This window comes from Cornus florida, unplaced genomic scaffold (assembly GCF_030987335.1).
Source record: "Cornus florida cultivar Cherokee Brave unplaced genomic scaffold, ASM3098733v1 CherokeeBrave_3.0.0_Hap2_Chr05, whole genome shotgun sequence".
In the NCBI taxonomy this organism is placed as follows: domain Eukaryota; kingdom Viridiplantae; phylum Streptophyta; class Magnoliopsida; order Cornales; family Cornaceae; genus Cornus; species Cornus florida.
In genome coordinates this window covers 5,908,467-6,052,645 of record NW_026775575.1, presented here as the reverse complement: position 1 = coordinate 6,052,645, position 144,179 = coordinate 5,908,467, and the positions used below count along the sequence as shown (strand labels likewise).

General features: G+C 38.5%; 2 protein-coding genes across 8 annotated transcripts; one reads left to right on the top strand and one right to left on the bottom strand.

The window, feature by feature from the left end:
- The first annotated feature begins 32,060 nt into the window (after positions 1-32,060).
- On the top strand, positions 32,061-91,015 carry LOC132306086 (uncharacterized). 6 transcript variants are annotated; one of them, XM_059803304.1, is made up of 8 exons: positions 32,061-32,272; positions 32,373-32,447; positions 55,671-55,728; positions 56,094-56,149; positions 57,962-58,024; positions 59,627-59,695; positions 78,593-78,692; positions 85,346-85,660. In XM_059803304.1, exons 1-8 carry the CDS (start codon positions 32,210-32,212, stop codon positions 85,495-85,497), a joined length of 636 nt encoding a protein of 211 aa, XP_059659287.1. In that variant the 5' UTR covers positions 32,061-32,209; the 3' UTR covers positions 85,498-85,660. The 6 variants fall into 6 exon arrangements, with proteins under 6 accessions (XP_059659287.1, XP_059659285.1, XP_059659289.1 ...); XM_059803302.1 differs by having other exon boundaries at positions 78,593-78,698; XM_059803306.1 differs by lacking the exon at positions 85,346-85,660 and adding an exon at positions 90,531-90,766 and having other exon boundaries at positions 32,064-32,272.
- Positions 91,016-95,032: 4,017 nt separating this feature from the next.
- Positions 95,033-102,643, bottom strand: LOC132306085 (ABC transporter B family member 11-like). 2 transcript variants are annotated; one of them, XM_059803301.1, is made up of 14 exons: positions 102,451-102,643; positions 102,246-102,350; positions 100,904-101,276; positions 100,640-100,694; positions 100,344-100,519; positions 99,988-100,209; positions 99,641-99,879; positions 98,918-99,443; positions 98,545-98,818; positions 97,301-98,190; positions 96,765-97,031; positions 96,364-96,627; positions 95,946-96,239; positions 95,033-95,601 (listed from the first exon to the last, which is right to left on the bottom strand). In XM_059803301.1, exons 3-14 carry the CDS (start codon positions 101,237-101,239, stop codon positions 95,248-95,250), a joined length of 3,897 nt encoding a protein of 1,298 aa, XP_059659284.1. In that variant the 5' UTR covers positions 101,240-101,276; positions 102,246-102,350; positions 102,451-102,643; the 3' UTR covers positions 95,033-95,247. The 2 variants fall into 2 exon arrangements, with proteins under 2 accessions (XP_059659284.1, XP_059659283.1); XM_059803300.1 differs by lacking the exon at positions 102,246-102,350.
- Positions 102,644-144,179: the final 41,536 nt, after the last annotated feature.

The window sequence follows — 144,179 nt, the reverse complement described above, 5'->3', positions numbered from 1 at the left end:
GGGGGTGAATTGGTCAAATCTTTTGCAAATATAACTTGAAAGCAACTTAAGACAAGTAGAGAATAAGTACTGCAACAGGTTTTACAAGGAAACCCTTTTAATTAGGGAAAACCTTGGGTCTTGGCCTCAGCCAATGCAAGCATCCACTAGTTGTAAGTAAGCTGTTACACACTCAGCTGTCTCACTCTCTGCACACACCCTTGCATCAGAAGTAGACACTAGCTTCACACACTATACTCATGCACTATCTCAAATCAGTGTAAACACACACTCCCCCTATCCTAGGCAACCCTGTCTGGACCAAACATGCTCTTAAAGCTCACCAAATACACCATAGTAGATGTAAAAGAATATAAACAAGTCCTTCCTACAATTGAAATAGGTTTGACAGCTCAAAATACCAAGTTACCACTTCAAAACATCAATCTGCAGCAATTAGGGTTTGAGGGGTAAAATGGGAATTTCCTTACGAGATTCATTCAATAACACCTTACACAATCTTCATTCACTGTAGAACCCATTATCATAGCTTTAAACAATGAAGTATAGCACGAGAGAAACACAAAGTTTAGTTACAGCCCTTGTTTTAGCAAAACACAGCTTAAGTCTTAAGGTTTGAGAACTCAAAATCAAAGCTAACCAATTTTCTGTCACAAGACCAACTTCAACACTCTTGATTCATCAACTTGCTAGTAGTTAAATAATTCATGAAATAGCAAAGTATAGTCAATCAGTGCTTGAATCCAAGAACAAACCAGTAAAATAAGCTTAACAGGTGAGCTCACTGTCCAAATTCAATTTCAGCATGTTTTCAACAAAAACTCAGCACTGAGCAAGTGTAAAAAGATGAATTATACATGTGTCAACCCTCAGAATAGACACAGCACCTTAGAACCCAAATTCGCTACTCAGTCCAGCCCTTACATCAGTAAAAATGATAGAGCCAACATCTCCTCAGCTAATACACTAACAAGGCTTGAATCAGTTCATTTTTCTAGCATGAATCATCATTAACAACACTCAAAAAAATAAGTTCATTCAATGCTCTCGAGAGAATACTAGTTGCAGCTCACTTTTTCACAATTCTCAAAAGGCTTCTAACCCTAAAACCACTATAACAGCATATTTATAGTAATGTTGAGTACACAAAGCTTCATACACCAAAAGCATACACCTGTCACCTTCAGCTAATGATTGATAGAGCATAATTCAGATATTTTCAGGAGAGAACCAATCACAGCAAGCCACCTCAGCTATTTGTCACTTTGCACACCAGAAATCATGCACACATAATACACTGTTGTAAATTGCATTTTCCTCCAGCCTCCAAGAAATGTAATATTCTTGCATATACCAGCTCTATAGGACCACTGAGATATGTAACATTCTTGAGCATAGTTGGAAAAGACCATAATGCCATTGAAACATATTTAACTCTTCTCGGCACTGTGATAGTCCTGAGACTGTATTCCTCACAATGCAGGTTCAATCAAAGCACTTCAGTGCAATGCAACTACCTAAACATACGTATATATGTGTAATACAATTGAGAATAGACAATACTGCCCCTGAGAACACTTGTAGCAACTTTTCAAGACCTGAACCTCAATTAACTCAGCTAAAACATATAATTACACTGAGATACACACACTAAGGCCAATGAATAGAATATGATACTGGAAAGGAGATGACCATACTGCCCTTGTACCTTATTTCAAACAACAATGAAAAAAAGTAAACCCTTTGAAGCCACTGATAAATAGGTTTTTAACATTAGATAGGCAAACAATGCTTAGGGAACCTTAAGACCAACAGTTATACATAAGCAATGAAATCCCAAGATTGACACAATTGACCATAGTATGAGGTTCATGGCGAAGCCAATCCCTAAGATCTTATATCTCTGATCTCAAACTTTACTTTATTTAATTTTTGTTCATGTTATTGAATTATAACACAACAAACAAATATTCCTTCTAAATTAAAATAGTAATTAACTGAAAACTTGATAAACCATCATAGTCCCTGAAGTTCGACACCCTCTAAGTAGCCCTATCCTATAAAGGATTTGTTCTATTATGAGTGGTAAAATAAAATAGATATATCAATTTTTGGCGCCGTTGCCGGGGACTGTGTAACGCATTTATTGAGTTCGAGATTAGTTTTACTTTAATTTATAATTTTAGGAATTTCTAACATCTCACCTTATTTCTTTTTCTTTTAAAGTGCAGGAATCTAGCAGCGAGGACGATGAAGCTTAATGAATGAAAGCTATGATTTCAGAACCTTCTTTAAGTTCTTGTCAATTTATTTCTTTGCTTGTAATTTTTCTTTTTGTTTTCACCATTGAACTTAGTGCATGTTAGGTCGTCATTCCTTGCCAGATCCATCACTTGAATACGACCCTAAAATAGAGAAAACTCTTAGGCGAATTAGAAAACCTAAAAAGAATTCTAAATTGTTAGGAAAATCTTGATAAGTGCTCAAATGTGACGCATTTTAGCACCTAAGCTGGGGTATTTTAGTCCATTCATCTATCTTACTTTCATGTCTTAGTACTTATTTATGTTTTTGCCTATTTTAGGTCAATAAAATTCAAACAAGCTAATAAAAGCCATTTAGCTCAAATTTAGAGCTAAGGAGCAAAGTTGGAAAGAAGTCAAGAAAATTGCACCAGAGGAACTTCGATCGATCAAAGAAAGTACCGATCGATCGAAGTCAGCTACAATCAATCAAAATGAGATGGTGCCAGCTCAGCAAAGTGGATAGGGCTAAAAAGATATTTTTGATGACATGTTATCTTAAATCGATCGAAGATAAGTGTTTGATCGATCGAGATTACTGCTGGTAGTGTGCTATCTAATTCCCGAGCATACCGGACTCTACCTAACTTTGGTAGCTGCGAATTTCCTCTAATTACAGGCTGTATTGCTAACTTGGTGCCTACTAAAAAAGGCTTGTAATAGATTAATTGAACTATATTGTAAAGGATAACATATAGTTTTATCTTACCAAATATAGAAATAGTTTTTCTCTCTCTAGAACTAGGGTTTTGGGAAGAAAGCAAGGATGAAGATAATGATGCCAACCTCTAAGCTAGCCCTTGAGGGTTCCATGACCACTACAATGAGTGGCTAAATCCTTCTCTTAGAGCTAGAGATAGCCCCCAGGCTTGCTTCCTAAATCTAGCTTTTGTGTATTTTTGGGGATTTTAGTTGTAATAGATGTTTTGACTATGAATAAATATAGATCTTGTAATTTTTACTTGATCTGTATGAATTAATGCTTTCAATTGATCATTTAGTTCTATCCATATATCTATGTATGCTAGAATGAATGTTCATGCATTTTTCTCTAGATTTAATGTAATTGATGTATGTCTATGTGTGTTGATGTAGTTAATCTAGTGATAGTTAAGGCATGGTGCTTAATTGAATACTCTTGTGGTTTATTTGATGGTTCATACTTATTTCTTGATGGAATGTGCTATATTTTTAGTTTAATTAGTTTAATTTCCATGTCACTAGCTTAGTTATAGTGTAATTGCTTTAATTTCTTAGATAGGTGGACAATCCATTCCTATTGTTTGATGTTCCATACTTATGAGTGCAAAGAGTACATTTCTCTAAATTATTGTGTGTGCACTAATTGTGGTGTAATTGAATGGTTATTGGTCTCATTTTATAGGTTGTGTTATTCACTAGATTGTCTAGATAATCTATACTTATTTGCCATCCATTATGCTTTGTTTTCAATTGGTGTCACACACACATTTTTACAACTTGAATTTCCCCATTAATTTACAATTGCTAGTGTTTGGTGAAGTAAAGCTTAGTGGTGAACTCTAAGCCCCAAGACCTTCCTCTCATATATCTTTCCCTAATTTCTAGATTGTCATTTAGTTGCATTGTTGATCGGTTGATCAACTATACACCAACCTTCGCAATAGCACGAATCATTGTAAAATAGGGCTATTGGTCGGGTAAGTCGAACCACTGGGACTGTGCTAATCTATGGCAACCTAAGTGTCTAGAGTCATTTTAGAGTGATAAGGGGTGTTCATAGAGGGTTTGTTTTATGGTCACTAAACTAGGAATTCAAAGTGCATAAAACAATAGTGTGCTAGGAAGTAAAGAGATAGAACAATAGAGAAGAGACTAGGGAATTGAATTCACCACAAGCCATATAAACATGCCTAATTGCAATTAACTTGGGGAACAAAGTATACATACAACCATGATATGTAGAAATGCAAGACAACTACAATATCTTCAAGAAGTTCACACATTCAAGAATTAAGTATAATCCATCCAAGGTTGGCATAAGTCATCTATCTAAACTAGGGTATAGAATGAAATATCCTTCCTAAGCTATGAACTATCAAAGTCCTCAATTTGTGTGATAAGTGCACATGAAGTCTAGAACTAAGCCATAATCCATCAACGGTTTCCCTAAGCCGTGGAATATCAAATTTCTTAAACAACATGCCATTAAAACCATTGTATAATCTTATCTTCATTCTCACTATAAAGATGTAAGTAGCATAATCATGAAGAAACAATTTCTAAGACAAGAAAAGAGTCTCTACAAGATTAAATATGGAATGAAACACAAATACATCAAAGTGTATCTCTAGATTAAACAACTTGTTACATAAATGCAAAGTTTCCCAAATATAAACATAATTAATACATATTTACTTGACAAGGGTTACATCAACTCCCTAAGAAGAGGTTTAGTTACCCATGGTAGCTCTAGATGAAGGAGGAAGCAAGGCATCCAACTCCATTTTCGTGCTCCCTTGTGTTGGCTTGAAGAACTCCTCTTTTCTTGTTCTCTTCTCTCTACTCTAATCTTGTAGAATGAAGCTTAATTTATTGTGTGGCTTCCCTCTCTTATCTTCTAGAGATAAGGCTCAAAAAATCCCCACCAACCAACATCTCCAACCAACCATTAAAGAGGGAAATTAGAATTGAGGAACCCAAGATGCAAGTGGCTTAAAATGGGCCATTCCCGAGTGCAATTCTGCCCTAATTTCGAGCACTCGAAATAAGGGCTCGAGCACTCGAAATTGGAGCAGAATGCTCCATTCTTGCCTTGTTCCGCCCGGACCTACTTTGATGAAATGGCCATAACTTTACGCTCCGAACTCCGAATGACAAAAAGTTTGAAGATTTAGAGAGCTAATTCAGAGCTTTAAATACTTCATTTTTTGGTGGAGATCCAATTCTCAAGGATGGTTGGTAGAAAATGAAGATCAAGGAAGAATTGCATTGCTGCAGGGCAGTTCTGCGCACCTCTGGTAACAAGGCCATAACTCTCTGCTCTGAGCTCCGAATGACAAACCGTTTGAAGATTTGGAAAGCTGATTCAGAGCTCTAAATCTTTTATGTTATGAGGGAAGTCCAGTTCCCAAGTTTTCAAGGTCAAAATGGCGAGAAAAATTCAGGATCCACTGCTGCCAGAAATTCAGCCTTGTGCCTTTTGATGGCCAAAACTCCACAAAGCCTTGATTTTGCTCCTTTTTTGGCAAATGGACCTGAAAATATATACATACACACAAGTGAAGATAATCTACTTAATTAAACAAATAACGGACTTAACTAATGCAATTTAGGGTGCTTGAATATACAGTATTCGGCGCTTATCACACCCCCAAACTTACATTTTGCTAGTCCCTTAGCAAAACTACAATGAAAAACTTAATGAAAAGACAACCATGGGCATGCTACTACAAAAATATCATCCATGGTAAAATGAGATAGATACATAGCTCAAATACAACTTGAAACAGACAAAAACTGGAGATGGGGTCATTGGGAAAACTACCTTACATATATGAAGCATTGATACAAAAATTGGCTAAATACATTTCCACATACATACATCAACATCAAAGTCTATATAAATAACTCAATTATCATCTCTTGAATGGAAATCAACTCTAACTTCAGTGAAAGTGAATTGGATTCTCAACATGCGGCTTTTACTTTCTTTTCCAATTCCAAAGCACAAGTTTTCAAATCATTGAATTCCCCTTTAAATGAGGTCCCTAAGGCATGATTTTATTTACAAGACAACTTTTATTGCTTGTTGACAATTTATTGTAACTCATAAGCGAAACATAGAATGGTTGTGCAATGCTAAAGTTCCTTAAGCTTTCTAACCAACCTATGTAGCAAGCGTTAGGCCAACAGTTCCCAAACCAGATGGCTTTAGGGTGTTAAGTGTAGAGACACTCCAAAGGGCTTAATAAGTCAAGTTGGAAAGGCTACGAACTCCAACGAACCATGTTTATTACAAATTTTTTTTGAATGACCGTGCAATGTTTAAGTCCTTTAAGCTTTCTAACCAACCCCTGTAGCAAGCGTTAGGCCAACAACTCCCAAACCAGATGGTTTTAGGGTGCTAAGTGTAAAGACACTCCTAGGGCTTAATAACTCGAGTTGGAAAGGCTACGAACGTCCACTGATCATTATTTTCTTTCTTTCTCAGTTTTTTTTTTTTTTTTTTTTTTTTTTTTTTTTTTTTTTTTGTAGACAACTTAAATCATGCCAAAGATATTCATCTATCAGGTTCATCAAATCAAATTAACTAGGCCAAGGTCAAGGTCAATCAAGTTGCATGCCTCACAGTTAAGTTTCCAATGTGCATCTGTGCATTGTGAAGCTTAAAAGAGTGTCAACTCCAGCGAGAATCTAATTGCGACATTTATATAGACTGATTTAAATCCACATGATCATTTCAACTCAAATTTTTCTTTATTTTCAAAAATGTCAATTGCTTCTATACACAAGGTATTAAACATATGCTTCGTCTCCGACAAGTGTCAAGTTATACTATCATTGCTTAGCAAAAATACAAAACCAAAAATGTCTAAATGCAAAACCAAAAATGTCCTATTGCACCCTCAAACTTGAATGTCACATTGTCCTCAATGTGTGAAGACAAGTTAAACAAAATAAGAGCAAAGAAGGTAAAAGAACAATATTACCAAGTGGAGTGACGAATGCAAAAATATCCATCGATGTGAATGCGCAAACACGTCCCCCAAACTTGGACAGGAAGACCTGTCAAAACAGCACTAATAGACACAGGTAAAAGCATATGACTCTTAAGAAAAATCAAAATAGAAATGAAAACACTAAGACGAATGTTATTGCAAGGTAAAAATCCGTACAAAATACAAATTGGCACACATGAGTCATAAGTTTAAAATGGAAAACAAAAAAAATGCCGAAAGCCGTGCATTTAGAGAGATGAAGTTGGCTTAGGCAATTCGTCAAACACGTGGTGTGCAAGACAAAAAGGAAGAGGGCCAAAGGTTGATTAGAGATGAGAAAATCCAAAAATTTGGCCCTGCAAATGCAATACACAACTCCCAAACAATCACAAATCCTTCACACAAGCAATCCCATCCTCCATTGATCAAAAATTGAAAGAAAAAGAGGGTTAGACACTTACCCAACAATGGAGAACACAAGGCCCATTATTTGTGGTTAATGGAAGATGTGGATGAGAGATTGATGGATGGGTGGGTAAGCATGCATGGGGAGTGGAAGGAAATGGATAAGCATGTATGGAGAGGTGCATGCATGCATGAATGGTGGGAAATGTGGGGTGGAAGTGGTGGTGCATGCATGAATGCATTTCCTTGTGTGGTGGTTTGGTTATGGAGGGATGGAGTGGTTGAGTTGCAGAGAGGGAAAGATGGGTTGTGTGTGGGTTGGTTGGTTTGTGTGGATGTTGGTGAGGCTCGGTTAAGAGGGATGAGTGGTTGGTGTTGAGGTTGAGGGTTTATAGCCATGAGGTGAGGTTGATGCGTTTGAGATGAAGGTTGTGCATGCATGGTTATGGGTTGATGTGGGTTGGTTGAGGAGTTGCCGAGAGGGAGGAGGGTGGTGTGTGGGGTTGAGGTTGAGTTGGTGGTTTGCAGGTGAGGGAGATGGGGAAGATGGTTGATGCCGAGAGGTGGTAAGGGTGATGGTTTGGTGAGGTGAGTTGTGAGAGATGAGGGCTCGGGTGAGGGAGGAAGAGAAGTTGGTTCACACTTCGAGCACTCGAAATGGGACTTCGAGTGCTCGAAGTCTTGGCAGTAAGTTCGGGTGTGAGCTTCATATAAGCTCGAGCACTCAAGAGGGAAGTGAGAGGGCTCGGGTGAGGGCTTCAAGCAAGCTCGGCAGATAGAGCAAGGAAACTTGAGCACTCAAATGGGGCTTGGGAGTGCTTGAAATTTGCAGCCAAGGTGAAGTTTTCAGCCAACTTGAATGCAGGGAGCTTGCATGGATGGATGGTTTGTTGTAGAGGGGTTGAGATGCTAGGGTGAGGTTTGGTGTGTCATGAGAGGTGGTGGTGTGTGAAGTGGGGGTTGGTTGGTTGTTGGGGGCATGCATGGTGGAGGAAGTGGGTTGGAGAGAGAGAAAGAGTGATGTGTGTGCGAGGTTATGGGGTTAGGGAGGGTTGGTTGGTTTTGCCGAGGGGTGGCATGCATGATGTGTGGGGTTACTTAGGTTGAGAGAAATGAGAAAGAAAGTTAGGTTGATGAGAGGGTGGTTTTGGTTGTGGGAGCTTTGGTTGGAGATGAGAGGAATGGCAATTTTCGAGCACTCCACAGGGGATCTAGAGTGCTCGACAATTAGGCAGTGAGCAGGCTAAGGAAATGGTGAAGCTTCGAGCACTTGAAGCTTGGCCTACGAGTGCTCGATTCTGAGGCAGTAGCTGCGGAAGTTGGGCTGAAAATTTAGAGCACTCCAAATGGAATTTAGAGTGCTCTAAAATTGGGCAGTGAGTGCATGCAAGATTGGTTCACATTTAGAGCACTCTAAAATGGAGCTAGATTACTCGAAATGAAGGCAGTGACTTCGGCAAGTTAGTGTGGTAATTTGGAGCAATCCAAATGGAAGCTAGAGTGCTCCAAAAATGGGCAGTGAGCTTGGGATTGATGGTGAAGACATTTGGAGCAATCCAAATGGAATTTAGAGTGCTCCAAAATGGGTAGTAGCTCATGGAAATTTGGTTAGATCATTCGAGCACTAGAATCTTGGCCCAGTGAGCATTTTGAATGGATGTAATTGCTGAAACAAATGTGTCAAACTTTGCAACATCTTGCTAATGCATGAATATAATTGGAAAAAAATTTCAAAATGTAACACATTTCCAATGTATGGATGAATTTTGAACTTTGCAAATTCATTCCATTCCAATGCATGGATGGAAAATTTTTAAACTTAGCATGCCATTCCCATGCATGGAAAGATTTTTAAAGCTTTGCATGGCAGTTGGAAAAGAAATTGAAAACTTTGCATGCCATTCAATGCATCGAAAATTTTTCATGTCATTCCCATGCATTGAAAAATCATTGCAAGCAGCAGCTTCAATTCAAGCCATGCATGGAAAATTTTAAAACTTTGCACATTATTCCAATCTAATGCATGGATGGATTTTTGAAGCTTTGCATGCATGGAAAGAAATTGAAATTTTGCATGGGACAATGCATGGGGAATTTTGAAAAATTTTCAAACATTGCAAATGCATGGAAAAATTTTAAACAGTGCAAGAATTTCAATGTATGGATGATTTTGCGAAAATTTTCAAGAATGTATTACAAATGAGACATTATGCACATGAGTAGCATTCCCAAGATCCGATGAAATTGCTAGGAAGCGATGGAAATTTCCGGGAATGACAATTAGAGTTGAGAAGGTCTAAGAAAAATCAAATTTTTGGCTTTTCTAAACCGTTTCCCAGAAAATTTTGCAAGGCACGAGCAATTTCAAAGAGAAGGAAGCTTGGAAGTTGAAAGAATTGCTTCCCTTGCTTTGCTAAATTTAATGTCGATAGCTAGACGAAGTTAGAACAGGCACTAATCCTCAAAAATCTCGATAGCTAGACACACCGAGATCAGGTTAGTCCTCCTTACCCTATACCATGTCTCTCTAGAGATTCAAGCTTCCCTAAGTAAGAAAGTTCGTTTGGAAGCGGAAGAAAAAGAGCTTGAAGACAAAAGTTGGAAAGAGGTAATGGAAAGACCTCAATCCACTCTTCATCCTCAATGAAGAACTTTGGACTATAGGGCTGATTTGGATTATAGGAAGATGGAGTAGGTGAGAGTGCACCTAGCAAAGGCTTTTGAAGGGTCATATTGAGCACGGGAATGCTCGACAACTTATCCTTCAAAATTTCAACATCCTCCTCACACTAATCCGGCGGTTCGGGCTCAACAACTTGAGACAACTCAAGTGAGGGAATGGGATAAGATGCAAGCTCCCAAGAAAGAGATACATTTGATGTTGACCAAGTAAGAGAATGAATAGGTGGATGAATATTAAGCAAAGAATTCACCTCCGAAATGGAATTGTCAACATTAAAATCCTCACAATTGAAATGAGCCAAACAAGCTTTTAGAGGATCCTCCATTGAAGGAGGTGCATCAAGCAAAGGATTATTTAGGGGTTGTTTGGGAGTAGGGTAGACAATCTCTACATCATTATTTTTTCCATTTTGAACCACAATTGCTTCATTTTGATGTGGGGTAACAATTTGATCTTCAACCACCATTTTATCATTTTCACATGTAATAACCACTTGATCATTCTCATGATGAAAGTTACTAGGAGTAATCTCATCATTCATAGAATTTTCTTTTGGATTGGCCATAAATTCAAATGAAAATGTTTCCTCCTCTTCATGATTTTTAACATTAATCCTTTGTTGAATTTGAGATATTTGGTCCTCTATCATTGTACTAACTTGGGACTGGTGATATGGTACCACTTGATTGAGAGACTCTACTGTGGATTGCATGCTAGCAAGGGAAGCCAATAGTTGATTGTTGGAGTCCATCATTTGCGTGTGCATAGACTCCATCATTTGTTTGTTAGCAACAATTAGCTCATCCAATGGAGACGGTGGAAAAGGAGAAGAGGGCGGGAAAGAATGATCATTGGGTTGAAAAGGTTGCATATGAGATTGTGGGGTTGAATTTCCTATGTCATGCCACAAGAAGTTTTGTTGGTCTCCCCAACCCGAGTTGTAACCATTGAAGTATGGTTCACTACCCGGTTCAAAGAAATTTTCATTTGGTTGCTCTAGATAGAAGTCCGAGAATTGTCTCGTTAGAAGACAATCTCTTGTATGATGTGTATTGCTAGAGCAAAAAGCACAAAACGCATGTGGTGTGTAGAATTGAGTTGGAAGATAACTACCCTCCATCTAGGACTAATTCAACAACACACAAAGCAATCAACACAACACTTCATCACCATAACCTCCACATATGATATTCCCTTTCTCCTCAATTATTAAGGCAAAAATTAAATTGGCCACGACAAGGACCGATGCTTGAACACGAAATTAAAACAGGATAAGAGCCTCAACAAGGGCTTCATAACTAAACTAAAACTAGATTTAACACATGCACAATATTCACAACTCGAAACTAGAAGTCACGAGACTTACCTGGGGTCCTCTAGACTTACAATTTGCTAGCATTCCCACGGCGAGCTTCGAGTCCCTAGAATCTTACAACACTTAAAACACAAAGATAGTCAAAACACACAAGGAATATTCACAAGACACAATATTCACAATCAAACTAAAATTAACCCTAACCTTTGGTTGCTAAACCGTTTGCAGTCCCTGGCAACGGCGCCAAAAATTGATCGGTTGATCAACTATACATCAACCTTCGCAATAGCACGAATCATTGTAAAATAGGGCTATTGGTCGGGTAAGTCGAACCACTGGGACTGCGCTAATCTATGGCAACCTAAGTGTCTAGAGTCATTTTAGAGTGATAAGGGGTGTTCATAGAGGGTTTGTTTTATGGTCACTAAACTAGGAATTCAAAGTGCATAAAACAATAGTGTGCTAGGAAGTAAAGAGATAGAACAATAGAGAAGAGACTAGGGAATTGACTTCACCACAAGCCATATAAACATGCCTAATTACAATTAACTTGGGGAACAAAGTATACATGCAACCATGATATGTAGAAATGCAAGACAACTACAATATCTTCAAGAAGTTCACACATTCAAGAATTAAGTATAATCCATCCAAGGTTGGCATAAGTCATCTATCTAAACTAGGGTATAGAATGAAATATCCTTCCTAAGCTATGAACTATCAAAGTCCTCAATTTGTGTGATAAGTGCACATGAAGTCTAGAACTAAGCCATAATCCATCAACGGTTTCCCTAAGCCGTGGAATATCAAATTTCTTAAACAACATGCCATTAAAACCATTGTATAATCTCATCTTCATTCTCACTATAAAGATGTAAGTAGCATAATCATGAAGAAACAATTTCTAAGACAAGAAAAGAGTCTCTACAAGATTAAATATGGAATGAAACACAAATACATCAAAGTGTATCTCTAGATTAAACAACTTATTACATAAATGCAAAGTTCCCCAAATATAAACACAATTAATACATATTTACTTGACAAGGGTTACATCAACTCCCTAAGAAGAGGTTTAGTTACCCATGGTAGCTCTAGATGAAGGAGGAAGCAAGGCATCCAACTCCATTTTCGTGCTCCCTTGTGTTGGCTTGAAGAACTCCTCTTTTCTTCCTCTCTTCTCTCTCCTCTAATCTTGTATAATGAAGCTTAATGTATTGTGTGGCTTCCCTCTCTTATCTTCTAGAGATAAGGCTCAAAAAATCCCCACCAACCAACATCTCCAACCAACCATTAAAGAGGGAAATTAGAATTGAGGAACCCAAGATGCAAGTGACTGAAAATGGGCCATTCCCGAGTGCAATTCTGCCCTAATTTCGAGCACTCGAAATAAGGGCTCGAGCACTCGAAATTGGAGCAGAATGCTCCATTCTTGCCTTGCTCCGCCCGGACCTACTTTGATGAAATTACCATAACTTTATGCTCCGAACTCCGAATGACAAACCGTTTGAAGATTTGGAGAGCTAATTCAGAGCTTTAAATACTTAATTTTTTGGTGGAGATCCAATTCTCAAGGATGGTTGGTCGAAAATGAAGATCAAAGCAGAATTGCATTGCTGCCAGGCAGTTCTGCGCACCTCTGGTAACAAGGCCATAACTCTCTGCTCCGAGCTCCGAATGACAAACCGTTTGAAGATTTGGAAAGCTGATTCAGAGCTCTAAATCTTTCATGTTATGAGGGAAGTCCAGTTCGCAAGTTTTCAAGGTCAAAATGGCGAGTAAAGTTCAGGATCCACTGCTGCCAGAAATTCAGCCTTGTGCCTTTTGATGGCCAAAACTCCACAAAGCCTTGATTTTGCTCCTTTTTTGGCAAATGGACCTGAAAATATATACATACACACAAGTGAAGATAATCTACTTAATTAAACAAACAACGGACTTAACTAATGCAATTTAGGGCGCTTGAATATACAGTATTCGGCGCTTATCAATTGTTTTAATTGAACCAATAGTTTAATCAAATCAAAACCTCTTTTGATCATTAGACCTACTAGTCCAACATTGATTCTAAAGTGCCATTCATTTCCCTTGGGACGATCCCTACTCACTCTAACTATATTAATAGTTAGTAGTGGTAGTGACATTCTATAAATTCAAACTTGGCCACATCTCACAACACCACTTTTGTGCTTTGGTATTCGGCAACACCAAATCCTCCAAATCAGACATGGATAATCTTAAAGTTGAAAATACATTGCATGCACCTGTATCATCTGCAGCTGCTCCTACACCACTGAGGGATCATTACATTCCCACTTAATACATTCCCCCCCCCCCCCCCCCGTGCTTTCAATTCCTAGATATTAATGCAACCCACTTTGAGATCAAGCCAACTATGATCCAAATGTTTCCATCTTACCATGGGTTTGTTACTGAAGATCCTTATAAGCATATAAATGAGTTTCTAAAATTATGTTCAACTATCAAGTTGTCCACTCTCTCTAATGATGCTTTTAGGATGAAACTCTTCCAATTCTCTCTCAATGACAAAGCAAGAACTTAGTCGCACTCCCTACCATATAATTCCATAAGCACATGGGATAAGATGCAACAAGAGTTCTTGAAGAAGTACTACACTATGGGTAAAACCACACAAATGAGAAAAGAGATCATATAGTTCACCCAAATCCCGGGTGAACAACTTCATGATACTTGGGAAAGATACAATGATCTTCTGAGAAAGTGTCCACGCCATGATATTGTTAAATGGCATTTGGTATAAATCGTCTACAAAGGATTATCTGATCTGTATAGAAACATGGTAGATGTTTCTAGTAATGGTGCTTTCCTTTATAAGAATGCAGATGACGCTTAGGAACTGTTCGAGGCCCTAAGTGAAAACTATGTACAACATGCTTCTTATTCTAGTTCTAGGTCTACTCTTGAGGTCCATAAAGTTGAAAGTTAGTATGAAGTAGAGAAATCTAGAGAGCTAGCCACTCAAATAGAAGCGATGAACTGGAAGTTTGACCAAGTCTTATCATCTGGCTATGTTCTTGTTTCTTCTTAACACTTCTCTTTACCAAAGGAGATGTGTTCAATCTGTGCTAATCCATCTTATCTTGCTGATAGTTGTCCTCTGATGGAACAATCTCCTAAAATCCCTCAAGAGCAAGCTAATGCTACATTCGCTAAGCTAGGGTGTAATCCGTATCCCAATCTATCATGGCAGAATTAAAGCCAAGGCAATACTGTTCCCCAATCTCAGGGACAATACCAAAATCCATCTAATCCTTCGCCCCAAAATAATTATTTCAATCAATCTTCCATCTATCATCCACCTCAGTTTAGGAATCAATCTGCTCAAGCTCCGTTTCCTCATTCTCCTAGAAATTCTGCTTTCGAAGATCAAGTATTAGCTGTTCTTACTGATCTTAAAGTGAATACCTAACTTCTTCATTCTCAAGCCATAGCCAAGCTAGAGGCATAATTTGGGCAAATAACGAGTAATCTATCTTGTACAAAGGATGGAAAACTGCCTAGTTAGCCAGTGGCCAACCCAAAAGGGCAGACTTACATAATTGATGACACTAATCCTTTAAGTGGTCATCATGAGCAAGTTCAGGCCATCACTAATTTGAGGAGTGGAAAAGTGGTTGATAATCAAGTTAAGGAATAATAGGAAGAAAGAGAGAGGCATAGGATTCCCATTAATCCTATTCTTCCAATTCCACATCCCAAAGATGTTCCCTCACATTCTGCTCCATCGAGCTCTAAAGGAGTTGAAGGTGAAGTCACTTCTTCATCTGCTGTCTTAAAGAAGCCTCTTACTTTGGGCAAGTAAGGGAAGAAAATTCAAAACATGATAGAGGTCTTCAAGCAGGTCAAAATCAATCTACCTCTTTGATGCTGTTAAACAAATCCCTGCCTATTCTAAATTTTTAAAGGACTTGTGTACTTAAAAGAGAAAATCAAAAAGCCAAGCTCCTAATAAAATTTGTCTCACCAAATAAGTTAGTGCTATCATTCAGCACAGCACTCCTCCTAAGTTCAAAGATCATGGTGCTCCTACCATTTCTTGCATCATTGGAAACAATGTGATAGAGTGAGTACTTCTTAATCTTAGAGTGAGTGTGAATCTTATTCCTTACTCGGTGTATTAGAACTTAGGTTTAGGAGATCTAAAACCTACATCGGTTATTTTATAGCTTGCTGACCATTCTGTTAGGCAACCACGTGGTATCATTGAAAATGTACTCATAAAAGTGGACAAGGTCTATTTTTTGGTCGATTTCGTTATTCTTGATACAAAACCGATCCACGATCCTAAGAGATGTATTCCTATCATCCTTGATCGACTTTTCCTTACTAAAGTGAATGCTTGCATTAACTGTAGGATGGGCGCCATGGATTTATCTTTTGGGAACATAAAAGTAAAGCTTAACATCTTCAGTACCATTCACATCCCCACGATGATAGTGAATGTTTTTTCCTTGATGTCATTGATGAGTTGGTTGAGGAATTACTCCTAACTATATATCCAAGGATCCTTTATAAGCTTGTGTAACTCACTTCAATTTTAAGGACTTCGACATCAAATCCTCAATTGCTGAAGTGAATGTTTTGATCAATACTACTCCTATTATAGATTTTCATCCATGGAAATCTAGAACTGAGCCTCTTCCACCTCTCTCTAGTACTCTGCCTATCTTTCTCTCGAGTCTCCACCTAAACTTGAGCTTAAGCCACTTCCGAACAAGCTTAAGTATGTTTTTTTAGGTTCAAATGACACCCTACCGGTGATCATTACTTCTAATCTTACAAGTTCCCAAGAAAGCAGTCTCTTAAAAGTTCTTGAGCAAAATAAATACGCTATTGGGTGGAGTGTGGCTGATTTGAAAGGAATCAGTCCCATAATTTGTATGTATCAAATTCATTTAGAGGAGAATTCCCGACCATCTCAAGAGCTCCAAAGAAGATTGAATCACAATATGAAACAGGTAGTGATGAATGAAATGGTGAAATTGCTAGATGCAGGAATCATATACCCTATATCTGATAGCAAGTGGGTGAGTCCCACACATATAGTACCTAAAAGTCAGGTATCATTGTAGTTGAGGATTCTAAGGGTGAATTAGTTCCACAATGCACCACCACTGGTTGGCGTGTGTGTACTGATTACCAAAAACTCAACTCCACTACTAGAAAGGATCACTTTCCATTGCCATTCATTGATCAGATCCTCAAGCGGTTGGTTGGCCAGAGTTACTACTGTTTCTTAGACGATTATTCCGGCTATAATCAGGTGGCCATAGATCCTAAGGATCAAGAGAAAACTACTTTCACCTGTCCATTTGATACATTTGATTATAGAAAGATGCCTTTTAGTTTGTGTAATGCCCCTGCCACATTCCAAAGGTTTATGATGTCTATCTTTTTGGATATGGTTGAGAAGTTTCTCGAGGTCTTTATAAATGATTTCTCTGTTCTCAGATCCACTTTCGAAAACTGTCTCCAAAATTTATCCCTCGTACTTCAGCATTGTAGGGAAACCAATCTCATTTTTGGTTAGGAGAAGAGCCATTTTATGGTTCAAGAGGGCATAGTTTTAGGGCATATTGTTTCAGAGAAAGGTATTGAAGTTGATAGAGCCTAAGTAGAATTGATCTCTAATTTGCCTTCCCCTAGCTCCGTAAGGGGAGTGCGATCTTTTCTTAGGCACGTCAGGTTCTATCGACGCTTCATCAAAGATTTCAGCAAAATCTCACGTCCTTTGTGCCATCTACTTACAAAGGACACTTCATTTATCTTTGATGACTCATGCCTCGAAGCTTTCCATAAGCTTCGCTCTCTTCTTTCCTCTGCTCCCATTTTGAATCCTCCAAATTGGTCTCTTCCCTTTGAGATCATGTGTGACACATCTGATTATGCTATGGGTGTTGTCATAGGACAATGAGTAGAGAAACTTTCTCATGTTATCTACTATACAAGCAAGACTTTCTCAGAAGCATAATTGAATTACACCACTACTGAGAAAGAGTTACTTGCAGTTGTCTTTGCCTTGGATAAATTCCGACCTTATCTATTGGGATCCAAGGTAGTGGTCCATTCTGATCATGCTGCTTTGAGACATTTATTATCTAAGAAGAAACCAAAACCTGGTTGATTCGATGGATCCTTTTGCTTCAAAAGTTTGATTACGAGATCCGAGATAAGAAAGGGTCAAAGAATGTGGTGGCTGACAATCTTTCTAGAATTCTCATTGAGAATACCTCAACTTCACTTCTAGTGCATGATTCCTTTCTAGATGAGCAATTGTTTGATGTTTCTTATGGGAATTTGCCTTAGTATACCGACATTGTGAATTACCTCGCAATTGGCAAAATTCCTTCACATTGGTCAAAGTAGGAAAATGATCATTTTTTCTCCCAAGTTCGAATGCACTTCTGGGAAGACCCTCAAACTTTTCAAATATTGTGCTAACCAAATAATTCATAGATGGGTCCCCGAGAGTGAGTTTCATAGCATTCTGACCTTCTATCACACTCTTGCTTGTGGAGGTCACTTCAATGCAAAGAAAACCACTTCCAAAGTCTTTCAACGCGGTTTCTTTTGGCCATCTCTCTTTAAGGATTCGTATGAGTTTTGTAGGTCATGTGAGCGATGTCATAAGTTAGGGTCAATCTCTAAAAGGAACATGATGCCTCTAAATCCAATCTTAATCATTGAGGTCTTTGATGTCTGGGGTATAGATTTCATGGGTCCTTTCCCTTCTTCAAGTGGTTATGAGTACATTTTTGTCGCTGTGGACTATATTTCTAAATGGGTTAAGGCAATGGCTAGTAAAACGCCGACCATGAAATTGTGGTTGGGTTTATTCAAATAAACATTTTTAGTCAGTTTGGGATGCCACGAGTTATTATTAGTGATGGGGGTGCTCATTTTTGCAATAGGTATTTCCATACCTTGCTATTCAAGTACTATGTCACTCATAAAGTTGCCACTCCCTATCATCCCCAAGCAAGTGGCTAAGTTGAAATATCCAATCATGAGATTAAGAACATTCTTAAGAAAACAGTGAAGCCAGATCGCAAAGATTGGTCCTTGAGACTAAACGATGCTTTATGGGCTTACCGTACTGCTTTTAAGACTCCGATTGGCATGTCACCTTACCATCTTGTCTATGGTAAAGGATGTCATCTTTCGATAGAGTTAGAGCACAGAACCCTTTAGACTATCAAAAAGTTTAATTTTGACATGAACTTAACAGGTTCTAACTGGAAGCTTCAACTTAATGAACTCAAAGAATTACGCAATGATGCTTAAGAGAGTGCTAAAATCTATAAATTGAAAACCAAGGCATTCCATGATCATTACATATTATGTAAGACTTTTGAGCCAGGGCAAAAGGTTTGGTTATTTAATTCAAAACTGAAACTTTTTTTCTTGGAAAACTTCGATCACGGTAGGATAGTCTTTACTTGGTTACTTCTGTAGCGGCCCATGGTGCGGTAGAGTTACAAGATCCTAAGACTGGGGAGTTGTGGAAAGTCAATGGATAGAGGTTAAAACCTACATAGAGGGTAGTGCGCAAAGAGGTACAGTGGAGGCCGTAGATCTTACAAATCCCATCTATTTGGACTAGAGGAGTCATTGCTGGGTCGAGCTAGCAATGTTAAACTTAGAATTTGTAGGTTTATATATTAGTTTGTTTTGTTTTCTTTTCTTTTTTTTCTTCTTTTTTTTTATAGGTTTTTAGTTATTGGTGTGTTTTTCTTTTGTTTTTAGGTTTGGTTAGTATTAGGTTAGTTTTAGAAAAAAAAATTCAAAAAAAAAAAAAAAAAATTGTTTCAAAAAGCTTGAGCAGAGGCATTTTTGCTCGAACATTGGCATCCATAGAGCTTGAGCACAATCCCATATGCTAGAGCATTTTGGCATCTTTAAAAATTGGGCATAAGGTAGTTTTGCTCAAACACATAACTTTATGCTCGAGCACTAGGTTTTAAAATTTTAAAAAAACCCTCATTCTTTTCTCCTCCTTTACTTTTTCTCCGGCATTCTTTTTCCCTTCTATGCCTCTCTTCCTACCGTTTTTCTATCTCTCTTTGCCAGTGCTTTCCCTCGCAGGTCTAAGCTCCACAATCTAAGATAAATTCTTCTTTTACTTCATCTTCATCGTTGTTCCTTCGTTTCTATATGTGTGTGTGTGTGTATGTGTGTACGTATATATATATATATATATATATATATATATATATATATATATATATACCTCCATCTCTTACAGTTTTGCCCAAACATCATGTTCCTTCCTTCTCTAAATCGTTATAAGCAACATAACTAACCCTTTAAACCCCATTTGTTTGCAAAAATTCTGAATCTACTTTTGGGGTTCGACGAACACAAAATTTTGGGGGTTGGTTGATTTTTTGAAATTGGTTGAGATTTATAGTTTGAGGTTGCTTCAGGGAGGATGACTGTTAATGGATTTGATTTGATCATTACTCTTGCCTCTATAGCTGCTGCCATGGGGTGCCATGATAAGCTACCTGAGGCTCTACAGGATAAATTCACTCTCTTCCCTACCAACCTCTCACATAAGGAGATGGTACGGACCATGTCTCAGGGAGATTCGCTAGCACCGTTCATTATACTCGGAAGGCTCAACTTCTGATAAGATTCTGGTTTGTAGACACAGTTCTACAAGCTAATGTACACCCTATTGGACACAAGATTGAGCGCCACAATGATTTTCAAGAGGCTCTCTATGCTTTTCATTCTGGCCACTAGGTTCTCTTCCCAGACTTATCTTCAGCCAAATGAAGAAGCTGTGGAAGAAGATAGGATGTCTGGAAGGACCCAAGCATGCACTTTTATTTCCTCACCTTATTGCACTACTTCTTACTCTAGAGCATTTCATATTCCCCCAGAATGAATTACTTACCTAGAGTTCCGCTCTCAGGAGTAGAGCAATTTCTAGTCTCACATGTCTATAGTGAGGCGAAATGAGTGGGATTTAGGAGAAGCGGCGGAGGGTGGCTGCAGAGGCTAGAGGAGAGGAGTATGTCAGAGAGGGCCCTCTTGTAAAAACTGCTAGAGAGCCAAATGAGAGACCTACAGATGATGCAGAGGATGGCTCAGAGTCCGATGTTCGATGATGCCATGGAGGCAGGGGATCAACCCTAGGTTGCAGCAGAGCCTGTTAAAGTTACTCGGGCTGAGTTTTTGGAGTTGCGTGTTGAGGTGGCACAGTTGAGGACAGAGATTGCTGAGTACCGTACCGACCATGCCCAGTACTACACAGTTACTCAGAGTAAGTTAGCAACTCAGCAGAGGACTTTAAACGAGATTCTTCGACATTTTTCTCAGGAGGCGTCAACATCTTCTGCTACACAGCCAGATGCCTGACTTAGCTTGATAGGGCACTTTTTGGTTTAGATTTTTGTATAGGCATTATCTTGACCTAGGGCAAACTTTTTGCTTTATTTTTGTTTCTGTTTGTTGTATTTTTGTTGAGAGTATATTTCCTATACATGGTGCATATGGTCGTGTTTTATTTGATACGGGTGTTACACATTCATTCGTGTCTAGTTCATTTGTTGCGCTATCTGGGATGATGACACGGTTATACGATAGACCTCGTAGTATTGCTACACCTATAGGTGATACTACTATTTTATATAAGAGTGGTGGGGCTATGACACTAGATATCGGTAGATTTAGATTTCAAGCTAATCTATTGGTCTTGGACATGCATTCTTATGATGTGATACTCAAGATGGATTGGTTATCTCACTACCATGCCCAAGTTAATTATTATGATAGGTCTATTATATTCATTATACCTGCTAAGGATATGTACGTCGTCACTATGCTACGTTCTAACGTTCTAGCACATATTTGTTTTATGTTGAAGAATAGACAGAGGAGGAGGTTACTGTATCACTAGCTAGTAAACCAGTTGTACAGGAATTTCTGGATATTTTTTAAGAGATTCCAAGGTTGCCACCTAGCCGAGAGAAAGACTTTGTGACTGACTTAGCTCCAGGAACTAAGCCTATTGCTAGGGCACCATATAGGATGGCACCAGTGGAGATGCGAAACCTGAGGGACCAGATTCGGTAGCTACTCAGTCAGGGTTTCATTCATAGGAGTACTTCACCTCGGGGAGCACCAGTGTTGTTTGTGAAGAAGAAGGATGGATCACTTTACCTGTGTATAGATTATAGAGAGTTGAACAAGGTTACTATTCATAATAAGTACCCTTTACCCAGGATAGATGATATTTTCGATTAATTGAAAGGAGATACTTATTTATCCGAGATTTATTTGCGTTCTGGATATCAACTTCGGGTTAGGGAGCAAGATGTTCCTAAGATAGCGTTTCTCACTAGATATGGTTCTTATGAGTTTCGTGTCATGCCTTTCAGATTGACTAGCACCAGTAATCTTCATGGATTTGATGAACAGAGTCTTCAGGGATTATTTAGATCATTTTGTCATCGTATTCATTGATGATATTTTGGTCTATTCCAAGTCAGAGGACGATCATATTAGATATCTTTGCACAGTGTTGCAGACGCTTCATGAACACCAATTGTATGCTAAGTTCGAGAAGTGTGAATTTTGGCAGTAAGAAGTGAAATTTCTGGGTCACGTAGTGTCAGAGAAGGGGATAGCGGTAGATTCAGCCAAGGTCTCAACAGTAGTAAAGTAGGGACAACCTACTACACCTATGGAGATTCGAAGTTTTCTGGGATTGGTAGGATATTATCATAAGTTCATTCAGGAGTTCTCGAAGATAGCAGGATCACTCATTCATTTGACTAAGAAGGGTGTATGGTTCGTATTGGATGAACACTATCAAAAAGCTTTTAATAAGCTAAAGAGCAAGTTAACTTCTGCACTTGTTCTATCTACTCCACAGAGCAGGATAGAGTATCTTGTCTATACAGATACTTCTTTGCAAGGTCTTGGGTGTGTTTTGATGCAAGAGGAACGACCAGTTTCATATGGATCTCGTAAGCCTAAACTCATAAGCTTAATTATTCGACACACGATTTAGAGTTGGCAGCTGTGGTCTTTGTCTTACGCATTTAGAGGCATTATCTATTGGGAGAGTCCTTCAAATTATTTAGTGATCACAAGAGTCTGTAGTATTTGTTCACTTAGAGGGAGCTAAATATGAGACAACACAGATGGTTGGAATTTGTGAAAGACTATCATTTCTCTATACAATATCATCCAGGGAAAGCGAATGTGGTGGCAGATGCACTCAGTCGTCGACCCTCTATGAGTCTTTCTGTATTATTCACTACTGAGTAGGATGCTTTGAAGACAGTTGATGAGTTGTCCGATGCTTGTATGGCATGCACAAGGTATTTAGAAGCACAACTCATGGATCAGCAGTACATTAATGGAGTTACAGAGTTAGCGTCTGGAGATGTTCTATTCTATTATGTTGGGACTAATGAAGGCTTGAGGTACAAAAGACATTTATTAGTACCTTCTACTGATGATTTGAGGAAGGATGTGATGACTGAAACTCATAGATCTAAGTTTTCTATCCATCTAGGTAGAGATAAGATGTATCCGGATATGAAGCGACAGTTTTGATGGGCAGGTATGAAGAAAGACATTGATATCTTTGTCTCTAAGTGTAATACTTGCTAGATGGTTAAGATTGATCATTAAAGACCGGCAAGTTCTTTAAAGCCATTACTTATACCAAAGTGGAAATGGGAGAGCAATTCTATTGATTTTGTGGAGGAATTGCCTAACTCTTTTAAGGATCATAATTTCATTTGGCTCATCGTTGATATGTTGACCAAATTAGCTCATTTCTTACCTATTTGCACTTATTACAATTTGGAACAGTTGGTGAGACTTTATATTACAGAGATTGTGAACTTACATGGCATATCGTTATTTATTATATTGGATAGGGATTTGAGCTTTGTGTCAGGATTCTGGAAGAGTTTTTAGTAGGCTTTGGGTACAGAGTTGCATCTTAGCACTGCTTATCATCCTCAGACTGATGGACAAACTAAGAGTGTTAATCAGATCAAGCTACACATATATATACACTAAACATGCTTTTAAATCACTAATCCCTAATTCATTTCAAAGACTTTCCATCTAAATACAATATTGTGGTTTATCAAGCATGTTAACAATATATATTAAGCTCCAAAAACACCTAAATACTTAGGAAATAAACATACAACAACCCCCTACCTCAATTTGAGATGAAATCTCAAAAACCACCAAAAGGGAACCTTTCTGAATGCGTCGCCACTTTAGGGTTTTGTCGGGGACAACGAAGGGAACAAGAAACCCTCTTGCAGTAACACCAAAATCCAAACCCGAGCCAAATCTCGAACTCAAAAAATGCCCAAAATGGGATTCCAATTGGTAGGAATCGAATGCCGCGTTAAGGCCGACACTTATTCCTTCTTCGTCGAAGGAAAAATCAAAGAAGAAAGAGGCCAAAAGAGAGGAAAAAGGTGGCAGCCCAAGGAGCTGCCATGGTGGCCTTCCAAGGGAGAGAGGAAGAAAGTCTAATTTTCCTCTCTCCTACCCCCTATTTATAGAAAACTCAAAAAGTGCCCATAACGGGTCCCGCCCACCCCAAGAAGTGAAATATGCGCTCTCAAATGACAAAACACCGTGAACGAAAATGAACCAAAATGGAAAAAAATGAACAACGGAAGAAACGGCGTCAAAAACTGAGTCCTGAGTAGAGAGATATGCCCCAAGCAAGTTCAACGGCAACCGAGGTCAAAAATCTGAAAATTGGGGAGAACAATCGGAAGACAATTCTAAGAGTACATGACTCGACAAAATGTGAAAATGAATCTCGTACGAGGATCCAAGCCCAAAAGAGACACTTCGCAATTAACTTTTGTTAATTACATAACGGCCCCTACACAAAAGGACAACTGCATAAGTGACCCAAATAAAAATATCTTACAAAAGGTACTTTCTTAATAACACCTAAGATAAAATATCTTCAAAAGATATTTACGAAAAACACCCTAAGAAACAAAAATGTTTCTGAAGAATCTCTTCATCCACGCCCTCGCGGGAAAAATAAACAACTAGCGAGCTTTTCTCCATAAGTAAAGCTACGCATTTCAAGGAAACCAACTGGGATGAAAGCACGTGAAGTCAAAAATCAACTCCAAGCATGAAAAATGAGGTTATGCGAAAGAAAATATTAATGGAAAAAGAAAATTCGTAAAAATAGGAAAAAGGAAAGGAAGGAAAATGACCGGGTCATTACAAAACATGCCAATGGGAGTCTTATAAGCCATTCGATAAGCCCACAAAGCATCATTCAATTTTATTGACCAATCCTTCTGGGTTGTGGTCATCGTCTTTTCAAGAATTTGCTTAATTTCCCGATTTGAAACTTTAACTTACTCACTTGGTTGAGGATGGTAAGCAGTGACAACTTTATGAGTGACGGAGTATTTTAAGAATAGTTACTTCAAAAATTGATTACAAAAGTGTTTTCCTCCATCACTATTAATTGCCCTTGGCATACCAAAATGAGTAAAGATGTTTGATTTAATGAATTGAACTACCACGGAGTGGTCATTTTTTTTGGTAGCACAAGCTTCCACCCACTTAGAAACATAATCGACGGCAAGGAGGATGTATTGATAGCCATAAGACATTGGAAAGGGTCCAATGAAATCAATGCCCCAAACATTAAAAATTTCAACCACAAGAACTGAAGTTAAAGGCATCATATCTCTCTTTGACATTGATCCCATTTTTTGGCATCGCTCACATACCTTGTAAAAGTTATAGGCATCTCTATGAATTGTGGGCCAAAATAAGCCACTTTAAAGTACCTTCGAGGCGGTCTTCTTTGCCCTAAAATGCCCACCATATGGAAGTGTGTGGCAAAACATAAAAACACTTGGAACTTCACTCTCTAGTACATACCTCCTCACTATTTGGTCTTGGCAATATCGAAACAAAATGGGATCTTCCTAATAGTATTTCCTGATGTTAGCAAAGAAATGGTCCTTTTCTTGCCTTAACCAATTGGTTGGAAGCTTGCCAATTACAAGGTAGTTCACAATATCGGTGAACCAAAGCAATTTTCCATTAGAAACTTGGAAGAGTTGCTCATCCGGAAATAAATCATAAATTGGAGGACTTGGAGAAGATTCAACCATTTGTCTTGAAAGGTGGTCAGCAACGACATTATCGGAGGCTTTCTTATCCTTGATTTTGAAAACAAATTCTTGTAGGAGTAAAATCCATCTTATTAAGCAAGGTTTGGTTTCCTTTTTCATCAAAAGATGTCTAAAAGCGACATGATTGGAAAACACAATTACCTTTAACCCTAAGAGATATGATCGAAACTTGTCAAGGGCATACACTACGGTAAGCAAATCTTTCTCAGTAGTGGAGTAATTCAATTGAGCTCCCGAGAAAGTCTTATTTGTATAGTATGTGGCACATGGAAGTTTGCCCCACCCTTTGCCCCAAAACGGCACCCATTGCATAGTCGAAGGCATGACACGTAATCTCAAATGGTAATAACCAATTTGGAGGTTGGATGATGGGGGGTGGAAGATAGAAGAGTGCGAAGTTTATGAAAGGAATCTAGGCATGCTTAATCAAAGACAAACGGTGTTTCCTTTGCTAGAAGGTTGCACAAGGGTCTAGCAATTTTGCTAAAGTCTTTGATGAAACAATGATAAAAGCTGGCATAACCAAGAAAGGAGCGGACTTCTCTCAACGTAGAAGGTAGAGGTAACTAAGAAATAAGCTCAACTTTAGCCTTGTCAACTTCGATTCCTCTTTGAGAAATGACATGTCCTAGCACTATCTCCTCTTGAACAATGAAATGGCTCTTTTCCCAACTTATAACAAGGTTTGTTTCACGACATCTTTTGAGCACAAGAGAGAGATTTTTGAGGCAAGAATCAAAAGAAGACCCGAAGACTGAAAAATTATCCATGAAAACTTCCAAATATTTTTCCACTATGTTAAAAAAAATTGACATCATACACCTTTGGAATGTGGCGAAGGCATTGCACAAATCAAATGGCATCCGTTTATAAGCAAATGTGCCGAAGGGATAAGTAAATGTGGTCTTTTCTTGGTCGAGATGATCTAGGGCCACTTGATTATACTCCGAGTAGCCATCTAGGAAGCAAAAGTATTTTTGCCCGGCCAACCTTTCCAAGATTTAATCGATGAAGGGCAATGGAAAGTGATCCTTCCTAGTGGCAAAATTCAATTTTCAGTAATCAATGCACACACACCATGAAGTGGCTGTGCGTTAGGAAATAAGATCACCTTTGGTATTCTCCACAACTGTAATCCCTGACTTTTGGGGAACTACTTGTGTTAGACTAACCCACTTGCTATCAGAGATAGGGTAGATGATTCCAGCATCCAATAGCTTTACTACCTCCTTTTTGACAACCTCCTTCATGTTTGGGTTCAATCTCCTTTGGGCATCTCTAAAGGGTTTCTTATCCCCTTCCATATGAATGCGATGCATATTAGGGGTGTTCAAAAAATCCGGTAAACTGAAAAATTGGACCAGAAAGTACTGAATTGGACGGTTTGGGCTAATTGTATGCAATTTGGTCTGGTCCTGGGCCCAAAATTATGGAATCGTAAATTTTCGGTCCGGTCCTGGTTTAGGGTCGTGCTAGACCGGACCAGCCCGGACCGAATCATTATTATGTTATATAATATATAAATATATATATATGTATATCATATCCTAAACTTAAATCACGTAAAGTTCTCCCGTGCCCCCTTTCTTTCTTTTGTTCTTTAAATTCTTTAAATTTTTTTTAAAAAAAGTCAAATTTCCCTTTTCAAATATATCTCAATTTTCTTTCCTTTATTTCTTCTTAAAATTCTTTTTATTGCATGTATATCAATGTTAGCTGATTTTTTATTTTTATTTTATATTTTTTTTAACTTTGCCCCCTCTAAATGAAAATATAAAAAAAAACAAATCAACTGAAATCGACAAACTGAACCGAACTAAATTAGTTTTTCGCGGTTTGGTTTGGTTTGGTTCCATGGACATTATGGTTCTGTCTGGCTTCAAAAATAGTGGAACCATTATAAATAATTTGGTCCCAAAATACTTTTAATCTAGTCCAAACCGGACCGTGTGCACCCTTAATGCATACATATAGAAGGGTCAATTCCCTTTAAATCCGCCACACTCCATCCAATGGCTTCTTTATTTTCTTTAAGCACTTCCAAAAGATCATTCTTTTGGTCCTTTTCAAGATTTGAAGCAATAATGACCGAAAGAGTCTCCTTTGGGCCTAAAAAGGCATACTTAAGATTGGAAGGGAGAGGTTTAAGCTCAAGAGTGGGTGGAGAGACGAGGGATGAAACCGGTGGAGTGCTAAAAAATAGAGGAAGAGGTTCTTTTTTATTTTTCCAAGGTGGGAAGTCTAGAGTAGCAACGAAATCCATCAAAGCATTCACTTCACTTATGGATCCTTCATTGTCAAAACCATAATTTTCATACATTTCTAGAAGACATGCCTCAAGAGGATCCTTGGAAAGGATAGATGAAAGGTTCTCCTCAAGAAGGTCCTTTGAGAGCATTAAAGAAATAGACTCTTTAACGATTTCATCCAAGACATCCACAAGACAACACTCGTTTTCATATAGGATGTCGACTTGCATTGAAAACATGAAGTTTAACCATCATATTGTCAAAAGAGATGTCCATGATGCCAGGCCTACAATTGATGGTTGCATTTGCGGTGTCAAGGAATGGCCATCTTAAGATGATTAGAATGTGATTGATAGTATTGACAACCAGTTCGGTATCTAGGACCACAAAGTCAACCGGGAAATAGAACTTAACGACCTTAATGAGAATGTCTTCCACCATGCCCCTTGGCTTTTTGACGGATCTATTGGCCAACTGAAGAACTACCGAGGTCGGTTTCAAATCACTTAAACCGAGTTGCATATACACGGAGTAAGGAATCAAGTTAACACTCACCCTTAAGTCAAGAAGAGCTCTAAGAACCTCATTGTTTCTAATTACATAAGAAATGGTTAGAGTACCAGAATCTTTGAACTTAGGGGGTGTGTTATAGAGAAGAATGGAGCTCACTTGCTCTGTGAGAAGCACTTTCTTAGGGCTTTGTCCCTTATTCTTTCTCTTTTGTGTGCACAAGTCCTTTAAGAACTTTGCATATGGTGGAATTTGCCTAATAGCATCTAAAAGAGGAAGGTTTATTTTAACTTGTTTGAAAACTTCCATCATGTCATGAATTTTTCCCTCTTATCTCCCAAAAGGTGAAGTCTCTCTCAAAGCATAAGGAAATGGAGCTTTTGGTTCAAAAGACTTTTCTATTTGAGGAGATGAAGATGATGATGGCAAGTCTTTTTTAGAACCACTTGAACTCAAGGAAGTAGAAATAGGATCAAAAACAGGACGAGTGTTACCACTTGGTTGCACCGCTTCACTAACTTCACTTGGTCTTTCTACCTTATTGTCTACTCACTTACCACTTCTCAATGTTATTATAGCTTGCACTTATTTATGTGGTGGACATCTCGATGTAGGATTTGCTTCCACCATACAATGTACCTTAGGATTTCTCTCGGGTTGGCTAGGCAACTTACTTTCTTTCTTGTATTCATGGAATTAGCTATCATCCCGATATAGGATTCAAGCTTTGAGATAGATTGAGAATGAGAGTGAAGCAATTTATTGTTCACTTCTAAGCTACCTGAAGCTGCCAAGACCTTATCCTCAAAAGTAGAATTTCTAGGTAGAGCTTGAGAATGATGGAAGTGAACTTGAGAATTTGGAATTTGAGGATGAGAGTATGGATTCACATTTGGACTTGGATAAAACGAAGATTGGTACCCTTGAGAATCTTGAAAGTGAGGAAACCTATACTTTCCTTGGAAAATTGAATTTTGTGGAGGGTTTACATCGGCTCCTTGATTTTTCCAAGAAGAGTATAAAGTCTCTCTCCATCCCAGAATGTAAGCATTAGAATATGGATGAGAAAAAACGGCATTAACTTGTTCATGTTACTCATTTAAAAGGGCTTGTCCTTGAGGACAAATGGAAGTATTGTGATTGCAACTAGAACAATTCATACACACTTCATTTGGTGAGTGGGAAGGATAGGATGATTGAATTACCGGTCTTTGGCTCAACAAGAATTGGTTAAGCCTTTAGGTAAGAGTTTTAACCTTAGCTATACTTCCATTGGACTTTCCACTTGACATACATTTGAATTTTTATTCCTTACCACATTAGAATTCCCACTTACTCGAGAGGATTGAAATTTGTGCATTGAATTCTTACTCATATTTTCAAAGAGGCGCAAACGTCGTGCTTATGTTTTCCAAAATATGAACCTCCACATGAAGCATCCACTTTACCCTTTGTAACCTGCAGAGAAGAGAAAACGTGATCTATAAGGTACTGGTGTGGTATCGGCCCAAGAGTCTCTGACGGTCAAGTTAGTGTAAGACCAGGAAGATTAATGGACTCTGCTAGGGTTTTGTATCGTTCCTTTTGAATTGACTAACTACCCTTTTTATAAGGTAGGTTGTAGTATTTAACAAGAGAATTAATTTCCCTTTACTTGTTCAATATGGATCGGAGAACTACCCTTTATCCACATTGCTTTATTAATTATAGCTTATCTGACTTCATTACTTCTGTGTCTGTTAGACTCCTTATTAGATTGTAGAGTCCATACCAATAACCATCATCAAGTAAATCATATAAAATATACATATATATTACCTGTATATACCCACAACTTCACAAGCAAAACTGAGAGAAAATAAAATTGATTGCATATAAGAAATAGGGAAAACAAAAAAACAAAACCAAGAATGCATCAAAATATAGATTGCAATAGTGAGATATATATTTATTGTTCTCATTCATCGTATGATAAATAGATCTAACCAATTTGATTAATGAGCTAAATAATCATTTCCACTAGCTCAGATGCTTGAGGATACAACGAGTCAATGAATTAACCTAATGATCCATCCTAGTTCCTGAAAGCGCTGCCCTCCTAATGCTCAGACATCACATCCTTGGGTTAAGTAGTGACTTGCTTAGGTTTCTGTAATTTAATGAGTTATTGGAGCTTAAACAGCAAAGAAGAGAATGAGCCAAAACAAGAATCTTCTTCAGGGTTTCCCTCCGATTGAATGCTCCATCAGATCATATGAAGGTGATATGTAATGTTTTTAATTTTTATTTTATTTTATTTTTTTTTTGGTTTTTCAGAACGCAGAAGTAAGTTCTGTGGTATACAAGCTAGGGTTTGAAAAGAAAATTAAAGGGACTTTTATAGGGACACGCATGGAATTACATTTTTTTGTTAAGTAATAAAAATGGTAAGCTTGTCATTTAATAAGTTTCATTAAAATACCAAACCTCTTTCCGTGTTGTATCAAAAGAGCATTTTAGAAAAACTGGGGTATCAACTTCTCCAAAACGCTCTTCCAAAACCCAAAAGCGCTTTTAAAAAATTAGCCAAACACTACTCAAAACAGTTTTCAAGCCCAAAAAAGCTAAAAGTAGTGTTTGAAAAGCCAATCCAAATAGGCCATAGTACATATTTGGATTGGCTTTCCAAATGCTTGACTTGAAAACTATTTTGGACTGGCTAATTTTTTTCTAAGAGCTTTGAGGTTTCAAAAAGCATTTTGGAGAAACTAACACTAGAGTAGATGTATAGTTTGATACAAGGGGTTAGTTGCAAAAAAATTACTACAACAAAATTAAGTGTACAAAATAAATAGTACAAAGGTTCTATGCAATTAACCTTTTATTTATGCTGTCAAACAATTTCATTTCACGTACTCATTATTAATCCGAGTCAATAGTCGAGCTTTTGTCCTGGAATTAAAATCCACCGAACTCGATTTAATATATTTTGGGATAAATTACACCTACTCCCTTTGAGTTTGGGTTTGATATATTCGCACCTTTATTTTGGCATATTATAATTTTCCTCTCTAATTTGCATATTTATAACAAATACCTCTTATGATTATCGACACTAACGTTAATGAGACGTGAACAATTTTTAAAAAGGCTTAAATCATAAAACCCACACTACTTTCATTTTTTATAATAAAACCCCAACTTGTTTGTAAAAACCCTAACAGGATTACAAAGTTATCACTTTGCCCCAATTCTGTCAATGAACCGTTAAGGGTTTGTGAAATGACTAAATTACCCTTATGATTATAAAACTCCAACTTGTTTGACACATGTTCCTTTAGGGGTATTTTTGTCACTAAATTTTGATTGCCAAAGTACTTGTTAATCACGCGCTAGGTTAACGACCCAATATAACAGCATTGGGGCAAAGTGACAACTTTGTAATCTTGTTAGGGTTTTTACAAACAAGTTGGGATTTTATGATAAAAAAATGGAAGTAGCGAGGATTTTATGATTTAAGCCCTTTTAAAAATTTTAATAACAAAAATACCATTCAAATGTTTGTAAAGACACTTTAGTTATGTTTATACTAAGAATAATTATAATAAGGATATAAGGGTAATTTCACACCATGTTTGTAGACAATTCAATATCGTAAAGGTAAGTGTATGTTATGCCCACAATCAATTAGGGAAGGTAAGTGTAATTTATCATATCTTTTAAGACTCGTGAAGAGGGAGGGGGTGAAGAAGCTTGGTGTACGGTGGTTTTGCTTTTATATATACACACACGACTCTGCATGTTCTTTTATTTTTAGGAAATTGGTATTCCGGGGAAAACAATTTGATTGAGATGGCTGACGACGATTTTCCTGCTCCTCCGACTAGGTTGATGAATTTTGTCTCTGAAGGACAGGTATTTTCCTCTTCTAAACCCCCAAAAGGAACTACAATTCGGTTCCTTCTGTATATGCAAATTTTCGAGTTGGGTTTTTGACTTGTTGTTGTTGTGGCAGTTGGATGAAGCTAAGAGAAGTCGGGGTGCGCGAATTGAAGATGGCACTGCCCAGAGAGATAGGTCGCTCTTCGAGGTTAGTTTCCCCTTCCTGTTTTCGCTATTTGTTTTTTATTTTTATTTTATTTTTAATTTCTCCCCTTCCTAATTTCATTGAGTGCTTTTTTTTTTATAGCTCAACTTCAGTGCTGTCGATTAGTGTTCAACCCCTTGCCTAAAAAACTCTTAGGGAGAACAAAGTTCAAGATATGGTCCATTTTTTCTTAACGAACATCTGTCAACACAAATGACAAATCTTCGATGAAATGATTGAATGTACTTCTTCTTCTTTTTGTTTTTGGAACTTTCAAATTACAATTTTGATGTTCAAATTTTAGTTAGAGTCTAGACTGACCCTAGTTTTCCTATTGGACTGGTGTTCTTTGAAAAGAGAAGCCAAAACTATTCACTTACCAGCCAAATTAAACAATATTCATAGTTGCATGAGATAAAATAAAACCTAGAAAAAGGTAAGTGAAAAGATTGGTCAATGAACCCAAAAGATTAGGTTTCATAGAGACCCATATGATCATTGTGAATGAATGCCATTCAATTCTTCTTGCATGTAGCTTCATATATGTATTGTTTTCTTGACCAGGCACCCCATTTTCTGAAATGGGGACTATTGCTTCTTGGCTTGTGTTGGTCCTTGCCTAGGGCTAGCCTATTGCGTGAGGCTCTCGCTAATGCAAGGTTTGGGTAGGGTTAGATGTACGTGTTCATAATCATATGAGAGAGAGAGAGATTGTATCTTGTATATTCAACATAACAGACCTAATAAGCCTATACAGGCTTATATAATGATTACAAGTCTTACTTAATAACACAAGGGCCCTATCAACTTTCTGTAATTACATAATGACCCAACACTTATATATATATAACATTCTAACACTCCCCCTCAAGCTGGAGAATATATATCAAATAATCCCAGCTTGGAACAGATAGTTCTTAACAGGTTATGACCCAATACTTTGGTAAACATATCAGCTAATTGATCTTCAGACTTCACAAATGGAGTAGAGATGCTCCCACTTAATAGTTTTTCTCGAATGAAGTGACAATCAACTTCAATATGTTTGGTCCTCTCATGAAACACAGGATTTGATGCAATGTGAACTGCTGCTTGATTATCACAGAACAATGGAGTACTTATCAAAAAAAAAAAAATCACAGAACAATGGAGTAAGAGCTGTAACTGTCAACCCAAGTTCTTTTAGAAAATGTTGTATCCATGTCAACTCACTAGTGGTATGAGCCATTGCCCTATACTCAGCTTCAGCACTAGATCGAGCTACCACCGTTTGCTTTTTACTTCGCCATGTAACGAGATTTCCTCCTACAAATGTGCAGTATCATGTAGTAGATCTCTTATCTGAAGGAGAACCAGCCCAGTCAGCATCTGTAAAACCTTTCACCCTGAGATGACCATTTGATTTATATAGTAACCCTAACCCTGGAGCTTGCTTGAGATATCGGATAATCCGAAGAACAGCAATCCAATGTGGCATCTAGGGACTCCCATGAACTGACTTACAACACTAACTGCATATGAAATGTCAGGTCGAGTGATAGTGAGATAAATTAATTTCCCAACAAGGCGATGAAATATGCCCGGGTCATTAAATAGATCACCCTCATCAGACACAAGTTTTGTATTTGAATAGGAGCATCAACCGGACGACCACCCAACATACCTGTTTCTTCCAATAAGTCCAACATATATTTCCGTTGGGATAAACTTATACCCTTCTTGGATTTAGCAACTTCAATACCCAAGAAATACTTAAGTTTACCCAAGTCTTTAGTGTGGAATCGATATTTCAGAAACAACTTCAACTTAACAATGCCTTCAGAATCATCACCTGTGATCATAATATCATCTACATACACCACAAGAAATATGAAGCCAGCTTTAGTGCGCTGGTGAAACATCGAATGGTCGGTCTGACATCTGTTAAGACCAAATTTTAATGCCACCTCAGAGAATTTCCCAAACCAAGCCCGTGGAGATTGTTTCAATCCATACAGGGCCTTTTTAAGGCGACAAACGGTGTGAAGATACTCCCCCTGAGCAACAAACCCAGGTGGTTGCTCCATATAAACCTCTTCTGCTAAGTCACCATGTAAAAAAGCATTTTTAACGTCTAACTGAAACAGAGGCCAATGTCAATTAGCAGCAAGAAAAATTAAAACACGAATAGAAGAAATCTTAGCAACAGTGGCAAATGTCTCATCATAGTCAATACCATAAGTCTAGGTATAACCTTTGGCAACAAGGCGTGCTTTTAGACGCTCAACAGACCCATCTGGAAGATACTTCACAGTATATACCCAGCGACAACCAACAGGTTTAGCACCTGGAGGTAATGGAACAAGATTTCATGTGCCATTCTTATGCAAAGCATCCATTTCATCTTGCACTGCTTTCCTCCAGCCCAAATAAGATAAAGCATCCTGCGCAGTCTTAGGAACAAATGTAGTGGACAACTTAGAGGAAAAACATGAGAAAGATGGCGATAAGGTTATAAGAGACATACTGAGCAATGGGATGTTTAGTAACACACGAGCGAGGAGCTTTATGAAGTGCAATAGGCAAGGAGTCAGACACAGTGGAAGGTGTAGGATCCAAAGACTTTGAAGACGATGGAGGAGGCACGACAGCAGATGGCTTTGGTCTTCGAGTGTACACCTGTAACGGGGCAGGCGAAGGAACCAAAGATTGAGGTTGAAGAGAAAGTGAGGGAAGAGGAACTGCAGAAAGAGATGACTCAAGAGTGATATCAAGAAGTGAATCAGTATCTGAAAAATATGGGATGGATTCACAAAATGTGACATCCGCGCTAATAAAGTACCGTTGAGAAACAGGACTATAGCAACGATAACCTTTATGAGAACGAGAGTAGCCAAGAAATACACACTTTGTGGCACGTGGGTCGAGTTTGTCAAAACCAGGACCAAGATTGTGGACATAACATACACATCCAAAAACCCTAGGAGGAAGAGAAAACAAGAGAGAATCAGGAAATAAAATAGAATGTGGAGATTTGCCATCTAATACAGATGACGGCATACGGTTAATAAGATGACAGGCAGTAAGAACAGCATCACCCCAAAACCGTTTAGGCATACGCATATGAAACAAAAGAGCACGAGTTACTTCTAAGAGATGTCGATTCTTACGTTCTGCAACTCCATTTTGTTGAGGAGTATAAACACATGAATTTTGATGAATAATTCCTTTATCACTAAGATATGTATCAAATGGAGTTGAAGAATAGTCCTTAGCATTATCAGAACGTAGAATACGAATTGGACATCCAAACTGAGTTTTGATTTCTTTGCGAAATTTTTGAAAAATTAAAAACAACTCAGAATGATCTTTCATTAGAAACAACCAAGTCAGGCGAGAATAATCATCCACAAATGTCACAAAATAATGAAATTTATTGATTGAAGAATGTTTTATTGGACCCCATACATCTGAATGAACCAAATGAAAAGGACTAGAGACACGATTATTAACCCTAGACTTGAAAGACACGCGATGGTGCTTACTAAGTTGACAAACTTCACATGACAAGAATTTCAAATGACTAAGACTAGGAACTTGACGCTTCAAAACTTGAAGTGACGGGTGACCAAGTCGACAGTGCCACTGGAATGGAGACAGAGAAGACTGAAGAGCCACAGGATAAGGTTCGAAATCAAAATAATATAAGCCACCAGCTTCATGTCCTGTACCAATCTTCTGCTTCATCTTGAGATCCTGAAACACACAAGAAGTAGGATCAAATGTAACAGAGCACTGGAGAGATTTAGTAAGCTTACTGATAGACATTAAATTAAAGGGAAACTGCGGAACATGTAAAACGGACGAGAGAGACAATGAATCACTAAGTTGAGTTGTCCCCAAATCTGAAACCTGAGTGGATGAACCATTAGCAAGAGTAACTCCTTGAGAAGGAGGTACAGAATGAAAATCAGATAGAAGAGAAGAACATCCGGTCATATGATTAGATGCTCCAGTGTCTATGATCCAAGGACTGCGAGTGGAAGACAATAGACATGTGTGTGCAGTACCTGACTGGGCAAAGGTAGCTGTGGAAGATGAATTAGATTCTTACTTATAAGACAAAAACTGAGTATACTCATCCCGTGGAACAGAGACTGTATCTGATTCAGCCACGTTGTGAGATCCAGAAGCAACATCATTCGGAGAAGAGGAAACTTGATTTGCATAACTAGATGGTTTCCCATGAAGGTCCCAACAAAAGTTCACAGTATGATTAGAAAGACCACAATGAGTACATTTTCCTAATTCCCTGCCACGACCACGTCCTCCTCGTGAATCACGACCACCACGTGTGGAGCGTCCCCCACGACCTCCACGGTAAGCATTATGTTCACCCTTTGAAACTACCAATGCTGAACGCTCACTACTCTGTCCAGCATTCAAATTTGATGTATCACTTGCTAGTGTAGCACGCTGAAGGCGAGAAAACACCTCAGCAAGAGAGGGAAGTGTTGGACTGCCTATAATCTGTGCACGAAAAGGCTCATATGCTGATGATAAACCAGTAAGAAAACGGACAACATTAAAGTCCGCACGCTGTTGTTGCATACTTCGAACATCAGCAGTAATGGGCTGATACATATTCAGCTCTTCACAGACTCCCATAACTTTGGAATAATACTCTTCTATACTTTGAGTACCTTGTTCAAGATTGAAGTACTGCTTACAGAGTTCATAGACACGAGTGATATTACCTGTCCTAGAATACAATTGCTGCAATCTATCCCATATCTCCTTGGCAGTATCCAAATAAAGTAACATTGAACTGATTTGGGGTTCAATGCTGTTTATCATTATAGAGAAGATCTGCGCATCTTCCTTTTCCCATGCATCAAAAGAAACATCAGTTGCCTTGAGTTTCTCTTTAGTCAGATGAGTACCAAGACCTCTGCTTTTGAGAAAAATGGCAACAGATTTAGCCCATAGTATGTAATTCTTCCCATTGAGTTTAACTGAAGTCATGGGAGAATGAAGACTGTTCGCGGGAGAAAGCAAATCTGAATTGGATGCCATGTTGAATCCAGCAAAACAGAGAAGAAAGAAAAAAAAAAATAGCAGAATCTGTATTTTGGTCGAACCTGGAAACGGGCCGAACCTGAAAACGGGCCGAATCTGGTCAAACGGGCCGGATCTGGTTAAATGGGCCGGATCTGGTCAAACGAGCCTGATATGGTCACTGGGTCGAATCTGGTCAACTGGGTCAGATCTGGTCAAACGGGCCGGATCTGGTCAACTGGGCCGGATCTGGTCAAATGGGCCGGATCTAAGCTATCCCAGGTTTAGTAAACTAGGGTTGGAATAGCTATATCTGTGTAGCCAAACATGGGTCTTCTTCTTCATACCTTCACAGACGCCGGTGAACAACGCAGCGGAGCCGACGGCAACCCACTCACAATCAACGGCCGAATCAATAAGCAGCGATTGCAATCCGAGACTGCAGATGTTGGCGAATCAAAAGGATGAACCTCACCTCTGCAAATCGAGACTATTGATGTCAGTGAGATCGCTAAAGAACAAGGAGGAGCTGCTGGTGACAACGAACAAGGCAAATACGACGATGACCAAGCTGACGACGACGGTGAAGACGACGACCGAGGCTGTAGATCTGACGATGACAGTGAACGATCTTCAGATCTGACGACGAACAAGGAACTTCCAAGACCACCAACACCACAATTGCGATGCCGATCTCATACAATAACAACCCAATTACAGACTCTCACACCCATGATCGCAGCGCTCTGATACCATGTTCATAATCATATGAGAGAGAGAGATTGTATCTTGTATATTCAACATAACAGACCTAATAAGCCTATACAGGCTTATATAATGATTACAAGTCTTACTTAATAACACAAGGGCCCTATTAACTTTCTGTAATTACATAATGACTCAACACTTAAATAAATATAACATTCTAACAGTATGCAACCCTACCTTTGCATGCGGAGAGGCTGTTTCCGCATGTGTTGGTCCTTGTCTAGTGTAAAAAAAGAAAAAAGTAAATGGTAGCATATATGATATCCACGATTTATGGAATGACTTACCGTATTAGCAGAGATTTGATTATGCTATAGAATATACTTTAGAATATGTTGTGATTTGATTTAGTTTCATTTCTTGTAATATGAGCATGTGCTCTTTTTATTTATAAATACTAGAGCTGTGAATGAGTGATCCATATCATTCAAGCCTTTACATAATTCTCTCCTTTTTCTTCTTTTTATATTTCTAGTTGGTATCAGAGCCAACGCCTTTCCACACCTTTCAGTAGCCTTGCTACTTGTGCAACAACCACCTTAGGCTGTTTGTGATATCATGTGACGTTGTCAACACATGTTTTTCTGTGTTGCTGTTTTGTGATCGAAAACTAGTATTTTTAAGTTTTACAATTTCTTTTTTACTCTTCTAGGGTTGGGTAAATTGGGATAGTTGATCTCCAACACCTAGAAGGGCTTGGGTAAAAAAAATTTAGTCTACAAAGAGGTTCCGAATATTAAGAAGAAGGGTGTTTAGCTACATGTAAGCGGGTAGTGCTCCTTAAAAAAAGTATGTACTTGGATTTTTCGAGAATGGTTTGAGTAGACATTGTTATTGTATATGGTCTGAGGAGACCCTTTAAATGATGAGTTTGAGTATGCTCGTGTTCATTTATTGGGCTTATCTTCATTCCCTACTCTTGAGGATGCATATTCCTATGTGTTGTTAGATGAGAGCCGTTGGACTAATCCATTAGGTGTTGCTTCTGTTGATCGTTCTGCTATGGCAGTTCAGGTTCCCAAACCTTTCAGGAACTGCACCATCCCAGTCAGATCAGAGCTGTACCACCGGTCCTCCTCTGGGACGACAACGCGGATGGTGTGACCATTACGGAAAAATTGGTCACATCAAATCTCGTTGTTATGTTCTACATGGACGCCCACCGCAACAAAAACAACAGCCTCAATCCTTTGCACATTCTATTACACAACCAGTCTCATTGTCAACTCTTGACAACTCTGCCTCTACATCTTCTGCCACAGTTACCTTAACTCAAGCTGATTTAGACAAGTACAAACAATTCTTCAACCAAATGGAGGCATCGTCTTAGCCAACCTCCACTTATGCCCACTCAGGTACTATTACGTCTGCACATAGCGTATCTACATCTTCAACACCATGGATCATTGATTCTGGTGTTTCAGACAATATGATTGGTATGTCCTCATTCTTCCAATCTTATAGTATCTGTTCCATCTTCCATTGCTGGGAAGGGTCACATATCAGTTACTCCTTCATTAACTTTGTCAGATACACTTCATGTTCCACAGTTGACTACAAATCTTATTTCTGTTAGTAGCGTTACCAAATAGTTAAATTGTAGTGTAACGTTCTTTCCCTCTCATTGTATTTTTTAGGATCTGGTGTCGAAACAGACGATTGGCAATGGGCGTGAAGTGGACAGTCTATACCTGTTGGATGCTCCTTTGTCACCTCAAGCACATTCAGCTTCATTTTCTAATTTTGTTTCATTTAATAAAGCCCAGCTTATGCGTTGGCACATGCGTTTAGGACATATTTCTTTCGGTTATTTAAAACATTTATTTCCTTCCTTATTTTGTAACGTGGCAGTGTCGGATTTATCCTGTGAGACATGTCATATGGCTAAATGTATTCGTTCCAATTATCCTGCTAGTAGTAATAAATCTGCTTTAACACCTTTTGATCTCATTTATTCAGATGTGTGGGGTCCTTTTGACGCTCTTTTCAGGATTGGGAGGTGGACGAGGTATATGTTTTTCTGGATTTGCTGTATCGAAAGGAGGCAATTGGCAGAGGTTGTGATGACATGACATGGATTCCCTTTTCCCATGGTCGCTTCGAAGTTCAATTCTTATTCTTATGTCTTTCTGATTTTGATATCATTGATTTTCCATGAAAGTCTATCTAGCGTTTTATGGTTCCAACTAGGGTGGCATTCTTTGTTTGGACCGCTGTATGTGGTAAGATCCTGACGATTGATAATCTAAGGAAAAGGGGCAACTGTTTTGTTAACTAGTGTTGCTTTTGCAAACAAGATGGTGAGTCAGTTGCTCATGTTCTCAGGCATTATCCTATGGCGAGGGATTGTTGGAATCTTATCTTTTGTCTGTTTGGTATGCGTTGGGTTATACCTCGTTATCCTAAGGATTTGATTCGTATTTGGAGAGGATGCCGTGTGAGTAGTGCTGTTCACGATTATTGGAGAGTTGTACCACATTATGTCTGGTGGTGCATTTGGAAGGAGAGGAATAGTAGAATGTTCGAAGGGAAAGAATCGTCCACGGCGATTTTGAAACTTCACATCATACACTCTTTTTTTCAGTTATGTGAAGAGGAAGTCCTGTTCCTCTCCCGAAGATTTAATTAATTTTTTTGCTTCTTTGGGGCCTTAAACCCCGGTTCCACTTTTGTATAAGGGATGCGTTCCCCTCTTGAACGCCTTTTTAATTCAATAATTGCTTATCCAAAAAAAAAAAAAATGTGTGGGGTCCTGTCCCAGTTACTTCTAGTCTTGGATTTCGATATTTCGTATTATTCATTAATGATCATAGTCGTGTTACATGGGTTTATCTTATGAAAGCAAAAAATGAGGTATACGCCATTTTTAAATTTTTTTTGACAATGGTTCAGACTTAATATGGTATTCCCATTAAAAAATTCACATCTAACCAAAGTATGGAGTACACTTATGGGGAGGTACAACGATTATGTACGTAATTTGGGATTGAGCATTAGATGGCTAATGTTAAAACTCCTCAGCAGAATGGCCGTTTTGAGAGAAAGAATTGCCACATCCTTGACTTAGCCAGAGCAATCTGCATTGGCATGAATGTTCCCCAATCATTTTGGGGAGATGCAGTTCTTACAGCTGTTTACATCATTAATATGACTCCTAAAGTTCTTAACTTTGCAGCCCCACTCTCAATCTTAAATCCCAATTCATCTCTTTTTTTGATTGCTCCACAAGTCTTCAGGTGTGTGCGCTTTGTTCAGAAGTTAGGGCAGACTTGTACAAAGCTTGACCCCAAGGCTTTAAAGTGTGTGTTTTTGGGCTATTCTCACTCTCAAAAAGGTTATAGGTGTTACCATCCTCCCAGTTGTTGGCTGTTTATATCCATGGATGTTTCTTTCTTTGAGCATACACCATACTATAGTGGTTCAGTTGGTCCTCAAAAGTGAATGGTTCCCATTGAATATAATGGATGATCACCTTCTTCCGTCTTCAACTCCTCTACCGTTTCCTGTTTCGTCTTCTATGATTCCTCTTCATGATACCCCTCAAGTAGGGGGAATTGTTCCTTTTTCACAGGTTTATAGTCCGAGACAACAGGTACAAGCTTCTACTCCCACGATCGACTGCCCTGTTCCTTCGGCACCAGCTCTGCCTGTTTCGCTTGATGATCGCCCCATTACTCTTCGAAAGGATAAACGTTCAATGACTTGACCTGACATTGCTTATGTCGTGAGTGTTGTGAGTCAATTCATGCACTCTCCTCGTACCCCTCACCTTCATGCAGCTATTCGGATCCTTCCCTACTTAAAAGGGTGTCCGGGCCGTGGTTTTTTATTTGCCAATCATGGTCACTTACGTGTTGAGGCTTGGACAGATGCTGATTATGCAGGATCAGTTTCAGATAGGAGGTTAACTTCGGGTTATTGTACCATTATTGTTGGTAACTTGGTTACTTGGCGCAGTAAGAAGTTCGATGTTGTCTCTGGATCTAGTGTAGAGGTAGAGTATTAGGCTATGGCTCTTTGGGTATGTGAGTTGCTATGGCTGAAAACCTTGATGACAAACTTGTGCCTTCTAGTGTCGCTTCCATTCTCACTCTACTGCGACAACAAGTCTGCCATTAGCATAGCAGCAAATCCTGTTCAGCATTACAGGACTAAGCATATAGAGGTGGACCGTCACTTCATTCGAGAGAAGATCATCTCTGGTTAAATTTGCACTTCATTTGTCACAAGCTCTCTACAGCTTGCAGACATTCTTACAAAGGGCATCAACAAGATTGTGTTTGAGAATGCATTATCCAAGTTGGGCGTTTCATATATCCACGCACCAACCTGAGGGGGAGTGTTAGCATATATGATATCCATGATTTATGGAATGACTTACCATAATAGCAGAGATTTGATTATGCTATAGGATATGCCATATAATATGCTTTAGAATATGTTATGATTTGATTTAGTTTTCTTTCTTGTAATATGAGCATGTGCTCTTTTTATCTATAAATACTAGAGATGTGAATGAGTGATTCATCTCATTCAAGCCATTACACAATTCTCTCCTTTTTCCTTCTTTTTATATTTCTACTGATATTGATCAAGTCTTAGTTACAATAGATAAAGAGGGTTGTCCCTTTTATATGAAAACTATTACTTATGTTACGAAAAACATAGTGAACCCAAGAAACAATCACGAAATACGATAGAAAATAAACACACCGCACACAAAGAACACAAAGATTTAGCGTGGTTAGGCAAAGCTTACGTCCAGTTGAACTGTGCAAAAATCTGGAGATTGCAAGTTTCAGCCCTAAACCTTAGCTCTCACTTTCACTCTCGCCACTCTCTTTTTTGCGATTTTCATTGTCTCTCAAAAATCCCACTCCAAACCCTCAACACCATTGTATATCGGGCTACAAGAGAGTACGAAACAGGGTCCACGAACCACAAGCAAAAAACGGGTCAAAAAAATTTCCTGGAACCAAATTCTGGCCACAACATCACAACTCCACTTCTCTAGATTGATTTTCAAGCTACCCACTGTTAGAATGTTATATATATATATATATGTTAGGCCATTATGTAATTACATTATGTTAGTAGGGCCCTTGTGTTATTAAGGTGACTTGTATCCTTTATATAAGCCTATGTAGGCTTATTAGGTTGTATGTGTGTGAAATATAGTACAAGTTTTCTCTCTCTTTCTCTCAGTCTCTCATGATAAAGAACATGGTATCAGAGCACTACGAATTCATGGTTGTGAGGGGCTATAATTGTGTGGTTTAAGATCGGAATCGCGATCGGAATCACGATTGTGGTGTTGGTGTTCCTACTTTCTTCGTTCGTCGCTGGCAGCTCCTCGTTCACCATCATCAGATCTGCATCGCCATTCATCGTCGTCAGATCTGCATTGCTCGTCATTGTCGTTGCTGGCAGCTTCTTTTTGGTTGTCAGCGAGCTCGTCATCAAATCTGCCGTCTTGATTTACAGAGGTGAGGTTCATCGAATTGTTTTTTTTTTTGCCGGAAGTTGCAGAGGTAGCTGCCTCTTGATTCGGTCGTTGCTTGTGATTGGGTCGCCATTGTCTCCGCTGCTTTGTTCACCGGCGTTGGTGAAGGTGTGAAGAAGAAGACCCTTATTTGGCTACACGGTTATGTTATTCCAATCCTAGTTTACTAAACCTGGAATAGCTATTCCAACCTTGGTTTACTAAACCTGGGATAGCCCAGATCCGGCCCGATAGCCCAGATCCGGCCTGTTTGACCAGATCCAGCCCGATAGCCCAGATCCGGCCCGATTGCCCAGATCCGGCCTGTTTGACCAGATCGACCAGATCTGGCCCGTTTGCCCAGATCCAGCCCGTTTGCCAGGTTCGGCCAGAATACCAATTCTGCTTCTTTTTCTTCTCTGTTTTGCTGGGTTCAACATGGCATCCAGTTTAGATTTGTTTTCTCCCACATCCGGTCTTCATTCTCCCATGACTTCCGTTAAACTCAATGGGAAGAATTACATACTATGGGCTAAATCTGTTAAAATTTTTCTCAAAGGTAGAGGCCTTGGTACTCATCTGACTAAAGAGAAACTCAAGGAAACAGATGCTTCTTTTGATGCATGGGAAAAGGAAGATGCTCAGATCATCTCTGTGATGATAAACAGTATTGAACCCCAAATCAATTCAACTTTACTTTATTTGGATACTGCCAAGGAGATATGGGACAGATTGCAGCAACTATATTCTGGGACGGGTAATATCACTTGTGTTTATGAGCTCTGTAAGCAGTATTTCAATCTTGAACAAGGTAATCACAGTATAGAAGAGTAGTATTCCAAAGTTATGGGAGTTTGTGAGGAGCTAAATATGTATCAGCCCATTACTGCTAATGTTCGCAGTATGCAACAACAACGTGAGCACTTTAATGTTGTTCGTTTTCTTACTGGTTTGTCATCAGCTTATGAGTCTTTTCGTTCACAAATTATGGGCAGTCCCACACTTCCATCTCTTGTTGATGTGTTTTCTAGACTTCAGCGAGCTACACTTGTTAGTGATACCTCAACTCTGAATACTGGGCAGAGTGGTGAGCATTCAACATTGATCGTTTCAAAGGGTGAAAATACTGCTTTCCGTGGAGGTCGTAGGGGACGCTCCACATGTGGCGGTCGTGATTCACGGGGAGGACGTGGCCGTGGCAAGGAATCACGAAAATGTACTCATTGTGGCCTTTCTAATCATATTGTGAATTTTTGTTGGGACCTTCATGGCAAACCATCTAGTTATGCAAATCAAGTTTCCTCCTCTCCAAATGATGTTGCTTCTGGATCTCATAATGTAGCTGAATCAGATACGGTCCCTGTCCCACGTGATGAGTATACTCAGTTTTTGTCTTATAAGCAAGCATCTAATTCATCATCCACGGCTACCTTTGCTCAGTCAGGTACTGCACACCCATGTCTATTGTCTTCCACTCGCAGTTCTTGGATCATAGATACTGGAGCATCTGATCATATGACTGGATGTTCTTCTCTTCTATCTGATTTTAATTCTGTACCTCCTCCTTAAAGAGTTACCCTTGCTAATGGTTCCTTTGCTAAGGTTTCAGGTTTGGGGACAACTCAACTTAGTGATTTCTTGTCTCTCTCGTCTGTTTTCTATGTTTCTCAGTTTCCCTTTAATTTAATGTCTATCTGTAAGCTTACTAAATCTCTTCAGTGCTCTGTTACATTTTATCCTACTTTTTGTGTGTTTCAGGATCTCAAGACGAAGAAGAAGATTGGTACGAGGTATGAAGCTGGTGGCTTATATTACTTTGATTTGGCACCTTATCATGTGGCTCTTCAGTCTTCTCTATCTCCATTCCAGTGGCATTGTCGTCTTGGTCACCCGTCACTTCAAGTTTTGCAGCGTCAAGTTCCTAGTCTTAGTAATTTGAAATTCTTGTCATGTGAAGTTTGTCAACTTAGTAAGCACCATCGCGTGTCTTTCAAGTCTAGGGTTAATAATCGTGGCTCTAGTCCTTTTCCTTTGGTTCATTCAGATGTATGGGGTCTAATAAAGTATTCTTCCATCAATAAATTTCATTATTTTGTGACATTTGTGGATGATTATTCTCGCCTGACTTGGTTGTTTCTGATGAAAGATCGTTCCGAGTTATTTTTAATTTTTCAAAAATTTCGAAAAGAAATCAAAACTCAGTTTGGCTGCCCAATTCGTATTTTACGTTCTGATAATGCTAAGGAATATTCTTCAACCCCCTTGATACATATCTTAGTGATAAAGGAATTATTCATCAAAATTCATGTGTTTATACTCCTCAACAAAATGGAGTTGCAGAACGTAAGAATCGACACCTCTTAGAAGTAACCCGTGCTCTTTTGTTTCATACGCAGATGCCTAAACGGTTTTGGGGTGATGCTGTTCTTAGTGCGTGTCATCTTCTTAACCATATGCCGTCATCTGTATTAGATGGCAAATCTCCACATTTTATTTTATTTCCTGATTCTCCTTTGTTTTCTCTTACTCCTAGAGTTTTTGGATGTGTATGTTATGTCCACAATCTTGGTCCTGGTTTTGATAAACTCGACCCACGTGCCACAAAGTGTGTATTTCTTGGATATTCTCGTTTTCATAAAGGTTATCGCTGCTATAGTCCTGTTTCTCAACGGTACTTTATTAGCGCGGATGTGACCTTTTGTGAGTCCGTCCCATATTTTTCAGACAGTGATTCAATTCTTGATATTACTCCTGAGTCGCCTCTTCTTGCGGTTCCACTTCCCTCACTTTCTCTTCACCCTAGATCTCCTTTGCTTGCCCTGTTACAGGTGTACACTCGAAGACCAAAGCCATCTGCTGTCGTGCCTCCTCCATCATCTTCAGAGTCTTTAGATCCAACACAGTCCACTGTGTCTGATTCCTTGCTTATTGCACTTCGTAAACGTACTCGCTCGTGTGTCACTAATCATCCTATTGCTCATTATGTCTCTTATAATTCCTTATCGCCATCCTTTTCATGTTTTTCCTCTCAATTGTCTACTACATTTGTTCCTAAGACTGTGCAGGGTGCTTTGTTTGATTTGGGCCAGAGGAAAGCAATGCAAGATGAAATGGATGCTTTGCATCAGAATGGCACGTGGAATCTTGTTCCATTACCTCCAGGTGGCAAACCGGTTGGTTGTCACTGGGTATACACTGTGAAGTATCTTCCAGATGGGTCCGTTGAGTGTTTAAAAGCCCGTCTTGTTGCCAAAGGTTATACCCAGACTTATGGTATTGACTATGATGAGACGTTTGCCCCTGTTGCTAAGATTTCTTCTATTCGTGTTTTGATTTCTCGCTGCTAATAGACATTGGCCTCTGTTTCAGTTAGACGTTAAAAATGCTTTTTTGCATGGTGACTTAGCAGAAGAGGTTTATATGGAGCAACCACCTGGGTTTGTTGCTCAGGGGGAGTATCTTCACACTGTTTGTCGCCTTAAAAAGGCCCTATATGGATTGAAACAATCTCCACGGGCTTGGTTTGGAAAATTCTCTGAGGCAGCATTAAAATTTGGTCTTAACCGATGTCAGACCAACCATTCGATATTTCACCAACGCACTAAAGCTGGCTTCATCTTTCTTGTGGTCTATGTCATTGATATTGTGATCACAGGTGATGATTCTGAAGGCATTGCTAAGATGAAGTTGTTTCTACAATATCGATTCCACACTAAAGACTTGGGTAAACTTAGGTATTTCTTGGGTATTGAAGTTGCTAGATCCAAGAAGGGTATAAGTTTATCCCAACGAATATATGTGTTGGATTTATTAGAAGAAACAGGTATGTTGGGTGGTCGCCCGGTTGATGCTCATATGGATTCGAATACAAAACTTGTGTCTGATGAGGGTGATCTATTTAATGATCCGGGCATATTTCGTCGCCTTGTTGGGAAATTAATTTATCTATCACTCGACCTGATATTTCATATGCAGTTAGTGTTGTAAGTCAGTTCATGGGAGCTCCTAGAATGCCACATTGGATTGTTGTTCTTCGGATTATTCGATATCTCAAGTAAGCTCCAGGTGTTGGGTTACTATATAAATCAAGTGGTCATCTCAGGGCGGAAGGTTTTACAGATGCCGACTGTGCTGGTTCTCCTTCAGATAGGAGATCTACTACAGGCTACTTCACATTTGTAGGAGGAAATCTTGTTACATGGCGAAGTAGTAGCTCGATCTAGTGCTGAAGCCGAGTATAGGGTAATGGCCCATACTACTAGTGAGTTGACCTGGATACAACATTTTCTAAAAGAACTTGGGTTGACAGTTGAAACTCCTACTCCATTGTTCTGTGATAATCAAGCAGCAGTTCACATTGCCTCAAATCCTGTGTTTCATGGGAGGACCAAACATATTGAAGTTGATTGTCACTTCATTCGAGAAAAGACATTACGTGGGAGCATCTCTACTCCATTCGTGAAGTTTGAAGATCAATTAGCTGATATGTTTACCAAAGCATTGGGTCATAACCGGTTAAAAACTATCTGTTCCAAGCTGGGATTATTTGATATATATTCTCCAGCTTGAGGTGGAGTGTTAGAATGTTATATATATATATATATATATGTTGGACCATTATGTAATTACATTATGTTAGTAGGGCCCTTGTGTTATTAAGGTGACTTGTATCCTATATGTAAGCCTATGTAGGCTTATTAGGTTGTATATGTGTGAAATATAGTACAAGTTTTCTCTGTCTTTCTCTCTGTCTCTCATGATAAAGAACACCCACAAAGCATTAATGACAGCATCTACTATTCCCATACCATATTTACTATTTAACTAAGAAGCACGGAAATGGATAAGGGACACGGATACGACACGACATGGATATGGCGATACGGCAAATCCAGAAAAATTAGGACCCGGACATGGCGTGGACACGACAAATAATAAATATTATATATATATATATATATATATATATATATATATATATGATGTTGCACTTTAGGAAATTAAGAGTAATATTAGTTTTTACAACCTCATAATGGAAAAAAAAAAATTGTGTTTTGCTTGGAAAAAGAAAGAATGATAGAAAGAGAAAAAAAGAACGAAGAAACAAAGAGGATTAGGGTTTTGTTAGAATAAGAATTAGGCCTTAGTTAGAAATGAAGGTAAGAATCCATAGAAGAGAAAACGTTCGTGGGGAATTGAGGAGAAAGGAAAAAGAAATGCAAAAAGAAATTTATTGTGAAAGGAAAAAAAGAAGTATCTAGGATTTGTGAAGAGCAGGAGGAAGAATGAAAAGAGGAGGACAAAGAGGAAGAGAGAAAAGAGAAGACAGAGGAGAGAGAGAGACCATCCACCAATAGTGAAGCTTGGTTGGTGGGAGAACAAGAGAGTCAAAGATGATTGTGCAAGAGTTCGAACCTTGAACTAAAATATAAGGATAATATCTAATTGTTTTAATATAAAATTGTTTTATAAAACAACTACTTTTAAGTAATTATGTAATTACCATCTTATTGCTGAAAGTTATTAAACAACTCCTAATATTTATACTTTAACTCAACATTGTTTCTAAAATTTTCCTAAAGAATCCCCAAGAATGGACACGTGTGTTGGACACGCATCCATGGCGTGTCCAATCCGTGTCCAAGGCGTTTCCGGATATTCAAGAAAATATAAATTAGTCGGACAAGTTTTTTGGTGTGTCCGACACGTGTCGAGGCTTGTCTGGCACATGACGGTGTCCGACACGGATTCTTTGCTCTTTTAGGCTTATCCGTGCTTCCTAGCTATTTAATAAACTTTGACTAGACACTTTTCAAGAAACTATTGACTGCATTGATCCTGACTAGACACTTTCCAAGACACCATGAATTATTTGCATCAAACCCTCCTCGAAGAAAACTCGTCTTAGTGTATGAAGCAATTTACCACGATTTATTAAATATCCGACTAAGGCCTTCCAATCTTTCTTTCTTTTTTTTTGATAAGTAAAAAATGTATTAGAAAGCGTTCAAAAGGGGAATGCGTCCCAAGAGCTGTACAAAAACCGAAAACGAGAAAGGGAAAGTCCTACAGACCCAAAGAACCCAAAAAGTCCACGATTTCATCTAAAGATGTACAATTTCTCCCCCAAACCCCAACTAAAAGGAGAACAGATAATAGAAAACTTCAACGCCCCAATGGAGAATTCCTCCCCATTATGGAGAAAACTTCCAATCTTTCTTTCTTCTTTTCCATACTTTAACAAAGCTCAATAATCTTCTGTTATTGACAAAGAATACCATTGCACAAACTTCACAGCTCTCTTTTGAAATTTAGTAGGTTGCCAAAACCTGCTTGACCACAATTCAGGAACCAAGACCTGAACTAATCTGATTTTTCTGTGGGAACACCACCTGGCCATATGTCGCACCAAGAATCCATCCCAAATCAGATCATGAATATGGAATTCATGATTTTTCAACTCCAAGAACAAAGAAGCTTCATTTCTAACCAATTTATTTAAGCAACCAAAATCTGATGTAATACCTACTGTACCACATACCATCTGAAGTTCAATATTTTTACCTTCAGATTCCCCTCTGTGAGAAGACGTTACTGAATCAGATTTATTCTTTTTACTCCCAATACCTGCTGAAATAATGAAGCGAATTTTTTCCTTATTGTGTGGTGGGTATACAGAATAGACAGGAGCCTCATAACCCTCAAAAGTGTACTTCTTAGAACCAGTAGCAACATCCCAAACTTCATTTGTCTTGTCCTCTCCACAAGTTATGAAGCACAACTGTTGGATTGGATGAGAGAAAGCATGATCTACATGAGCATCAATCTCTAGGTTGTTTTGTAGAATATATCTGCACAATGTGCTTGGAATTCGCAACACCCGAAAGGATGCCATCATGACTCCATATTGTAAAGAAAAGAAAACAGAGCCACAACAGATGTTCGGATGTGGAAGTGATACCTTCCCTTTGGTTCTCATAACAATTTATAATACAAGATTTGCCAAACAAAGTGGCTACAGTCAAGGAGTAGTAATTACAGCAGCTATCTAAAAGGTAAGTCAACTAATCTAATCCCATAATCACAACTACTTTATTTAGGGTAAGTCGATGCTAGCTAATATAATCCCTGATTGTAAGGCATAATTATTGTCACTATTTACACATCACTCTGGTCACTAATGCAGTATACTCATTAGCCAAAGATGCAGAGAGTCATTGAACATGATCCAAGGTCACAGACCTTGAAATTTCTAGAAGCAAACTCCTGCCTAACACCAACTTCCCATGATGCAATATCACCAATATTCGTTGCAACAAGAAACTGAGTTTGTTGCACTGGATGGAAATCCATGCTCTTTACAGCAATACTCTGATTCAGATTTGCAACTAGAGTCTTGGGCAAATCATCAGAAGGATATAACCAATCAGCAATCAGCAATCAGCAGAATTAGGATTTGTGATAGGCAATATGTTAATAGGGAAATTGTTGACAAATCCATGAGGCGCAGGTTGAACAATGAAAGCTTCTTCAACTTTAGACAAGTTGCTTATTGCTTCCTTAGATTTGTCCTCTTTTCTCTTTCCTGCCCTTCTGTCCACCTCAATCTCAGCTTCGTTGTAGGCTGATTGAACTTCAGTTGTTGCACTGTTCTATTCAATTGCATCACTTGAATTTCTTCTATACCATGCAAATCAACACCATTATTCACTAAAGAAATTTCATCTTTATGTTCCTCCTCCCTTTTTGTCAAATTCTTGATGCGTGAAAGTTCAGTTTTCCTCTATTGTCTCACCTTCTTAATCTACCCGTCCAGTAAGATCATCCCAAGCTGATGTGGCATCCACAAAATCAACATAAATTCAACGTCTTCCTTAGTGCTGTGTTGTTTTGCGTTCATAATGCAATTATCAAAAACTATTGAACTCTTGGCAGACTTGTATCTCAACTCCTTATGTGCGTACTAAAATTCAGGCTTTTTGGCATGGTTCACCATTACTGTACAAGTTTTTTTTGACTGTTTAACTGAAGTACCAGCACCCCATTTTGCTATTATGATCTGCTTATGCTGCTGATTCCTTACCCTAGTAGGCTGTTCTATTCAATATTTGCATTGATATGCATCCATATGCGGATCCCTTTGTCTCCTATTCTCCAAATCTAGTGGAGAAATGATTCCATATTTTTCTAATATATTACTTAATCAAGAAATTTGATGTTACAGATTTTGAAAGTCTTCTTTTGTGGCTATTTGCTTCCTTGCCTAGCCATGGATCCACAGTAATCACAGATCTTAGAGGAAAGGGTCCAATACCACTTGAAGCAAACAGAGATGAACACAAAGTCTTCGTACAGCAATAAGAAAGACCAGGGTTACTCCAATCACCGTTGGAGCCTGGATTTCTAAAGAGAAATCTGGGAAAAGCCTTAGGAGAATTTTGTAATCTGAGAATAACTCAGAATGATATTGATTAAGTCTTGGTTACAATAGATAAAGAGGGTTGCCCCTTTTATAATAAAACTATCAATGGCACTTCACTTCTCTAGACTGACTTTCAAGCTACCCACAAAGTGTTAATGATAGCTTCTACTGTTCCCATGACATCTTCAGATTTCCATACCATAATTATTCTTGAAATATATATATATTTCTATATAATTGTGGAGCAAAATCCTCCACCAATCATGGTGCCTCCTTTGACTATTGTACACCTTCCATATATTCTTATCTTTACCATGCCTATATATATATAGGCTCCTTGTACTCGAACAATATACAGATTTGAATAATAAAAATGTAGCCCTTAGTGATTCTTTGTCCATGGATGTAGACCTTAGTGCCTATTGAAGATTTAATGGAGGAATCAGTGGAGAAATCTTTCAATAATTGATGTTGTTCTCTATTATTGAAGATTTGGTGTTACTAGAGGAATCAGTGGAGAAAAATCCTCCTTGTTTCCTATCTTCTAATTTTTTCCATTCTCATAAATATAAAGGAGCCTCCACCATTGTGTTGTATATGAATTGAGAGAGTATTATAAAAATGATGCAGCCCTTTGGGCTCTTTGTGCCGTGGATGTATGTCCTAGTGGCTGAACCACGTAATATATGGGTGTTCTACTTGTTTTATTTATCTCTTCGCTTTCGTTTTATGCTTTACAACATGGTATTAGAGCCTAATTTCTCTTCCTAGGTTCGGAACTCATTTTTGGGGTATTCCCTTACCATCTGAAATGCTGCTAAGGGTTTCTCGGTGCTATTTGTGACTTGTTTGGGCTGCCGGTTTGTTCGGCAGTAATGTTCTTCGCCTTTGCCGTGTCTCCAGTAGTTTTTTATTGACTTGTTTGGGCTACCAGTGTGTACGGTAGCATTGTCTTCATCTTTGCCGTATCTCCGGCAGTTTTTATCGACTTGTTTGGGCTGCTGGTGTGTTCGGTAGCATTGTCCTCGCCTTTGCCGTATATCTAGCAGTTTTTTTGTTGACTTGTTTGGGCTCGTGTGTTCGGTAGCATTATTCTTCGTCTTCTCTCCTCTCTCTTCATCGTTCACACTTGTTGTTACTTGTTATCTCAATGGCAAGTTGGCCATTTATGCTTCAACTTGAGGGAGAGTATTGAAGATTTAATGGAGGAATCAGTGGAGAAATCTTTAAGTAATTGATGTTGATTCCTATTATTGAAGATTTTGTGTTACTAGAGGAATTTTTCTAATTCTTTCCATTCTCATAAATATAAGGAGCCTCCACCATTGTATTGTATATGAATTGAGAGAGTATTATAAAAGTGATGTAGCCCTTTGGGCTCTTTGTGCCGTAAATGTATGCCCTAGTGACTGAACCACGTAATATCTGTGTGTTCTACTTGTTTTATTTATCTTGTCGCTTCCGTTTTATGCTTTACAACAGTGCCGCATGTACATGCCTATGTTTTCTCTCTTCCTTTTTCCTATTTGGATTTCTTATTTATGCATCCAATTTTAATATGGTATCAGAGCCTAAGTTCAGACCATATTTTGGGGTATTTCCTTAGATTCTGAAATGTTGCCAAGGGTTTCTCTGTGTTTTGTGACTTGTTTAGGCTACCGGTTTGTTCGGCAGTAATGTTCTTTGCCTTTGCCGTGTCTTCGACTATTTTTATTGACTTGTTTGGGCTGCCGGTGTGTTTGGTAGCATTGCCTTTGTCTTTGCCGTGTCTCCGGCAGTTTTTATCGACTTGTTTAGGTTGTTAGTGTGTTCGGTAGCATTATCCTCGCCTTTGCCATGTCTCCGGTAGTTTTTGTTCACTTGTTTGGGCTGTCGGTGTGTTCGGTAGCATTGTTCTTCATCTTCTCTCTTTATCATTCACACTTGTTGCTCGTCATCTCAATGGCAAGTTGGGTATTCATGCTCTAACTTGATGGGGAGTATTGAAGATTTAATGGAGAAATCAGTGGAGGAAAATCTTTCAGTAATTGATGTTGTTTCCTATTATTGAAGATTTGATGTTATAGAGGAATCAGTGGAGAAAAATCCTCTTTGTTTCCTATTTTCTCTCTCCTTCTATTCTCATAATTTCTTATCCTATATAAAGGAGTCTCCACCATTGTATTGTATATGAATTGAGAGAGTATTATAAAAGTGATGTAGCCCTTTGGGCTCTTTGTGCCGTGGATGTAGGCCCTAGTGGCTGAACTACGTAATATCTGTATGTTCTACTTGTTTTATTTATCTCTTCGCTTCCGTTTTATGGTTTACAACATGGTATCAGAGCCAAGTTGTTCTTGTAATCCCATCTAGAATTTGAGGGGGAGTATTGAAATTATTATCTTGGAGCATATTATCTATGTCTTCACATTCCCTTCCCGGCGTTGTTCCGGCCATTTACCGACGTCGTTCCAGCTTTTCTCGGCATTGTTCCAGCTTTTTCCTGGCGTAGTTCCGGCCATTTCCCGGTGTTGTTTCAGCCTTTTCCCGGCGTTGTTCCGGCTTTATCCCGGCATAGTTCCGGCCATTTCCTGGCGTTGTTCCGACATCGTTCCGGATACCTTTTCATCATCTTTCAAGGCGTTTTTTTAGCAAGTTGGGCATTCATGATATTCATGCTCCAACTTGAGGGGGAGTGTTGAAATATATACATATTTAATATAATTGTGGAGCAAAATCCTCCACCAATCATGGTGCCTCCTTTGACTATTATACACCTTCCATATATTCTTATCTTTACCATTCCTATATATAGGCTCCTTGTACTCAAGCAATATACAGATCTGAATAATAAAAATGTAGCCCTTAGTGACTCTTTGTCCATAGATGTAGGCTTTAGTGTTGAACTATGTATATGCCTGTGTTTTCTCTCTTCCCTTTTCCTATTTGCATTTCTTATTTCTGCATCCAATTTTAACACTACTATAAACTTTGACTAGACACTTTTCAAGAAACTATTGACCGCATCAATCCTTACTAGACACTTCTAAGACACCATGAATTATTTGCATCACATAACATGCTCTAATGCAAATGATTTGATGTTTTAGTCACACAACCATTAAAGCTCGATAGCTGCTAATATATCAGTGTGGCACTTAGGGACACGTTCCCCTTTTGAACGCTTTTCTAATCAACTATTACTTATCAAAAAATATATATATCAGTGTGGCACAATCACAAATTTTACTTTCATTGGCTAAGTGAATTAATTGCTTGTCACTTAGGATTCTTTTTCTTGAAATATGGTTATCTCTTGGAGTTCTAACTTGCACTACATATGGTAGCCATTTGCCTACATAATTAGTATATTTTCATTGACATATATATTCCAGAGTGAATCTCATGTCTAGCTTGTGAAAACTCAAGATAACTCTCTTCAGAATTAAATTGTTCAAATTTCAGTCATTTTGGGTTTATCTTTTCCTGTTTCTTATTTCCTTTTTTTTTTTTTTTTTTTTGTTTCTTCTGAATTCAGATCTTAAAGGAGAATAAGGACAAGAAAGATACAGAATTTAATGAACGATTCAAGCATAGTAAGCGCTGAAGTCTGTTTCTGACTAATATTTCTTTTTCTTCAAGTTATACAGGGAAACAATCATTGAAGAATTTGTTGAGATACTGATAATTATCATATTTAGTTATTGACACATACTTAATTGCTAAATAGTGGTCTTTTGTAACAAAGACTGTCGCATGGCTTAGTCATGTTGTGTAATTTGTACATTTTGGTAACCTTTATATCCACTTGTTCTCCTTTAATTCATGCATTGCTGTGATGCTGCTGCTTCTTGTTCCGGCATATGATCAGCATGCTGTGTTTCTGAACAATCCATCTCAAAATCTGTGGATGCATGTCTTCCTTCCAAGAATGTAGTTTTAATCACTCCTTTGTTTGCAGGACCACCCAAAGCCTTGGATGACGATGAGACTGAGTTTCTTGACAAATTAGAGATGGTGAGACAAATATTTTGAGCTAGTTATTGACAGGGCGTGCCAGTACTGAGAAACTAAGACATAATTGTATGTAGCTATTTATTGACGGGGTATGCCAATTGAGATATGGAAATTTTGTTTCTATTTTTATTTTTATTTTTTATAGATTTGGACAAGTTGGAAATATTCTATTATTCATCAAATTTTCTTGGTTGTATAATGCACTATGCTGAGTGGTGCCTCATAACTTGTGGTGTTGGTACCCATTTAAAATTTACTTTATATGGTTACTTATTTCAATACTAATAATATGGGAAGTAGGTTTTGGTCGTCTATATAACTTTTATCTTCACTGATTATAGAGATGGCTTTCATTATTTGCTATGGGAACTGCAAATGTCTCCTCCTGCCTGTCCCTGTGCGGAAGGTTTTTTATTTATTTTATTTTGTTTTTCATTTTTGTGAGTACTGAATTGTTATTGGACAAGTCTCTGCTGCATCAAACCAGTTGAGATCCATTAGAGAAGATGCATATAGTTGGAGTTTAGAACATAATTTGATGCGAGAGATTCTTATACATAGGTACTATTGGAATTCTTTAGAGTTTGTTGAATTCATTTTTTTCGATTTTTCAATTTAGCATTTGTAATTCTACATAGGTACTTTTGGAATTATTAGAGTTTGTTAAAGTCATTTTTTCGGTTTTTCAGTTTAGCATTGTTGGAAGATGATATGTTGGGAGAATATCATTATAGGAGTGATTTAAGCCCTTGATCACTCCTTCACAGAATATTGATATGAGTGAATCGTGGGAGTGGTTTTAGGAATCTTTCCTATATCATATTTATCACATGTTTGTATTCTTTCACCTATAAATAGAGGTGATCATAGTATGCAAAGATTAAGCGGAATATTATAACAGGGGTGTAGCCCTTTGGGCTCTTTGTGTCGTGAATGTAGGACCTAGTGGCTGAACCACGTAATATATTTGTGTTCTTCTTGTTTTATATCTCTCTTCACTTATATTTTATTATTTACAATAAACGTGTATAATTACTGTTAACAATCATCTACTCCAAAAGTTTAAGCTTTTTTTTTTTTTTTTCCTGGGTAAAAGCTTAAGCTTTTAGAGAGGGTGTACTTAAAAATATATAAATCCTTCAACACAACCCCTCACGTGTGGCCTTTTTTTGGTCCAGCACGTGTTTTTTTAAATTTTTAATTAGGGTGACGGTGAGGTTTGAACTCGAGACCTTTGGCTCTGATACCATGTTTACAACTCATTTACTCCAAAAGCTCAAGCTTTTAGAGTAGATGGGTTGTTAACAATTACCATTTCAAGTCCAAAAAGAAAAAGGAAAAGCCACTTTTTGAGTTGAATAATAGCTTCAGTTATTGGACAAGTCTCTGCTGCATCTACCAGTTGGGAACCCATTAAAGGAGATGCATATTGTAAAAATGTTTAGATTATAATTTGATATGTGATATTCTTGTATGTGCTATCTGAACTACCTAGAGAATGTTAAACTGAAAGAATTTAGTCGTTTTTCCATAACTGTTAGTTTTGTTAGTTTTTTCTTCTCCTTTTCTTCAGTTTATAACATTATTAGCTTTTATTCGATGTACTTTCCTAGACTGTACTTAAGATGATATTTGCATATTTTTGGAGTCTGGATGATGAATGGGTTGTTAAATTCTTGTATGTTATGTAGTTGAGTCGTATATAGGGTTTCAAGAACTGGAAGCAATGTGGTATTTTACTCTCCTGAGTCGTTGTTGCCTTCTGTTTTCCATTTCTACCTTTTCTTCTCTGAGTTTTGCTTGTTCATTTAGTCAAGGAAAGAATATGAACGTCAAATGGCGGATGATGAAGCCCAACAGCTGCAGAGTTTCCAAGTAACATTCTAATCGTTTCTATTTTTATTTATTTATTATTTTCTGTTGAATTTACACAAATTGTGGAACTACTACCTTGGTTACTACATGATATTTCTTACTCATGTAACAAGAATAGTTAGTTGAAATTTTTATCATCTTGAACTCTTTATGAATATAAACAAAGGGTAGCATTTTAGCCAATGGATTCGTAAAAGTGAGCTCTGGGGGTGTTGCAAATATGTACAACACAAGTAGCACAATGTATTAATTTCATTCCATTGCCTTTTCAAGTGTAGATATTCGTCTTGCTCAAGTACATGCATAACGTCTGCAGAACACATAGTACTGCGGCTCTCTCTCCTTCTCTCTCACAGACACACACACACTTGGGACATTACTTTGTTCTGGTTCTACTGCAGTATGGTCTTGGGGAGGGAGGACGATATACAGACCTAACTTTTGGTATTTGTTAGGTATTTCACAAATGGTATTGATGTTCAAGCACTAAATCACCCCCCCCCCCCCCCCACACACACACCAAACTGTGACTGAACATTTTAATTATCCTTAAGATGAAATACACTTTATATGTTTTTTTTTTTTTTTTAAATAAAAATTATTATCAATAGGAGCTGCAATTTGTTCGACCAAAGGTGAACATTCTTCTCAATAGAAAATTGTTGGCATGGGCAATTCTTAGTTCAACAGCACCCGTGAAATATATTCATTCTTTAAGGATATTACTAGTACTATTCTTGTACAATAAATTGTCCAACGATCCTGAATGAGCACAGAAGACGGTTCACATTTTGACCACTACGCTGGGGATGGGACCAACGAAAGGAATTATATATTTCTCAAGAAGCCCCTTAATAAATATTTAATTTTGCTGCATACTTTGATGAGGCAAAGTCTATGGAAAATTATTGGATTAAATTTTGGAATTTTGATGGTAATGCTACGGAAAGGGGAAGGTCAAAACCAATGTGGGTTCTTAGATAGGAAAAATACGATAGCATGTGGTTTAGTTGAGGTTATGACCTTAAATAGAGGGGAATGACGGAATAAGATTCCTGTAGCTGACCCAAATAGCTTGGAAAATCTTTGTTGAGTTGAGTTTGTAAGATCTTTGTAGCAAGCAAGCAATCGTGACTAAATAGGTCTGTTATATATTACTAATCTGATTAATACTGATAATTTGCACATTACAAAAAAAGAAGAAAGAAGAAGAGAAAAAGGGTGAAGATGACTGTGTATCTTATTATGCCCTAAAGACTGACTAACTAAAAGAAAAGGAAAATATAATATTATGTTTAACATAAATAAGAAATATCTCTAACTTCTCTGACAAATACAATATCATGTGTACTGTATTATTGGATATTCTTGTTCTACTTTATAGAAAACAAAAATATCTCTTGCTTATGCAGAACATAGAGATTCTACAAATTAAATGTCTCCACTACCATATGATGTATTTAAAGTTTTAAACTATGTAGATTATCTTCCAAATATGGAATTGCTCAAGCTTCATGTAGCATTTTATTCTTGTTAGCAATGTAATATTGCAGTCATGTAGACTATCAATTGTCTCACTTTATTGTTGTGGTTTCTTTTCAGGCAGCGGTGGCAGCACAGTCTACCATAACACAGGAGCTCAAGGAATTGCCCTCTGATCCTAAAGTCCAGGTCAGTTTCCCTATATGTATTTGATTGACAAGTATTTTTGTGCTTGTGCACTTCCGAACCTCCAAGGAAATGAGACAGTGAGGTCATGGTATGATAATTTAATGAAGCTTGATCCGTCAATATCTTAACCTCTTTTTGCATCTTGGATCTACCTGGTTTGTGGGGTGCTGCAACGTTCTCTTTGGGGAGTGGAGTGGAGGTTGGACCTCCCTTGAGGTACGCTCCCCAAGTGGTGTTGGGGTTTGGAAACACATTCGGAAAGCGTGGGATACCTTTTGCACTCATATCAAATTCCTACTCACGGATGGCAGGAGGATTCGTTTCTGGGAGGATGTTTGGTGTGGTTGATCACTCTCTTGCTCTTGCTTTCCCACGGGTCTTCAGGATTGCCTCGGATCGTCAGGCCATAGTGGTTGTGTTAGCATTTATGATACCACGATTTATGGTATAACTTACCATAATAGCCGAGATATGATAGGCCCAAATCACGGGATGCGATTTTCCATATTATCTGTGAGATATGATAGCCACTGATCATGTATTTGACTTTATTTACGCATATGTCTAGGCATAGAATATGCAATGATTTGATTTTGTTTCCTTTCTTGTAATATGAGCATGTGCTCATTTTATCTATAAATACTAGAGCTGTGAATGGGTAATCCATCTCATTCAAGTTTTTACGCAATTCTCTCTTTTCTCTTCTTTTTATATTTCTACTTGGTATCAGAGCCAACACCTTTCTACACCTTTCAGCAGCCTTGCTACTTGTGCGACAGCTACCTTAGGCTGTTTGTGACATCGTGTGTGACGTTGCCTACACATGTTTTTCTGTGGTGTTGTTTTGTGATCGAAAACAGGTATTTTTAAGTTTTTCAATTTCTTTTTCACTCCTAGGGTTGGGTAAATTGGGATAGTTGGTTTCCAACACCTAGAAGGGCTTGGGTAAAAAAAAATAGTTTACAAAGAGGTTCCAAATATTAAGAAGGAGGCTGTCTGGCTATATGTAAGCGGGCAGCGCTCCTTAAAAAAGGTATGTATTTGGATTTTTTGGGAATGGTCTGAGGAGACATTGTTTATGGTCTGAGGAGACCCTTTGATTTATTAACAGAATTTGTGGTGTTTTTGGAGTTCTTTTTATTGTCGTGTGACAGATTCTGGCAGATTCAGGGTCTTCGACTGTTAATTCTCTTGGCTCACGTTCTGTGAGTGGTGGTGCCATTTTTCCCATCAACTCATCAGAAAATCCAGGACTTCAAATCACCACAGTGAAGTTGGATGGTTCCAACTATTTGATTTGGGCACAGTCTGCCAAGATGTTCATTGGTGGCAAAGGCAAGATTGGCTATATTACTGGTTCTGAGAAAGAGCCAGCTGAGTCAGAGAAGGCATATCCACAGTGGTTCGCAGATAACGCTATGGTTATGTCTTGGCTAGTCAATTCGATGCAACCAAACATAGCTGTTGGCTATATGTTTATGAAGACTGCTAAGCAGATTTGGGATTCAGTTCAACACATTTATTCACAGAGGCAGAATAATGCACGAATTTTCCAGCTGGGGCGAGATATCACCAGGATTTCTCAGGGTGACTTGACAGTTTCAGGTTACATCGCCAAGCTTCGTGTTATTTGGGAGGAGATGTCATATTATGATTCCTTCCACTCTTGGAAGGATCCAGATGATGCAGTTTTATATGCAGGAATTGTGGAGAAGAATCGAGTGTTTCAGTTTCTTGCCGGGTTGAACGACGAGTTTGAGTATGCTCGTGTTCATTTATTGGGCTTATCTTTATTCCCTACTCTTAAGGATGCATATTCCTATGTGTTGTCAGATGAGAGCCGCCGGACTCATCCATTAGGTGTTGCTTTTGTTGATCGTTCTGCTATGGCAGCTCGGATTCCCAACCTTTCAGGAACTTCACCATCCCAGTCAGTTCAGAGCACTACCACCGGTCCTCCTCTGGGACGACAACGTGGACGGTGTGACCATTGCGGAAAAATTGGTCACATCAAATCTCGTTGTTATGCTCTACATGGACGTCCACCGCAACAGAAACAGCCTCGATCCTCTGCACATTCTGTTACACAACCAGTCTCGTTGTCAACTCCTGACAACCCTGCCTCTACATCTTCTGTCACAGTTACCTTGACTCAAGCTGATTTGGACAAGTTTAAACAATTCTTTAACCAAATGGAAGCATCATCTCAGCCAACCTCCACGTATGCCCACTCAGGTACTATTGCGTCTGCACATAGCGTATCTACATCTTCAACACCATGGATCATTAATTCTGGTGCTTCAGACAATATGACTGGTATGTCCTCTTCCAATCTTATAGTATCTGCTCTGGCCAATGCAAGCTCCGCCTTGCGGATGGCTCTCCATCTTCCATTCCTGGGAAGGGTCACATATCAGTTACTCCTTCATTAACTTTGTCAAATACACTTCATGTTCCAAAGTTGACTACAAATCTTATTTCTGTTAGTAGCGTTACCAAACAATTAAATTGTAGTGTAACGTTCTTTCCCTCTCATTGTATTTTTCAGGATCTGGTGTCGAAACGGACGATTGGCAGTGGGCGTGAAGTGGACGGTTTATACCTGTTGGATGCTCCTTTGTCACTGCAAGCACATTCAGCTTCATTTTGTAATATTGTTTCATCTGATAAAGCCCAGCTTATGCGTTGGCACATGCGTTTAGGACATATTTCTTTTGGTTATTTGAAACATTTATTTCCTTCCTTATTTTGTAACATGGCAGTGTCAGATTTATCCTGTGAAACATGTCATATGGCTAAACATGTTCGTTCCAATTATCCTGCTAGTAGTAATAAATCTGCTTTAGCACCTTTTGATCTTGTTCATTCAGATGTGTGGGGTCCTTGCCCAGTTACTTCTAGTCTTGGATTTCGATATTTCGTGTTGTTCATTGATGATCATAGTCGTGTTACTTGGGTTTATCTTATGAAAACCAAAAATGAGGTATACACTATTTTTAAAAATTTTATAACAATGGTTCAGACTCAATTTGGTCGTACCATTAAAAAATTCCGATCTGACCAGGGTATAGAGTACACTTATGGGGAGGTACAACGGTTATGTATAGAATTTGGGATTGCGCATCAGCTGGCTAATGTTAAAACTCCTCAACAGAATGGTCGTTCTGAGAGAAAGAATCGCCACATCCTTGACTTAGCCAGAGCAATCTGCATTGGCATGAATGTTCCCCAGTCATTTTGGGGAGATGCAGTTCTTACCGCTGTTTACGTCATTAATAGGACTCCTTCTAGGATTCTTAACTTTGCAGCCCCACTCTCAATCTTAAATCCCAATTCATCTCTATTTTTAATTCCTCCACGAGTCTTTGGGTGTGTGTGCTTTGTTCAGCAGTTGGGGCAAACTCGTATAAAGCTTGACCCCAAGGCTTTGAAGTGTGTGTTTTTGGGCTATTCTCACTCTCAAAAAGGTTATAGGTGTTACCATCCTCTCAGTCGTCGGCGGTTTATATCCATGGATGTTTTTTTCTTTGAGTATACACCATACTATAGTGGTTCAGTTGGTTCTCAGAGTGAATGGTTCCCATTGAATATAATGGATGATCACCTTCTTCCGTCTTCAACTCCTCTACCATTACCTGTTTCTTCTTCTATAATTCCTCCTCGTGAGACCCCTCCAGCTGGGGAATTGTTCCTTTTTCACAAGTTTATAATCGGAGACAACAGGTACAAGCTTCTACTCCCACGATCGACTGCCCTGTTCCTTCGGCACCAGCTCCGCCTTCTCAAGCTATTGTTTCGTTTGATGATCGCCCCATTGCTCTTCGAAAGGATAAACGTTCTTGTACTTACCCTATTTCTAATTTTGTTTCTAATTATGCTCTCTCACCCTCCTATCGGAGTTTTCTTGTTTCTGTTGCCTCGGTTCCTATTCCTTCCAGTGTTGCAGATGCGCTAGCACAACCTCAATGGCGTGATGCTATGACAGAAGAACTACAAGCACTTGAGAAAAATCAGACTTGGGACATGGTTCCGCTTCCTATTGGACGAAAGGCTGTAGGTTGTCGTTGGGTGTTTACAGTCAAGCATAATCCAGATGGGTCAGTTGCTCGTTACAAGGCCTGATTGGTTGCCAAGGGTTATGCTCAGACTTATGGCATAGATTATCAAGAGACTTTTGCCCCTGTTGCCAAGATAAATTCCATCCGTGTATTATTTTCCGTTGCTGCAATTCGATCTTGGCCTCTATTTCAATTTGATGTCAAGAATGCCTTTCTTAATGGTGATTTGCAAGAGGAGGTGTACAAGGTTCCTCCTCCGGGCTTTCGTTCTCCTGCTCATTCTGGTATGGTATGTCGTCTTCGTCGTTCTCTATATGGCCTCAAGCAGTCTCCTTGAGCTTGGTCTGATCGCTTTGGCACTGCTATGCTCAAGTTTGGTTTCCATCAAAGTGCAGCTGATTATACCTTGTTTTTACGTCATTCAGGCGGTAAGACAGTTGCTCTCATTGTGTATGTCGATGATATTATTCTTATCGGTGATGATACTACCGAAATTAATGAGGTTAAGAGCTATCTTGGCCGTCAGTTTGAGATTAAGGATCTTGGTCCCCTACGATACTTCTTGGGCATTGAGGTGGCTCGCTCCAAGACTGGCATTTTCATCTCTCAACGCAAGTATGTTCTTGACTTGCTTTCTGCTTCTGGTCAGCTTGGCGCTCGTCCTGTTGATACTCCGATTGAGCAGAATCATCGGTTGGCTAATTCTGAGGGGGAGTTGTTGTCAGATATTGGTCAGTATCAACGACTTGTGGTGAAGCTCATCTATTTATTCATGACTCGACCTGACATTGCTTATGCCGTGAGTGTCGTGAGTCAATTCATGCACTCTCCTCGTGCCCCACACCTTGATGCAGCTATTCGGATTCTTCGCTACTTAAAAGGGTGTCCAGGCCGTGGTATTTTGTTTGCTAATCATGGTCACTTACGTGTTGAGGCTTGGACAGATGCTGATTATACAGGATCAATTTTAGATAGGAGGTCCACTTCAGGTTATTATACCTCTATTGGTGGTAACTTGGTTACTTGGCGCAGTAAGAAGCAGGATCTTGTCTCTCGATCTAGTGCAGAGGCAGAGTATAGGGCTATGGCTCTTGGGGTAGGTGAGTTGCTTTGGCTGAAAACCTTGATGACAGACTTGTGCCTTCCAGTGTCGCTTCCATTCTCACTCTACTGCGACAACAAGTCTGCCATTAGCATAGCAGCAAATCCCGTTCAGCATGACATGACTAAGCATATAGAGGTGGACCGTCACTTCATTCGAGAGAAGATCATCTCTGGTCAAATTTGCACTCCATTTGTCACAAGCTCTCAGCAGCTTGCAGACATTCTTACAAAGGGCGTCAGCAAGATTGTGTTTGAGAATGCATTGTCCAAGTTGGGCGTTTCAGATATCCACGCACCAACTTGAGGGGGAGTGTTAGCATTTATGATACCACGATTTATGGTGTAACTTACCATAATAGCCGAGATATGATAGGCCCAAATCATGGGATGTGATTTACCATATTATCTGTGAGATATGATAGCCACTAATCATGTATTTGACTTTATTTACGCATATGTCTAGGCATAGAATATGCAATTATTTGATTTTGTTTCCTTTCTTGTAATATGAGCATGTGCTCATTTTATCTATAAATACTAGAGCTGTGAATGGGTAATCCATCTCATTCAAGCCTTTACGCAATTCTCTCTTTTCTCTTCTTTTTATATTTCTACTGGTTGACTGCTATCACCTTGATAGTGATTGATCGTCTTGGAATGTGCGTTTTACGAGGCACTTTCAGGACTGGGAGATCGAAGATGCTTTTGGTTTTTTGGAGTTGTTGTATCGTCACTTCGTCAGGATATTGTGGGTGGAGCTCCTAATTCTTTGGTATGGGTCCCAACATCTCAGGGGCGCTTTAATGTCCGGCCCTTCTATAGATGTCTTACGGCGATGCCAAGGGTTTCTTTTCCGTGGAAGGCAGTTTGGAAATCCAAAGCCCCGTTGAAGGTGGCCTTCTTTGCATGGACTTCTGTTTTGGGGAATATCTTGACCCAGGATAATTTGAAGAGAAGAAACCAGGTTGTGGTTAATTGTTGCTGCATGTGTCTTCGAGACAAGGAGACAGTTAACCACCTCCTTTTGCATTGTCATGTGGCCACGGACTCTTGGGACAGGATGTTAAGTTTGTTCGGAGTCCAATGGGTGATGCCCAGGTCTTCTAGAGACTTTGTTGAGGCTTGGAGAGGGTGTACAGTGGGGGCCCAAGTCCGGGACATTTGGAGGACTATGCCTTTGTGCGTCTGGTGGTGTTTATGGCTTGAGAGGAAAATGAGGTCCTTTGAAGGAAAGGAGACGCCTATACCTGTTCTTAAGTTCTCCATTATTACCACTCTGTTTTGTTGGGTTGTTGGGAGATATTCTAGATCTCAAGATGAGATAGTTGATTTTTTGGGCTCTTTGAGAGAGTATAGGCCCTATTTGGCCTTGTGTAGTTCTTTGGGATGCGGTCCCCTTTTGATCGCCTTTTTATACAATTTTACTTATAAAAAATAATAATAATAATAATAATAATAATTTTCTTGGTCCAATGAGGCAGCTAATTGTTTTCCTAATTCTCATCATTTGGAAGATGGGTAACCTCCTTTAAGGTCTTAGAAAATAACCTCAGATGGAACTTTTGCAAAAATAACTTTGAACACCACTTCCCAGAGTTTTCAAGAAACGAGTTTTAAATTATTAATATGATTGACAATTTGACATTTTTACACTCATAATAATTTAATAGTTAATGTAGGACAAGGAGGTCTGTTATGATACACATTTAGAACCAGAATGAAAGTAGGGGATGAGAAGACAAAAGATGAGATGATATGAGATTAGAAGGAGGTGAGAAGACAGACGAAGGCGATGAGAAAACAGATTGAAAAGATAGGTTGGACAGACTGAAGGGTTGAGAAGAGTAAAAATGATGAGAGAGAATAAGTGGAATTCTCAAAGATGATTTGGTTAGTTACTTAGTTCCATAGAAGCATTTATGTAGGCACAATATTAAGCAAACCCCAGTAAGCCCTAAAATATGAAAATACGAAAATAACTGTAAAACTAAAACAATGCCAAAATAATAAAATTAACCGTAATTACACCAAATCCCTAATTTCATCTTTCTTTGCCCCTTCTCCAAAAATAAAACGCAAATAATGTGCGGTTCATGAATGCGAATCACAATTCGTTCTCCATCAATAGCTTTAAAATAAAAAAATTGGCTAAAATGAATAAAAATTAAAGTACCATTATACCATCTTTGATTCTCCTAATTTTCTTTCCTTTCCATCTCCTAATTAAATATATCAAAATGTTCACACACACAACCCAATTGTTTCCCATCAACCAAATCACATTATTTATCAGCCTCCATCGCCACAGATCGGCGATCACCATTGCCAGCAAACTGTGCACTTATCATCGAGTATTCTTACCAACTACATCGAACCAGCCCTAATATCCAGTTACAGTCCTAACCATTGCCACCAACAATTGTTGCCATCACTGCTAACCCAACCACCCTCATCTTGTCATAAATCTGAACCTCCAGTCTACTTGAACTCAAATATGAACCCCGAAACTACATGTGGTTAAAACATTCTTGAGCTTCAAGAGCAACGATGCTCATATTAATTGCCAATCCCTGCTCTCATATGGAGTATGTACGTTGGCAGCTTACTCTTGATGGGTGTTTAAAGGTAAGAAATGGAGGATTTCTTGTGGGCAGGATACTTAACGGGGGCAAGATGCTTTCTTTGATGATTTCGTTTGTCTACATATTGTTTTTTTTTTTTCCTCCTAAATATCTACATATTGTTAAATGTGTTGTTGGGAATTAAATCCCCTTCGTTCGGCACACCTGAAGTAAACCACATCACCAACATGGATATCCAATCACAAAACAAACAAGCAACATGTAACACAATATTTTACGTGGTTTGGCCGAACTCGACCTACATCCACTGAGAGAAGAAAATTTACTATAATGAATCAAGAAGGGAATACAAAATTGTATAGAATGCCCACCCATTTATTTTACATCTCTCTACTTTCACCCACTCCCTTCTCTTCTCACTCACTCCCCCATTCTCTTTTTTTCTCAAACAAATTATATATATATTTTTGTTGTGCGGTATTGTATGAGTTGTCACATGTGTACAGTTAGTATTGTATGAGTTGTCACCTACCCCTCATTACCTTATATAGAATTAATATGTATGGGGTTTACATGTTCTCCACTCACCTACTCCCGTAGCTTCTCCTATATAAACACCATTGTATTGTTGTATTACTCACTCAATAACATATACGTTTTCATATATTCTCTCTCTCTCAACATGGTATCAGAGCGGAAATCGATCCCTCTTTAATTTTTTTTTTTTTAGTCTTATTCAGACTCCGATCTTGATTCCATCTTGGCTTTCTCTCAGCAATCTCTTTTCGGCGATCTCTCCTCGGTGTTCTCAGTTCTCGTCTCGGCAATCTCTCTTGGATCCCTCCTTGGCTTTCTCTAAGCAATCTCTTCTCAGCGATCTTTCCTCGGTGATCTCAATTCTCGTCTCTGCTATCTCTCTCGGATCCCTCCTCGGCTCTCTCCTCGATAAAGTCTCTCAAGTTCATCTCGGCTAGATCTTGGTTCTCTTATCTCAGCTCCCTCTCGCTACTATATCTCATTTGTTCGGCAGCTCTTGTGATGGATACTAAGGAACCCCATCTACTTGGGTCAATCACCAGCACCAAACTGAAAGGCTCAAACTAACTTCAATGGTCTCGAGCCGTAGAGGTGTTCTTACGGGCTCGAGGAAAACTATCATGTCTTAAGTCAACCGAACCCACCAGTGATGAAAAGATTATTGAGGTTTGTGAGAAAGAAGATGCTCAGATTATGATTTGGTTATGGAACAGCTTGGAGCCTGAGATCTTCAACAACATGTCATTCCTATAATTTGCCAAAGATATCTGGGAAAATCTCAGGGACATGTATTCTTCAGAGAAGAATATTTCTCGTATTTATTAGTTGTACCAGGATATTTTTAATCTCGAGCAGGGAGATTGTTCTGTTGAAGATTATTACTTAGAATTGAAGGGTATGTAGGAAGAATTGAATGTCTACCATACATTGACTATAGACATAGAACAACAAAAACGGCACAGGGAGGAGTTTCGGGTGGCAAAATTTTTATCTGGACTTAAACCCGAACTAGCTCCGATCAGTTCGCAAATTTTGTCTGGCAAGGAGATACCCACAACAAGTGTGACTTTTGCTCGAGTTAGAAGAGCATCTATTCATGCCCCTGTGATTGAGAAGGACAACCACTCTACTCTTGTTGTTCCTACTGAGCAACATAATACTTTCCGTGGAGGACGAGGGGGCAGAGGTCCTTCCAACCCAAGCCGTGGTACTCGTGGCAGCAGAGGGGGTCGTGGCAGCAAGAAGTGTACTCATTGTGGCCGAAACAATCATTATGTTGACTTCTACTGGGCTCTTCATGCAAGCCAACTTGGGCTAATCAAGCTTTGGTTTCAAAGAAGACTACTCCCACTTCTGTGAATGAACAAGTCGTTCTCTCCAAAGCCGAATATGATTCTCTGGTAAAGCATGAGCGTGCAAATTAGCCCCCCTCCACCGCTACTATCGTTACTTCAGGTAATACGTGTCTCCATGCTTCCTATTCTACACCTTGGCTCAATGATTCAGGGGCATCCGACCACATGACAGGTAACCCATCTCTTCTTTCTGATATTTCTCATGTTTTCTCACTATCGGTTGTTACTATAGCGAATGGTGCCAAATCACCTGTTCATGGAATTGGTACCTTCCACACTTCGGGTCTCACTTTTTCATCAGTTTTATATATCCCTCAATTTTCATTCAATTTATTGTCAGTTCGCAAAATCATATCAGATTTAAATTGCTTAGTTACTTTTTCTCCTTCCCGTTGTGTCCTTCAGGATCTCAAGACGAAGAAGACGATTGGTGGGGGGTTTGAGAAGGATGGTCTTTACTACTTCCAACCAACTACTACTCTGACAGTTTTACATTCCACCTCCTCTTCAGCTTACCAGTGGCATTGCCGCGTTAGACATCCCTCTTCAAATAGTCTTCGAGTCTTGGTCCCTTCTTTAGTTGATTTTGCTAAGTTAAGTTGTACTACTTGCGAACTTAGTAAACATCGTCGGGCTACTTTTAAGTCTCGTTTTGATAATAAAAGTTTAAAACATTTTGAGTTAGTACATTCAGATATTTGGGGACCAGCTCGTACTACTGGTTTATTTGGTGCTCGTTATTTTGTGTCATTTATTGATGATTATTCACGTTTAACTTGGGTTTATATTCTTAAAGATATATCTCAAGTATTCTCTGTTTTTCAATCATTTTATGCTGAAATTCAAAATCAGTTTGATGCAAAATTACTTGTTCTTAGAATTGACAATGCCCTTGAATATAAACTTAATGTTTTTCAAAAGTTTCTTGAGTCAAGGGGCATTATCCATCAAACATCTTGTGTTGGTACCCCTCAACAAAATGGAGTTGCTGAACAGAAGAATGGCCCACTCCTAGCTATCGCTCGTGCCTTAATAATTCAAATGCATGTTCCAAAATATTTTTGGGCAAATGCAGTTCTGGTTATTGCTTATCTTTTAAACCGCATGCCTTCTAGGGTCCTTCAAGGAAAATCACCCTTCCAAATGATGTTTCCTGACAAAAACCTTTTTTCCATTCCTCCAAAGGTGTTTGGGTGTGTCTGTTTTGTTCATAATCTAAGCTTGGGACGAGACAAACTTGATCCTCGTGCTAACAAATGTATTTTCTTAGGTTATTCTCGTACTCAAAAGGGATATAAATGTTACAGTTCAACTCTTCGTAAACAATTTGTGTGTGCAGATGTAACTTTCTTTGAGGATGTTCCTTATTATTCCCAGGAAGGAAGTTGTTTGGAGGACTCTATTCTTTAAGAGTCTGTTCTTCCAACTCCAGTTTTTGATTTTGACATCCCACCAACTCTTTGTGTCTATGCTCGTCGCTGGAAAAGAGTAGTTAATCATGTTCCAACGACTGAAGTAGTATTCCACCAGTTGCTTCAACGCCTGGAGATTCTTCCATCTCTCCGGACTCTAATCTTGATCAACCTATTGCTGTTTGGAAGGGTAAACGGTCTTGTACCAATCACCCTATCTCCAATTTTGTATCGTATAATTAGTTGTCCTCCTTTCAAGCTTTTTCTTTGTCATTATCCTCTATTGCTCTTTCCAAGTCCTACAGGGAGGCACTTTCTCATCCAAGGTGGAGGAAATCTATGGAAGAAGAAATAAATGCTTTAAAATTGAATCAAACTTGGGACCTTGTTCCTAAGCCTGCTGATACTCAGGTTGTTGGTTGTCGTTGGGTTTTTACTGTTAAACATAAGCCTGATGGTACTGTTGATCATCTCAAAGCTCGACTTGTTTCTAAAGACTACACTTAGACTTATGGCCTTGATTATATTGAGACGTTCTCTCCGATGGCCAAATTGAATTATGTTTATGTGATAATCTCTCTTGTAGCTAATCCTACAAGGAGGCACTTTCTCATCCAGGGTGGAGGAAAGTTATGGAAGAAGAAATAAACGCTTTAAAATTGAATCATACTTGGGACCTTGTTCTAAGCCTGCTGATACTCAGGTTGTTGGTTGACATTGGGTTTTTACTATTAAACAGAAATCTGATGGTACTATTGACCATCTCAAAGCTCGACTTGTTGCTAAAGGCTACACTCAAACTTGTGGCCTTGATTATACTGAGACGTTCTCTCCTGTGGCCAAATTGAATTATGTTAATGTGATAATGTCTCTTACAGCTAATCTAGACTGGCCACTTCATCAACTTGATGTTAAAAATGCCTTTCTGGACGGCGACTTTACTGAGACAGTCTATATGACTCAACCACATGGTTTAAGTATAAGGGGGAGTGTGTGTGTCATCTCAAGAAGTCTATCTATGGCCTCAAACTGTCCCCTCGTGCATGGTTTGATAAGTTCAGTAAAGTAGTGGTAGCTCATGGTATGACCAGAAGCCAAGCTGACCACACTCTTTTTTTTAAGAAAACGAAACGTGGTATTGTGATTCTTGTGGTGTATCTAGATGATATCGTTATCACTGGCAGTGACAAAGATGGGATACAAGTTCTAATCCATCACTTGAGTTCTAGCTTCCTTACTTAGGATTTGGGCAAACTTTGTTATTTTCTAGGAATTGAGGTGGCTCGGTCGAAGCAAGGCATTAGTCTTTCTCAGCAGAAGTATACTCTTGATCTCTTACAGGATACTGGATATCTTGGTTTGAAACCTGTAGCTACACCCATGGAGACTAATGTAAAACTTAAGGTGGATGATGGTGACCCACTCGATGATCCAGAGATGTATCGGAGACTTGTAGGTAAACTTATTTACCTCACAATCACTCTTCCAGACATCTCCTATGCAATCAGTGTTGTGAGCCAGTTCATGACCAGTCCTCGGCTACCTCACATGGAGACAGTTGTACGCATCTTGAAGTATCTCAAGGGTGCTCCGACATGTGGTCTGCTTTATCGATCTTCTGGACATCTTCGGATTGAGGGATACACAGATACAGATTGGGCCGGTTCTCTTTCTAATTGACGGTCCACCACGGGTTACTGCACCTTTATAGGAGGAAATCTAGTAACTTGGAGGAGTAAGAAACAGTCAGTTGTGGCTCGTTCCACTGAAGCAGAGTATCGTGCCATGGCGCACACAGCCTGTGAACTTACTTGGTTGAAAACTCTTTTACAGGAACTTAGGACTTCAGTTCAATACTTAATTCCTCTCTATTGTGACAATCAGGCAGCTATTCATATTGCTAGCAATCCAGTCTACCATGAGAGGACTAAACACATTGAAGTAGATTGCCATTTTATTCGATCTAAAGCCGACTCGAATGTTGTTAGGGGCTTATTTGTTATTACTTATATAATGTTGGGGCTTTTGTGTAATTTCTGAAACTTGTTATTATAAATAGAATGTGGTGGAAGGATGAAAGTATTTTTTCATTCTCTCTCTCTTTCCCCATCTCTTTCTCTTTTTCTCTCATACGCTTTCTTCTCTTTTTCTTCTTCTTCTTTATCACTTACTTTTGATTTGATTATATCTTAAAGTCAACATCGAATGAGATTGTTAAACCTTTTGTTCCTTCTGGTAGACAGTTGGTAAACATCTTCACTAAGGCGCTTCCCAAGAACTCTATTGATTCCATATGTAGCAAGCTGGGAGTTATTGACATTTACTCTTCAGCTTGAGTTGTCACGTTATACAGTATTGTATAAGTTGTCATCTACCCCTCATTACTTTATATAAAATTACCATGTATAGGGTTTACTTGTTCTCCACTCACCTACTCCCGTAGCTTATCCTATATAAACACCATTTTATTATTGTATTACTCACTCAATAAGATATATGTTTTCATATATTCTCTTTCTCTCTCTCTTAAAACAATTTTTTTTGTAAGTAAGATTGTATTAGATGTGTTGTAAAGCATAAAACGGAAGCGAAGGGATACATAAAACAAGTAGAAATATTATGTGGTTCAGCCACTAAGGGCTACATCCATGGCATAAAGATTATTAAAGAGGTCAAAGGGCTACATCACTTTTATAATACTCTCTCAATTCATACACATACAATAGTGGAGGCTCCTTTATATAGGAGAATAAATTATGAGAATGAAAAGATTAGAAAATAAGAAACAAGGAGAATTTTTCTCCACTGATTCCTCTGGTAACACCAAATCTTAAATAGTAGGAAACAACATCAATTACTAAAATATTTTCCTCCACGATTCCTCCATTAAATCTTCAATACTCCCCCTCAAGTTGGAGCATGAATGCTCAACTTGCCATTGAGATGACGAGTAACAAGTGTGAATGATGAAGAGAGAAGACGAAAAACAATGCTACCGAACACACTGAAAGCCCAAACAAGCCAACAAAAAACTGCTGGAGACACGGCAAAGGAGAGGACAATGCTACCGAACACAACGGCAACCCAAACAAGTCGATAAAAACTGCTGGAGACACGGCAAAGATGAAGACAATGCTACCGAACACATTGGCAGCCAAACGAGTCAATAAAAACTACCGGAGACATGTCAAAGGAGAAGAACATTACTGTCGAACAAACAAGCAGCCCAAACAAGTCACAAATAGCACTGAGAAACCCTTAGCAACATTTTAGATGCTAAGGGAATATCCCAAAATAGGGGTCTGAATCTAGGAAGAGAAATAAGGCTCTGATACGATGTTGTAAAGCATAAAACGGAAGCGAAATGATAAATAAAACAAGTAGAAATATTACGTGGTTCAGCTACTAGGGCCTACATCCACGGCATAAAGACCCCAAAGGGCTACATCACTTTTATAATACTCTCTCAATTCATACACAATACAATAGTGGAGGCTCCTTTATATAGGAGAAGAAATTATGAGAATGGAAAGAATTAGAAAATAGGAAACAATGAGGATTTTTCTCCACTGATTCCTCTAGTAACACCAAATCTTCAATAATAGGAAACAACATCGATTACTGAAAGATTTTCCTCCACTGATTCCTCCATTAAATCTTCAATAAGATGTTGTCAGGGGCTTATTTGTTATTACTTATATAATGTTGGGACTTATGAGTAATTTCTTAAACTTCTTATTATAAATAGAATGTGGTGGAAGGATGAAAGTATTCTTCCATTATTTTCTCTCTTTCTCCATCTCTCTCTCTCTCTCATCTGCTTTCTTCTCTTTTTCTTCTTCTTTATCACGCACTTTTGTGGAAAGATCTAGGCTGAATTGTTAGGAAATTAGTTAGGGAGGATTTTTAGGAATTATCCATAGTTAGATAGTTGACATTTTAAAAATTATGATGGTATATGAAAAGAGTATCAGAATTTATCCTTTTTCACCTTTGTGTTCATGGTATTAGAGCCGCCCTCACTAGGACGGTAAATTACTCCATTGTTCTGTTGATTATCTGATAAAATCAGCAAACATTCATCGTTAATTCTAGTCGTTTATACCAGAATTATAGAAGACTTATTCTTCCATTTCTCTTCGTTGTTTCTGGACGATTTCTTTGGTTAAATCCGCGATGTCTGGAATCTCCACTGAGGAAGTTTCGGTCTATTCTTCAAATGCTCGGAAATCCCATATCACTTCATCCAGTTCAGGTGACAACCCAATCCTCTAAATTACCACTCATCGGCTGAATGGACAGAATTTTCTACGATGGTCTCAATCCGTAAAGTTGTTCGTCCGAGGGTAGGGGGAGATTAGTTATTTAACTGGTGCAAAGCAGGCCCAAAGGAAGATGATCCACCATATGCCGTTTGGGATGCAGAAAATTCCATGATTATGTCATGGCTAGTGAACTCCATGGAATCGGAGATAGGCCAGATATTTATGTATTTTTCCACTTCCAAAGAATTATGGGATGCAGTGAGTGAGACATACTCAGACTTAGGTAATTCTGCACAAGTCTATGAAATTAAAACAAGGATCCGAGAAACAAGATAAGGAGATCAGACTGTTATGATTTTGAATGGAATTGTGCAAGTGATAGTGCCCAATTCAAGAAAATAGTTGAGAAGGACCGTGTATTTGAATTTTTGGTTGGACTCAATGCTGAGTTAGACGAAGTGAGAGGACGTATTCTAGGCAAAGAGCCATTGCCTACCACTAGAGAAGTCTTCTCGGAAGTTAGGAGGGAAGAAAGCCGCAGGTTAGTGATGATGGGAAAGAAATCCTCTAGCACTCATAGTGAGAACTTTGCACTCAATGTAACAACCACATAAAAGGCAGTAGCTGCAATTAATCCAAAACCAACAAATCACCCACAACGAAAGATTGAAGAGAAAACCAAGATCTAGTGTGATTTCTGTAACAAACCAAGGCACACGCGAGAAACATGCCCGAAACTACATAGAAAACCATTGGAAGGTAGGCAGATTTGGAGACAAGAATGGGCGTGGAATGCAAGCTACTACTGAAACCAAGATATCTCCATTCAGTAAGGAGCAGCTTGATCATCTCTCCAAACTACTGAGCCAAACTTAGGTTTCAAGTGTCTCCTCAGGTTCTCTTGCCCAAAAAGGTAGCTCTTTAAGTGCTCTCACTAGTTCTTTAAATCCGGCACCTTGGATCATTGATTCTGGTGCATCTGATCATATGACTAGTTTATCACATTTGTTTAGTACATATTTTCCAAATTCTGGTCACTTAAAAATTCGTATTACTGATGGTAGTTTGTCTCCAGTTGCAGGAAAAAGGTTCTATAGTTGTCTCAGAAAACCTTGTTTTAAAATCTGTCATCCATGTGCCCAACCTTTCATGCAATCTTTTATCAGTTAGTAAACTCACGAAGGATTCTAACTATGTTATCAAATTTCTTGATTCTACTGTGAATTTCAAGAGCTATATTCGAGGAAGATGATTGGCAGTGCTAGGATGGTTGATGGACTCTATTATTTTGATAATGAAATCTTATAGAGTGGACAAGCTCAAGCTGCAAGTAGTACTGATATTTCTATTTTTGTTAAAAGTCAAATAATGTTATGGCACTATAGGTTAGGCCATCCCAGTTTCTCTTACTTAAAACATTTGTTTCCATCCCTGTTTAAAAATTTAAATCCTTTGTTATTTCAATGTGAATCTTGTCAATTATCAAACCATCATCATGTTTCTTATCCTTCTCATTTATATCAAGCATCCAAACCATTTTATTTGATTCATAGTGATATGTGGGGGCCTTCTCGGGTTACTAATGTGACTGGAACTAGGTAGTTCATCACTTTCATTGATGACCATACTAGAGTGTGTTGGGTATATTTTTAAGAGAAAAATCTGAGGGTGCAAGAGTGTTTAAAGAGTTCTATGCCATAATTGAAAACCAGTTTTAAATCCGGATTCAAGTATTTAGAACTGACAACGGAAAAGAATTCTGTAACTCTATTCATGGTGATTTTTTGAAAGAAAAGGGTATTTTCCATCAGTCCACTTGCTTTGATACCCCACAACAAAACGGGATAGCTGAGAGAAAAAACCGCCATTTGCTTGTGTTGGAGAGGAGAATATTCGGTTGAGATTTATTGCTGATCTCTAGGGATTTCCTAGCTGTATTTTATGTTTAAATATAGGTCTAGTCAACTCTGTAAATAAGGAAAATTAGTTGTATAGTTATTCTGCTCCTTTTTTAGTGCCTTGTATAGCTTATAAGTAGTTTATGTGTATATTCTCAGTATCAATGAAATACCATTTCACTAAAACAATTCTCTCTTAATTCCTTCTTGTTTAGATGGTATCAAAGCAGGAACTTTATTTCTGACTCTTTTCTGCATTCCGAAAAAATTACCAGGACTTTTTCCTTGGTAAACTCCACATTTTTTTTCTTTCCTCTCAAATCAAAACCCTAGCTTTTCACGATGTCTGAAGTCTTATCTGAAGTCTCTTCTAAGCCTACTAAAAACTGTGGTCCCAATTCTGATTTGCACTCTGTTCAGATAACCACTATACATCTTAATGGAGACAATTTTTTGCGCTAGTCTCAATCAGTGCGTTTATGTATATTCGAGGGGGAAGAAAGACTGGGTACCTGACTAGTGATACAAAGGCACCTGATTTGAAGGATACGACTTATGCCACTTGGGATGCAGAAAATTCCATTGTTATGGCCTGGCTTGTTAATTCCATGGATGAAGACATCGCCTTTAACTATATGTGCTATCCAACTGCCAACAAACTCTAGGATAATATTCACCAGATGTATTTTGACCTCAGCAATCAATCCCAAGTGTACGAACTGCAACTACAGCTCGGAGAAATTCGACAACGGGGAGACAACGTCACCAAATACTTCAATATGTTGAAAAGTTTGTGGCAGGCTCTAGATATTTTCAATGACTATGAATGGAAATCTCCAAATGATTGCAATCACTACAAGAAGACAGTGGAAAACGATCGCATCTACAAATTTGTCGCTGGCCTGGACGTAGAATTTGATGAAGTAAGGGGAAGGATCATTGGTCGTGGTCCATTTCCTTCACTTGGAGAGGTATTTGCTGAAGTTCGGAGGGAGGAAAGCCGTCGTAGTGTTGTGCTCGGGAAAAAGGGGGTTAGGGCATCGATTGAAAATTCTGCCCTAGTCGCTGCTGAAGCAAATGCGAGCAGAACTTCCAATAGCTAGCGCAGAGCCGAGGACAAGCCACGGATATCATGTGATTTTTGCAACAAGCCTAGAGCCGAGGACAATACGCCGCCGTACACGTGAGACATGTTGGAAGATTCATGGCCAACCTGACAACTGGAAAAGCAACAAGCCCGGAGAACAACCTGCTCGTGCAAATGAGGCTGATGCTGGTCCCTTCAGTAAAGAGCAGATGGATCATCTTCTCAAGCTGCTAAAATCCAATCCAGAGTCTGGTATTCTAGTGTTTCTTTGGCTCAAACAGGTAACAACTCTAGTGCTTTCTCTTGTTATTCTAGTCCTACACCTTAGATCATTGATTCGGGTGCTTCTAATTACATGACAAATCTCTCTCATGTATTTCATTCTGATTCGCCTTGTTCTAGTAATAAAAAAGTAAGAATTGCAGATGGAAAATTTTCATCTATTGCAGGAAAATGTTCTATCAAAATGTCTGGAAAAATCACCCTAAAATCTGTCCTTCATGTCCCTAATCTTGCCTATAATCTCTTATCTGTGAGTCAACTCTCTAAAGATTCTAATTGTCGTGTTACCTTTTTTTGACTCTCACTGTGATTTTCAGGACCTGAGCATGGGGATGATGATTGGCAGTGCTAGAATGGTGGACGGTTTGTACTATTTTGATGACAACTTCCTCCTTAATAAACAAGCTCAAGGCTTTGGTACTAGTATTAGTTCTCTCTCTGTCCGTGAACAAATAATGATTTGGCATCTTAGACTAGGACATCCTAGTTTTTCTTATTTGAAGTATCTATTTCCTGTTCTATTTAAAAATGTGGATTGTTCATCTTTTCAATGTGAAAGTTGTCATTTATCAAAGAGCCATCGTACTACTTACAGTTCAAAACCATATTGTGCCTCAAAACCATTTTACTTGATTTATAGTGATGTTTGGGGTCCTTCGAAAATTACCACATCTTCTGGAAAAAAATGGTTTGTAACTTTCATAGATGATCACACTCGGCTATGTTGGGTATATTTGATGAATGATAAATCTGAAGTTGAAAATTTATTTAAATTTTTTTATAATATGGTTGAAAACCAATTTCAAACAAAAATAAGAATACTTCATTCTGATAATGAACTGAGTATTTCAATCAGTTTTTGGGGGTTAAAGGAAAAGGGGATTCAACATCAATCTACTTGTAGTGATACTCCTCAACAAAATGGAATTGCTGAGAGAAAAACAGACATTTACTTGAGGTTGCATGTGCCGTTATGTTCTCAATGCATGTACCAAAATATCTATGGGGAGATGCTATTTTGACAGCATCTTATTTGATAAATAGAATGCCTACTCGTATTTTAAAATATATTACACCTTTAGAGTGTTTCAAAAACTTCTTCCCTGAATGTCGACTTTTCTCTGACTTGCCCTTGAAAATTTTTGGGTGCACTGTGCTTGTTCACATACCTAGTAGGCTTCAATCCAAACTTGATTCTAGGGCAGAAAAATGTGTGTTTATCGGTTATGCGCCAAATAAAAGGGGATACAAGTGTTATAATCCTAAAACAAAAAACACTTTTGTGAGTATGGATGTATCGTTTGTGGAAAGTCAGCCTTACTTTGGACAAAACTGTCTTCAGGGGGAGCTAGTGAATAATGAAGCTCAGTTTTGGGAAACAACTGTTCCTCTGCCTAATACCTTCTTTCCCGTACCTGTTCTTGATCCTTCCACCTCTAATAGTCAAGACTCAGAGCTCCGTGTTTACACTAGAAGGAGGACTTATTAAAAAAAATGATGTTCCTCTGCTTAATACCTTCTTTCCTATACCTGTTCTTGATCCTTCCACCTCTAATAATTAAGACTCGAAGCTCTGTGTTTACATTGTATTTTCTCCTCCGACGGCCTGTCACACGCGCTTTTACGCGCCGACTGTTTCTATGGTTCAGCACCATGTTTTGTGTTCTCTCTGTCCACCCCGCCGACAGCCCATACATTCCGTTACTGTTGTTTCTGTTCCTCTATCACCGTTCAGAGCATAGATTTGCTCTCTATTGTTGAGTTTCGCCAACGAATCCTAATTCAGTCCCGCTCCTTCATCGCCATCCGTGCTCATCGTCGACGCTAGACATGTCATGCACCGTCACCGGATCCATTTAGTTTTGTTGGTTCAGATCTGGTTCTTGCCGATAAGAATAGATCCGGTTCTTTACCCTCAGTCTTGCCATCGCCGGCGACTTGTTCTTTCAGCAAATCTCTGATCAGTGCTTCTCCAACGACCTATTCAATTTAGCCGGCCCCGTTAATCCCGGCCATTACCGGCCATGTTGATCCCGGCGTAGCTAGCCCACTTGTTTAACCAGCGTTGCTAGCCATGTTGATACCAGCATTGCCAGCACAGTTTCTTCACCGGCGTTGCCAGCTCTTGTTCCACCGGAGTTTTCAGGCCTTGTTGTTGGTGACCGGCTCAGTTCCGGCACAGTTGTTGTAGACTGGCTCAGTTCGGGCACAGTTGTTGTAGACCGGCGAAGTTTCGACCTGTTGTTGATTACCAGCTTAGTTCCGGCAGTTTACCGGCTTAGTTCCAGCCTTTTACCGGCTTTGTTCTGGTATTTCTGGCTTTATTCTGGATCTTTTTCATTTCTCGGATGGATCACCCCAGTGTCTCCCGGTGTTGTTCCGGCCCTTTTCCCAGCTATTTCCCAACGTTGTTTTGGCCCATTTCCCGACGTTGTTTCTGCCCATTTCCCAGCGTTGTGCCGGCTATTTCCCGGCTTTGTTTCGGCATTTCCCGACTTTGTTCTGGTCTTTTCCCAGCGTTGTTCCGACCTTTCGGATGCTTTTCGCTCCACCACCGTTTTCAAGATTTCATCTCCAAACTCAAGTTGGCTTCGAGAAACCCATCTTGAGTTTGCGGGGGAGTATTGAAATATATTATATATATATATATATATATGTATATGTATAGTCTGTTTCCTTTTCCCTTCTTTCCTCCTTGATTTACTGCTTAATTTATTCCTTTTGTCTGCAACTTTATTCCCTATATGTTGTGTATCAATACAATGTAAACACATCAAGTAATACAAGCAATAAGAGAAATGTAGCCTAAATGGCTTTTGATCCATGGACATAGGCCTTAGTACCGAACCATGTATATGTTGTGTTCTTAATCTTTCTTTATTACATCTTCCTATTTTACATCTTATATTTCCGCATCATAAATTTAACAACTTCCAAGTGGGACACGTGGCAGAATTTCCAATCGAAGAGGGATTATTCCAATGGAATATGCAAGATTCCAGTGGAATGTCATGCGAATAAGTAACAGAAATGGCAAAACGTGGCTACAAGTTGAGCACACAACCTGGAAACGTGGGACACATAGAGGATTTCCATTGGAAGAGCAATTATTCTCGGCCAATGGAAAGTCATGCTAAAAATGGCAGAAATGTAGGAAAACATGGTCCTACACGTGTAAGCACTATGAAGGCTGAAGAATGCAGTAGGACACATGGCATGAATCCAACCGATCCACTTGGAGGCATCTAAAGTTGGCAATGAAACTGCCCATGCTAACTGCCCATGCTAACTGCCATTACCAAATTCTATAAATAGGGCATGTTATTGTTACTTAAAGTCACTCCTCAACACGCACAACTATAACACTTCATTTATCTGTAAATTCCTGCAATTGTCCTTCATTTTATCTTTCAATTAATGTAATGTACTTCAATTATCTTCTTAATGCAACTTAACTTTCAGCGCTTTACTTTCCAAGTCATGCACCTTCAATTCATTACTTTCAGTCCAACACTTCAAGTCCTTTCATTTCTAGACATAAGAAAATCCCGAAGTCCTTTCTCAAAGGCAAAAAAGAACTTTTGGAGGTGGTTATTCCAGACCTCCTTTCAGTCGCCTAATCCATTCCATTTCCATCTGGAATATAGTTTGGACTCTCACTCGAAACTTCTTGAGTTCCTGGCATGCCCGCACTTCCACCAGACCCGCAGAATAGATTTTTTACATGCCAAACACCAAATAAAACTCAAAACCAAATCCAATAAGAATTTGAGACATACATAACATTTGTGTATATATTGTCATGTGGGAAATTGTGAGGATCTCATTTGACTGAGTATCATTTCTTCGTTTTTCTTTTTTTGATAAGTAACATTTGGCTGAGTATCATCATCATCATTATCCTTGCCTTAATCCCATATGAATGGGGACGGCCACATGAATTCTCTTTTTCTATTGTATTCTATTGCAAGCCATCTCTCTAATATTTAAACTTTTAAAATCATTTTTGATGATTTCATCCTAAGTTAATTCTAACCTTCCTCTTCTCGACCTCTATGCAAATTAAATTAACCTTCCTCTTCTCAACGGTGCATATATAGGTCTTCTATATAAGCGTCCATACCACCTAATTCTACTCTCTCTAATCATAACTAATAGATGCCACACCTAATATCTCTCTCACATTTTGGTTTATAACTCTCTCTCTTCTAGTCACTCATATCATCCATCTTAACATCGTCATTTCCGCTACATGAATTCGTTGTTCTTGCTTCTTTTTTAAAGCCCAACACTTAGCGCCATAAAATATCTGGCCTAATAACTGTTTTACAAAATTTTCCTTTTAGTTCGTATGACATTCGTTTACCACACAAAGTACCAGTAGCTTGCCGCCATTCTGTCCAACGTACGCCAATTGTACTAGTTATATCACCATCTATCTCACCATCTTTTTTTATTAATAATCTTCAGTACTTTGGATAATTCTTTGATTTTGAAGTGTAATCATTACCTCTTAATTTCTAACTCTTTACTAAATTTGCATTCTTTATATTCAATTTTAGCTCTACTAACCCTTAACCCTTGGAGTTTGGATTCTAAATTTAGTTATACTAAACTTCTATGGGCATGATTAAATGTATTTTGTGTGGAGGGAAATGAATTCCAGATTCTTTGAAAATACTTCCAGTCCTATGCCCCTAGTTCAAATGGAGATAGTTGATGCAATTAAGTATAAAATTCTAGGCTTGAAAAAGTTGAAGATAAGCAAGCGAGATTTGTGGTTAATTCAGAAGTGGGGATTTGTTAATAGATAATTGCAGTTGGCCTGCTCTGTTTCTAGGGTCTATTTGCTTTGTCATGCTACTATGATTGGTCCTTCCAGTAGTTGTAGTTCTTGGGTTTATGTTTGCTTAGCTTAAATGTTATTGTTACCATATATGATATCCATGATTTATGGAATGACTTACCATAATAGCAGAGATTTGACTATGCATATGTTAGCATATATGATAGCCACGATTTATGGAATGACTTACCATATTAACAGAGATTTGATTATGCTATAGAATATGCTTTAGAATATATTGTGATTTGATTTAGATTTGATTTAGTTTACTTTCTTATAATACGAGCATGTGCTCTTTTTTATCTATAAATACTAGAGTTGTGAATGAGTGATTCATCTCATTCAAGCCTTTACACAATTCTCGCCTTTTTTTTATTTTTATATTTCTACTTAGTGTAAGAGCCAACACCTTTCCACACCTTTCAGCAACCTTGCTACTTGTGCGACAGCTACCTTAGGCTGTTTGTGATATCGTGTGACGTTGTCTACACATGTTTTTCTGTGTTGCTGCTTTGTGATCGAAAACAGGTATTTTTAAGTTTTACAATTTCTTTTTTACTCTTCTAGGGTTGGGTAAATTGGGATAGTTGGTCTCCAACACCAGGGCTTGGGTAAAAAAGAAATTAGTCTACAAAGAGGTTCCGGATATTAAGAAGGAGGTTGTCAGGCTATATGTAAGTGGGCAACGCTCCTTAAAAAAAGTATGTATTTGGAATTTTCGGGAATGGTCTGAGGAGACATTGTTATTCTTTATGGTCTGAGAATACCCTTTGATTTATTAATAGAATTTGTGGTGGTGTTGGAGTTTTTTTATTGTCGAGTGACAGATTATGGCAGATTTAGGGTCCTCGACTATTAATTCTCTTGGCTCAAGTTCTGTCGGTGGTGGTGCCACTTTTCGCACCAACTCATCAGAAAATCCAGGACTTCAAATCACCACAATGAAGTTGGATGGTTCCAACTATTTGATTTGGGCATAGTCTGCCAAGATGTTCATTGGTGGCAAAGGCAAAATTAGCTATATTACTGGTTCTGAGAAAGAGCTAGTTGAGTCAGAGAAGGCATATCCATAGTGGTTTGCAGATAACGCTATAGTTATGTCTTGGCTAGTCAATTCGATGCAACCAAACATAGATGTTGGCTATATGTTTATGAAGACTGCTAAGCATATTTGGGATTCAGTACAACGCACTTATTCTCAGAGGCAGAATAATGCACGGATTTTCCAGCTGGGGCGAGATGTCACCAAGATTTCTCAGGGTGACTTTACAGTTTCAGGTTACATCGCCAAGCTTCATACTTTTTGGGAGATGTCATATTATGATTCCTTCCACTCTTGGACGGATCCAGATGATGTAGTTTTATATGTACGGATTGTGGAGAAGAATTGAGTGTTTCAGTTTCTTGTCAGGTTGAACGACGAGCTTGAGTATGCTCGTATTCATTTATTGGGCTTATCTTCATTCCCTACTCTTGAGGATACATACTCTTATGTGTTGTCAGATGAGAGTCGTCGGACTCATCCATTAGGTGTTGCTTCTATTGATTGTTCTGCTATGGCAGTTCGGGTTCCCAACCTTTCAGGAATTGCACCATCCCAGTCAGTTCAGAGCTTTACCACCGGTCCTCCTCTGGGACGACAACGGGGACAGTGTGACCATTGCGGAAAAATTGGTCACATCAAATCTCATTGTTATGCTCTACATAGACGTCCACCGCAACAGAAACAACAGCCTCGATCTTCTGCACATTCTATTACACAACCAATCTCGTTGTCAACTCCTGACAACTCTGCCTCTACATCTTCTACACAGTTACCTTGACTCAAGCTGATTTGGACAAGTTCAAACAATTCTTCAACCAAATGGAGGCATCATCTCAGCGAACCTCCATTTATGCCCACTCAGGTACTATTGCGTCTACACACAGCATATCTACATCTTCGACACCATGGATCATTGATTCTGGTACTTCAGACAATATGACTGGTATGTCCTCATTCTTCCAATCTTATAGTATATGCTCTGGCCATCGCAAGGTACGCCTTGTGGATGGCTCTCCGTCTTCCATTGCTAGGAAGGGTCACACATCAGTTACTCCTTCATTAACTTTGTCAGATACACTTCATGTTACACGGTTGACTACAAATCTTATTTCTCTTAGTAGCGTTACCAAACAATTAAATTGTAGTGTAACGTTCTTTCCCTCTCATTGTATTTTTCAGGATCTGGTGTTGAAACGGACGATTGGCAGTGGGTGAAGTGGACAGTCTATACCAGTTGGATGCTCCTTTGTCACCTCAAGCACATTCAGCTTCATTTTCTAATTTTGTTTCATCTAATAAAGCCCAGCTTATGCGTTGGCATATGTGTTTAAGACATATTTCTTTCGGTTATTTAAAACATTTATTTCCTTCCTTATTTTGTAACGTTGCAGTGTAAGATTTATTCTGTGAGACATGTCATATAGCTAAACATGTTTGTTCCAATTATCCTACTAGTAGTAATAAATATGCTTTAACACCTTTTGATCTTGTTCATTCAGATGTGTGGGGTCCTTGCCCAGTTACTTCTAGTCTTGGATTTCGATATTTCGTGTTGTTCATTGATGATCATAGTCGTTTTAAATGGGTTTATCTTATATTTCGTGTTGTTCATTGATGATCATAGTCATTTTAAATGGGTTTATCTTATGAAAACCAAAAATGAGGTATACACCATTTTTAAAAATTTTATGACAATGGTTCAAACTCAATATGGTCTTATAATTAAAAAACGCAGATCTGACCAGGGTACGGAGTACACTTATGGGGAGGTACAACGGTTATGTACAGAATTTGGGATTAAGCATCAGATGGCTAATGTTAAAACTCCTCAATAGAATGTGGCTATTCTGAGAGAAAGAATCGCCACATCTTTAACTTAACCAGAGCAATCTGCATTGGCATGAATGTTCCCCAGTCATTTTGGGGTGATGCAATTCTTACAGCTGTTTACATTATTAATAGGACTCCTTCTAGGGTACTTAACTTTGCAACACCACTCTCAATCTTACATCCCAATTCATCTCTTTTTATGATTCCTCCTCGAGTCTTCAGGTGTGTGTGCTTTATTCAGCAGTTTGGGCAAACTCGTACAAAGCTTGACCCCAAGGCTTTGAAGTGTGTGTTTTTGGGCTATTCTCACTCTCAAAAAGGTTATAGGTGTTACCATCCTCCCGGTCGTCGACGATTTATATCCATAGATGTTTCTTTTTTTGAGCATACACCGTACTATAGTGGTTCAGTTGGTTCTAAAAGCGAATGGTTCCCATTGAATATTATGGATGATCACCTTCTTTCGTTTTCAACTCCTCTACCGTTACCTGTTTCGTCTTCTGTGATTCCTCCTCGTGATACCCCTCCAGCAAGGGGAATTGTTCCTTTTTCACAGGTTTATGGTCGGAGACAACAGGTACAAGCTTCTACTCCCACGATCGATTGCCCTATTCCTTCGGCACCAACTTCGCCTTCTCAAGCTATTGTTTCGCTTGATGATCGCCCCATTGCTCTTCAAAAGGGTAAACATTCTTGTACATACCTTATTTCTAATTTTGTTTCTAATTATGCTCTCACCCTCCTATCGAAGTTTTCTTGTTTCTGTTGCTTCGGTTCCTCTTCCTTTTAGTTTTGCAAATGCACTAGCACAACCTCAATGGCGTGATGCTATGACAGAAGAACTACAAGCACTTAAGAAAAATCAGACTTGGGACATGGTTTCGCTTCCTATTAGACAAAAGGATGTGGATTGTCGTTGGGTGTTTATAGTTAAGCATAATCCAGATGGGTCAGTTGCTCGTTACAAGGCTCGGTTGGTTGCCAAGGGTTATACTCAAACTTATGGCATAGATATCAGGAGACTTTTGCCCCTGTTGCCAAGATGAATACCATCCGTGTATTATTTTCTGTTGTTGCGATTCGATCTTGGCCTCTATTTCAATTAGATGTCAAGAATGCCTTTCTCAATGGTGATTTGCAGGAGGAGGTGTACATGGTTCCTCCTCCGGGCTTTCGTTTTCCTGCTCATTCTGGTATGGTATGCTGTCTTCATCGTTCTCTATATGGCCTCAAGCAGTCTCCTCGAGCTTGGTCTGATCGCTTTGGCATTACCATGCTCAAGTTTGGTTTCCATCAAAGTGCAGTTGGTCATACCTTATTTTTACGTCATTCAAGCGGTAAGACAATTGCTCTCATTGTGTATGTCGATGATATTGTTTTTACCAACAATGATACTACTAGAATTGCTGAGTTTAAGAGCTATCTTGGCCGACAGTTTGAGATTAAGGATCTTCGTCCCCTACGGTACTTCTTGGGCATTGAGGTGACTTGCTCTAAGGCTGGCATTTTCGTCTCTTAACGCAAGTATGTTCTTGACTTGCTTTCTGCTTCTGGTCAGCTAGGCGCTCATCTTGTTGATACTCCGATTGAGCAGAATCATTGGTTGGCTGATTTAGAGAGGGAGTTGTTGTCAGATGTTGGTCAGTATCAATGACTTGTGGGGAAGCTCATCTATTTATCCATGACTCGACCTGACATTGCTTGTGCCGTGAGTGTCGTGAGTCAATTCATGCACTCTCCTTGTACCCCTCACCTTAATGCAGCTATTCGGATCCTTCGCTACTTAAAAGGGTGTTCAGGCCGTGGTATTTTGTTTTCCAATCATGGTCACTTACGTGTTGAGGGTTGGACAGATGCTGATTATGCAGGATCAATTTCAGATAGGAGGTCAACTTCGGGTTATCGTACCACTATTGGTGGTAATTTGGTTACTTGGCGCAGTAAGAAGCAGGATGTTGTCTCTCGATCTAGTGCAGAGGTAGACTATAGGGCTGTGGCTCTTGGGGTATGTGAGTTGTTATGGCTGAAAACCTTAATGACTGACTTATGCCTTCCAACGTCGCTTCCATTTGCGACAACAAGTCTGCCGTTAGCATAGCAACAAATCCCGTTTAGCATGACATGAGTAAGCATATAGAGGTGGACTGTCACTTCATTTGAGAGAAGATCATCTCTAGTCAAATTTGCACTCCATTTGTCACAAGCTCTCAGCAGCTTGCAGACATTCTTACAAAGGGCGTTAACAAGAGCATGTTTGAGAATACATTGTCCAAGTTGGGTGTTTCAGATATCCACGCACCAACTTGAGGGGGAGTGTTAGCATATATGATATCCACGATTTATGGAATGATTTACCATAATAGCAGAGATTCGACTATGCATATGTTAGCATATATGATAGCCATGATTTATAGAATGACTTACCATATTAGCAAAGATTTGATTATACCATAGAATATGCTTTAGAATATATTTTGATTTAATTTAGATTTGATTTAGTTTCGTTTTTTTTGTAATATGAGTATGTGCTCTTTTTATCTATAAATACTGGAGCTTTGAATGAGTGATTCATCTCATTCAAGCCTTTACACAATTCTCTCATTTTTCTTCTTTTTATATTTCTACTGTTATGTTTGTCAAGTAGGGTGTAGGTTTGCTCTTATTGTTCGGTCTAGATTTGTTTAGCTTTTCTGTTGTTTGTTTGTAGGGGCTGTTGGGTTTTTGCTTTTGGTTGTCTTCGGTGCTGTTGCTTTCTTTGGGAGGGTTGCATCCTACCTTTTGTGCATATCTTTCTTATTCATTATAAAAATATCTTACCAAGCAGAAAGAAATAGTAAAGTTAAATTTGTATATATGAATGTTTATATATGATTCTCACATGATATGTTTAAGGAATATGGCTATATATTATTTGACAAATTGAGAGAGAAGGGAAGGGGGTGTGGACGGTGGACGGTGGACGGTGGATGGTGGAGACTGTACGTGGAGGCATAGGTGCTCCCGAGGACGGACCTGTGATGGGCTTAGCGGGGCAATTGCCCCCACTAAAATTTTTTCTTTTTACCCACTAATTTTACTGTTTTTTGAATTATGTACTTGACAAAATTTTGAGTTTGCCCCCACTAAAATTAAAGAAAAACTCCACTATTACCCCCCTCAACTATTTTTGTTAAAGATCGCCCCCCCACACTTTTTTGGATCCGTCCCTGGGTGCTCCTATGTTCTAGAGTGAGAAACAATGCACATATAGAGAGAGGTTGTGGTAGTGGTGGTGGAGGAGAGAGGGGATGGTGGTAGAGGGAGGTGGTAGTCGAGGAGAGAGAATTGAGAGGGGATATATATTTAATTCCCATGTAATATCCATATAAATTCCAATTAAATATTTAGGGAATAAATTATTGAATATGTTATCATAAAACATAGGATTAAATTTAAAATTTTACGGTTAGTAGGCTTAAAGAAGTAAAATTCTTTCGTTCAAGGGCATTTTGGTATTTGAGAACTTGCTTAATGGTTATTAACGGTCCATTAATAGAGTGGGGTTGATTGTAATTATATCATACCTAAGGGGAGGTTTACCCAACATTTTTTTCAGAACTTGCATCTGAAGATGATTACCCAAAACATATCAGGAGGTTATGGTAATTTACCCTTGGAAGATTCATATTAGGCACGGGGTTGTATTATTTGGCTGCTTACTTGGAGATCCTTTTTTCATCGTCATCATCATCCCATCTCGTCTCTTAAATTTAAGTTTTTTTAAATCATTTTGAATTACTTCATCCCACGTAAGTTTTGGTCAGCCCCTTTCTCTCTTACCTTCTATACAAACAACTCGGAGATCCTTTTTTCTCTTTATATAATTTAATTAATCAATAGATTTGACAGTTTTGATGGACTATTTGGCGTTGTTTTCCTTCTATATATATATATATATTTGTTTTCCTTGGATATTTTAAAGGGTATGGTACAGTCATGACTGGCCCCATAGGTGGGACCAAATGGTCATGCTCCAATGGAGAGATGTCTAAGAATACTTTAGGTCCACAGTCCACATTGGGCGTGTTAGTCGTCATGCCTTTATGATTAGACAAACAGTTCTGTTTCCTGCATCAGAATGATCATGCAAGTCACGCAATAACCAAGGAAATCAATGGTGATGCGAACATTACATGCTTCTTTCTGTTAGGGCGACCATGTGGCTATTTCTTCACCCCACAAAATGAATTAGATTTAGTTGGTTTCTTGCTTTGGAGGTATTGCAGATTCTCATTTATAGCTACCTCATTGAGATATTTAATGCGCCTGACGATCATTAGCTGTTATGCTGAGTGTAGAACTGGAGTTAATCCAGGTGGTGTTATTCAATACATGCATTACACAAAGGTTTGGATTGGCATGGTGGTGTTGGAAGTTCTGCAACCTAATACCAATGCGGATCATCATACATTCTAGTCTTAATTCATTCCAGGGCAAGTAATTGGTTTCTAAAATGAAGATAGTGCCAGATCCTGACTAATGTAACATTTTGCAGGAACAAAAAATTGTGGGGAGAAAGCATCCACCACCTCGCCCTTTAGGTATGATTATAAAAGTGAAGCCACAGGCGAAGAAAGCAAAGCTTGATCTGGAAGATTCAGGAGAATCTTTGGATGTGGAGAAAACACCTAATCTTGATGCAGTAGAATTATTAGGGTTGAAGAAAAAACCCAATGGTGATGAGTCTCATGTTGCAGCTAATACTGGTCTGGTTTCATACAGCGATGAAAGTGAAGAAGATGACTAGTCTCGTCCTGTGCATTTTTTGAGAGAAGCTTGTCTTGTTCTATAGTCTATTAGTAATTTGGATTTAGGTTTCTTGTATGGATAAATCCACCCTCCCACCGAGTGTAGGGCATACCCTGGCATTGCCGGAACTGGTAGCCAGCCAGGGTAGGAGGTCGATCTTGAGGATAGTGTGAGGGATTGTATGTTTTTGATATAATAGTTTCATTTTAATTTCAAAAAGTATTTGAATCATCTCTCTTCATATTGAAGTTGCAACAGTCCCCCAAGTTTAATCAAGTCATTTTCCCCATATGCTTATAAATTATGGTGCTGATATAGTACTAGTATAAATTAGGTTGGATGAAGTTGGTACTTGTGAAGTAGCATTTGTTTTGTGTTGTCCTATAAAAGATTCTGTGTTTTAATCATGTACTAGTGTTAAGAGTGTCTCCATCGTTCTCTTAAAGTTCCTCTTAAACTCAAAATATAGCAGGCTTTTTTGGCTGATGCACTCCAATAGGCAGTTATACATCATTTTAAAATATGAGAATCTCAAAAGTTTTCTCATAAATAGGTGGTTGCCAAAAATGTTCTCATATATAGCAATAGCATTTTGGATAAAATGCACGATTGGAGCAGAATTGTTAAAATCTAACATTTTGGCACATAAACTCTTCTTAAAATATAGCTTTAGCATGGATATTGAAGGTGTGAGCATCTCAAAATGCTATATTTCCATGCCAAATCTATATTTTGAGAAGAGTTACAGTGTCGAAATGTTATATTTTTGTAATTCTGCTCTAATGGTGCATTTCATTCAAAATGTTATTTTTTGACACAACAACCATTTCATGTTTTGAGAGCCCATTGGAGTGTTTTATTTCCATTTTAGTAATTTTTGACAATATCAAAATATGAGAGGTCTTTCAAGAGAGCCTATTGGAGTGCCTTAATTTTATCCACCTGCTATATTTTGAGTTTGAGAGTCTATTTGAGAGACCTTTGGAAATGCTTACATCCTTTTAAAATATGAGAATTTCAAAAGTTTTCTCATATATAGCAGGTTGCCGCAATAGTATTTTGGATAGAATGGTGAAGCAGAATTGTTAAAATCTAACATTTTGGCACATAAACTCCTCTTAAAATATAGCTTTAGCATGGATATTGAAGGTGTGAGCATCTCCAATGCAAAATGCTATATTTCCCTGCCAAATTTATATTTTGAGAGGAGTTACAGTGTCGAAATGTTATATTTTTGTAATTCTGCTCTAATGGTGCATTTTATTCAAAATGCTATTTTTTGACACAACAACCATTTCATGTTTTGAGAGCCCGAGTGTCTTATTTCCATTTTAGCAATTTTTGACAATATCAAAATATGAGAGGTCTTTCAAGAGAGCCTATTGGAGTGCCTTAATTTTATCCACCTGCTATATTTTGGGTTTGAGAGACCATTGGAGATGCTTACATCCTTTTAAAATATGAGAATTTTAAAAGTTTTCTCATATTGCCGCAATAGTATTTTGGATAAAATGGTAGAGCAGAAATGCTAAAATCTAACATTTTGGAGGCGTGTTTTATCTGTCTATCTTTTGACCGTCTCTATGTTAACATATTCCTTATCATCCATTCTTCTTGGAATGACAACAGTGCTTCAATCCAAAGTTGCCTTTTTCTTTTTTCTTTTTTTTTTTTTCTTTTTTTTTTTTAAAAGACGAAGCAGAATAACAACACTAGGGCGACTACATTGTTGTCGGTATGGATGATATTAGTTAAAAAAGTTGATTCCTTTGTAAGTTGAGGGAGTATTTGATTCATTTTAAAAATTGGGGTTGAAAATTGTACTTCTCCCTGCAAAAAATTATGCCTTCAAAACTTAGGAAAGCATTGTTTAGTTTTTTTTTATTTATTTATTTCTTCAAAAAAAAAAAAAAACAGAACATTTCTACTCCTGGAGAGTCAAAACTCAAAAGTGCACTCAATCTTCAATTCTGTTATGTTTTTCTTTTCTTTTCCATTTTTTTTTTTATATCCAAAATTGGAAGTTATCTTTCAAAAGTCAAAACCAACAAAGCTTATAGAATAACAAGTGAATTGTGAGAGAAGAAACAGAATAACGACTCAGCTTAGTCAAAATATACTCCTTCCATCTCACAAGAATTGTACCTTTTTGACAACTTAACTTTTTTTGAGAGTACAATTTTCTAATATACCCTTTTATGGGAGTAGGTGTACTACATTTATAACTTAAGAATGATAAAATAGAAATTTTTAACAAATAATATATTAAATTGTAAATTCAACGATTATTTTGAAACATCTAAAAATGAAAAGTTTGACAAGTATATATATACCCTTATAGACATTATTATACTAGTTTGATTGGGCAAGGGGAGGAAGAATAAACGGCAATATAGAAACGAAATTCATTGGTTGGAGATCTAAAGTTGGGGGTGACGAAGATAAATGACGACCTTGACAGTGACAGAAGCTTATAAAAGGACACTAATGTTGGATTCAATCAATTAAATAGCGGGTGATATTTCTCCGTAAGTGGTAATGGTAAATTAGGACGAACTTAATCATATTTGGATTACAAATTGATTGATACTATTAATCTGTTTTACTTAATCGTATTGAATTAGGATTGAGGGATTTAATTCGTTTACGATTTGTTTATCTCAATATGTTATAATCGTGAATATGACATATTATCTATTTAAACCCAATTATTATAAATAGTTAAATTATTTCAATATAAATCTTGTCTATGTCTTATGATTTTTTTTAATTATTTATTATTTAATTAAATATTAAATATTTCGTTTTGATAAACAGGTCATTGAACAGATTAACACAGTCACCCGTTTAATAAACGAATTAAATTAATGTTAATATTTTTTGATATAATTATTAAATAGATTATATGTGAATTTATAATACCCTTACACCTACAAACACAAATCGTCACTCCTATCCTCTGTACCTTTGATTTACTTAAAAGTCAAGGTTGGTTTTCATTTTTCGACAACCCATACATGTATGCATAATAATGTATATAAGATATTTGAAATTAATATTATGCACGTGATGGATATATATATATATATATATCATATTTTCTAGATGGTCCTCCCCTAGACGAAGGATGGTAATCAACAAGGGATGATATATCAACAATCAACATTACATATTTACATGGGCCATACCCAATGGGTATTTTTCACTTGAGTTTATTATTATTATATTCACTCCCCATTCCCATCAACTAGTAATCAGATTTTGTTCACTTCTTATTATTCAACATACGTGTAAGCCCATACGTCTAAGCCTTTATCATCCCTTTTCAAATTAATACAATTGATTGTTTTTGTCAACGAAAACACCATCAATTTAATATTCATATTAGGTTTCAACACGTCATCCATGACGTATGATCTTTTTTCTTTTTCTTTTTTTTCTCTCGTCTTTTTTTTTCTTTTTTTGTCCCTTTGAAGAAAATTGGATTCTCTCGTCATGAGTGATGTATGATAGAATTTCAATTCGAGTGCGTTATCAATTTTTTAAATATATATATATATATATATATATATATATATATATATATATTGGTGGAAACAATTTATTGGAAAAAATTCACTAGTTATGTTGTTTTTCTGCGGAAAATTTTGGTCTAGAATTCTGAAATCGAATTATTCTATTTTAAACACCTGTTGATTATTTTAAAAATTTTATTCGTGACCTAAATGAAATCGGAATTTTGCCAATTTTTATTTTTAATAGTTTCTAATGTTTAGTTTTCTTATTCTATGTTTTATTTTTTATTTTTTTGTTTTAGACTTTTTTTAGTATTAATTTCCATATGTTAAAACCTTTTTTGACAATAGGTTTCCTTACATATTAGGATTTTCTTTATTATACAGTAAATATTATGTATGGTAGATAATTAAATCAATTCACTATTTTTAGACTTGTTTTTAGTGTTAATATTTAGTTTCGTCATCTTAGGGTCCCTTTATTATAAATATTATGTACTGCAGAATAGATAACTAAATCAATTCAATTATAAATAATATATCATAATTTTTTGCAAATTCAACTTTGTAAATTTAAAGTTACCTTGTTCTTTATGAAAGAATTGTAGATTTTAAGTTACCTTGTTCTTTATGAAAGAATCATAGTCATGTAAGATCCACTCTACCTATTACGAATTTATATTGATGCCATGGTTGAGAATTCTGTGAGGGCAAATAAAAATAAAAGTGAAAATTGTCACATAATGTAGTAATTTTCATAAAATAACAATGTAAGATATGCAAGTGTGTTTGTCGTTAAGATAAAAATAAAATAACTACACACGAGCTTAGTAACCACTTTTTGGCTGTTTATTCATCCCGTGGATATATATCATAACCACGACTTTTCACAAAACAAAAAATTGTAAGGTATAAAGAAAGCACAAAAACAAAGTAAGACATAGGTAACTAAGATGAAGCAGTCATGTGAAGAGCTACTAAGGAGGCATAAACGCCATCTTTGATGTTGATGAGAGTTTCGTGTTTCCCTTTCTCCACAATGACTCCATTTTTAACAACCGCAATTACATCTGCATTCTTGATTGTGGACAACCGATGAGCCACTACCACCGTGGTGCGGTTCACCATCACTCGGTCCAGTGCATCTTGAACCACTCTCTCCGACTCGGCATCCAGTGCACTAGTGGCCTCATCCAATAGTAGTATCTTCGGACTTTTCACTATCGCTCGTGCAATGGCCACCCGCTGCTTCTGCCCGCCAGACAATTGCACTCCTCGCTCGCCTACTGTTGTGTCATATCCCTGCATTTAACATAATTTGGAACATATAAAGATAGGGTTGGGCTGGGCACCTACATTTTCATGTCTTAACTACTTAGTGTTCATTTGACGCTACGTTTGGTGTGCATGAAAGGAATAGAATGCAACTTGGAATGGAATGAAAATGTGGAATGACACGGTAAATCGTTATGAAATGAAATAATTATTACCATTCTGTTGTTTGGTTACCTATCATTAAATCTGGAATGAAAAGATTTTTCTCAAAAATACCCTATTTATTGGCTTACATTACTTTTTAATAAAATCCATCTAATTAATATTCTGACGATGAATTATGGAATGTTATAAGATACCAAAATGGTTACCTGTTGTAAGCCACTGATAAATTTGTGGGCATTTGCCTTCTCTGATGCAGCTAGAATTTCTGCCTCTGTTGCATTTCCTTCCTTTCCATACGCAATGTTAGCTCTTATAGTGTCATTAAACAGGACTGGTTCTTGGCTCACAAGCCCCATCTGCAGCCTCAACCACTTCAACTGCAGTGTCTGAATCTCAACTCCATCGAGTGTGATACAACCTGAATCAGGATCGTAGAATCTTTGCAATAATGAGATCACTGTTGATTTCCCGCTTCCACTTTCTCCAACCAGTGCCACCGTCTGCAAGATGGAGATACCGATACCATATTAATAATTTTTTTTTTTTTTTTTTTTTTTTTTTTTGCTGACAAAAGATAGCAGTTTTTTCTTTTAAAAGATGAGATGATGATTAAACATTAATTACCTTGCCACTACGAATAGACAAGCTGAGGTCTCGGAAAATCTGAATATCTGGTCTAGTGGGGTAGGTAAAGCTTATATGCCGAAGCTCAATTTCTCCCTTCACGTTCTCTAATGTTGTCCCGGACTCATCACTTGGGTCTATCTTGGATTTCCTGTCTAGAATGGCGAATATTGAAGCAGTAGCAGACTTGGCTTTGCTGGAATCAGGGGCAAAGGAGCTTGATTGAGAAATAGCAACAGCCGCCATGGTCAGAGCAAAGAAAACCTGCAAGGCCAATCATATATATATATATATATATCAGAATTACTGAACCAGTTCTTTAGAACATTTGTATTTGCGACACACTTTTGATAAAAAAAAACACTTCACCAAACTTATGGAGAAACATGAAATGTACTAACCCGGAAAACATCTGAGAAAGTTATTTTTCCATCTTCAACAAGCCGGGCTCCTGCATAAAAACTTGTTGCATAGACACAAAATAGTAACGCGAAAGATATCCCAAAACCAGCCCCACTAATCAACCCTTGCCTTATCCCTGTCTTCATAGGGCCATCACATTTCTTTTTGTACAGTTGCATCACTTTCTCTTCCGCGCAGAAAGAGGCAACTGTTCTAATACTCCCGACTGCATCATTAGCAACTTGGCTAGCTTCCTCATACATCATCTGCAAACCGTTTTTAGATTTAAAATCTTGATGGAACACAAAAGGGTTTAAAAAAATTATACATAAACAGATCCTTGGTCAAATGAAACAGAAATTTTTAAAAAGACTGCCTCGAATATGCAAGATAGATAATTTATTGGTTATTTATAGACAGAAACTTCAAATTTTGGATATCCAAATTATAATTATGTTCTCTGCATTCTACAAATCAGAAAGCTTTTTAACATGTTGCAAACATAATGTGTAAAATCATAAGTTTGAAAGCAAACCTTGGCATCTGCGCTAAACCCTTTCATGAACTTCACTTGGACATATCCGTTAACTCCTATTAGTGGTAGCAAAGCAAGGATAATAAGTGCCAACTGCCAACTTGCTTGAAAAGCAATGCCCAAACCTGCAGCTGCTGATGCAAGATCCTGAACAGCCTGAGCAAGTGCATCTCCAACCAAACCGCGCACAGTAGCTGCATCTGCAGAGAGCCTTGAACCAATTGCTCCACTTGAGTGCTCGGGCTCATCAAACCAACTGACCTCCATACGAATCACCTTCTCAAAGCACATTGATCTGATACGTCTTATTAGTTGACACCCAGCCACGGAAAAAAAGTATGTCCGTGCTGGATATGCCAGAAAAGATATCAATCCAAGGACTAAAAACATTATTGCCCAAAATTTTGAATCCTTTCTTAGTTCATGTGGTGGCTCATAAAATGTTTTGATCACACTAGAAATTAGTATACCAAAAATTGGAAGAATTGCACCATTGATGATTGCAGATATGGTTCCCACTATCAGCACCGGAACCTCTGGCTTGTTGAGATAGGCAAGGCGACGAAGTGGGACTTCTGGAGGCTTTTCTGATGGTTTTGGTAGAGGATCTTCAGGTTCTGCCAATGCAGTTTCAGGGACATTTAGTCCTGTTGGTAGACCAAATGAGACTGAGAATGAATGGCGGCTGCTATTTCCTGCTCCAGATGATCCTCGACTGATTGATCGTGGAAATGACATTCGTTGATTTGAATGTCTAACAGATTCCGAAGTAATTTCTGATTTGTCTTGGTCAATTGGGCCTTGTTGTTCTGAAACTTTATTAACTTCTTGCAATCGTATAAGCTGAGAGTACGCGCCATCAGGATCCTTGAGAAGTTCTGAATGTGAACCTGATCAATTAACAAGTATTAAATAACATGTATTTCCCTCTCCATCCAACTATGGTGAATTGATATATATATATATATATATCAAAATAGTTGGGATTCAAGAATTGACTTAGAAAATTTCCTAAAAATAATAATTGAGAATGTTAGGAAGAGCTCATGAATAATCTCGATCGTAGTACAAAAAGGCATAAATTATTCATTGAAATTACTTTAAATTTACTCAAATGTTATAAAATTGTCACATTTTGCCCAAAAAGGCTCCATAAAAGAACATACCATGAGGTGAGATGCAACCATGATGATTGCTCTACATCTGAATGAGTTAACTAATTATCAAAGTTATTTGTAGAATACCTTTTTCAACCATCTTTCCTCGATGAATCACTGCAATCATATCGGCATTCCTCACTGTGCTCAGACGATGGGCAACAATGACAGTTGTTCTGTTAACCATAATTCTGTCCAATGCCTCTTGCACAATCCTCTCAGACTCTGCATCAAGTGCACTTGTTGCTTCATCTAGAAGTAGAATACGTGGGTTTTTCAGAATTGCTCTGGCTATTGCAACTCGTTGTTTCTGTCCACCTGACAGCTGTGTTCCATGCTCACCAACCATGGTGTCCAGTCCCTGAATGCAAATTTAAAATATAAAAGTAAATAGACAATTCAAATGATCATTAACTAAAGAAAATACAGAAGAAGTAGCAAAAGGGACAATAATTAGAACCTGCGGCAGTTTATCAATGAATTTAGCAGCATTAGCTAGTTCAGCCGCTACTTTGATCTCTTCAATAGTTGAACCATCCTTCCCGTATGCAATATTATCCTTAATGCTGGATGCAAAGAGCACAGGTTCTTGGCTGACAAGACCGATTTTCTCCCTAATCCATTTAAGCTGGAATTCTTTTAGATTTATCCCATCAATAAGAACTTCACCAGCGTGTGGATCATAAAATCTCTCTATTAGACTGATCACTGTTGACTTCCCACTTCCACTTTGTCCCACCAAAGCTACAGTTGTGCCGCTAGCGATGGAAAGAGAGAATCCACTAAATATTTGCTCATCCGGTCTGGCTGGATAACTAAAATGGACATCCCTTAACTCGACGTCTCCACGAATGTCATCCAATATCTTTCCTTTGGGGTCATACGCATCTATTTCTGGCCTCCTATTTATAGTCTCAAACATTTTGAATGCTGCAGCTCGGCCAGCAGCAAATGCACTCATGCAAGGAGATGCCTGCCCTAGCGACCTGAAGAAGCCAATGCCAGATTTAAAAAAAAAAAATTACAAATAATATGATCAATTCCTTCCAAAGCTGAATAAAAACATAAACAGAAGGTGTTTTCCACTTGTGGTGTACAATAGAAATATAAACTGATTACTAGATTAGGATGCATATTAACTGCTACCAAAAAAAAAAAAAAAAAAAAGAGAGATAACACTCACATGGAACCAGTCAACACAGCAACAATTACATTGATCACTTCACCCCCAGTATATCCTTTTTCCAATATCATCTTTGCACCAAACCATACTGCTAAAGCGTAACTGGAAAACACAATCAACATAACTGATCCAAGACCTACTCCGGCAGCCAATCCTTCGTTAACACCTGACTTGTAAGCATTTACAAGAGATTTGTTGTAATTACTTACAGCTTGCTTCTCGCCAGTAAACGATGCAACCTAGATAAGAACTAATTGGTTACCATAGTTTCACAAAATAGAAATATATTGAAAAACTGAAATGCATTAATCCACACGCATAAATTTGATTCTGGATTAGTGGCATACAGTTCTAATTGAGCCAATCGTCTGTTCAACAATAGTTGCTGCTTTTGCATAAGAATTTTGTCCACGGGATGCCATCTTGGATATAATAAGAGACATGGTTCCACCAGATATCACAAGTAGAGGAATAGAGGATAACATGACAAGCGTGAGAAGCCACCCTTTGATAAATGCTACGACAAAGCCTCCCAAAAATGTCGACACTAGCTGTACAAATTTCCCAACCTGCAGCAAAGAAATGTATGGTGCTACATTTTTAAAAAAAGCAGTCCTAATCATAGGAATGTATGTGTAAGTAAATTGTGAGTTCCACCGGGGAAGGGGATTGGTAGTATTTGTAGTAGTCTTAGCAACAATACCTTCTCACCCATAGCATCTTGTATGAGAACAGTATCACCGGACATCCTCCCAACGACTTCTCCAGTATTTGTTTCCTTGTCAAAAAAAGCCACATCTTGTCTCAATATAGTTTTCAAATACAGACTCCTTATCCGTGCCGCCTGTCTCTCACCCGTGACCATCCAGCAAGCCACCTCTAACAAACAGAAAGCACTTGTTTTTTTTTTTAATGCGAATGGCAATAGTTTAAACATTTAACTTTGCATAAAATGTTTCGTTTTTTTCTAAATTTAGGTGAGATCGATGCAGTACTTACGGAGGAATGCTGCTACACCGGCCCCCATAGCCAAATACACAAATTTCAGTGATACCTAAGTTGCAATCAGGTAACTAATTAGTAACATTTTTACTTCCACATATGCAAATATCACAAGAGAAGAGAACAGAAACAACAAGGATGTTTCTAAATTGATTGACTACTAGTGGCATTAGACTGAAATTAAGATAAATTGTCAACCAATTCAAACTTAAATATGAAAATAAATTACACAGATTCAAATCTTATGCACCAATTTCTCACCTTAGAAACCACACTGACTATGTCTACGTTATTCTGGTTTCCTCCAAAAGAATCAATCATCTCCCCGAAAAGAACTGTCATAAGGGGCAAGCATATCCCGTTACCAATGGCACCAATTGTTCCAATAATCATCAACAGTTTATCTGTGGAATCTGCAAATGCGAACAGCTTGAAAAATGGAACTGTTTTGGTTTCCTCTTCTTTCTTGCTTGCCGAATCATGTTCACCCCCTTTCTTGACACTACTTTTTTCTGCTTCCATTTCCAGTGCATGACTTTTTGATGTGGAACCCTCCTCCATTTTTTTATTTCCATCCAACCCGTTCTCCTCAGCCATAGCACCACCACCGCTGATATTCAAGTCTGACCTTCAACTGTAGTTGGAAGATTGATGGCAAAATATCAGCATATATATATATATATATATATATATATATGTAAGCACGAAATTGGCAGAAGATGAGAGTCAAATTAAAGTGGCAGTAATAATTAAGGCTAAAGGCAATTGGAGATTTTAAATCCATGAGAAGTAGTTCAAACTTTAAAGATTAAACAAAACATGACACATGGTTGCCGGCAGCTAAATTTCCATTCTTGATTTGAATTTCTAGAACCCCTTTTATTTTCAGATGAAAGAGACATGTAACCTCTTTGATGGTGACAAAAAACAAACTACCAACTCCATTATTACCCTTGTTTAGACTCAAGAAAACTGAGTCTCTTTCCACAAAGATTGAAGCAAACAAAATATGGATTTTAGTTAGTTTTTTTCAATTTTTCCCCAAAAGAGACTTGCTTTGAAAATAAAACCAACCTTTGAAAAACTAAATCAATTAAGATCAACCAATTTATTACTTGTTCGAGATAAAATTAAAAAATATATAATCAAAGAAACTAGCTATATCATATCATCTAACCATTATTATAGTTGTCATTTTATCCAGAGAAAAAATAATAATAATAATAATTCAAGATTCTAGCTATATACATTCAAGAAGAATTGAATACTTCGCATTAATGATTTAAGATCTCATATGCTTTAAAAATCTATCAAAGTCAACTGCATATCTATAAAAACAGAGATCTCTTGTGAATCACAGTATGTGAGAGAGAGAGAGAGGAGGAATAGAGGGGGTGGGTGGTGTCATTTCTTTCCCTTTTGTTTTCCAGGTTGAATTTGAAAAAACAAAACAATTTTGCTGATGATGTATCAGAAACATAAGAAATGAAAAAGAAATTGTACGCAACCCCTATAATGAACCAATCCAAAAAAACAAAACAGTGAAAAAAAGAAAAAAAGAAAAAAAAGGGAAAGCAGAAGAAGATTCATTAAAGCTACTTACAAAGCTCTGATATTAAAATAAAAAAAGGGTGGGCTACAGGCTAAAAGGACCCCTTCTTTTCGGGGATCTGGGCTCTCAACGTATCGGACTCCTTTTTAACTCTCTCTGTGTTTGTATGATCAGTAGTTATACGAAGGAAGTTATGAACAAAAACTGCAATATATATATATATATATATATGTATAGATGAGTGTTTGTCGTTTACTGGTTTGACAAGAATTTGATGAAGTTTCTTTTGCGTAGAGAGCAAGCATAAGATGAGTCCCCTCTCTCCTGCAATGTGAGTGCGAAACAAACAACCCACGCCGCTTCCCTCTACCACCTACCACCTGTAACAAACAAAAGATAGAGAGGGAGGAAAGAGAGAGGGGAGGGTAGTTGAGAGAGATAGTAGTCAAAAGAGGAGATTTTCCGACACAGACAATAAATGCCAGCTATATCTTCATCTTGTAACAGGCAAATTGGACGTAAAACCACTTTTATTTATTATTATTAATGTATATGGATCGCAGCAGCATCATACTTGATGTACCCATCTATTACCTACCCACCTTTTATTTATTTATTTATATATATATATATGAAGATGCAAGAAATTCCTTCTATTCTTTCTCTCTCTAGAATTCTTACACCTCAACCCGTAAAGATCCCTCTCCTCTTCATTCCAACTCCTATTTATAGACACTTACAAGATATTTACAAGATATTTACTAATTGCTGGACCTGGGCCTATTCCTCTGTAAGCCCTGGTCACCCTTGATGGGCTTACTCCCGCTCGGCCCATATGGCAGTGTCTTTCTATGGGCTGACCCAGCTGTTCGGACTGAAGGTTGTGTTTTGCGAGTCGGACCTAGCCCATGTCATCCGGGGCCTCCTCAACTGCCCCCATAATTGCCCCTTATTTAATAAGGGGTAATTATTGATGGCGTCTCATCATGACGCTGACGGCTCGAGATAACCACGTGGGGAGCGAACGGTCAGATCCAGAATCAATGTTCCGGGGCTCGAGGGATTTCTTGCCTTCCCGACGCTTCGGCCCTCGGGCCCCCTTGCCTTTATAATGCTCTAGAATTCCACTTCACTTCCCTTTACCGTCTCCATCATCAGTCAAATCTCCCTCTTTCTAGAACTGTGCTAAGCCTTTTCCGGTGAAATCCTTCGAGAGTCATTCTCCCAGCGATCTTGCAGTCCTCCGAGGTTAGTTTCGTTCTTTTTACTTTCGGCAGGCTTCCATTTTCCCTCTTTTAGATTCTTCTAGCACTTCCACCATGGTTGTAGATCTGGGTGTTCTTCGTATGAGACTTAGACTTCCTGACAACATTGAAGTTAGGGTTTGCCCCCAAGACGTTAATATTACGACCGGCGCCGGCCTCCTGCCCGGCGAAGTCTTATTCACGAACCTTCAACTGAATGTTGTTAGGTTCCCTCTGCACCCTTTCTTTAGTTATGTCTTCAATAGATTGGGGATATCCCCTCTGCAGGTCAACCCCAACTTCTTTAGGATCATATCTGTTATGCTCTTATTGATGCGTGACAGAAATCTGGACCTTGACCTCATAGACCTCCTTCTGTGCTATAAGGTCAGTAAGATCCGTACTAACGAGCCCTTCTACCACCTCTACCCGTTCGAGAAGATGTCCATATGCACTGACACAATAAAATCTGAAAAGGGTTGGAGGGATAGCATAGTGGGCATTAGTGGGGCTTGGTCTTCGCCGGCTGCAGAGGATTACCCAATCCCGAGCGCCTTTGGTGTCTGCTCTGTCTCCTCCTATAAAAAATTCAAATCCCATTAACATGACTGCCCCTGTGAAACATGCGTTCCTCGTTTTTGCACTTACTTATGCCGCTCCTTGGGAATACCTTGTGACGATTTGAGCTATAGTGTTTGCAGGGATAGGAGTAACTACTTGAAGAGATACGTTCTGAACGATATTCCTTCCTGCTCAGATCTCCTCACTTCAGACAACCTCTTTGCGCTCTCATCACTCGGCTACAATATGAGCAGACTGCAGATTCCCTCTTTTGGCAGGAGGAAAAATACTCCCCCAGCCACTCCTGCTGCTGGGGCGACCTCCTCTCCAGCGTCGGCTTCTTCTTCAGCCACCATATCTGACACTGTCCCGAGCGCAGTGGCCACTAACCCTGTTGCCAGCGCCCCTGCAGCCAACCAGAATGCGCCCTCCCCAGCTACCATAGCTCCTGCTGCTGCGGGGGGCGGTCGGGACAAAGAGCGAGGCAAAAGGCCTCATCCTGACAGTGAAATCGATCCTGAGGAGGAGCCTCTTATTAGAAGGACCCGAGTCTCTGGGCCGGGTACTCTCTTGCACCGAGCGATCAGAGCTCCTTCTCCCTCTGGGCCTCCTGCAGCTGGTGGCTCTGCTTCTGCTTCAGGCCCCCCTTCTATCCCCAGCTTACCGCCATGGGCCCCTCGGTACACCCGAACGGATGGGACGTTCGTGAAACCGAACGAGACCATGCTGAAGGATGGCCAGACCGCTATGGCCTACTACAGGAGCATGTGGACTCCGAAGGACATTGAGGCGGCAAAGGGCCTTTCCCAGAAGGACGTGTTCAGTCGCTTCCCCCAATCTGCTATGGAGGTGACTTTTATTTTCTAACTCATGAATTCTCTTATATTACTTGGTCTTGCCTTCGCCCGTTCTGACTATTGGTTTAACTGTTCTTATTGTGCGCCTATGCAGACATTGTTCGGGATGATGGCCATGCAGAAGCAGGTGGAGATGGGGAACGCCAGGGCCCGAAAGTATTCTGACAGCCTGGAGGTGGCTAATAAAGAAAACGACCTCCTTGCCATGAAGAATACCGAGGTGCTGGTTCGGCTTGACAAAGCCGAGCAAGAGAGAGATGTCCTGAAAAAGGAGAATGATTCCCTTCAGGATGAGAAGGACGCCCTCCAGCTTGAGAAGAGCGTCTGGCAGACTGAGCAGGAATCACTCAGAGAAGAGAAGGCAGAACTCCAACGCCTTCTAGCTGATGAACAGTCTGCTCGGATGGCTTTTGAAAAAAGAGCTCTGGACGAGCGTACCGCTCTGATCGACGCTATCAGCAGAGTGGGTGGTGGGATGCTGGCCCTTCACGCTCGGTTCTCCAGGGTCGGTGCTCTTCGGTATGCTCAAGGATTCCGGGAAGGTTTCGCCGACCGGGTTCCGGATGAGGGACAGACCAGCTCCACTCCGGATGAGGTAGACAAGGATCTGGGGATCGAACCTTTGGGGGTCTATGTCGACCCAGAACCTACCGAAGCGGAACGTATATTTGATGAGTGCCAGGACATCGCATCCTCAAGGATCATCACAGCTCCTCCTGCCGCTCTGCCACTGACCGCTCCCCAATCGTCGACCGTGGCTCCCTCTGTAGCCACTGCTGACGCTGAACCCCAGCCGAACGACTCAGTTATTCACCTGGATTCCCCACCTCATGAAGGTGAGGCGGCTGATGGGGCTGAGGAGGCGAGTCGGCAAGACCAAGATGCTGTTGGTACTGAGGCGTCTAGCTAGGGCTCCTTCGAATTCTTCTAGTTCATATCTTCTTGTAATGATGGACATCTCTCTTTTGTAAACTAAATGTTCAATATTAATGAAATGGCCGAACTCTTTTTCTCTATGTGTTGTGCTCTGTTCAACTTATCTTCAGTATATACATATCTTTTCTCTCTTTTTCTTTTTATATTAGCTTCGCTGTGTGTTTGTACGGCAAGTGCCTGGCGCTCGGCTAGAATGCCACTTGCCACTTGGCTTTAAATTTTTAGCAAGTGTCTGGCGTTCGGCTTATAGTGCCAGCTGCCACTTATCTTGCTTAAGTGCCTGGCGCTCGGCTAGAATGCCACTTGCCACTTGGCTTTAAATTTTTAGCAAGTGTCTGGCGTTCGGCTTATAGTGCCAGCTGCCACTTATCTTGCTTAAGTGCCTGGCGCTCGGCTAGAATGCCACTTGCCACTTGGCTTTAAATTTTTAGCAAGTGTCTGGCGTTCGGCTTATAGTGCCAGCTGCCACTTATCTTGCTTAAGTGCCTGGCGCTCGGCTAGAATGCCACTTGCCACTTGGCTTTAAATTTTTAGCAAGTGTCTGGCGTTCGGCTTATAGTGCCAGCTGCCACTTATCTTGCTTAAGTGCCTGGCGCTCGGCTAGAATGCCACTTGCCACTTGGCTTTAAATTTTTAGCAAGTGTCTGGCGTTCGGCTTATAGTGCCAGCTGCCACTTACCTTGCTTAAGTGCCTGGCGCTCGGCTAGAATGCCACTTGCCACTTGGCTTTAAATTTTTAGCAAGTGTCTGGCGTTCGGCTTATTGTGCCAGCTGCCACTTGTCTTGCTCAAGTGCCTGGCGCTCGGCTAGAATGCCACTTGCCACTCGGCTTTAAATTTTTAGCAAGTGTCTGGCGTTCGGCTTATAGTGCCAGCTGCCACTTATCTTGCTTAAGTGCCTGGCGCTCGGCTAGAATGCCACTTGCCACTTGGCTTTAAATTTTTAGCAAGTGTCTGGCGTTCGGCTTATTGTGCCAGCTGCCACTTGTCTTGCTCAAGTGCCTGGCGCTCGGCTAGAATGCCACTTGCCACTCGGCTTTAAATTTTTAGCAAGTGTCTGGCGTTCGGCTTATAGTGCCAGCTGCCACTTATCTTGCTTAAGTGCCTGGCGCTCGGCTAGAATGCCACTTGCCACTTGGCTTTGAATTTTTATAGTAGACCATTGGAAAAGAAAATTCTTTTTTTTTTGTAAATTCCAGTAACTTGCTCATTCATACGTATTTGATTGACAACAAATAACATCCAATTAAAGCCAGAACTTAGCCTCTATTGGTAGTACCTCTTCAGAGACGTGGCGTTCCAGGGCTTGCTGACCAACTTTCCCGCCATGGTTTCCAACGTATATGCCCCTTTGCCAATGACTTCTGCAATTCTGTATGGGCCTTCCCAGGGTGGCATCATTTTTTTGACCATCCCCACCTTTCTTTTCAGAACCAGATCGCCTGGGGCAAAATCCCTGTGTTTTACTCTCTTATTGTGACTATTCGCCAGCACTTGCTGATACGATGCTAGCCTTATAGCCGCTGCGTCCCTCCTTTCGTCTATCATATCGAGGTTCAGTCTTAACATCTTGTCGTTCTGATCTCGACTCCATGCTAAGCTTCTGATAGTGGGGACTAAATGCTCAACCGGTATAACTGCTTCGGTACCATACGCCATTGCGAACGGGCTCTCCCCAGTCGGCCGCCTTGGGGTGGTTCTGTAAGCCCATAGAACGTTCGGGAGTTCATCCAACCACTTCCCCTTGTGATCTTCCAGCTTCTTCTTAATGCAGGCGAAAATGGTTCTGTTTGTGATTTCTGCTTGTCCGTTAGCCTGAGGATGACTTACTGCAGCCAGCTTCTGGTTGATTCCATACTCCTCCAGCAGCTTTCTTACTTGCCTGCTGTCGAGGTTTGTGCCATTGTCCATGACTATTGTTCTGGGAACACCGAAGCGGCAGATAATGTTGTTCCAGATAAATCGTCTCACCTGAGTCTGAGTCACGCTAGGATACGGTTCTGCCTCCACCCATTTAGTGAAATAATCCGTGGCCAGTAACACATACTTGTTCTGAGCTCTTGCAGTTGGCAGAGGACCGACCACATCCATCCCCCATTGCGCGAAAGGCCACGGCGAGGCCATTACGTGCAATTCCTCAGGTGGTTGGTGGATCATTGGTCCATATCGTTGGCACTTATCGCACCTTCGAGAGAACTCCTCCGCATCTCTTGACATGTTTGGCCAGAAATACCCTTGTGTCATTGCTTTATGCGCTAACGATCTTCCCCCAGAATGATTGCCACACACTCCCTCATGAATAGCTCGCAGTACCTGCTGCGACTCCGCGGGGGTGACACATTTCAAGTACGGGCCAGAATAGGACCTTCTGTACAGCTGGTTCCGCACGATGGCGTACTTGGCAGCATTCTTTTTGAGTTTCCTAGCTTCATCCCTTTGCATAGGCAAAACGCCATCTCGAATATAGGTAATGATTGGGTCAATCCAACTCGGTTCATACGGTATGACGTTGACTTGCCAAGGGTCCGAGTCCATCGGTTCTTCGAAAATGGACGGCTGGGTCACTATTCCCACTGGAATCACCCTCGCCAATGTTTCACCGCAACTCGAAGCACTGCATGCTAAACGGTCTGCATCTGCATTCTGTTCCCTCGGCAACTGTATGAATTCAATCTTTGCAAAGTCCTTGGCTCTACGCAGAACGGTAGAACGATATGCCCCCATCATGTCATCCTTGGCTGCGTACTCACCATTTACCTGCCGAATAATCAGCTGCGAGTCACTATACACTGTCAAACTTTTGATCTGTAGCTCTCTGGCCAACTTTAATCCATTTAGCAACGCCTCGTATTCCGCTTCATTATTGGTGGCTCGGAACTCAAGTCTGAGTGCTTGGCTCAAGGAAGTACCCTCTGGGGTTTGCAGTTTGATCCCAATCCCAGCCCCCATCTGGTTAGAGGAGCCATCCACAAAAAGTTTCCAAGAGCCGCTTCTAAGGTCCTCTTCCGTATCTTCGGCATCACATTCTAGTAGGAAATCGGCCACCGCTTGCCCTTTAATAGCTGTTCTCGGCTCGTACGTTATGTCAAATGAACTCAACTCTATGGCCCACTTTGTCATTCTGCCCGAGAGCTCTGGCTTGTGCATGAGCGTTCTGATTGGGAAAGTTGTTAGAACAGCTATAGGGTGGGATTCAAAATAATGCCTTAACTTTCTTTTTGCATGTACAAGTGCAAGTACCACCCGTTCGGCCTTTGAGTATCTTTTTTCTGCCTCCATCAGTGTTTTGCTTACATAAAATACCGGGTATTGCACCCCTTCCTTGCAACGAATCAGAACGGCACTCGTCGCGACACCAGATACTCCAAGATATAGAAATAACTTTTCTTCCGGTTCTGGGGCTGACAGGACTGGAGGATTCTGCATATATTGCTTTAAATGAGTCAATGCCTGTCGTTGCTCATCCCCCCAGACCTGCCTTCCATGGCTCCGAATCGTGTCAAAGAATGGTTTGCAGTGGTCTGACAACTTTGAAACAAATCGACTTAACGCAGCTATTCGTCCTGTTAGGGCTTGCACCTCTCTGATCGTCTTTGGCTCGGCATTCTTAATCAAAGCCTCTGCTTGAGCGGGGCTAACTTCGATGCCCCTGCGGTTGACCACGTGTCCCAGAAACTGCCCGGAACTCACACCGAACGAGCACTTGGTCGGATTGAGCCTCATTCCATATTGCCTTAGTACATCGAATACATCTTGCAGATGCTTCAGATGATCATCCTTTTTCCTACTCTTTACCACCATATCATCAATATAGGCTTCGACAATCTTACCCATTTGATTCTTAAAAACTTTGCTAACAAGTCGTTGATAAGTTGCTCCCGCATTCTTTAGCCCGAAAGGCATAACTTTGTAGCAGTATGTACCTCGCTCGGTGACAAAAGAAGTTTTTTCTTCATCTGCGGGGTCCATAGGAATCTGATTATAACCTGAATATGCGTCCAGAAAGGTCAAACGCTCATACCCAGTGGTGGCATCCACCATTTGATCAATCTTAGGCAGCGGGAAGCTGTCCTTCGGGCAGGCTTTGTTCAAATTGGTGAAATCAATGCATACTCGCCATTTCCCATTTTTCTTCTGCACTACAACGACGTTGGACAACCACTCAGGGTAGTGCACCTCTCTGATAAATCCCGCATCAAGCAGCCTATCGACTTCTTCCGCTATGATCTGATTACGTTCTGGAGCAAATCTTCGCTGCTTCTGTTTCACTGGTTTGAAACTGGGATTGACATTCAGGGAATGACAGGATACGGAAGGACTAATTCCAGGCATGTCTAGGTGACTCCATGCGAATACGTCGACATTGTGGGACAAAAAATCCACTAGCTCTTGCCGCTCTTCTCTGGTCAGTCTTATACCTACTCTGGCAGTTCGTTCTGGCCTGGACTGATCGATCTGCACATCCAGAAGGGGCTCCTCGGTCAAGTCGACTGACTCCTCCACCCTATTCTGTTCGGGAGGAGGTTTCTGTAATTGCTATCTGGGGCTTGTCGAACGGACGGGCGCCTTTCCTTTCCCAGCATGCTTTAGTGTGACGGAATAACACTCTTTGGCTGCGACCTGATCCCCCCGAATGTCTATTACTCTATCCCCATCGGGCCCGAGGCACCTCATGACCTGATGCAGAGTTGAGGGTACACCCCGGACTCTGTGAATCCATCCTCTTCCCATCAGGAGATTATACGAGGGGTGAATTTCCACAACCACAAAAGTTTCCATAAGAGCTCGTTCTGCAGCTTGAACTTCTACTTCCACCATCCCGACGGGTTCCACCCTCTTCCCATCGAACCCTAATAAGGGATTTCCGGTGGGCTTGAGCCTCTCTGGTTTAATGTCGAGCCTGTCAAATGTGTCCCTCGGCATAACATTCGCACTGCTCCCAGGATCGATCAGAACTCTGCGCACCAAGCAATCTGCCACTGTCAAACTGACTACCAACGGGTCGTCATGAGGCAGTTGAACACGCTGCAGGTCTGTCCAGTCGAACTTTATCTGCATTGACGGGCTCTGCTGGTGTAGAGTGGACACATTGCCGACCCTTTTCTTCATCTGCGCCTGCCACAGGTGCACCCGTAGCAGCTCATCTGACTCTTCACTAGGCTCGGGTCGACCATGGATAGCATTGATTATACGAACTGGTTGCGAATTGTGGGAGCTTTGTTTATGACTCCTTTTTATTTGTTCCACTGGTCGATTCTGCTCCATCGCCGAGCCTTGAACATAACTCGCAAACTCCCCTTTAGCTATCAACATCTCCACTTGCCTCCTCAGGTTCCTGCATTCGTTAGTCTGATGTCCGAAATCAGAATGAAAAGCACAATGTTTAGTTTGATCCCTCTGCTCGAGGGGTTGTCTAATTGGCAGTGGTGGATGAAACTTGTCCTTGTTCTCCTGATACAGCCTTGCCAGAGTGACCTTCAGCGGAGTAATCAACTCTTCCTCCCTGGACCTTTTTTCGGCCTTCCAAGTGGTCTGACGTTGTGGCTGAGCCTGCTTCTGCCTGATCTTTGCCTTGGACTTCTCCTCGGTCGACACAAGCGACGTTGTCCGAGCATTAGCTGCCTCCTCTTCTTCGAGGCGCACAAAGCCATCGGCTCTCTCATTGAGTTCATCCATGGTAGCCGGCGTGTTCACTACCAGACTGGTGTGAAAGGGAGTTCCGCGTGTCATGGCTAACTTGAAGGCTTGAACTGCCGTAGAAGGGTGGCATTCGATCACCATACTCTTAGTGAGATTAAACCTGGTAAGAAAGGCCTGGAGACGTTCATCCTTGTGCTGCCGCATCGTGAAGAGGCTCGAGATGTCCTTCGGCGGGCGTTTGTTCCCATAGTACTGACTTATGAACCGATCGCACAGGTCTCTGAAACTGCCAATGGAGCTCCTAGGCAAGTTTTTGAACCAGCTGAGCGCCGGTCCGGCCAGGCTTGTAGGGAAACATTTGCACATTAAAGAGTCGTTTTCCGTATTCAGGGCCATTTTCAACTGGATATGATACACATGATTGATCGGATCGGTCGTTCCGTCAAACAGAATAAAGACTGGCATGGCAAACTTCCTTGGATGCGGCGCATTCAAGATCTCGTCGGTGAATGGTGAATCCACCGTCCGAGCCGCGGATCGGAGAGCTTCATTCTCTCTCTGGAGTCCAGCGGTAGCTCTGTGAGTTACGGTTCTGCCCTCCGAACCGTGATGAGTGACAGTAACCATGGAGGACCGGTAAGACGGATCGAACGACCGTTCCTCTATGAACTCTCTTTGCCAAGGCGACGCTACTCGACGGCGATCAACCTCCATCACTTCCTCTCGGTCAAACCTTTCCCGCTGCGGATCAACGTGAGTCGATCCTTCGTGATCTTCAACTCGACGAACATTTGGCGGCAAATTGTCCATCATCCTTTCGTCACGGTGGTGAGCTGACTGATTGTTCTCGTCCTGATCGCCTTGATGCGCGATATTAGATGGAACACCTCCTTCTCCGACCGGAAGTGGATGCGAAACCGCAGGTATTTGCCGATGCTGCAGTCCAGCTTTCAATTCTGCATTTTCTTTTCTGAGAGCTTCAATCAAGTTCATCAACTCTTCAAGCTTTGTTTGCTGGACAGCCTCCATCGGATTGGAGCTTTCACCTATCATTATTCCCGAACGGAGTAAAGGCATTAATCTCAAGTTCGCGAGTAGATCTGAGCTTCGTGAGTAGGAATTTTTAGATCTAGCTTCTAATTCTCCGAATTATGCTCACTGTTTACAAGATCTGAATTGTCTAAACTCTAAATCCGTCAGATCCTGCCACAATCGAGCAACTCGTGGTTGCGTAGATCTGAAGTCACTCCTGCCAAAGCTTCAAGAATCGTAATTCCTCCAGAGTAGGTCACAATCGCTCAGATCTGGATTCAAATCCGCAAGATCGAGTCTCGATCAACCGAATTGGTTTGAATCCATTCGATACTCCTCATTGATCAACCAAACTTTCATGCGTTTCCCACAGACGGCGCCAATTGAAGATGCAAGAAATTCCTTCTATTCTTTCTCTCTCTAGAATTCTTACACCTCAACCCGTAAAGATCCCTCTCCTCTTCATTCCAACTTCTATTTATAGACACTTACAAGATATTTACAAGATATTTACTAATTGCTGGACCTGGGCCTATTCCTCTGTAAGCCCTGGTCACCCTTGATGGGCTTACTCCCGCTCGGCCCATATGGCAGTGTCTTTCTATGGGCTGACCCAGCTGTTCGGATTGAAGTTGTGTTTTGCGAGTCGGACCTGGCCCATGTCATCCGGGCCTCCTCAATATATATATATATATTTTTCAGTATGAACTAAAATCATAACGCTTAAAATATATTGCATACCCAAAAGGGTCCATATCACTTATATTTGAGTTCTGAAATTTGATTCCGCAGTGCATTTAAGAGTCAAGAGAATGGAAAAGTCAAATGTACTGTATTATCCAGGGCAGAATTAGCTGGTGATCAGCTTTATTATAGACTAGCTAGTTTTGGGATATAATTTCCATTCCTTTTAATCCAATACCATTTATTTATTTACTTAGTTATTTATTTATTTATTTATTTTTTGGAGTAAATGATCTAATTTCTAACTTAAGTATTCCAACTTATGATTTTAGGTTCAAAATTTTATCATTGGAGAAACTTTCTGCGAATAGCTAAATGGTGCAACAAGCGTAAGAAAATTTTTCTTCTACTATCCACAAGCACTAACTTAGTGAAAAATTGAGAGAGAGCAATTGTCATTTTTTTTTTGCTATTATATTCCTACCAATTCACTAGTGTCCCCATCTCATGGTTTGATTTTTTTTATATTTGTGTTGTTAAAGGTCCACCCCTATTAATTCAAGTCGCTAAAAAAATAAAAATAAAAAAACCGATAGGGGAACCATTTATTTTATCTTTTTTTTCTTTATTTATCTTATGTTTTTTCAGCAAGAATATATAATGCGGTGGGACAACTGACACTTCCAAAAGAATCAGGACACATGCTCTGTACAGCACCTACTTGTAATACGGAGGGAGTAGACTAGTCGTATAACTTGTACGTCCTAGTTACCAACAACATGAAAGGCATAAAATAAAGATTCTTTTGGTCCTCTTATTATATATTTTTAAATCAAATAAATTTCCTTTCTTACCACACACACAAATTCGTGATCAAATTGAATGGTCAAGTACAATACAATATAAAATGAACGTGGTCAAATATAGTACAATATAATATGAACGTGGTCAAATATAGTACAATATAATATGAACGGTGGACGGTGGGTCTAAATTTTGTTACTATAAACAAATAAATTTCCTCCTTTCTTAGCACACACGCAAATTCATGAACAAATTCAAATTGAATTATCAAATATAATATACTAAATTTGGAAATATATATATATATATATAATATAATATAATATGAACGGTGGACCCACTATAATATTGTTCAAAATCATACTAGGTACGTGTGGGTCACACCACTCACCAGTGGGGCTTAAGCTTACCGTATTATGATTTTCAGCCTAACTCTCGGATGAAAATTCAAATGGATTTGAACCCTTATCTCGAAATTTCCTTTTTTGGCGCCCACATAATAATTTTAAACCTGCTTCTTCTTACTTTCGGGGCGTTCACACTTGGGACGCGAATATGCTATAGCACTTACAGTGCACCTCTCACTGGGTAGTTTTGGTCACATCATCGTTCAATCATCACCCAATTAGCATTTTATGCAATAAAATCATCAATGTATTATTTTCATTTACCACATTTATGAATATCTCATATATTTATATTAATACACCATACACTTAGACATTATACATATAAAATTACATAATTTACAATTACAATTAACTTTTCTCACTAGTGCAGATTCAAGGGCTGAGGTAGTTTGGTCACATCATCGTCCAGTCATCACCTAATCAACATCTTACACAATAAAGTTACCGATGTACTATTTTCATTTATCACATGTATAAATATCCATATACTTATATTAATACACCATATACTTAGACATTATACGTATAAGAATACATAATTTACAATTACATTTAACTTTTTTGATGTACTATTTTCATTTACCACATGTATAAATATCCATATACTTATATTAATACATCACATACTTAGACATTATACGTATAAGAATACATAATTTACAATTACATTTAACTTTTTTTTAAAAAGTTACCCTATCCCTTTTACTACTTTTGCCACATCAGCCAACTTACTCCTCACTGGACAGTTTCCAGTGAGAGGCAAATGAAGATGATTTCTTTCCTCACACTTGACACAAAATGGAAGAGTGTTAGTATTTGAGGAGACAAGTATACACATATCTTTATATATATATAAATAACCAAAATTAGCATTATGTAACATGTTAGTAATGTGCAATACTACGTGTATCATTTAAAATTGGATTAAGTGTAAAAAAAAAAAAAATAATAAAAAAAATAAAAAAAAAATACCCTTCAACTATCGATATAGTACAAAATAGTTCCTATTTTATAATAAATTAATAAGTATAAATACAGACCATGTAAAATGACCATTTTGTCCAATTTTTTTAGGATTTTGTTTATTTGATACAAGAATAAAATAATACTTGATTTTGGTAAAGGTTTCAATTAAATTTTAGTAAATTCTCATTGCAAAAGGCATGATCATAAAAACATTAAACATATGAAATCTGATGCACCAATATTATAACAAAGAGTGGTTACAAAAATATCATAACAAAGGGACGACCCATACTTAGTGAAAAAAGTACTTATTTTTATATTCCTTAACAAAGATTATTAGTAGTATAATTTTTCTTTTGTCATTGTAAAGGTTGGATCATATATACCTTTATTATATCATCATCTATGTCAAGTATTGGGTTAATTAGATTTTCTCTTTGTAATTATCAAAACACCAAGTCAAAATTTGTTATTGATTATGAGATAGTTTTAAATTTCAAATTATCTTAATCTTTGACATACATAATATTATGTGGGGGGCATATTATTCGTTATTTTTTATTTTTTTTGAATGGTTAGAAGGGCATATTGTTATCCAATATCATGCATAAAATTCCTAATTAGTTTTTTTAAAAAAAGTTAAGCACTTTAAATTTTTGGTAAGTAATAAAAAGATAATTTTGAGAGAAAATTATTTTCCATAACCATCCAACTTCTCAGAAGAAAAAAAATTCAACAAAAAATACGAAAAAAAAAATGGATTTCTTTTCATTTACATCACTTTCTTTCACTTTTACTTTTCACCATTAATTTTTTTCCCTTAAGTTTTTCCCTTGTAGACTTCAACTTGTTAGGAGCATGGAGATCTAACTTAAACAGAATCACTTGATGATAAGCCCTGTGAGGAAGCAATATCTGATTCTTCCTATAAAATCCCATAATAATCATAGGGAAATAAGAGGATTTCCTCCTAGAATTGTTCTTGTAATGAGCAATCATTAGATTCACAATAGAAGGTGCAATGTGAATCTGTGCTCCAATAGTAAGAAGATATAGGACTTGAGCCTTTTCCAATGTAATCTCATCCTTCTTCCCAAAATAACCAATAAAGGAAATGAAATTAAATCTAAATTAAATCACAGAATATTCTATTGCATATTCTATAGCATAATCAAATCTTTGCTAATACGGTAAGTTATTCCATAAATTGTGGCTATCATATCTACTAACACTCCCCCTCAAGTTGGTGCATGACGCCCAACTTGGACAATGCATCTTCAAACACGGTCTTGTTAGCACCCTTCTTCAGAATTTACAAGTTGCAGAGTGCAAATTTGACCAGTGATGATTTTCTCTCAAATGAAGTACCGATCAACAAATCAAATATGTCTCCTCAAACTATAAACAATTAACAATGTCTCCTTAGATCATAAACAACCAATCATGTCTCCTCAGACCATAAACAACCAACAATGTCTTTTCAGACCATTTCCCTTCACATGTTTAAAACATGTAGATGAAAGAATCAACAATGTCTCCTCAAACCATTCCCCTTCACATGTTTAAAACATGTAGATGGAAGAATCAATAATGTCTCCTCAGACCATTCCCCTTAATACATATATGTTTAAACAATGTAAAAGAAAGAATCAACAATGTCTCCTCAGACCATAAAAAGAAACAACTATGTCTTATAAGACCATTTTTGAATAGGTGGTGCCAAACTCGCAACGCCCTCGTTGAGGTCGGACCATCCTACCTACCTAACACTTCACGGATGGGCGATGTCACCTTAGACCATATTCGAATGGGTGGTGCCAACACTACAAGAAAAAGGGTTATTAGTGACAGGCATTTATCGTCACTAAAGGCCCAAATAATTCCCCCCCCCCCCCCTTCCGTGCTGCTAGCGGAAAACTTAGCGCCAGATAAATGAATTTTTTTAATAGAAAATATAATGAAAATTTATTCCCCCCCCCCCCCCCCCCTTTCGTAATGCTCTCATTGTAGTAAAACCACACTAACTTTAATACTAAGAAGAAATATATAAAAAAAATGAGAGAATTACATAAAGGCTTGAATGAGATTATTTTTACTCATTCGCAGCTCTAGCATTTATAGGTAAAATGAGCACATGCTCATTTTACAAGAAAGGAAATCAAATCAAATCTAAATCAAATCACAGAATATTCTATAACATATTCTATAGCATAATCAAATCTCTGCTAATACGGTAAGTCATTTCATAAGTCGTGGCTATCATATGTTAGCAGATACCTCCGCTTGATGAGAAGAGTCGCCTTCTCTCATTACAAATTCACCGGGAGTAGAAATTTTTAGGGGAGGAGATCTAATCAGAACAAGAGACACCAAAGGTGTGGTCTTAGTATCTACACACTCACCTAGGTCAGAATTAGAGTTGGAATTTATTATACAGAAATGAAGAAGGAATACGAACTAACCTGAGAATAATCCAAGTTAAAGTAGCAAAGAACGACAGTGGTAGAAGCAAACTTTAGAAGTAGTTGCAAGGGAGTACCAATGGTCGCGAACCGAATCGTTCCCTATCCTAATAGCAACTGCACAATTCAATTCCCTTCGAAATAGGGACTGTTACCAAATTTATGAGGGAATTGGGGGCAAAAGTGTGGAGGTAAAAATCTCACTACCCAACTAGAATTTGACACATCATCAAAGGAAGTTTCAACAAAATAACTACCTTAGACCACCTAAATACTAGGCCTAAGCCAAACTATCAAGGCCCAAAGAGAGAGAGGCCTGAATCAAGGGAAGATGCCATGCTCTTATCCCGCGAAATGGGTCCATTAGCCCAACGATCATTCCTTGGCCCAAATGGTGGTCCACGGAGGAGAAAGCCCAGTTTGTGTAATCCACCGACCACCAGAATTGTAATTATAGTAAACTTCTTATGTATGGAAGAATTAGAGAAGGAAACAATAATTATTGAAAAAACATGAGCGGCAAGCAATGCGAGTCCAACCTTAATTCTTTCACGAATTTGTATAAATAGAGGCTTAGACCTCTAATGAAAGATATACAATTACCTTTATTCTTTATTATTTGTTGTTTTATTGAGTGTGTAGTAATTATTCTTTGACTTTCAAAGTTGATGAATTTTTGCTCCTACACCATTGATAATGGGATAAGAGATGTAAAAGAAAACTCTGGAAATTAATTAATTAAGTGGAAATAGATATAGAGACAGTATATGTATAGGTTTCAAGTATTACTTTCTCTATACAATTACTCCAAAATGAATTGGGGTGCTCCAATCATCCACTACAATTCATTGTTCTTTTACCTTTTCATGGGGCTTGAATTTATTAGTAAGGCTAAAGATGAGGATCTTTTGGCTCACTTTATTCATGACCCTAAAGTATTAATAATTGACCTGGTCAACATCTTTTGACTCAATTTAATTCACTCATTAATTAATTCGAATACCTCTATATAAAATTAATTGCTAAAGGGAGGTTTCATGTATATAGTTTTTTTTACCTACTTTGTAACTTCGCTGGACTTTAAATGAAATTAACCACAATTTAAATGAGTTATGATAAACATGTCAATTGAAGACATAGAATTGTGCGTAATGAGGTTCACAGCTCTGTCTCTATCCGTTGTGGCTAGTTGGTAATTTTAGAGTTTGATAAATTTAATTAAAGTTTAATCTCTATCAAAATAAGTGAGAAAGTTTACAATACCTCAGGTATTGTATATGTGCCACCCTCATCTAATGGAAAGATGTAAAAATTCTCAATTTGCCTTCCAATATACTAGAAATTGAGAATTTCCATTGGACCATACCTGCTTATTGAGTGAGGGTACAGAGTATAAATACTATAGGAACACTACTTGCTTACTTATCGGGAAGTAAGAAATTAATTCACACTTACCATTTATGTGATGTAAGTGACAAGTGTCCCTATAATATAAAATAATAAAAATTAAAAGATTTGACAAGTTATGAGGTATAACCCAATAAAATCCAAATTAAATCCTAAACTATTTTCACTCTTACTTGTGTTACTATGTCAAAAACCCTAAATGTTGCTCTATCCTTATTGTTTGACAAAAACTTCTATTTCGTTTTTCATCACCATCCATACATGTAAAAGGAACTAGAGTGACAAGAAGTTTTCCTCCAATGTGTCATGATGACAAGCAAGGAATTCTTGACATGATTATTTAGGCATCCAATTAGTTTAAAATTTTCTATTGCTCATTATTATAGGGTCTCTCGATCTGTAGTCTTTATCACATAAATTTATATATATATATATATATATATATATATATATTACGGATAGTCACAAATCGAATTAGATTAGGCATCAAGCTTAATTCGATCCGCTCCCAACAGATTAAAATTTTTTGTATCTACCATCGATCCATAAAATAACGGATTGGATCTAATTCGTAGAATGAAGGATCGAATTGAATTCGTAGATTGAGATTTTTTCTAAATAGTCTAATATTATTTATTTTTTAACAATAAACTAATGTGCCTCCACATTAGGAATATATTTTTTTATTAGATTCAACTGAATTAAGTATAAATTTCTTAATTACATATTACAAAGTGAACATTTATTTTGAAAATAAAAATAATAAATAGACAAGTATATTGCTCACGATCACAATTTCTAAAGTTTGACAATACTTTGGTACAGAAAATAATAAATGGACAAGAATTGTTATTGTAAATTTAATTCGAAAGTCAAAGAAGCCAATCTAAATCACGTCGGGAAAAAATACTACCAGTGGAGGCGCATTACGAGCATCATAATTGTATCCAAGTGGCAGTGGTATCGTACCTAAATTATTGTGGGTCAGTCATGTTTGGCAGTGTTTTTTTTTTTTTTTTTTCCTTCCTTTTCATGTTTGGTAGTTACTCACTGTTTGTTTGTTATCTCACCCTCAAATGTAATTCTCTGATATCACCATCACGCAAAACGACACCACCCTTCATAACCTTTCTGTGACGCAACTCAACTGCAACTGAATAAATAATAAATAATAAAGTAGTGTATATATAATATATATATATATAAGTGAAGGAATGTAACTTTGGGCCACTCTGGGCTGGGCTGGGCTTCAAGGTACATTTATGGCTAGAGCCCGTTTGAAGACACAAATTTTTTACGTCAAAGGGAAATAAGATTGCTATCAAGCTGCGTTTCTGGCTCGTTCTGTTGTGCTTCCAAGTCAATCATTCATTGAGTTTGGGTTGTTTTCCTTCTAATTTACTTTCCATTTTTATTTCCTTATCATGCAACTTTCTTCAACTAGTTGTACCTTTACTTCCATTCTCTTTCAAATGAGAGAATAAAATAAAATTAATGTATCAAATTTAAGGATTCAATTAGGGCAAGCTTTGTGAGATATAATTTTTGTAATTGGCAAATTTCGATGTTAAAACAAGTCCGATTGAGTGTAATTTCAAGTTCAAAATTCAAGATCAAGATCGTTTGCGGCATTGGAAAGTTGTTCAGGTTCAATATACTGAGATCTATGAAAAAGGAAAAAACAACACATTACGAATATGAGTTTTTAGGTTAGGACACTTTCCTATTTGGTTTAAGTTTTCAAACTTACCAAAACAGGTGTCAGGCCTTCAAAAGTTCTTGAATCGGTTCAAGCTCTTTAGACCCGGTTCAAGAATCAAATACTTGCTTCAAATTTTCACTGGCCATCTTAAACCGGTTCAGCCATTCTTGAACCGGCTCAAGGTCTTTAGCATAATTTGGTAACTTAGTTTCCTGTTATGATATTTCTTCTTATTTGGTTTAGAATTCTACCAAAAATCCTGTGACAACCCTGAATTTTTCAACCCAGTGTGTCCTGTGATGACCCCAATCGGATCCAAGATGCGGAAGCACAACAAAGACAAGTCCTTAGAGATGTACGTCATCCCTAGGGCACAAGAATGGACTCTCAAAGAGTTTCGAGACTCAACGGAAACAAAATGAAGAGAAGGGCATCAAAACCCTACAAGAGAAGAGCCAGGGGTAAAATGGTCATTTTACCCTAAGAGGAAGGAATTTAACTTTCAACAAGTCAAATCAGATCTAAAACATCCTAAAACATCCTTTGGTAACTTCACATGAAGTCCCAAGGCCAAAGGAAGAGAAATCTCAAATGAACCCTATCCCGGTTCAAACCAAAACCGACACCCTCTCACTAAAACAAGGATATCCTGAGTTAGGAGAAAAATCTGAAACTGAAACTAGTACCATTGGAAAGACAATGAAAAATTAATGAAGTTAGACTTAAGAATCACCTGATTCGGAGTCCGGACGGAAAAGATATTAAGTCCTAAAGTCGAAGAAAGGGAAACCCTATCCCAGTTCGAACCAAATCCTGACACTACTTCACTAAAACATGAATAACTTGAGCTAAAAAAGGAATCTGAAGCTCTAATTGGTACTATTGCAAAGCTTATTTTGACACGGTCAGTTTAGACTTAAGAACGGACCAATTCGGAGTTAAAACGAGTGAGATATGGCCCGTTGAAAAAAAGTGTCTGGAGTAGGAACAGTACTCATGGGCGCGTGCCCAAAACCTACGGGGGCCCACCAAATGTAGCAGAATCTCACTGTCGCTGACCCAAAAGCTGCGGGAGCCCGCCAAATGCGGCAGTGGCATGGGCTGGAAACTCCAAAAATGCAGAAACAGTGTTTTTAAACAAAAAATGAACTTGGAGGGCAGTTTATGAGGTCAAGATGACATTTTTTAGAAAAACACAAAGAAGAAACTACCCCTAAAATCACATTTTCTATGTGACGGAATGAAGAACGGAATTTATTTCCCAAAAGAAATCCCCAAAATGCCCTTAAGGTCAGATTTTTCAACAAATGGGTGAAATGAGTCCATAGGAGGCTCAAAACACAAACGAAAGGGTTTTTCATGAAAACGATCATTCACGCAAACGTAAATGGTGATTTTGAGCACGTGGGAATGGTCCGCGGCTCCCAAAAATGGCCGAGTCAAAATCCGACCCCCCAACAGCCAAAAAGGCGAAAGTGAACTTGAAATGGATATTTTGAAATCCAAAATTAACGAATGACATCAAATGACCGTTTGGCCCTTGGCCACACTTCATACATGACTAATGAGATCCTACGGAAGAATCAAAATGGAATTCCCACACCCGATGCAAACATGGTGAAACAATAACTTGACTTTTTTTTTTTTTTTTTTTTTTTTTTTTTTTTAATATTTTCACAAAATCTCATGAAGTCAAAAATTTCATAGGATACAAAATACATGTTATTGGCCTCCGTCCTCATCTCATACATGTCAAATACATTGTAAAGGGTGTACTTACGTACACATTACATATATCGAATAAAAAATACACATTTTGACAATTAAGACTACAAATGGCATTTCAAGCCAACCTTTACAAGAACTAAAGCCTTCAAGTCAACTATCATCCAAGCAATGATGAACATCACGCACCAAGTCTTCATACTTGAAACAGCCTCCTAGTAACTTCGGGGTGAGTAAACAAGTTTACTCGTATAGAATGAGCATGCATGACTCGATTTCTTTAGAGATTTTTACATTGACTTGAAACAATTCAAAAGGGTCATGCCATCTAACGTTTATGTCAAAGGTTAGACTCAGGGAGCATCCAAAGCTACTCATGCAATTGAAATAAACTACGGCATACAAGTATATATGCTCAAGTATACTAAGCAATGTTAAAACATGTTATACAACATACAAGCATACATTTCCAAGTGTACTAAACCATATTAAGACAAGTCATGCAATGTCTAAGCATATTTACACAAGTATGCATTTTATATGAAAATCTCGTAAATCAAGTATACTGACACAAGTATACTAAGCTAATAGGATTGCACATATGACAAGTATACATAACACAAGTATACTAAATGCAATTTAAACTAGTGGAGCAAGTATACAAGTTCAAGTATACTGAATAGGATTCAAATATCCAAGTAAGCATTAATTCTCAAGTTACAAGTAATCCATGATTAACAACTTGAAATTAAATGTGAAATCAAATAGTGGAAAGACTAGGACAAGCGGTCTCTAGATGTAACGACCCGGTCATTTGCCTTCCTTTCCTTTTTCCTGAAATTTTACGAATGAATTTTTTTCGTTTAATTTTCCTTTCTGAACTCTATTTCTTGTCGCTTAGTGTCGTCTCGAGTGCTTGGAAATGATTTCTGAGACTCTTTTCCGTGGATTGACAACTTCCTTTGAGGACTGAGTCATTTCTGTATTTTAACTTTTCGGACATTATGCGCTATTTCGTCATTTTCCCTATTCTGTCTTATCTTCGTTTGTCAGTTTTTGGCACAACCTCACTTTTCGTGCTTAGAGTTAGTTTTTGACTTCACGTGCCTTCACCTTCAGTGGTTTCCTCGAAATACGTATCTTTACTTTTGCAAGAAAATACTTTGGTTGCTCCCGGTGTCCATAGGGGCGTGGATGCACAATTCTTCAGAATCTTTTTCATTTCTTGGGGTGTTTTTCGTTAATATCTTTTGAAGATATTTTATTTTAGGGGTATCTAAGAAAATATCTTTTGGAAGATATTTTCATTTTGGGGTAGTTTCGCGATTAACCCTTTTTGTAGGGGCCATTGTGCACTTACCGAAAGTTATTGCAAAATATCTCGTCTGGAGCCTGAATACTCGTACGGGATTCATTTTCACATTTCGTCAAGTCGTGGACTCTTAGAATTCCGTTCTGGTTATTTTTCTCCAGTTTCAGAGTTTTTGGACCCTATTGCCGCCGAACTTGTTCGGGGCATAACTTTCTGCTCGGGACTCAATTTTTGACGCCGTTTCTTCCGTTGTTCATATTTTCTCATTTTGAATCTTTTTTATCATAGAGTTTTTCCATTTGAGCGTGTTTGCTCAAATTACACTTTTCCAGACCCGGCGGGGTCCTTTTGGGGCACTTTTTAAGATTTCTATAAATAGGTTGCCCTAATATTTACAATCAGATTTTCAGCCTTCTTCTTCCTCTTTGGCCGGCATCCATGGGAGCTCCTTGAGCTGCCACTTTCTCTCTCCTCCTTTGGACCACTTTTCATTGGCAGAAATCCTTCGGCCTTAGCATTTGTTGTTCCCCTTGTCGTGCTCTACCATTACCCCTTATTAGAAACCATTTCTGACCAAATTTCGAGTTCGGGATTGAGGTCAAGTTTGGATTTTCATGGGGCTTCTTGGGGATTCATATAGACCATGTTGTCCTCGACAAAACCTAGGAGTTTCGTCGGATTCGGAGCCGTTTCAATTCGGTGGGGATTTTGGATTTTCATCTCAAATTGAGGTAGGGGGTGTAATAATTTACTTTCTTGCTCTATTATATGCTTGTGATGCTTATTCAACTCAATTGCATGCTTGGATATTAAATCTAGAATATTTGATTATTTATTTTCTAGTATGAAATTTAATTTTTTCGGTGAGTTATAGCATGTTTTAAACTTGTGGCTTGACATTATATTACACCTTGATATGTTGATTAACATATATCAAAATTGGAGCATTTAGATAAGTATTGAAGAGTTTATTTAATATTTATCTTGAATAAAATATTAATTCATGTGGCCTTAACTAGCTTGAAATCAATGTGTGATAACATATTATATTTGGCTTTAGCATGCTTTTCAACATAGTTGAATTTGAAAGTAATTGGAGGTATTTTGAAAATTAGTAATTTTTAATTAATTTGCCCTGAGTGCACTATTCACTCCATTTGAATTCCGACTTGTTAGTCCTAAAATTCTTCAAGAAATCGAGTCGATGCATACTCATTCCCTACGAATAAACTTGTTAGACTTATTTATTCACCCTGAAGTTACTGGGTGTTTTGCAGGTAATGAAGCTTTGTTGTGGGATACACAACACTCTTAGACATGCTAGAAGTCTTGAAGTATTTTTGATGACATTGAATATGCACATGTTAGCATATCATGTTTACTTTTGTTTATTTTGACAAAACTTGTATTCTTTGATTCCACATATGTAAAGTGTACATAAGTACACTCCTTTTCATTGTATTCAACATGTATAAGATGACGCCGGAGGCCAATATCATGTATCTCGTATTATATACACTTGTGTTTTCAAAGTTCATATGGAAATATTAAAAATTCATGTGTTGTTATGTCATAACTTTTGCATCGGGTGTGGGAATTCCATTTTCATTCTTTCATAGGGTCTCATTAATCATGTATGAAGTGTGGCTAAGGGCCAAACGGTCATTTGAAGTCATTTGTTGATTTTGATTTTCAAAGTTTCCAATTTAAATTTATTTTCGCCTTTTTGGCCGTTGGGCGGTCGGATTTTGACTCGGCCATTTTCGGGAGCCGCGGACTATTCCTGTGCACTCAAAATCACCATTTACGTTTGCGTGAATGATTATTTCCATGAAAAACCCTTTCGTTTGTGTTTTGAGCCTCCTATGGACTCATTTCACCTTTTTATTAAAAAACTCGGCCCAAGGGCATTTTGGGAATTTCCTTTGAAAAATAAATTCCGTTCTTGACTCCATTACATAGAAAATATGATTTTAAGGGGAGTTTCTTTATGACATTTTTCCAAAAAATGTCATCTTGACCTCGAAAATCGTGCTCCAAACTCATTTTTCTGCTAAAACACTGCTTCTGCTGCATTTTTAGCATTCTGTTCAAGTTGAACCGGTTCAAGAATAGTTGAATCGGTTCAAGGTGTCATTTTGGTTCAGCTTGGGTGTACTGCCAAAGTTGAACTGGTTCAAGAATGTTGAACAGGTTCAAGTCTTCCAGAGTTTTCAGTTTTGGACTTCGAATTTCAAACTGATGTAACTTCTTCGTTTTAACTCCGAATTGGTCCGTTCTTGAGTCTAAACTGACCATGTCGAAGTAATATTTCCAATGGTACCAATTTCAACTTTATATTCTTTTCCTATCTCAAGATATCCTCGTTTTAGTGAGAGGGTGTCGGATTTGGTTCGAACCGGGATATGGTTCAATTGGGATTTCAGTTCCTTTGGCATTGGGACTTCATATGAAGTTACTAACGGATGATTTTGGATGTTTTTGATCTCATTTGACTTGTTGGAAGTCAAATTCCTTCCTCTTATGGTAAAATGACCATTTTATCCATGGTCCTTCATTCGGTAGGGTTTTCATACCCTTGTCCTTATTTTGCTTCCGCACTTTGTTCCTTCGGGTTCCGTGACCTCATGGAAGGTTATCAAAGGGTCTTAGAGGTGTGTTATGCCTTAGGAGATCACTATCTTATTTCTTACTTCCGCATCTGGATCCGTTAACGGGTCAATCTTCGGTTCATCACTGACCCACCGGGTTGAATAAAAACCCGGGTCGTTACAAGTGGTATCAGAGCATCCGGGTTTGAATACCTTGGAGGACGGGTTTTGGGTGCATATCATGTTTGTGTTTCCATGCTCTATGTGTTTAAATGCTTCTTGAAAACATGTTTTGTTTGATAACATATCTTGTTTGATAACATGTTTTGATTTGATAACATGTCTGTTTGCTTATGTGGCACCTTGAGTAGATAGTCTGTTGCTATGTTGCATGCTAGATGTTTCCTTTTATGTTTGGTTTTGACGATGTCTCTTAGGATCTGTCGTACCCCTTGGATGCATTCTTGTTTCACGAGTTTCTTCCTTGGATAGGAGAAATTCATTCTGTAAGGACTTATGCCCGGAACTTTTTTTTTGTCTGTCTTCTTGTCTGTTTTGTCGATTGATGCGAGTAAGGCTCATATGAGCATAGAGGACTGCAATTCATTTCTTTTCCTTGTTTGGTGGAATGAGACGTGGGCCAGGGAGGCACCGTTTCATTTCCTTTTCCTTCGTGGCTTCTAGATCTAAGGCCTTAAGCCTATGGTGCCAGTGTCATTGTTGTCAGAGTTTTGGGATTAGCTACCCCAACTCTCACAGATGCCTGGTTCTCGAAGAGCTTTTGGTAATGATCGTTTCTGACATTGATGTCATTTGTATCGAAAAGTTCCCTTTTGGGGCATGTTATGAACTAGTGCCTTATACTGTCATGCTACCTTGCTGACGAGTAAGTGTGGGTGGGTTTTGGTTACTGTTCGTACTGCCTTGTCACTCTCTTCTTCTATCATGTTTTAACATTTTGTTGTCTTGGGATTCTCTCGGTGGTTGACGTTGAGTTAACGTGCCGATTCTTATGAGGTGTTGCCTCAGTTCTTGGTTTCGCGTTCCTTCAGTTGATTTTTAGACTTCAGGATTTGTCCTTCAGTGTGTTCTGAGCTGTCCTTTTATTTGACCTTTTGTTTGGTCATTATTCTGTTCTCTCTGGTATGTTCCTAATTTCAGGGATGAAATTCCTTTAAGGAGGGTAGGTTGTAACGACCCGGTCATTTGCCTTCCTTTCATTTTTCCTGAAATTTTATGAATGAATTTTTTTCATTTAATTTTCCTTTCTGAACTCTGTTTCTTGTCGCTTAGTGTCGTCTCAAGTGCTTAGAAATGTTTTCTGAGACTCATTTCCGTGGATTGACAACTTCCTTTGAGGATCGAGTCATTTCTGCATTTTCACTTTTCTGACACTATGCGCTATTTTGTCCTTTTCCCTATTCTGTCTTATCTCCGTTTGTCAGTTTTTGGTACAACCTCACTTTTCGTGCTCGGAGTTAGTTTTTGACTTCACGTGCCTTCATTTTCAGTGGTTTTCTCGAAATACGTATCTTTACTTTTGCAAGAAAGTACTCTTGTTGCTCCCAGTGTCCATAGGGGCGTGGATGCACAATTCTTCAGAATCTTTTTCATTTCTTGGGGTATTTTTTATAAATATCTTTTGAAGATATTTTATTTTAGGGGTATCTAAGAAAATTTCTTTTGGAAGATATTTTCATTCTAGGGCAGTTTCGCGATTAACCCTTTTTGTAGGGGCCATTGTGCAATTAACGAAAGTTATTGCAAAATGTCTCGTCTGGAGCCTGAATCCTCGTACGGGATTCATTTTCATATTTCGTCGAGTCGTGGACTCTTAGAATTCCGTTCTGGTCATTTTACTCCAGTTTCAGAGTTTTTGGACCCGGTTGCCACCAAACTTGTTCGGGGCATAACTTTTTGCTGGGGACTCAGTTTTTGACACTGTTTCTTTCGTTATTCATATTTTAGTATTTTGAATCTTTTTTGTTCACAGAGTTTTGCCATTTGAGTGTGTTTACTCAAATTACACTTTTCCGGACCCGGCGGGGCCCTTTCGGGGCACTTTTTAAGATTTCTATAAATAGGTTACCCTAATCTTTACAATCAGATTTTCAGCCTTCTTCTTCCTCTTTGGCCGGTAGCCATGGGTGCTCCTTGAGCTGCCACTTTCTCTCTCCTCCTTTGGACTACTTTTCCTTGGTAGAAATCCTTCGGCCTTAGCATTTGTTGTTCCCCTTGTCGTGCTCTACCATTACCCCTTATTAGAAACCATTTCTGACCAAATTTTGAGTTCGGGATTGAGGTCAAGTTTGGATTTTCATGGGGCTTCTTGGGGATTCATATAGATCGTGTTTTCCCCGACAAAACCTAGGAGTTTCGTTGGATTCAGAGCCGTTTCAATTCGGTGGGGATTTTGGATTTTCATCTCAAATTGAGGTAGGGGGTGTTATAATTTACTTTCTTGCTCTATTACATGCTTGTGATGCTTATTCAACTCAATTGCATGCTTGGATATTAAATCTAGAACATGTTTTAAACTTGTGGCTTGACATTAGATTACATCTTGATATGTTGATTAACATATATTAAAATTAGAGCATTTGGATAAGTATTGAAGATTTTATTTAATATTTATCTTGAATAAAATATTAATTCATATGGCCTTAACTAGCTTGAAATCAATGTGTGATAACATATTATATTTGGCCTTAGCATGCTTTTCAACATAGTTGAATTTGAAAGTAATTGGAGGTGTTTTGAAAATTAGTAATTTTTAATTAATTTGCCCCGAGTGCACTATTCACTCCATTTGAATTCCGACTTGATATTCTTGATCTACATGCCATATAGCTTCACATATATTTGATTTAGAATATTCGGTGAGGTTTTGAAACCTTTCATTTAAATAATTTCTTGTTTAAGATTTAATCCTTATGGTGATATACAACTTGGAATTGAATTGTGACATGCTAGAAAATTAAGCTTTGGTATGGTTGTTCACATATATTAAATTGGGATTAATTGCATGAGAATTGCAACCTTTATTTTATATTTAACTTTAGTGAAAGTTTAATTTACATAGGTATAACTTGCATGAAATAAGCTTGTAATGTGATATTACATTAGTCCTTGGCATGTTCTCTAAGATATGTTAAATTGAGAGCATTTGGTTAAGTTTGAAAATCTAGAGATTTTAATTAAAAGAATTAATTAAAATCTATTTTGTGGTCCCATTAGCTTAATTAAGATTTTAACTTGATATTTGTATTGGCCATGACTTGTTTACTAGTATATATTAATTGTGGACCATTTGAAGTTGCTTTAGAACCTTACTATTTAAATTAGCATGATTTAATTAGAGTTCTACTTTGTTGTTCCAATAACCTAATTGAGTTTTGGAATGGATATAGGTGATGACCATGCCATGTTCTTTAATATGTATTAATTTGAGGTTATTTGGAATTGAATTAGAATCTAGGGAATTTAATTATTTTTATTTAATTAAATTCTATCTAATTGAGTCATGGATTTAAGTGTGTTTGAAAGTCGTTTCTATATCAAAATCCTGGACATGGACTTGTTGTATATTCATTTGGTTATGTTTTGAGTATTAGATAACATAGTTGCTATGTTTATACTCATGAGAATATGTTTTCCTTATTGAATATATTGTTGCCTTGTGTGATGATTTGCACACTTCGTATTTAACATCTTTCATGTATAGCATGTAACGAATCGCACACTGAAGATTCGACATTCATCATATCATATTAGTTGTGGACTTAGAGCATGTATTGTATAGGTTTCCAAATTTGGTTGTGCATGGTAGATAGTTGATTATCTTGTATATACATGCTGATATATACGTTGTTGCACAATTTGTTGATTTTAGAAACTTGGGGATGTCATTGTTTGGCTACGGCTAAGACGTGGTTCTAGTACTGGGGATAGTCCCTCTATGTAGTCTAGTGCTCACATAGGGAGGTTTACCATGGGCTAGTAACCCTAAAGTAACCAAGGTGTCGGCCTGATCCGACTGATGTCCGAGTATCCACTTTGTTGATTTCGCATTTCATTTCAAGTTGATAACTAGATGATGTCGTAACTTGTGGTTCATTATTTGATTTTCCATTTTGAGTTTCAAAATGTTAACTTTGAGAAATCATGCTTTATGCGTTGTATTGGAAGTTCTAATGTTGGTTAAATTGCATCGATATTGAAAAAAATTGTATTTTGATGTTCTAACATAGCTTAGGAATGATCCTATTGATTCATTTAGAACTTAGACGTTAGGTGGCATAACCCACTACTGTTATTTTTGTGCTTTAGATTCTAAGTTGATGGCTTTGAGAACTTATACCTTGTTGCATTGTATAACATGCTCTTTTGTTGTTGAATTGCATGGATATTGTGATTCTTGTTAACTTGTGTTCAAATATGCTTTTTGCCATGTTGTATGGATTACTCTAGACCTAGTTCAACTACATTGAAAATGTGATTCATGTTAACAATAAACTTGTTGTATTAATTGGATTATTCCAATCTTTATTTGTTTTACATATGTATATACATTATGATTCTCGTTGTTTATACTCCATGATAGCTTATGATGATTCCTGAGTCTCATTTTGACATAGACGTTAGGTGGCATGATCCCTTTGAACTATATCATGTTAGTCCTAAAAATCTTCAAGAAATCGAGTTGATGCATGCTCATTTCCTACGAATAAACTTGTTAGACTTGTTTATTCACCCCGAAGTTACTGGGTGTTTTGCAGGTAAAGAAGCTTTGTTGTGGGATACACAACACTCTTAGATATGCTAGAAGTCTTGAAGTATTTTTGATGACATTGAATATGCATATGTTAGTATATCATGTTTACTTTTGTTTATTTTGACAAAACTTGTATTCTTTGATTCCACATATGTAAAGTGTACATAAGTACACTCATTTTCATTGTATTCAACATGTATAAAATGAGGCCGGAGGCCAATATCATGTATCTCGTATTCTATACACTTGTGCTTTCAAAGTTCATATGGAAATATTGAAAATTCATGTGTTGTTATGTCATAACTTTTGCAGTGGGTGTGGGAATTCCATTTTCATTATTTCATAGGGTCTCATTAATTATGTATGAAGTGTGGCTAAGGGCCAAATGGTCATTTGAAGTCATTTGTTGATTTTGGTTTTCAAAGTTTCCATTTTAAGTTCATTTTCGCCTTTTTGGCCGTTGGGGGGTCGGATTTTGACTTGGCCATTTTCGGGAGCCGCGGACTATTCCCGCGCATTTAAAATCACCATTTACATTTGTTTGAATGATCGTTTTCATGAAAAACCTTTTCATTTGTGTTTTGAGCCTCCTATGGACTCATTTCACCTTTTTGTTGAAAAACTCAGCCCAAGGGCATTTTGGAATTTTTTTTTTTGAAATAAATTCCATTCTTGACTCCATCACATAGAAAATGTGATTTTAAGGGGAGTTTCTTCATGACATTTTTTTCAAAAATGTCATCTTGACCTCGAAAATCGTGCTCCAAACTCATTTTTATGCTAAAACACTATTTCTGCTGCATTTTTAGCATTATGTTCAAGTTGAACTGGTTCAAGGTGTCATTTTGGTTCAGCTTGGGTATACTGCCAAAGTTGAACCGGTTCAAGAATGTTGAACCAGTTCAAGTTTTCCAGAGTTTTTTGTTTTGGACTACGAACTTCAAACTGATGTAACTTCTTCGTTTTAACTCCGAATTGGTCCGTTCTTGAGTCTAAACTGACCGCGTCGAAGTAAGATTTCCAATGGTACCAATTTTAACTTTAGATTCTTTTCCTATCTCAAGATATCCTTGTTTTAGTGAGATGGTGTCGGATTTAGTTCGAACCGGGATAGGGTTCAACTGGGATTTCAGTTCCTTTGGCCTTGGGACTTCATGTGAAGTTACCAAAGGATGGTTTTGGATGTTTTTGATCTTATTTGACTTGTTGAAAGTCAAATTCCTTCCCCTTGGTCCTTCCTTCGGTAGGGTTTTCATACCTTTGTCTTTGTTTTGCTTCCGCACTTTGTTCCTTCGGGTTCCGTGATCTCATGGAAGGTTATCAAAGGGTCTTAGAGGTGTGTTATGCCTTGGGAGATCACTGTCTTGTTTCTTACTTCCGCATCAGGATCCGTTAACGGGTCAATCTTCGGTTCATCACTAACCCACCAGGTTGAATCAAAACTCGGGTCGTTACACTAGACCAAACAAGTATTTTCGGGTAATTACGACCCACAAGGTACTACCTAGTGCGCACTTATGACTTAGAAGACTCTTGTCTCCGTACTAGAGCCAAACCCTAGCCATCACATAATTTATATCCTCACAAGCTTTCCAAAATCAACAAGTTCAAAACTTATACAAAATCAAATGCAAGTTACCACATTCCATGCACAAGTAAGGTTGAATCCACACAATTCATGTCCTAGAATTCAAGTCTAAGTAGCATATGACAAGTCATGTCCTCAATATGCAATTTATACACTAAGCAAGAATATTTTTAAAACAATTGAACCACAATACCATCCTAAGCTACAAGTACTAAATAAGCTTCAATTTAGTAATTAGCTTCCAAGGTAAATAATTGTAATATTCTAACAAGTTATATACTTACACAAGATATATGTAAACAAGCCATTCAAGTCAATGATATTCCATATCATGCTAAGTCCAATTACCATGTTAAGGAGCCATAAGTACTAATTCTACATCAAGTTAGTAGCATGCTCACAAGGTAATTAAAATGCCACATTTTAAGAGATTTTCAACCTAATCATGGAAAGTCTCTAGATTTCAAATCTATTCCAAATAACTTCAAATTAATATATGTTAAACAATATAGCATGCTTATTGCATATATCAAATCAAAAGAGCAAAATGAGCAAGACATCACCATGTTCATTTTAATTAATTTAAATTAATTAAATTTCCAATTTTTCAAAAGTTGTTCAAATGATCCCAATTAAATATATAACAAGGACTAAGTCATGGCCATGCCATATATCAAGTCAAAAATGGAAAACAAGTAAGGTACAATTAAATAGAATTTAAATCAAATTAAATTCATTTAAATCTCTAGATTTGAAAACTCATTCAAATGGCTCCAATTAATTATATAATAAGGATCAAGTGAAAGCCATGCCATATACCAAGTAAAAAATGAGTTATATGTAAGTTACAACAATCATTAATTTCTCAAATTAACATTTAAACATGCATACAACTTGTATTTCACACAAAAGCAAGTAAGATCACTTAAAATAAATAAATTATAACACCCCCTACCTCACTAGAGAAGAGTCTCTCTAGAATCCAAGGCAAATCAACACAAAATGGCAAACCCTTCAAGAGTTATGTAGAGGAGGATGAGTGGAACAAAAAGTGTTCCAAGCTTCATGGTCTAAGGTGAGTGGAAGGCCATCAAAAATTAAGGTCAAGGCCTAAGGTTTCAAGCTCCATCCATGGAGGCTAGGTTTTCTTTACAAGAGAGGGAAGAGATAGAAATTAAGTGTGAAAGAATGTGAATGGAGGAAATAGAAATCCTCCACTCACTATGTGGTCTTACACTAGGGTCAACACACACAAGTCTTGGTCAATTGCACAAAAACCCTCCTTAACAACATAATTCCAAAGTGGCCCAAAAATAATTGTAAGACAAAATTTGGTGCCTACGCTTGTCACAAATCCAAGGCTCCATCCTAGGCTTAATTTCAAACCTACATTAGTCAACCATCCAAGCCAACAAGTGCACCAATCTTAGGCCAACAAGTGGTTAAATCTCCACCCTCCACATGTCGTCATCTAAGGCCTCAAAGTGTTTCTACACAAATGTCAACAAGTGGACCAATGAGAGTGTGACACTTGTCACACTTTCCGGAAATTGCAAAAAGGTCATTTTTGAAAATATCTTCCAAAACAAATTGTAAAATGGTCCCCAAGACGAAAAATAATTACTTTATAGTAATTACACAAATGACCCCAAAAGTTTAGAATATTACAAAAAGGTTATGCGTCTATACCCTTTACAAGAAAAGTAAACACTTAGCATACTTTTCTACAAAAGTGAAAATACACATAGCATGGAATTTAAATATCGTGGATGCATGCAAAACCGAAATCAAATCCGAATACGAAAAGTGAGGTTATGCCAACAAAGTGACAACCGAGAAAAAGACGAAAGGTGAATAGTGTCACAAAAGTGAAAATGTGAAAATGACTCGGTCCTCAAAGAAAGTCGTCAATCCACGGAAAAGAGTGTCGGAAACCATCCCCGAGCACTCGAGATGACACTAAGTGACGAGAACTGAACTCAGAAAGGAAAAGATCAACGAAAAAAAAAAATATCTGTGAAAATCTGAGAAAAGGAAAGGAAAGAAAATGACTGGGTCATTACAACCTTCCCACCTAAAAAGGGATTTCGTCCCCGAAATCCAGCCCTAACAAAACAAAAGGCGGAACTAGGATAACTACGGAGTACATTTCCGAGTATCCCACACAACATGCTACAAAAGCAATACCAGAACTGAAAGACAAAGTACAAACCAATGTCATTCGCACCCACGTGCGCACGACAGGACAACCTCTCTAAAGAAAAGTGACCACTCGGCCACACAACAAGTCAGAACCCACACACAGAACTCAAGGTCAAATAAAGGAATGGAAGACCACAACTGTAAGCATCCCTCTTGACGAACTGTCGTACGGAACTAAAAACAACCACCAAAAGAACTCTAAGATATCTACGTATCAAATCAAGGTACTGAACAAAGACGACATGGCAGTACGAATAACGACCAGAACCCGCCCACGACGTACTCAAATGTGTGGTAGCAAGGACAGTGCCTAGTGCCCGCCCACACTTACTCGTCAGTAAGGTAGCATCGACGGCAACTAGCACTCACCCACAGCACACAACCTGTATGGTAGCATGACAGTATAAGGCACCAATTCATAACCTGCCCCCATTAGGTATACCCATGTAACCTTTCGATACAAATGACATCAACGTCAAAAATGATCATTACCAAAAGCACTACAGAGACCCACATTTTGTGAGAGTTGAGATATGGTCCAAAGAAGTCCGGCAGGACCATCCTGGCCAATCCTGAAACTCTGACAACAATGCCATAGGTACCGCTACGCTTAAGGCCTTAAATCCTTAATACAACAAAACTAATAACTTTAACGTCTCAAAATACTCCTACTAGCAACATCAATCAAGAATCCAAAGCCTGAAAAGTGAATCAAAACTTCCAAAAATCAAAACGAACCTCACTACAAGACATTTCATCAAAAGTCCAACAAATCACCTTGAAACAGATCAACTACAAAACCACATCGTAGTCAAACATCGGATTCACATCCCTATCACGGATAACTAGATCCTCGAAACACAAGTCCACCAAGTGGCACATATATCAAAATTCTGACAACAATCAAAATCACAAAATGAGTCTTTCAAAACCGTACTTGGCAACACCAAGTGAAGTCAAAATTCCTCAATTTCCATCCATAAACAATCACTGGAACTACGATTCCTCAAAACTACACCTAGTCACAACTAGGATGAGACGACTCAACAAACAAGCCATATCCAACAGCGATCCTTCAAAATTCCTCCTAAGGGTCAACCACATCAAGGTTTCAAAAACTGAAACAAGTCTCTAAAAGACATCCCTAAACAACGTCAAACTCACACAACGAGTCAACCAAATTCTCAATCAAATGGACACAAGACCCCGTAAAATGATCTCACACCAATCCACTCACATCGGGCACCACAACCCGTCAACAACCATGGCAAAACTCCCCAAGGGAACACACGAAAGAAAGGGAACCACCAGTCCTAAGAAGGACAACACCATGACTCAGTCTCTGAAATGAAAGACAACAAGGTCAAAGACTTCACCCCCTACATGGAAGTAAGTCAACTAAAATCAACCAAATCCTCACCAAGGACTCAAGACAACAATGGTCATCCTCACAGACCAACCAACCCCAAAACCGTGCACAAGGCGACGAAGAGAAGAGACTCACTCTTTGTGAAGTCCCTTACTTGAACCAAGAAAGAGAAGAAACCCTATTCTTCCACAAATGTCAACACAACAAACAAGAAAATGGAACAAAAGGGAGAACCAATTATAGAAGTTATGCCTATGACAAGGAACGCAACTATCAAATAAATAAATCTACTCACATAGATAAAAATCAAGGATAGATGCAGCACGTCTCCACGTAAGCACAATATCATATCACTAAAGCACAGTAACAACATGGCATCTCAAAGCATATAAAGAAGTCATGCTAATGCCACACAACAAGGAAACAAATGTGGATACACTTCCACCTTCTTATGCATCACAACATCATAAATCAAACTACTAACATGGTAGTAAACGAAACTATAGAAAACAAAAATGATGCAACAATGAACCCTATGAACATCGTGTCCTAGAGTGTCTAGGAAAAAGGAAAGACCAGTCTAATCCATAAACTGACTCCAAAAACCAAGACAACAACTTGTCTCAAAACAAATGTGAGCCATCACCACAATGGTAAGACTCTAACAATCCATCTCCGAATCTAGAAGTGACACTACAAGTGACACTAACAGTGCAATGCTCTCTCTACTCAAAACATTAATCAATTAACTTGATCCCAAAAGCATTATCACACAAGGAGAACTTAAAGAAAAGGGCAACTATAGCCATACCAACAACAACCAAATCAATCACTACGACTGATCCTCAAAATAAACATTATCATCATCGTTCAAAAGGACAACGCCTATAACAACAAAACCAACATTGATTCCATCCGAACTACACTTGTAGCTAGCCAGTACGGTAGTATGACAGTGCCATGCACCCGCCCACAAACGTACCCGCCCATGAAAATCGCAATCCGAGAGGAATTATCCCAGACAACTAAGGATCCTAAGAGGTCCATAACCTCATCATGGCCCAAAACCAACAAATCCAGCACTACGGCAACGCCAAATGACTCACTTCACGAGAGCTAAAACAAAAGGTATCTCACCACCTACCTCAAAGTTGATCCTAAGTCAACAACAACCTATACCACCACGAGACTGTGACTTTAATTACCATCAACCTCTACTCGTGCCTCAATGACCAATCCCATGTCACGCCGAATATGCAACACAGTTATCCATATACAAATCTAATCTTTTGCTACATCATATGTCATGCTCTTTACAATGGAATCCAAGCAAGCTATACAGTTAGCATACCACATATAACACATAAGCACATAAACATGTTATCAAACCAAAACATGTTATCATGAAGCATACAAGCACATAGAGCATGGCAACATAAGCATGATATGCACCCAAAACCCTTCGTCCAAGGTATTTAAATCTAGGAGCTCTGATACCACCTGTGACGACCCTGGATTTTTCAACCTAGTGTGTCCTGTGATGACCCGAACCGGATCTAAGATGCAGAAGCACAACAAAGACAAGTCCTTAGAGATGTACGTCATCCCTAGGGCACAAGAATGGACTCTTAAAGAGTTTTGAGACTCAACGGAAACAAAATGAAGAGAAGGGCATCAAAACCATACAAGAGAAGAGCCAGGGGTAAAATGGTCATTTTACCCTAAGAGGAAGGAATTTAACTTTTAACAATTCAAATTAGATCTAAAACATCCTAAAACATCCTTTGGTAACTTCACATGAAGTCCCAAGGCCAAATGAAGAGAAATCCCAGATGAACCCTATCCCGGTTCAAACCAAAACTGACACCCTGTCACTAAAACAAGGATATCCTGAGCTACAAGAAAAATATGCAACTAAAACTAGTACCATTGGAAAGAAAATGAAAAATTAATGAAGTTAGACTCAAGAATCACCTGATTCAGAGTCCGGACGGAAAAGATATCAAGTTCTGAAGTCGAAGAAAGGGAAACCCTATCCTGGTTCGAATCAAATCCTGACACTACTTCACTAAAACATGAATAACTTGAGCTAAAAATGGAATCTAAAGCTCTAATTGGTACCATTGGAAAGCTTATTTCGACGCGGTCAGTTTAGACTCAAGAACAGACCAATTCGGAGTTAAAACGAGTGAGATATGACCCGTTGAAAAAAAAGTGTCTGGAGCAGGAATAGTACTCGCGAGCGCCCGTCCAAAACTTAAGGGGGCCCACCAAATGTGGCAGAATCTCACGGGCGCCCGCCCAAAAGCTGTGGGGGCCCGCCGAATGCGGTAGTGGCATGGGCTGGAACCTCCAAAAATGCAGAAACAGTGTTTTTAGCCCAAAAATGAACTTGGAGCGCGGTTTATGAAGTCAAGATGACATTTTTCAGAAAAACACAAAGAAGAAACTCCCCCTAAAATCACATTTCCTATGTGACGAAGTTGAGAACGGAATTTATTTATGGTTAAATTTTTCAATAAATGGATGAAATGAGTCCATAGGAGGCTCAAAATACAAACGAAAGGGTTTTTCATGAAAATGATCATTCACGCAAACGTAAATGGTGATTTTGAGCATGCGGGAATGGTCCACGGCTCCTGGAAATGGCCAAGTCAAAATCCGACCCCCCAACGGCCAAAAAGGTAAAAGTGAACTTGAAATGGAAATTTTGAAATCCAAAATTAACGAATGACATCAAATGACCGTTTGGCCCTTGGCCACATTTCATACATGACTAATGAGATCCTATGGAAGAATCAAAATGGAATTCCGACACCGATGCAAACATGGTGAAACAATAACTTGACATTTTTCAATATTTTCACAAAATCTCATGAAGTCAAAAATTTCATAGGATACAAAATACATGTTATTGGCCTCCGGCCTCATCTCATACATGTCAAATACATTGTAAAGGGTGTACTTACGTACACATTACATATATCGAATAAAAAATACACATTTTGACAATTAAGGCTACAAATGGCATTTCAAGCCAACCTTTACAAGAACTAAAGCCTTTAAGTCAATTATCATCCAAGCAATGATGAACATCACGCACCAAGTCTTCATACCTGAAACAGCCCCCTAGTAACTTCGGGGTGAGTAAACAAGTTTACTCGTAGAGAATGAGCATGCATGACTCGATTTCTTTAGAGATTTTTACATTGACTTGAAACAATTTAAAAGGGTCATGCCACCTAACGTCTATGTCAAAGGTTAGACTCAGGAAGCATCCAAAGCTACTCATGCAATTGAAATATACTACGGCATACAAATATACATGCTCAAGTATACTAAGCAATGTTAAAACATGTTATATAACATACAGGCATACATTTCCAAGTATACTAAACCATATTAAGACAAGTAATGCAATGTCTAAGCATATTTACACAAGTATGCATTTTATATGAAAATCTCGTAAATCAAGTATACTGACACAAGTATACTAAGCTAATAAGATTGCATATATGACAAGTATACATAGCACAAGTATACTAAATGCAATTTAAACTAGTGGAGCAAGTATACAAGTTCAAGTATACTGAATAGGATTCAAATATCCAAGTAAGCATTAATTCTCAAGCTACAAGTAATCCATGCTTAACAACTTGAAATTAAATGCGAAATGAAATAGTGGAAAGACTATGACATACGGTCGTTAGACCAAACAAGTATTTTCGGGTAATTATGACCCACAAGGTACTACCTAGTGCGCACTTATGACTTAGAAGACTCTTGCCTCCGTACTTGAGCCAAACACTAGCCATCACATAATTATGTCCTCATATGCTTTCCAAAATCAACAAGTTCAAAACTTATACAAAATCAAATGTAAGTTACCACATTCCATGCATAAGTAAGGTTGAATCCACACAATTCATGTCCTAGAATTCAAGTCTAAGTAGCATATGAAAAGTTATTTCCTCAATATGCAATTTATACACTAAGCAAGAATATTTTTACAACAATTGAGCCACATTACCATCCTAAGCCACAAGTACTAAAAAAGCTTCAATTTAGTAACTAGCTTCCAAGGTAAACAATTGTAATATTCTAACAAGTTATATACCTACACAAGATATATGTAAACAAGCCATTCAAGTCAATGATATTCCATATCATGCTTAGTCCAATTACCATGTTAAGGAGCCATAAGTACTAATTCTACATCAAGTTAGTAGCATGCTCACAAGGTAATTAAAATGCCACATTTTAAGAGATTTTCAACCTAATCATGGAAAGTCTCTAGATTTCAAATCTATTCCAAATAACATCAAATTAATATATGTTAAACAACATAGCATGGTCATTGTATATATCAAATCAAAAGAGCAAAATGAGCAAGATATCATCATGTTCATTTTAATTAATTTAAATTAATTAAATCTCTAATTTTTCAAAAGTTTTTCAAATGATCCCAATTAAATATATAACAAGGACTAAGTCATGGCCATACCATATATCAAGTCAAAAATGGAAAACAAGTAAGGTACAATTAAATAGAATTTAAATCAAATTAAATTCATTCAAATCTCTAGATTTGATAACTCATTCAAATGGCTCCAATTAATTATATAATAAGGATCAACTGAAGGCCATGCCATATACCAAGTAAAAAATGAGTTATATGTAAGTTACAACAATCATTAATTTCTCAAATTAACATTTAAACATGCGTACAACTTGTATTTCACACAAAAGCAAGTAAGATCACTTCAAACAAATAAATTATAACACCCCCTACCTCACTAGAGAAGAGTCTCTCTAGAATCCAAGGCAAATCAATACAAAATGGCAAACCCTTCAAGGGTTATGTAGAGGAGGATGAGGGGAACAAAAAGTGTTCCAAGCTTCATAGTCTAAGGTGAGTGGAAGGCCATCAAAAATCAAGGTTAAGGCCTAAGGTTTCAAGCTCCATCCATGGAGGCTAGGATTTTTTTTACAAGAGAGGGAAGAGATAGAAATTAAGTGTGAAAGAATGTGAGTGGAGGAAATAGAAATCCTCCACTCACTATGTGGTCTTACACCAAGGTTAACACACACAAGTCTTGGTCAATTGCACAAAAACCCTCCTTAACAACATAATGCCAAAGTGGCCTAAAAATAATTGTAAGAAAAAATTTGGTGCCTATACTTGTCACAAATCCAAGGCTCTATCCTAGGCTTAATCTCAAGCCTACACTTGTCAACCATCCAAGCCAACAAGTGCACCAATCCTAGGCCAAAACATGGTTAAATCTCCACCCTCCACATATCCTCATCCAAGGCCTCAAAGTGTTTCCACACAAATGTTAACAAGAGGACCAATAAGAGTGTGACACTTGTCATACTTTTTCAGAAATTGTAAAAAGGTCAAATTTGAAAATATCTTCCAAAACAAATTGCAAAATGGTCCCCAAGATGAAAAATAATTACTTTACAGTTATGACGACCCTGGTTTTTAGGCCAGCGTGTCCTGTGATGAACCGTAAGGATGATCCAATAACGGATCCGAATGCGGAAGCGAAAACAGAAAACAAGACTCTAAGAAGTCAAAGTGACCTTCCATGAGGTCGTGGAACTCAACAAGAACTGATGCGGAAGCAAAAGATCAAAAATATGACAAATAAGCCCCTAGGGGCAAAATAGTCATTTCTGAAAACTGTAGATTCGGGTGCCACAGAGCACACCACTGGAAGGACAATGAAAAACTAATCAAGATGGACTCAAGAATCGCATGATTCGGAGTTCGGACGAAGAAGAAACGGCATGACGACGAAAAACGGACACTTAAAGCTTTAAGGGCAAACTGGTAAATAAGGAGAAAAGCCCAAACGAAGAATTGACGTCGCGGTGGCCCGACGAGGGGGCCATGACAGCCCCCATGCACACCCATGCACGCGCCCATGCACGCCGCGCGCGCGCTGGGTGCAACGTGGCTGGCAGCAGCAGCCCAAAAGCTGCTATGTGGTTATTTTTCAGAAAAATCCGGAACAGAGGCTAAATTTGGAGGCCTAGATGAATTTTTTTGCAAAAACACAAAGAAGAAACCCCCCTCAAAATTGAGTTTTCTATGTGATTCTCGAGAGAATTAAAAAAAAACACAATGTAAAATGCCCAAAATGCCCTCCCAAGAAATATGGTCCAGAGGGTCGAAAAAGTTGCTATATAGAAAACTGAAAGCTGAACTTCGTAAGCGATTTCTGATGCCAAGAAGACATTTTCTGGAAAAGCACGGAAAAGAAACCCCCCCCAAAATCATGTTTTCTATTAAACCATGTTGAAAGAAGAAAATAAAACCACTGTGAAAGGTCCATAATGCCCCTAGATCAAAATATGCAAAAAAAATACGAAATAAATTCACAAGAGGCTCAAAACACAAACGATAAGGTTTTGCCCTAAAACGACCATGCACGCAAACGTAACTTACCTATTTAGACGCGCTACAATGGTCCATGGCTAAAAAATAGCACCGATACAAAATCCGACCCCCCAACGGGCAAAAAGGCAAAAATGGACTCGGAATGGAAAACATGGAATCCAACAATGCAAAACGGGATCAAATGACCGTTTGGCCCTTGGCCACACTTCAAACATGATTTATGAGACCCTATGAAAGAATGAGAATGGAATTCCCACACCCGATGCAACCATGGTGAAGCAATGACTTGCGATTTTTCAATATTTTCACAATATTTCATAAAGTTAAAAAGTTGTATAGAATACAATATACATGTCATTGGCCTCCGGCCTCATCTCATACATATCAAATACATTGAAAGGAGTGTACTTAAGTACACATTACATACATGGAATCAAATATACATATTTTGACATATAAGTCTACAAAATGACATTTCATGCTAACATTTGCATGAAATGGAAACTTGAAAGCTACTCGACATCCAAGGAATGCTAGGCTTCATGAACCAAGTCTTCGTACCAGTATCGTAGGGGTGAGTAACATAAAGCTACTCGTAGGAGATGAGCATGCATTGACCTAGCATTTTACAAATTTATCACCTTAAGGTGAAACATGTGAAAGGGGCTCATGCCACCTAACGTCTATGTCCAAGTGAGACTCGGGGAGCATCCTAAGCTACCTTAGAGTCTAAGCAACAAGAATCATGATATACATACGTGTATGAAATGAATCATAGTTGGGATAATCCAAAGAACACGACAAGAAGAATGCTTGAGCATAGATTAACATGAATTGCTTTTTCAATACAATTGAACTAGGTTTAGAGTAATCCATATAACAAGAAAAAAGCATATTTGAATACAAGTTAACAAGAATCACATTATCCGTGCAATTCAACAACAAAAGAGCATGTTATACAATGCAACAAGGTTTAAGTTCTCAAAGCCATCAACTTAGAATCTAAAGCACAAAATAATAGTAGTGGTTCATGCCACCTAACGTCTATGTTATAAATGAATCAATAGGATCAATCCTAAGCTTTATTAGAACGTTAAAACACGATTTTCAATATCGATGCAATTTAACCAACATTGGAACTTCCAATACAACGCATAAAGCACAATTTTTCAAAGTTAACATCCTGTAACTTAAAATGGAATGACAAATAAGAAAAAACAAGTTACAACATCATCTAGTTATCAACCTGAAAATAAAATGCGAAATCAAACAAAGTGGATACTCGGACGTTACGCCGGATCAGATCGACAA

Coding starts and splice junctions, on each gene's coding strand:
- LOC132306086 (XM_059803302.1), top strand. CDS start 32,210: ATGGCTGACGACGATTTTCCTGCTCCTCCGACTAGGTTGATGAATTTT. Junction 32,448..55,670: donor GAGATAGGTCGCTCTTCGAG/GTTAGTTTCCCC, acceptor TTCTGAATTCAG/ATCTTAAAGGAGAATAAGGA. Junction 59,696..78,592: donor CCTCTGATCCTAAAGTCCAG/GTCAGTTTCCCT, acceptor TGTGATTTTCAG/GACCTGAGCATGGGGATGAT.
- LOC132306085 (XM_059803301.1), bottom strand. CDS start 101,239: ATGGCTGAGGAGAACGGGTTGGATGGAAATAAAAAAATGGAGGAGGGT. Junction 100,695..100,903: donor TAGTCAGTGTGGTTTCTAAG/GTGAGAAATTGG, acceptor ATTGCAACTTAG/GTATCACTGAAATTTGTGTA. Junction 96,240..96,363: donor TGTCTATTCGTAGTGGCAAG/GTAATTAATGTT, acceptor TCCATCTTGCAG/ACGGTGGCACTGGTTGGAGA.